This window comes from Microchirus variegatus (assembly GCF_963457635.1).
Source record: "Microchirus variegatus genome assembly, chromosome: 4".
In the NCBI taxonomy this organism is placed as follows: Eukaryota; Metazoa; Chordata; class Actinopteri; order Pleuronectiformes; family Soleidae; genus Microchirus; species Microchirus variegatus.
The window spans coordinates 16428033-16567847 of NC_139805.1; the positions used below are offsets into that span (position 1 = coordinate 16428033).

Sequence of the window (139815 nt, forward strand, 5' to 3'; positions counted from 1 at the left end):
ATCCCTCTCTGGACCTGTGCTCCCTCCTCTTGAAAGAAACAGCACTGCGTAAGTGTGTGTGTGTGTGTGTGTGTGTGTGTGTGTGTGTGTGTGTATTGAGTGTATTGGGGTGGAGGGGCTGCTCGAATCGTCCCACCTCCCTCTCTCTCTCTCCAAAGCCAAGACGCTCCAAAGTTGTGGAGCGCACCGCGGAGAACTCTCCAAAGAGTTTTCGAGCTTCAGGACTGAAAGGAGTCAGGAAACGTTTGAGAAACAGCACGACTTAAAAAGAAGAAGAAAAAAAAGTGAACTGAGCATCGGAAAGGACAAGCAAAAAAAAAAAGGCGGAATGGTCCTCCAGCCGAGCCGCACATGTGAGCCCAGAGGCCACCGGTAACCACTTTCTTTTATTTATTAATTTCAAAAGAGACGGAGGGGAAGGTCAGCGAGCAGAGAGAGCGTCAAGGACAGAGAGCAAACTCGTGAGGGAGCGGACTGTCTGTCACCTCGACACGATGGTGCGTCGATGGCAGCGATTCAGCTGGATTCTCCTCCTCCTGAGCGCACTCGCGCACACTGCGGCACCCTGGAGCGCAGATCAGCGGCCGCACAGACCGAGGCAGTGCGACGCACCGACGTCTGTGAGTCTTGTTTTGGGGGGAAAACTTAATCGAGCCGCCTGGGACATTATCTACTTAACTTATACAGACAAGAAAAACACACCACAGAACACACGTTATGGCCCTAATTAAATCCAACTAGTGACACTTGTTGTCCGCAAGTGTTTTGCGGCTGCTGCTGCTTCTGTAGTAAAAAAGTGGGTTTATTGTCATTATATTGAGGTTTTTGTCAATGATAATTCCAGAGGAATAGGCTTATTTACCTGTATAGAGAGGGAACTATTGCTTTTCTTATTTATTGTATTTAATATTAAGATAATTGATTTATTATATTTATGTAATCATTTTTAATAATAATAATAAAAAAAAATAATGTGAAGTGAAATGTTTTAGGATTGATGTTTGCCAAAATAAAACATAATTACTGCTTGTAATAATAATAATGATGATGATAACAATAATAATAATAATGCGTTTTCTGTATTAACATTAATTTAAGACACGATTCAGTCCTAAACTAAACTTCCATTAAAATGATTAGAGCCATGGAAATAAAAGAAATCGTTTGCACGCGCCACATTTGTGGCTGTTTATGTGACAAACGCAAGTGTGTGTGTGTGTGTGTGTGTGTGGCTTTCATTATGCTCCAGCTCAATTATAACATGTCTGCCTCCCACTGTGGATGCACGTGATGATAGAGAGGGAAAGTTAATCAAATTCAGTGCAAACATCTTACCCAACACAAGGGGGTGAGATTAATCACAGCATTAAAGAATATTAAGCTCTGCAGTGGAAGCTTTTACTGAAAAAAAAAAAAAATACACTTGCGGTTCTGTCCATGAGTGTGAACGTTATTACGGTTGTCATTAGGAGTCGTTTAAAGATGACATGTCTTTGTTTCATTAGTGCATAATGTCTACAGGCAGAACACGGATCTGTTGTCTGGGATCACAGAGAGCTTTCGTGCTTCTTTGCTTCATGTGATTTGTAATGCGTCAGTACAGTGGTCTCTGTTTTCTGTTAAGAGTCATTTTCCCCCCTTTTAAAGACGTCTGTAGAACAAAACCCTGCAGCTCAGCAACAGAAGAAGGAAATCTCGTCTCTCCTCAGGACTCTTTCACTTTCCATGTCCAAAAAGCCTGCATTTATGAGTCGGCCTTTAAGGGAACATGTGTTCATCAAGAACTGGCAAAAAAGACAATATATTCTTTTTTCTTTTTTAAAAAGGAGATGATGTATGCCCTGTGAAATTTGAATTAAAAGAATCAACCTAATCTGCAAAGGTTAAAAACACATCTCTGAAATTAAATATAGCACTTTACTTTTATTTAGTCTGTGCCAGAAAATGCTGTATATGTTCAAAGCAGATAATTGCGGCGATAAGAGAACATCCATATAGGACGACTGAAAAGTTTCATATGGCAAAGGCAGTGGGAAATATAATTGGAACACGGCTGAAGGAAATCTTGACTAAACTCTTGAAGTAAACATTTACTAAGAATAACTTTATTTTGCATTAATGGGTTTCATCCCTCAAATGCCTGATTACACTGTGTCTCGGAAGCCAGAGGTTTGATATTGTTTATGAAAGCAAATTCTTTTTTCTTTTTCCATCTTTGCATAATGCCAGCGCCAATGTCACGTGCACATTTTCAGAGTGCTTAACAAGAAGCATATTTTAAATGCAACGGGGCCGTGTGCTCGTTTAAAGTGGCTGTGATTATTTCATTTCCATTGTGACATTGTTTTGTACGATGATAACCACAATTGACAAACACTTCCTGTAATATAAACCACCCAAGACTAAAATTGTGGCGTACTTAAGACTGTCAGCAACACAGCTCTGTGTCTTGTGTTAAAAAAAAAAGTCACAAACAAAAGTATCACAGCGGGGTTACAGCGCAGGGCAGGTTTCTTTCAGCTTTTTGGGTTTTATGAGCTCCACTGCAGTATACAATATTTGCACTGCAGCCTTCGAAATGTTTCCCAGGCCAAACCAGGCTTTGGCAACGGAGGTATGTACCTCAACAATACATGGGGGCAAGATTTCCAAAAACTTTTTTCAGTTTTTGGAAATATCAGCTTTTGTGGCCGTTCACATGAAAAATATTTTTTTTTGCCATGTTATCTTCTCCTCTCCTTGAGGTTGGAGATTGTTCAGTTTGTTCGCCTTATCATATCTTTTATTTTCTTTCCTTAGACCGGGGTTTCTCACTCCTGGTCCTGGGGAGCCACTGTTTCCCTGCTCAAACACACCTGATTCATGTGGTCAGCTCGTCAGTAAGCTCTGCTGAAGCCTGATAAGGACCTATTTATTTGAATCAGGTGTGATGAAGCAGGGAAACACCCAGGACCAGGAGTGAGAAACCCTGTCTTAAACCCTCTGGCTTGGTTGATTCTGTTTCTGTGAGTGTATACATTTGAATGAATACTCGTTCAAATAAAGCTTTATTTAAAAAGGAAGTTGCTTTATGCCCATGCTTAACATCCTCTTCTCTATTTCTTGGTGTAGCAGTGTTACAGCGCCACATACAGGCCTGGCATATGTACTTAAGTGTTTACAAAGTCATGCTTACGGAATAACATTTTTTTTTGTCCTGTTTCTGTGTGTATTAGTCCTTGTATAACGTGGTGATCAGATTTAATTTAACTTCCTATCTTTTGTTTTCTTTCCCTCTTCCACAGCAAAGCGACATGAACTCCTTCCTGTGGAAAGTTAAGCGTCCCGCTCCTCATCCGCCCTCTTACTTGTTCGGTACCATCCACGTGCCCTACACACGGGTCTGGGACTTTATTCCCAACAGCACCAAGCGAGCTTTTCATAGCAGCCCCAATGTTTTCTTTGAGCTGGACTTGACCGACCCTCTGACCATCTCTAAGCTGACGAGCTGCCAGCTACTTCCCCACGGGGAGAACCTGCAGACACTTCTACCTCGGGACTTGTACCGTCGCCTCAAACGTCACTTGGACTACGTCAAACACATGATGCCTTACTGGATGACTGCTGACCAGCGTGGCCGCGGCCTGTATGCTGACTACCTGTTCAATGCCATCGCGGGGAACTGGGAGAGGAAAAGACCCGTGTGGGTGATGCTGATGGTGAACTCACTGACAGAATGGGACGTCCGGTCCAGGGGGACACCTGTGCTGGACCTGTTCTTGGCTCAAGAAGCTGAGAGGATGGGAAAGAGAACCGGCGCAGTGGAGCGGGTGGAGGAGCAGTGTCACCCCCTTAACGGGCTCAACTTCTCTCAGGTAAGCGGGGGTAATACAAATGTATGTTCTCTTCTCATTTTTGCATGTGTGTGTACACAGCTGGAATAACAGGAGTCATTGGAAAAGCAAGTCAAGCCTAGAGGGGCCATAAAAAAATCCCAGGATTGTATATCCTGTGTCCTTCTACTTGTAACAAAGTAGTTTCGAAGAGAAACAAGCTAAGCTCTGTAATCCACTGTAAAAACCGAGTGCATGTGCACAGATTTTGGGCGTTGCACCGCCTTTGAAAGAAATGTGGGGAAATACAATATGAGGAGAAACAAGGTGATTAAAACCTGCCTTCTGCAGACAGCTTTACTGTCATGGATGTCCCTCCACCTCACTAAAGAAACACGTTAAACAGCCGAATCTGAGCAACATGTGTCCAGAAAAGATAAGAGAAGCAGAGACGAGCAGAGGGTTTTCTCTTTCATTCATGTAGCAGACTGAGTGTCTGGCGCTCTGTGGTAACACACCACTCTCACTGTAATCAGAGAATGAATGATGGACAAAATAAGCAAATTGCTTGATGAGCAAAGCATGTGGGATTGCGTCCACGTTTTGTATTGCGTGTCATGATGGAGATGTACATCTATCAGAAAATATGAGTCAGTTACAGGTCACCTGCAGTATCACAGAGACTGAAGACTCAGACTGTCTTTCACAAATTGGACGGAGCATCCTCATCACAGAAGTGCTCTCTTCAAATATGACCTTTCATCCACATTAGGGAGGAAAACATCTCAGCGCGTATGCGTGTATTCATAACTGAACCCATGTGCTCTGCGTGCACAGCACAGCACGCCACACGCGACAGCACACCGTACGTGTGCAAAACTCCATACATGCACATTGGCGATGCACTGCAACAGAATCTGCGAAGGCCTGCAGCTTTCATGTGACGGGTCAGAGGCCTCTGGGGCTAATTTGAGAGGCAGTGGGCTCATAGCCTCTCCTTTTTCATCAACACCTCCTAACTACACTGTCAAAGTTGCACTGCATGCCCTGCACATGCCTGAGAGCTTTACTGCCCCTAGAAATAAGCTCACTGTAAGGTACACTGGGCTTCTCCGTAATGACGGAGACAAGTGGTGATGTTGTCAGGAAGGCTTTGCAGTTTCTGAAGTCTGTCATTTTCTGTGCCAATGCCATATTCTTTTTTTTATTTTGGTGTCCAATTTCAGAAAACTGTGTTTATGTCCCTGAAGTTACGTCAGTTTGAGTTTGGATCCTTATAATGATCTATTGTCCTTCAGTGGAAAGCTCAGAATACACTCTCATGCACTCAGTTCACAGTGGACAGTTAAACCTTTAAAGACAGGTGCTCAAATTCAGATAAGAGTTTTTACTGCCATGGAAATTGTAGTCAGAATTGGATCACGGATAACTTGGAAATTCACCTCTCCGCAGCATGAGCGTTGCTGCACGGAGCTTTCAACTCCCCCTCAGTTCCAGATATGTATGAGAACAGTTCCTGAAGCTGAACAGAAAATGACATGGAAACCATTATTCTCAATTATAATAATTTGTGATTTAATCTGAACACTATGGTTGATTGGATCCCACTACGCTTCACTGAAACAACGATGAGGTCACAGGAGGATGGATGGACAAGATGTCAAAAAGACACCCGCGTGGGTGGGAATCAGTAGAAAGGAAAGTGAGACACCAGAGACAGAGACAGTGACCAGAGAGCAGGGAAAGTGTAAAGACCGTCTTGGGCTTGAAAATGCAGGGAGACTGATGTACATTGTCTGCCCACTAACGCTAATCCGAAACATGAGTAATTCTTAAAAGGAGAGTTGGGAAAAGGTCCAGACATATCTGGCCCACATATTATTTGTTCTCGATGAAAAGTACTGTTACTCTGCTCTGAGAAACATAGACGCCCTTGATTTATCATCTATTGCGATGTCGTCATAAGCACCTGTGGAAGGAGACCGGCGGTCATGTGCTGGTTTGTCACGCGAGGACCTGTGACCTCACAGGATGTTGTTTCTGGATAAAAAGTCGGTGCAGCAAATAAATCAACCTCTGAGAGGTGGAAGGTAGAGGTTTTTTTTTTGTAGTGGTGATAGTGTAGGAGGAATAAGGAGTGTGCCAGAGCTCTTTTTTAGACCTTTAATGAGAAGCTCTGTCTGTCTGAGACCTCTCTACAATCTCTATAATCTGTAATGTCTGATGACAGAGATGTGTGGATGTCTCTGTGTGAGGGAGTTCAGAAGCAGTGGAAACAAAGGCGGGCCATGATGCACGGGTGCATGGTTCTTCTCCAGTTCTGTAGACGTTGATGTAGGTTGACAGCCGGCTTGTACCAAAAAATCTTTGTGAATGCACATAGTTGGAGGTCAATGGGTGCTCACTGGGTGCAAGCTCTACAACCAAAGGAATCCATATAAGTGATTATACTTCCTTTTACCACAAGGGGTAATTGCTAAATTACCATTACTTATCAAGTAAATGTATGTGTGTGTCAGTGACCCAAAAGAACCTCTGCTAAAATGTGTCTCAGCAGTATCAGCATCACAGTGGTGCAGCAGAGTGCTATTATAGTATGCATGTTATCACAGTATCAAACAGTTGTGGCTTATTTCTACCTAGTTACTGTATATTGTTGGAGATAAGACGTGGACCAAAATGGCTTTAGTGCACATTTGCTTTTGGGGAAACATGAGGGTGGCTCCAGTCTGTGGGCCTCTCTCTCATTCTGACCAAATAAACACCCATATTTGTTTTCCCTGGGTCACATTGCAGCTGAGGCCACTGGCCCATGTCAGGGTAGAAATCACATCATATCAGTGGCGCCTGTCTCCTGGGCAGGGGTCAGGGGTCACGGTGGGAGGTGGTAGCAGAGCCACGGAGCAGCAGAGCGGTAAGGAGACTGGCAGTCTGATGGGGTCAGTCTGGGCACTGCTGAGAAGACACCCAAACTGATAGAGTGCTGGTCTCAACCACTGCTCAGGTTGGAGCCTCCATCAGCTCGGGATATTTTGTGATCAGACTTGCGTGAGAGAATCTGTGTGTCTGTGTGTGTTCTTGTATGGATATCTTTGTGAGCGCCAAAAACTTGTATACCTAAGTAAGTGAGGACATTTTGACTGGTCCTCACATTCTGACACCCCTAAAAATTTATTTTTCAAGGTTAAGACCTGGTTTTAGGGTTAGGGTTTAAGTTAGGGTTAGGGTTAGGTTTGAGGTTAGGCACTTAGTTGTGATGGTTAAGGTTAGGGTAAGGGGCTGGGGAATGCATTATGTCAATAAATGTTCTCACTATGAATGCTATACAAATGTGTGTGTGTTCCCGGTATTGCTCATGTTGTGAGGACCTAAATCTGTTTACACAGTTGCATTATGGGGGACACAAAGCAAGTCCTCCATAACATACATTATTACATTTTAAGTGAAGACATGTTGAATGGATGAGGTTAGGGTTAGGTTTAGGCCAGTGGTAGTAATGGTTAAGTTTTGATTACCTCTCCAGGAAATGAATATAAGTCATGGAAGCCAGACTGTGTGTCTGTGTGTTTGTGTGACATAAGTGAATCACGGTTCACCTCAGTGTTGCTCATAGACTCTTTATAAAAATGGACACAGTCTGCCAGTTTGAAGAGTAAATCTCAGTAGGACTTAAGGAGCAGTTAGTCACCAGGAGCCGACTCCACTGGTTGCAAAAACAACTCTGAATGAAAGTCAGTGGTAAAAATGAGCCTCCATTTCACTTGATTTATAACATCATGAAATAATTTTCCTGTGACGTTAAAGGTCTCAATCACTAGTTTATTTTAGAAGAAATGCAGAAGATAACGCACGGCACATATGAGTGGACATCTGTGTGATTGACAGCTGGTGTCCTCCAGTGTGTGCCTGTCTGGCTTCACCACAGGAGTTCATTTTGCGTCTGGAAGACCATTTTTATTTACAGTCTATGGTTTTGCCACCTCAGAGCAGACTAACTAAGGGTTTTTAATGATGGCAGCGTTGTGGATGACAGAATGTGGTTTCCTCTCACCAGGAGGGCCTCCTCCTCCTCCTCCTCCAGGTGAAAAGAAACCAGTTTCACTGACAGTCTGATGTGTCTATAATAATAAATGCTAATAATATAGCTTTCTGTCATGTTGACACTGCAGCCTTTGTGGTAACAGATGGGCACCTTCAGGCCTGCTGATGCAGCCAAAGAATCACAACAATGTTTGTCTTGATGATATAATAGTACGAAATATGATAACATCTAGCTTTTTCTACCATACTGTCTATATGAAGTCGTGTAATGAAAAGCACATGGAGTTGGAATACCCACCACTGAGTTTACACTTTGTGGTCATAAAGTGAAACTTATGTCTGTCTGGGCCAGAGACACTTTGGACCCACTGTTTCTGTTTCCCATACGTCAGTATTTTTAAGATATCCAGTTTGATTTGTGCTTGGTCAGATTGCACTTCATAAATTTCAAATCTCTGATTTTAAAACAATTTGAAATTAAAGTAAAAAAGTAAAAGTAAAATACAGCACGTATACAGTGGGAAAGTTTTTTCTCATGACATAGCAGTTATATATGTGATTTACAGTAAGCAGTAAGGCCGTGTTAGTGAACATCTCCACGGGGCTTGCGAAAGTTGCAACGAGAAAGAGCGGAAATTAAATCAAAATAAGATTCCCATGTGTTGCATCAAATCATGCAGAATACAGTGTGTTTCTTGGACCATGTTCACCTAAACAGGACATGTTTAAGGGAGGGATTAAGGAACATCCAACCTTACCGTATCCAAATATTTACATTTCATGATGGTGTGTGAGTTTGGGTTTGACGGGATTTCTTGGCCAAAGACTCTGACCGATGGAAAAGAGTCATTTGGTGTCTGCTCTTCTTTCCTCTGACCTCCTCATTCCATTTGGATTTCATTTCAGTTCTTCTTGCTCCCTATATTTCTCTCTGATGTGTCCCAAGGCCCTGCTTGTCTCATTGCTACGTAAGCCTTTGCTCCCCTGCACTCGTACACCCATAAACACACAGACATACATTCATGGGGAAAAAAAGGAGGTGGTAGAAGAAGAGGAGAAGGGGAGGAGGAGATTACCTTTAAAGTGTGTTGGTGATGTGTATCCCCTCTTTAAAGCATGACATGTGAGGGTGTTTCACATCTAAGCTATAATTACCTGCGCAAATATGTGGAAAACTGCGAGGCTATGTGTATCAGGTCGATCATCTGGTCCTGTCGGCAGGCAGACGGCAGTCCCACCGTTGCACTAATGACTTAATAGGCCCCTTAATGACCAAATAGCCCGCTGCCATCCAGAAGCACTTAGACAATTATGTGCTGGCCAGAACACTGCAGACTGAGATGGAGATGGAGGGACGCAGAGAGGCAGATATGGATGTTGAGAAAACAGAGCCACTGTGCACTTGACAACTCCATAAATAAAATATCAATACCAATTAATTTGTCTTAGTTCATATTTCGAGGAAAAAAGGGAGAAAAAAAAGTGCTTGTGCTTTAAGCTATGATTGAGTTTGATAACAGGCAGCAGACAAATGCAAGAATAATGTGTGGCTATAAATATTGTTCCATTTAAAGTAAGTGCCACAATGTCAGTGTTTTCTTAAATGGAAAAACGAAGTCAACCCCACTTTCACCACGCATTTAGTTGAAATTAAAGGTGACAGGTTCAACTAACTAACAAGGGAGTCTATTTTTAAGGTTGCTTTTTCTTTATTTAGCTTTTTAAATCAACAGTGACACGTTAACTTTCTCCTCTAGGCTCCTCTATAAACTCCTCACAATACTGTATCTTCACAAAGGTCTCATCTCTCATTCCTCTCGAGTACCTGAGAGACCGTCCGTAATGACTCCACCACATTGTCACTGAACTGTGTGCCGCTGAAGCACTGAGTAAATCGTGACAGGGGCTGTGTAGGCCATTATTCCTTTTTTACCTCTCACATACACAATTTTACCTCTCACATTACATTTTTTCACCTCTCACATTTTTTACACATTACATGTGAGAGGTAAAACAATTGTATGTGAAAGGTAAAAGAGAGTATGTGAGAGGTAAAATTGTGAATGTGTGAGGAAAAGTGTGTATGTGAGAGGTAAAATTGTGTATGTGAGAGGTAAAAAAGGAATTATGGCCTACACAGCCCCTCATAGGTCAGAGTGCCCTTCCATACTTTAGTCTGTAATCTGTCCCTTTTTTCCTTCGCTACCGTTCTGCCTGTATTGTAACGGTCTCATGTCACTGTCGGTGCATCTGTACTTTGCTTCAAATGAGGAGCAGAGCAGCTCATACAGACACACACACACATACAGTACAAGATAATTCTATATGACATACATTATTTGCTCATCACAACAGGGGTTACTATAGTAAACTATAGTGCTGGAGGTTGTTTTCTATGGGAAGGCAGGTAGTTTCCAGGAAGGCATGGGGGTTAATCTCAGGTTGTGTTGGCCAGAGGCTGATTGATCACAGACAGGAATGTGACTGACTGATTTCCTCAGAGACCCACTCGGCCCCTCAGGAATGTTGTTGTCTTTAGGGACGGTGTTGTTTTATAACCTTTGTTTAACCAGGATAACCCTTCATCAAACCACGAGATCACTGTACACATCTGTGATGCTGCTGGAGTGTGTGCCATTCGCTAAATGCTCTCACCCATAATTATATTTCTCACCCAATTTTGACTTTAAATTGGGGCTGAAGTGCATTATCATCATTATCATCATTCATTATCAGTTTATAATGAATCTGCAGTCGTGATATTTTTACAGTTGGAAATGGAGCGTATAACCTTGAAATATCTATGATTTAGCTTTTGTGAAATAATTCCAAATGGTGACATACTTCATATGTAACTGCACTCCAACAACAACAACAAAAAAGAAATCTGGCTCACTCTCTCCACTAGTTGCCAATTGTGAAAATAAAACCTTTTTTTTTTGTGATGCTGCTGTGTTTAAGGTTTGGCAATAGATGACTTTCATGTTCCTGGTGGTTTCAGGTGTTGTTAATATTCAGTCATTGTAGCTGCAGCAGCAGGATGCAAGTACTTTTCCTCTGAGTCAGTGTTGTGTGCACAATGTAAATGTGTTTAAAGAAAGAAGCAGCAGGAGAATAAGCCAGCAGCCTGTGAATCAAATCAGCAGTTTTCCACAAAAACTGAGAGAACAGTGAAAGTAAAGGCTTAGAGCCAATATAAATATGAACGGTATTGTTTTTCTATTGCCATTAAATTATGCCCTCAAAGGAGAAAAAAAGAGTACATTTTAAATTTAAATTTAGGAGAATGATCATGAAAGAAATCAAAGCTTGCTGTTTCTGCAACCCTTGAAGTGAACAGGAGACTTTGACTGTGTCAAAGTGAAGTATTTTGGTTAATCTACTGAACCACTCTGACCCATGGCTCTATAACAATGTCACACTGTTTCCTTTGCCACTTGAATTTAAACAAATACAGTTTTAAGGGGCTATCTGAAAGACTATAGTTGTAATTTTGTCTTAAGAGCGAGGTCTCAATAATTCTTAGAGTGGGGTCATGCCCGAAAACAAGTCGTTTGTGCAGTGTCTCACCTGATCTCGTCAAAAAGCAGATGTGTATACAACTGTTCTGGATAGTGATATTGTTGAGAAATCCAACAAAAGAGGCTGAGCGCTCAGGAGAAGTGCCAACACTGGCCCCTTATTCAAATCTTCAACATTGCACTGATCACTGTGTGAAGTGGGGTTTGAATGATGGACTGTTGGTTTCAGTAAGGTGTCGACATTTTGCACAAGTTGCTTAACTGCACTACAGCTACAGCGAGAGCTTTGACTTCTGTCCACAACAGTTGTGTTTAAAGTCAGTGGAGAAATCACCGTAAATGCACAGTAGCCATAAATAACACCTTGTGTTAGTGCTAATAAACATGGGTTGTGAGACGGCGGTAGAAACCTGACAGTGCAGTGTATCAATATTATTACCCAGTGTGGGTGAAGATATAAACACTGCTCATACGCCAAGGCATGCAACTTGAACAACTCTCAGCGCTCCGAGATGAACTCAGCGTCCCAGTCTGCCAGTGGCATCAGCCAAACATACGACCACACCTCTCACACTCCGCTGGCCAACCGTCTATAGGCGCCAATAGAAAACAACTGTGTCCATGTGCATGCTTGTGTGTGTCTTCAACCAGGTTTTTCTGGGAATTAGGCAGCATTAGTGGAGCCCTCTCACTGAACCTGGTTTTAATGTGACCCATGCGGCTTCTCTACCCCTGCATGTCCACTTAACACACGACCCAGTGGACCACTTCAGCTCTGCTTACACTGCCCCTGCACCTCTCACATTTCTATACCCCTCCCCTTTCCAAAGAAACATACATGTACATGCTGAAATTTGAATTCAGTCAGTTGAAAATGCTTTTACTGTTTTTGCTTACTTATGCATTCATTGTCCACAGTCTTTTTTATCACATATAAGAAAGAGTAGATGGAAGGATTTTCACAATAAAAAAATCTGAAACCAAGGTGCACCTCTTGTAAAGGTCAAGATAGGCTCAGTATAACGGGGAACTTGATCACTGGTATTGCTTTTGGCCTCGTAAAACTCTTACTGTATGTCTCACTCATTCAGAAATATAGGTAGGATGAATCTGAAGAACTATCAGCAATGGCTGCCTTTCTGCTAAAGACTGTGTGGGCACGGTTTGGTCCCAAAGTCCCCGACCGTTGTGAAAACTGTCAGTTGCAGGTCTTGAAACAATGCTCCTCTCTTTACTTTACTAAACACCACATTATCATTTGTCCTACTTCCCCATGCGTAATCAGGCACACCAACAGCCTTTACACACCCCACCATAAAATGATCTCTTACCAGACGCAAGAGGAAAAAAACAGGGGCAGACAGATAAACCTGGATGGAGACAGGCAGGCAAGAAGCTAAGTGGGTAGACAGAGCGTGAAGTGCAGGAATAATGACTACTGGGCAAATGCACAGGCAGGAGAGGAGACAGACAGTGAGACACAGACAGGTGGGCAGCCAGGAAAGAAAGACGAGACAGCAGATGCACAGGGAAGCAGGAGACAGGCTGTGCTACCATTAATAAGACGTCAGACACATGTGCTGCAGTACCAGTGCACACAGTCTTATAGGGACTGATTACTCTGGAGATAAGTAAAAGCACGAACGCAGAATTTTGCAGGTCAGACTCGGCTGAGTCACCAATTTGAAAAATGCTACCATCTGTACAAACCTTCATTCTCCCATTACAGACATGTTCTCAGTCACCCTGACTCCTCGGTTCTCCTGTCTAGTTCCTCCAGTTCAAAGAAAGTGAAATGTAGCTGTCGATGCACAGCTCACTGACGCATTAAGCGTGTGTTCTTCAACACCACACCACCTTTTAATCTGGATTAAAACAGCAAAGTATCTGACTATTATATAAAATCTGCAGCCCAGCTAATCGCCTGGTTTGGAAACAGGCCTCATGGTTCTAAAGCCTTCATCAAAGTCATTCAGCCACCAGCGGTCAATACATTTGTTCTGCCACAGTGAGCACTCGGTAGCTCGCCTTTGTTTTACCTTTTTAAATTAGAGTTCCCACAGCTTTCTCTGATCCGGGAGCTGGTTGCCCCATCCTTGCCCTCTGGATGACCCCATCCCTCCAGCTACAGCCCCAATACCTCATTCACCCCCCACTCCTGTGCTGCTGAAAATTCCTGTTCCCCCTTAAGCCAGCAGCCAGTTGGTTCAGATGTAGTTTCCATAAGACGAGCCATTTAGTATGAATGGATGGAGATGTTTGTTTGTTTTATGCATACGTACTTTGTTTGACTGTATAGATATAGACACAGGGCACTGTTTCTATTGTCCTGTTTGACACAAAAGGCATAAGAAGAATGTTACAATTGGCTGACCTGCTGTTGACCGGATAAAGCCTTACAATGAAAAGAAAGTGAAAATCTGTGGATTAAGATTATGGGACAGGAACACGAATAGAGTAGAAAGAGCAGAATATACCCCTCATGCACGACACTCAGGCAAAATAGGAAAGAGAGACGGGGGAAAAAAAGCCCTACTTGGAAGAATAGTGGAGCGAGCAAAAGCAACAATAACACAGGAAATCTTTCACACTTTCCACTCAACAGTTTTCTCTGTGCCAAAATACAAAAGAAAAATAATAATCAAACAAAAAAAAAATCAAAGGTTGCTTCTATGAAGTTTATCTCCCTTTTCTTTTTTGGTTAGTGTGAGTTTTTTATCCCCCCGCTCGCTCACATCACGGTCAATTTCACCTGTCATTCAGCAGAGCAGTTTTTCCAACGCAGTGCCTCTACCTTTCCTAAGGCATACACTCTCTTGGCGTCCACTGGAACAGTTTAAATATAATATCAAACACATGGCAGAGTTTATGGAAGGTAAATGAGATGAGAAATCAAATTTACTTTAGAGAGTCCTCGTGGGACTGAGGTCTCCAAGGGGTGCTGTTGTTCAGGGAGAGCCTCGATGATGGGCAGCTGTGATTAAAGCCACAGACTGTGAATGGGACAGAGATGGAGGGAATCGGATAAATGACAGAGTCAGCATGAGTAGGAAAATAGGAGTGACAATTAAGGAGTGAACATGATGTAGAAGTTTAGAAAGAGGCACTCGCAGTGGGTGGTTTTCTGATTTTTCTTCTTCTTCTTTTTCATTCTCTCTTGTGGGTGTGCATCATGTGCCCGTGTGTAATTGGCCTGTGGTCACACCAGAGTTATGCAAACAGATTAGCAAGGAAACATGTCAGCCTGAGGGGTGGCTGGAGTGAATGTGTGTGTGTGTGTTGTGTGAATCACATTTGTGAAGTTGTGTGGGAAATGGTTTGATGGACTAAAACCTGCATTAAAAGTGAACCGGTGGGGCAGTTGACTTTGTCGCGGACAAATTTGTTGTGGTGGCTGCATTGGGAATGTCTACAGGTCATCGTTCTCAGGGCTGCCCACTTGTGAGAAAACCTCGGAGTGGGACTTTGTGGCGTGCGGAGCAAATGTAAGGCTGGCCCAGAACACCCACTACCTGTTGCACAAGTCTCAATGGGAGTTACAGAGAAGGGTACAATCATGCCATTTCCATTAATTGTATTGTTTAAAATATTGAGTTTAATCAAAAATCTAAAGGAAAGTGTGTTAAACATAGAATAAATCATGATGGGAGGCCAATTATTTTCCAGTTCCAAATTACTTCAGAGATACAGATTTGTCCACCTCTGCACAGGGACATTTCTTACTAACAGAAGATATGATCATTTAGAGCATGCTTTTTGGAAATGAGGATAAATAACTATCGTGGGTAAACATGTGCTTACTACAAAAAATATTAAAAATATAACTTGTGGTTGCATTGGGACTAAAAGTTGGACAATTTGGACTCCGTGAACTGTTTCCTGGCAATGGCTAATGGGATTTGTGATTCCTGTGAAGGTATTCAGAAACCCCAAAAAGTCATCATGAAAAAATAGGCAAATTAAATATTTACGACCGATATAAGGACAGCAGTCAACATTTGAATTGTAAAAACGTAACAGTCAGCCTTTAAATAAGAGAAAGTGTCTCGCTAGGATAAAATATAGCAGCGCTCTCAGCTAATGTTTGCTCTGGGAACAGACAGATGCTGCACAAGTGAACATTCCTGGAGCTGAGCTGAGGAGACAGACAATCAGAGAGTGTCAGAGAGAATAAGAGCCACGGAGACGTCTCGTGTACATACTGTACTGAGCGTTCAGATATGTGAGTTTAACTTGGCTCCAGAGAGTCAGTGTGTAATGCCCCTGTCAGCTCTGTGCCAGACCACCTGCCTTTACTAGTAAAAGCATCCCATAGTGAACCACCCAATGTGGATGGCAAACACATTTTACCCTGACATAGTTCAGCCCTCAAGTCTTTGTTTTGATTGCAGTGGACTAAAATCACTTTTTAAATGCATTTATGTTGCTATTCCTGCTGGCACATCAACTTTAAACTAAATATCTCTATAAAAAATGTTTTTTCACTTGTTAATAATGATTTAATAACATATGAATTCATTAATGTGTCTGTTTTCTGCTTTGTTTTGATAAAAGTAACACAAGTAACAAGAAATGTGTAGTATATTACAGTAGTACATTTTAATTACGAGTACTCTTGTATTAAGTATTGTATTAACCCTATTAATGAATGAATGATCATGGACTGAATGATGCTCGCAAGTCAATAGTAAAAATTAACTATCATTCAATTTTGGATTATTACTAAATTTACAATTAGCAAAGTTATACTTATGGCTCATAACTAATTAAGATTATAATCAAGCCCTTTACAACCTGTAATAAGTGTACCCTGTTGCAAAGAAACTCTGTTTTCCCGCTTTTATGGAAAAAAGGACATTTTAATTCCAGAACTGGAATCACATACATGCAGTATTTCTATTCCTTTTTCAAAGGGAAATGAGCGGTCCTACATTCAGTTTGTAAATAACCTCTAAGTAGAGGTTTTGGCTGCTGAATTAATTGCAGAATTTGACTTTGTTGCAGCAAAGGGCCACACAAGGATGTTTCTTTGCCTCTGGTCCTTGATGGAGATGGCCCCCCATGTCTGGTGTCATGCTGCAACATTGCAGAATATGATACTATTAAAATCATGGACTGGGAACTAGTGTGAGCCAAGCAATGTTCTGGATCAACTTATAAAGAAAAATCCTGTTTTTGACAGATTCTTCTGCTGCCGATTCTGTCAGGTTATAGTGTCAATGCCTCAGGCGGCTGACAGAAGCCCAGCAGACATGCAGGACTTTGTTGACAGGCAAAACACAGATCTTTGTGTAATGGAAACACACAAGTCTATTTTATCTGATTGCCAAAGTACAAAGGGGAGAGTTCATGAGGTACACCGAGCAAGACAGACAAGTTGAAGAGGCCAGGCCTCCTAAAAAGCCTCTGTAGTTAGCTGTGGTGATAGCACTTGAAAGCAGTGAGAATGGCTTTTTAATGCCCACTAACAGCCGGCGTAGTTAGTGATGGGAGGGATGGATAAAGCAATACGCTGAATGATAGATGAACTGGGGAAAAATATGAGATTGATGACAATATTTGGACAAGCGGTCCCAGATGACATAACTGCAACACCACTGCCCTCACTACAGGCTCTTCATGGCAGCAGGACTCAAGTAGGCACAGAGATCTGCACTGTTCTGAATCCCAACTATAACGGCTGTGGTCTTTTATTTTCTGACTCCAGACTCATTCATTTTGTCGTCTCAATGTTTTCCTTGAAGTTTTGTTATCCTGCCTAAGACTGACACAAATTAAGTCTCAGCTATGTGGAAATCACAGAGGTAATTGCCATCATTGCTTCAGTCTCCAGCTGGCTACTGATTATACACTGACTCAAATGGGAATTAAATGCTTTGGAGAAACGCTATCCAATACAAGTATTATAATAAAAAGAATCCAATGTACTATCAATAACGAAGCCTGACAAATGTGCACGCCATTGCGGAAATACTCCGCAAGGAAGACTCGCCTTCATCTTGACTTGGACTTCACTGCTTGTTTCGGTCTCATCTTGCTCTTGATCATCAAGTAAAACACTGATTTACTGAGTTTGACTTCAGCCGCCTCAAGAGAAAAGTCATTCAGCTCAGCATGAAGCATTTAAAGCTGAGTTAATGTGTCTGTCAGCAAAGTTAGAGAAGTTATCAGAAGATAACTGAGTTCAGTCAGTAGCCTTTGAACATTAGTGACTTGAACAACTGAGGGCAAAATCCCCCATGAAGCTCTGCATCTGTGTGCTTCTATCAACTGCTGCTGCTATTTGTGCTCCTGTGTACATGAGTAGATGACTGTGGAGTCTCCCTGGAAGAAACAGGCACATACTGTATAAAAAGATGTTACCTTTGACCCTGACTAATATAATTCTCCACGGTGGTTTACTTCTACAAATAGTACAGTGTGTAATTTGTGTGGTCTGTCCCTCGTTGCGTGTAATGGATTAGTTTTGTGCTTATCGCAGAGGGATATAATGTTGTAAGAAACTAGTCAGGTCATAAACTACATCAACTTTGCTATCTTACCTCAGCCTGGCTGCTGTTTACACAAATTGGCCATGGACTCAAACAAAAGCTGGAAAACTCCCAGGAAACCATGCAGGGGAAGGGAAGAAAAGAATGATGAGAGGAGAAGAGACAGGGAAGCACAACAGGCCACGGTGAAAGACGAGATGGAAAACACACAGAGATTATAAGGATCTTTTTAATTTCATGGTTTCACGGAGTGGCCTACTGATAGTTTATGGACAGTATGTGATTTGAATCACTCCAAAGCTTTGTGAGCAAACTTATTAAGCTTATATATCAGTTTGTGGAACTTTTTGAAAAAACACTCCATTCAGAAAACTACACTACTATATTCAAGTGAAGAATTCCTGTCGACTGTCCTTGTAAAATCTGAAGAGGTCTGTTGCCAGAATGGAGAGACCAAACCCTGAATTGCTAAATACAGTGAACCGCCCCAACCACACTCCACAGTCTGCGATGGATTATTTATCAAAACTATCTGCAGCATCTATGATAAAAGAAAATAATCACTAAGTGTGAAGTCTGTTATTGGTCAGCAAGATGTTCCAAGGATTCCATCCACCCTCCCATGGGCTAACATGGGATAGTGTAGAAAGAGGAGACAGGAGTTTTTGGGTTGGGAAGGTGCCAGGTTTTTGAGAAATCTCTGGGCATCTGTGTTGAAATGGTGGGAGCTCCCTTCTACTGAAGCAATTTTCTCACTTTCTTGCTTATCTTGGATGCGTTTTCTGCCTTCAGTGCGCCAGTGATTGCGGATGAAATCATGTTGAGCGATGTCTGCTTTGGACTTGGTTTTTCTTGGGCAGCGCTGCCCACCCAGAAGAACACGCTGATCTTTCTCTTGTATCAAACAAGCTACTCTACTCTACTTTCCTTCCCAAAGAAACACAAATAAATTCCTTTTAATCAGTCACAGGTTCTTCGGAGGCTGATTTGGAAGGGATGTAATTGAAACTAAAGGTAACATTATTCATGAGGTGCATGTGCTTTGTTAAACTTGATTTCTTTCTCCCAGTGCTGGCCTTTGATAAACCAGAGGGTGAGCTCATAACAGTTTAGACGAAGACGCGATTATTCAAGGCAATAAGGTAGGGCTTTGAAATGTCTTTCAAATACTCTCTGTGTGAACTGTACATCTCATGCAGCATGGGAAATAAATTATATAAATGATGAAATGCAAATTCTCCAACACTATGAGACATCCTTGGCTCTCACTTCCTGTCAGTCTTATTTCTTCACCGATTTCCTCTCTGCGCTGGCTTCTGTCGCTCTCTGGAAGTGCTGGGGGGATGGGGGCGGGGGGGTGCTGAGTTCAGGTCCTCTGAAAGTGGATCCAAACTGCGTGCTAACGAGAATGCCGGGCCTAACAGGGACTGACAGCATCCACACACACACATATATATATATATATATATATATATATATATATATACACACATATGTGTGTGTGCATGTTTGTGTGTGAGGGTTGGGAGTAGGTGTCAGAGCGTGCCAAAAGTCTGTGTGCATTTAATATGAGAAGGCAAACATCGCCGCTTAGATGTAATAACTCAATAATAACATATTTTCTCACACACACGCATGCAGGAATGCGCCTGCACTTAAAATGAGAGCGAAATTGCACCCAAACACACACAAACGCGCTGTTTAAATACATCATTCAGTCAGCTATTATAACCTTTAAAGAATACGAATGGAAAATGCTGAACCGTGGCCATAACCAGCAGCTTTCTTTCCTCATATATTTGGGCTCAGATTAAAAAAAAAAATCACATGGGTCACAGGGTGAGGGAGGAGAGACACGAAGAAGAATAAAACAGGTGTTAAATCAGCCGGAAAGTCTGTGGGGTCAGCGTTAGACACAGGAGACGAAAAAGTGTTGAAGAGAAATTGTCCAGGGAGAGAATGACTGTGAGCGAGATGGAGATACAGGCAGCCAAGAGGGTCAAGCTGGGAGCGAGGGAACAGTCAGACAGTTTCAGATGAAAGGAATCCAACCGATCCCCTCAATGATAAACATGTGTCTGTGTCACCCGTCCCAGGACTCTGCTCTCGCCTGTGTGTGTGTGTGTGAGATAGACGGTGTGTGTATGTGATTGTCTGTATCGTTACTGACACTTTTTGACTCCTGACGCTGACAGTGCACATGTTGATATACATTTACATACACACGCTGACACCTCATCCACCATTTCAGCAACAGAAGGGGGGAAACACCCTGTGTGAGTGTTAACTGACACAAACCATAACACACTCCACACACACACACACACACACAGCACTGGAGCCAGATAACAAAGCACTGAGTCTCCTCTAGAGTTCTTGTCACCTTCAGCCTGTCCTCACCTGCTCTCCCAAACAGTAGACAAAATAAAGTGAGCAGTGTATTCCTTTCAATACTACTACTGAATTCATTCAATTTATCAGCAAAATGTGTCATATATATAAAGCGCCCCTAGTTTGTGAGCTGAAATCCTGATCACAAAGCTAAACCTTATATCTGATTGACAATGATGTTTATTTTGTAATGTTTAGGCATAGAAATAAAATAAGTTACTCAGGTTTGGGCAAATTATATGTACAAAATATGACATGGCACTTTAGATTTAATGTAATATTAAGTGTATTTCTATGTTTTCATTTACTGATATTAGTAAGATATATCCCATCAACATAAAGTTTCATGAAAAGCACTTTTGTGTTTTGTGTAGCATGTTTTCTTGCTAAACCTAAGCAGCAGGTGAGTGTTTTAGAAACAGTGAGTAAAACCGGAAATGAACAATATAAAGAAAAATTAAGATAAGAAACACATCATATTTTTTCATATTTCTTTTTTCCACAATGTATCAATCTATGAGCTCCGTTTAAACATTGTCAAATATTCTTAACATGTTCTTGTGACAAATTGTAGTAAGACAATGAAGTTGAAGAAGTATGTAAATGAGAACTTGCACGTGACATAAGGCAGAAGCTACAGCAGAGCGTCTTGTGTGTTTATTTGAGTTCCCAATGATATTTGACAATGTACACAGGAGCAGTGCATGATGCAGAATAGTGAGAAATAAAAAAAATCCCATTAAATCCCAGAATACGATTAGCATCTTTCACTATATGGTGTATAAAATACTACAAACACAACATTATTATGAGATTCATCCTTCATTCACAGCACTCATTTTACTAAAAGTCCCCTAGCTAACTTTTTTTTTTTACAAAACTAACTAAACTATTTGTGATAATCATCTATTACATGACCTTGCATCTGCTAAAAGGATGTAGATGTGGAGACCAAGTTATTTCCAGTCTGCAGGGCTGCAACTAACTACTTTTTCTCTTAGAGGTTTTTGTACCTTTGGTCTTCCTCATGTGAGTTTTAGGGATTGGATGTGGAGGACGTGAGGTGAGGACACGGGGGGAAAAGGAAAGAAAGAAACCAAAAATTGTTCTGTATTGTTGTTTCCCGTCCTCATGTGACTGTGATGATGCCTTATACGAACAATAAAAATAACAGATCATAAAAACAAAACAACAAATATAGGAAGAGACGCGATACGAATCATGTTATTGATCAGGTCTGATCTGAAAGTTTGTTAAAACCTGACAAAGGTCAAAGCATGCACTTTTTTTGTTTTGTTCAAAGTCATGTTTTTACTATCCACTTTATCATCAGTCAGTCAGTCAGTCAGTCAGTCAGTCAGAGACCATGGCATCAGTCAAAGCTTCACCCCCTGAGAGATGGGGGTTGAGAGAAGGGCCTCTGTGGCTCTCTGTTGACTCACCCACCTTCTTGGAGCGTTGCCATGGCCACTGCCAGTCTGGCCTGAAGTGAACCAGGTGGGGGTGTATATATGCAGACAGAGTGAGCAGGGGGTCAGCGAGGGAGAGGAAATGAGGTGGAGTGAGGGAGATGGTGAGCGAGAGGAGAGGAGGAAGAATGGAGAGAGAAAGAGAGAGAGAGAGGGAGACTTTTGTTTTGGTGGGGTAAACATTCTCCAGCTTGTAGCTGCTGTTCAAAAGGTTACTGCAAACATCAGTGTTTGTCTGTGGGATATTTGTGTTCATCTGTAATTTCATTTTGTTTGTGTGTGTGCATGAACCCTGTTGTTTATACCATTGTTTATTTTATTGTGTCTTACTTCTTACAACAATGGCTGTGGTGAACAAGGTATTTATTTGAGAGAGCTTTAGAATACTACCATTATTCTCTTGTTGTGTGTGTGTGCATGTATGTGGCGCCATTAAAACCATGGCTACTCACCCTTAACCACACTTTGATGATTGGGTCATCGGCACACACTCATGCATGCAGGAGAACACATAAACACTCGTACACAGACTGCGGCGCGGCTTGAAGTGACTCCGCTTCTACTCTGTTGACTTTGACAGATATTGTTTTCAGTGACCCTTGAGTCAACGACATTGTGTGTGTTTGCGTGTGTGAGACACATCGCATGACAATCTTTTTTCAAGGAAGCACAGTGGAGCCTCAGCCTGGTGCTAAATCAATAGTAATCTAGTAAAATCCCAGTGTTAATTAAGATAGGCTTTGGCCCAGCAGGGAATGTGGTGAGATGGAAACAGAACTTCGAAAAGGAGAAAAGCTCCCATTAGTGCCACCAGTAATATGCATCAAAATAGACGAAGAAGAAGCCATTCTTCTTTTCCTCTCAGTGCACAGAGATACGGTTCAGACCAAACACTAGTCTGCTCTATACTACACAGAGAACCAATCCCACCTCACAATAAAAACTAAATGAACAGTTCTGTAAACTCAAAGCAGCTTTGACAGGAGATTGTTTCCTCTGTGGTGAGACTTGACCTATTAATCCGAGGAATGTGCATGTTTGTGTTTTTGCACGTGTCCGCGTGGGACTTTGAGAATGCGTTTGTGTTTGTTCGAGCGTCTGTGGCTCTACAGAGAGAGATAACACGAAGGTTAGGCCCGGGGGTCACAAAGAAGTGTGTGAATGTCAGGGTGTGAGTAAGGGACCAAAGCTTTTATCAGGTATAGCATAAAGATACTCAAGTTGATATCGCCGTACTGATTCTTTCCCGAGGTCACTTCCTGGCAAGTGATTTTCTTGTGGTGATGTTGTCGACTGACCTTTGCTTGTTTATAGTTTATAGTTTTGAGCAGCTGTTTCCTCTTGTCCTGGAAACAGAACAAGATGTAATATAATAATGAATACATGATATCAGAAAAAGAGAACAAAATAACAAAAGAAAAAAAATGCTCTAGTCTAGTTGGATACAAATCCACACTCACATTTATTATAATATCTGATGTCCATTACTTTTGCTGAGGTTTTTGTTCTTTGCCTTCCACCAAAACACAAACTGCCTGCATTGTGATCTCGTTTATCCATGACTCTCTCTCTCTCTCTCTCTCGTCTGCTTCAGCATTCCCCCTCCATGAGTGTGGCCTTTTTTAATGAGTTGCGGTCCATTTAAAGCCACAATCCTGTGATCTGTTGGTCAGGGTGACCACAAACCCTCAACACGGCTGACATAGTCTGCCCTTGAGCCGCTGCGGGCTGCGCTGAGAAGATCACCAGAAAAAAAAAAAAAAAAGCACAGACGCACATAAACAGATGTACAGGCTCATATATACAACTCACACCTACTGATCGCACACACACACACACATTAAATAAACGGAATGATGTGTCTTTCCCACAGACTGATCCCCTCTGTCAGAAGCCTGTGCTGAGCTGTGGTCCAAACCCAATGTTTTCCTTAATAGAGTGTATGGGTGCTAAAACTATTAGAGGCAGCAATCATAGTCTTAATCGTATTGGATTTCTTCGTACCAAGCACTTTCCCCCGGTTGGAGGCTGGGATGCATAATATGGAAGTGCATATGAATGTCTGCGCCTCACAGAAACGCAAGTAAGCAAGAAAGGAACGGTTTGTTTTTGCACGTAAGGGCATCTCGTAAAAGTGAACGTTAAACATTTGAGGGAAATGTTATGTGCTTTGGCCAGGATCAAAAACTAGATAAACACATCAAAAAAATTACTTTTTGTATAATGCTCATCTCTGTCTCTAAGTACAGCTGTGTTTTTACACAGACTGATTGATTGTGTAATTAAGAAATTTGGTTTAGTTGAGGACAAACAAACATAAATACAGATAAATACAGAGATAAAAAAAGAACAGCCAAGAATGTGACTGAGCAAAATAAAAATGGATGTATTTACTATTTACAAAGGGATAAATAAATGTGCACACCAGACGTGACAAAATATAATTTCGTACATGAAACGCACATTTTTAATTCACACAGCTGTCAAACAAAAAAAAGCAAAGAGAGAGAGAGAGAGAGAGAGAGAGAGAGAGAGAGAGAGAAAACCCGCACACAAACGCACAGAGACACAAAAATGAATCAAGGTTGTCAATAAATTCAGGAGATTATGAAAACATTCTCAGTGACTTGGCCTCAGCTCAAATCAACAAGGCTGAGTGTCTGTACTGCAGATTTATGAAATAATGAGAGTCTTATGAGAGCAGTTAAACGTCTCGTCTCTGATGTGACAGCCAGCGCTGATCCTAGTCAAGGCCAGCGAGAGGAAGAGCTACTAATCTATGGCCAGCATTACCGTAACCCCTCCACCACATGTCGTCAAGACTCTGCCTTCCACCTCCAAACCACTGGCAGCACAGAGGAGTTCTTTCCCATGTCCTATCACTAAGCTCACTTTCACTATACCTCCCACTTCGTGCGTCCATGAAATTTCTGGTGTTTGTTTTTCTGTTTTGCTCTGTCTCCACATTCCTGCTGAGTCTGCTCTCCGTCTTCTGCACGCTGTCACACAAATATTGCTTCCCTCTGTCTCTATTTACCTCCGCCTCTCGCAGACAAACACAAGCAAACACACTTCTGCACTTACACAAATACATGTTTTCCCCAACTCTCTTTCCTCCAGCGCTGATAAATGGCCCGATGTTGCAGACGGACTAATTTATGGGTTTGCTTGTAAAACATGATTCATTCTTGTACAATTCAGTTTTCATTATCGGTCTGCTGTCAACGTAAATAATTCCCATTATTCAATTACTACATAGTAGAGGTGTAACAACTCTGAACCAAAATCGAAAACCTCGTTTCAAAGGAATTGGGTTCAGAACTCACAGTGCTGTGCTGAGTGAGAGAGGGAGTAGAGCGGTGAGAACAGCGAAAAACAGTGTGTGCTTCTTTTACTGCTGTCTTTTTGTATCATATCCAGTTTTTCTGGAAGTTTTCCAAGAGGTTTTTCAGTATGTTTCTAAAAACTGAGGTTTAATCCGAACCATGAGTCAAAAACTGAAGTTCGAACCGAATCGTGGGTTTGGTGAACCATTACACCCCTACTACATAGGCCACAACCTTTACCAAGGAAGCGTCTTCTACGTTGTCTCCATCTGCACAAAATATTTTTTAAGTGTCCGTCCCTCCGTCAAGGGACAAAGGAGATGGCAAGGGTTGCGATTGGTCCTCAGGACAGGCCGAGCTAACGCTGCTCTGTGCTGGCTACTGTGCAGAGGAGGAGCTGATTACCGCCGACAACGTCGCTGCCAAACTATAAATATGTCATGTCTTAATACACAAACCACATGTTTAGACTAAATGGCTAATTTCTCGCCTCAAATTATCTTTAAACTGCGTTCCCTTTCTCTCGGACACCATTGCTCACTGTAGCCAAAAGCACAACAACCTTGCGTAGCGACCTCTACTGATCTGGCGGGAAATTTCAGTGCGTATCCGGCACCACCACGGAGAACTATGAAGGATAGAGGGTAAAGTATAAATGTGGCCTTAAGCTGATGCCCTAACTTCATGAATCTCTTAACATCTTAACTATGAAATGAATTCAGATTAAAGGATAAAATTTACATTTAGTTATCAAAACAAAATGAGCCATTCCCCAAAAAAACAAAGATGCATCTTATGAATGTTGGCAGTGCAATTCTTCAACATTTTCAAATGAGAGGACCCTGTTGCTGTTAATAACAAACCACTTTTCCCACATCCCTTTATGGAGAACCATGGTTTTAAAGATTTACAGGTTGCAGAGCTTTTCAACAAAGTGAAGTGAGGTGTATTCCACGACTAACAGCCAGGTAATACTCAAGTGGAGAGTTTGATTTTATGTTTCTGTCGGGGTTCAGGGTTTGTCGTTTTAAGTGGACTGGAAAATGAAGTGAAAAGCTGCAGAGGTAGGAGTTTTGATCCTATAATAAATAAGCGAATATTCTCCTGGAAGGCATTCACTCAACTGTGTTTTGTTTTTACATGAAATGTGAGAGAAAAAGTGAAATCGATGAATGGATCAAAGATGTAAATGTTAAATCAGTGATTTTGAAAGGTACAGAATGGAATTGTTGTGTTGGGGGAGCACTCAAACATCTTAGAAACACTTCTTTATACGCCATTTTCAGCTTTTTACCTGCACTTCACCACGTTCGACCACCTATTTCCCTCAGCTGTCATTTTGTGTTTCCTTCTCTTCACTTTGGTCTCCGTCACCAGCTGAGCTTCCACTTCTCTGTGAAGATTGTTGGCTGACATTTAAAGGCCTGCGTGGGAGTGTTTTCCTATTACCTTTCCTCAGTTTTGCGTGAGTGTGTGTGATATTGCGCTCTATGATCAGTCCACATGACGTGGAAGTGGATTAAGGAGTGTTCAGCTGTATCCCCCAGTCGGTCCAGCATATAGAAGCGTGTACAGAGACTGTTAGTCTCTTCATCTGCTTTTCATTTACACAGAAAGACGGATAAATATTACAGATGTTTGAGAGTTTTTCATGATTTTTTTTTGGCATCAGGCCAGAACAACACTGTCTCCTGCAGTGTGTGTGTATGAACACTATGCAAATGTTTCTGTGTGTGCGACAAAAAAGTACAGGACGGGATTTCAAAAGGCATAATAAAGAAGTCATTTAAAATTTCCTCAAAGGTGATCAGTTTACTGTCTACTCGATAGCAGACGTAGTAATTTACAATGCATACTGTGTAACCCTATGTTGCCATTTACACAAATCAGCTTTACACTTTCTCTATTTAACTATAGACTGCATATAAACATGTATGTAGTCTTCCAGTTTTAAAGTGATGTAGGACAGAGGTAGCAGTTAGCCACTAGAGGGTGACTCTGCTAGTTGCAGAAAGAACTCAGTTTGAATGAAAGTTAATGGTCTTAATTGGTAATTACAGGTCTTCTGCAATAGCAAATGATGTCTGTTTAGTCAGTTCTGTCCCAATTTAGAGGAACATAGAGGTTAAAGTACAGCACATATGAGTTGAAAACATGCCTTGTTGCGGGCAAATTGTCTTTTGTACACAACAGGTGCAGCCAAATCTTTATTTCTTTCCAAATTCCATTTTTTTATACTTAAATTCCATTTTTTTCCCATTGAAATAATTCCGAATTAATTTCTTTCATTTATTACACTTATTTTACCTGCTAAACGTGTCTTAAAATGTGACTGACATACATACAACGTAATTAGTAATAAAATCTAAATATTTATTTATTTTTTAACGCAACATTTAACTTTTTTATCATGTGCTCTAAGTTTGAATACTTCAGACAAAATATTTTATGATGGTTTTCTTTTGCAATATACCTTATTTACTGGTGAATTTGTCAGAGGCTAAGCTCATGTTCAGGCTGCGAGAAACGGCAGTCGCTTCTTTATTCTGGGAAATTCTCTCCTTAAATCTGCCGTAATCTCGTAATCGTGCTGTGATTGTGTTTTGTAGAGGTGAGCTCCTTGTTTCTCCTTGTTCTTCTCATGAGCTTTAGATGCTAAGTGGTCATCGCTTGTGTTTTTACGGGTCCAGCCAACTGTGTGTGGCACTGGCAGAATTTCCAACACATCATTTTCAACATATCACCAACTTTTTGATCAGCGTGTTTGTCTCAGATTGATGCTTAGACATTGTTGTGAAGGGAAGCTGCACTGGTCCCACGCTCATAAACTACTGATCCCACCTTAAAGAGTTGATTCTATTTTCTTTGCTAAATTCCCTCAATTCTGTCCACATCGCATGAATCATAAGGCCCTATACAGATGCTTAGACTTTGCAGGGTTCACACACCCTCCAAATTTGCACAAAATCCAGGTGATTCCTGTATTCAAAAGCCATGTGACTCAACAGCCTCAGAAAAGACTCCTGTCATAGATACATGAGAAGTCTCTCTGGTGGCCTCGCGCTTGTTAAGTGCTGACAAATGTCGGTTGGAATAGTGGCGATGGTTGTGCACATTGTTTATGTTTGCGTGTCCTTCCCCACGCTTCGTTTCTGGCAGCTCTTACGTCCTTGTGGTGATGATTTGGACACAGCTTTTCTCATGGATGTACTAACATAATGTTTTGAAAAGACAGAGCAACATGACCCGAACTCACAGTGTAATTTCCACCCCTGGAAAAGTCCCATTTAACACTTAAACACATACGCTGCTTATTCTCAGCCTACTTTAAAGCTTGAAGCGTTTACAGTCTCTGTCTCTGTTTTTCTACAGGCTGAATATCCTTGCATGAAATTGAACATTTCTCCTGCTGATTTGCCGTGAAATGTTGTACTTGTGTGGGATTACCCCACTGAGGGGAGGAGAGGAGAGGAGAGGAAGTGTGGTCCCCTCTCTCTGCTGCCCTGGACAATTAGACAGTTGGAACACTGTGCAATTGGTGCAGAGGAAGTAGGAAGGATGTAAAAGCTAAATAAACAGAGTGACAGTGGTGAAATGAGAGCCACCATCAAATGGAATAACATAAAGAACAAGAGCAAGACGAATGGGTAGCAGGGCGTTTAGAGGGTTTAACCTGGATCTTTGTGAATATCCAGGGGTGGGGAACGGAAGTAGGGCTGCTAAATGTTTGAGAATTGACGATTGATGAAGAGACTTGATGTCTTTTTGGAGGGACAGGGACAGTCTTGAGGATGAAGAGGCTTTGGGTGGATGATGAGGAGAGATGTGATGGACAAAGCTGGACAGCTGGGCTCCAGACCCATGAGAGGAGGAGGAGGAGAGGAGGTGCATAATGGGTCTGCTCCCTTCTCTCTTCGTTGTATCTCTCGTGGTTAACCGTAAACATCTGGCCTGCTGAATTTTGACTCTTTTACATTATGCCTCCTGCTGTGTGTCCTGCAGCTTTTTCCCCTTTCTTCTTTTTTTCCTTGTTATTTATCATCTTTTTCACTTGTTTTTTTCCTCTTCTCCTCATCCATTTACCTTCTAACCCTCCGATGACACAACATGCGGACTTTAACTCATACATAAAAGCCTCTCCACATATTACTTTCATACATGAATGTATGGTTTTTATGGCTATGCTCTGCTGAATTACACTCTATACTAAGGCGTCTGCGACTCTGCAGGAGAAATCCAATCTGCCTGTTGAATAGTGCAAACAAGAACAAATCAGTCTTGGATTCTATCTGAGGTGCACACACAATCCTTAACTGATATATTTAAAGAAAAATCACTTTGACTCAACATGACGTCATTTGAATATAATCAAAATGATGTGTGATGATTGAAGGCTGAGTGCCTGCCGGACTTGCACGCACACACAGAAAACCTCTGCAAGGATTCATCTCTTTAAAAGGGATGATTCAGTCACAGCTCCTTACTGTTTGGACTCTCGCTATTTCTCAATCTGGATTCATTTTTTCTTCTTTACACAATTTATGTCCATGCTTTAGATCTTGTACTGCTCTCGTGTTTCAGCCGGATCTCAGATGTGGATTCTGCACAGGACAAACCATTCTTTGGGAATTAATCTGTCTAAAACCATCAGTCCAACCAACGCAGACTGAGGGAGATAAGAGAGAGTGGCTGGGTCCTGGTTGGGGGCAGAAGAGGCATATTTAAGCATATACGGCTGTTTTTGACTGCTGCTTTCTCAAGCTGCTGAGAAGACCCAGCTCATCTGGTTTGGATAGCATCACACATCATAATGGGAGCTGGATAAATCCAATGGAATCCAATGAGAATGTTTCCCTTTGGAAAATAAGCAGTCTGTGAAACCTGTTAGGATTAGTGAATGCCATGATGTTACTGGTGGGCTACGAGCTTTCAGGGAAGATAAGTTAGAGTGACCTGATCTATAGGCTAGATATTAGCAAGGCCTTTTAATTCTATTTTCCTTAAAACAACAGGAGAACATCTGACAGATGTGTTGCCTGGTGAGATCATTTCATTTTCTTCAAGTCATTGATCCTGTAAGAAAATACTACAGTTTATTGGAATAAAGAAGATATTGGAATTCAATATTTTTGAAAATGATATTCGACTGGTGACGCCAAGTAAATTCACCCAACACCATCTCCATTCCTAATTCTTTTTTATTAAAATTGAACTTAGAAATCTTTGAAAGCCTCTTTAGGTTTCAGTAGATACAGCACTGCCAATAAGACATTTCCGCAGCACCTCATAAATGGACACATGTTTTCCTTTAAAGATAGCTAAATGAACACGTTTTAAACAAAACAACATTTTTTGGACTGGTGGACATTTTCATAAGGCTTAGTACTCAATGCAAGTGAGACAATGAGCAGAATTATCTGTTTGCTGTCATCACTGTCCAAAGCACCTGAGTCTTGTGATGTGAATCTGTTTGTTTTTGAGCTAGTTTCTACAATTCAGCAGGAAACTGTGTCAAATTTGCTCTGTTGTGGTTACAAGAACGAGTGTATGTTCAATAATATGTAGACGTAAGCAGTAAGGAGTGGCTGGCCAAAAACAATTACCCTAAAAGTTGCTGTACCACTGTGGAGCTGCAGACTCATGTTAAAGTTATGAATGCAATTTACATTTTTTATAGTGCAACTTTAATTACATTTACCTTCATAATAAGTATTTTGATCTCCATACATTCATTGACTTCAAAGATACATGTTTGTAATGTTCAGCCATGTTGTTCTACTCATATATTTATACATGCTTATTACTGCAGTTCTTTGATACTGAAAGAAAATGAAAAATTAGCACTTATTCCGCTCTATAATTTTCCACCACACTTTCACACCCCACAGCCTCCGAGGCTCATGGACAGCTGTGTGCTTTTTCATTCAGAATCAAGTGATACTTTATTATGTTCTCTGTTTTCTTGGGAGGCAGGAAAGCTGAGGATGACTGGCGCAGCAACTCTCCTTGCCAAGTCAAACAGCAGGGTTTATTTGTGGACAAGTGTAGGTAGAGCTGGGGTGACGCTGCCGCCACCCCCCCTTCAAAAGGCTAGAGATTCTTATGTGTGTGGGTGCCGATAAGTCTGCTTTCATTAGAGTAAAAAGAGACGAGAGAAAGGACAACAGAAGTTGATGAATGGATAAGAAAAGTACGAGGAGGAGGTGGAAGGTTAGAACATTTTCACTATAGTGAGCAAAGAGAGGGATATCTCCCATGATTAGACCCTCACCCCCTTCCATAGAGGGGGAAATATGACAGGACGGAAGGGAGAAAAGAGATGGAAGAAAGCAAGGCTTTCTGTGGAAGCTGCGAGCAGCAGGCTTCAGCCACTGGGATTGTCCCTCTGGTAATCCCTGGATTTCCTAGACTGAGACACGAGATAGACTTTCTGAGACAAAGAGAGAAAGAGAGGGGTTTGCGAGAAAGGAAGTTGGAAGACAAAGAGAAGCAAAGACAAAACTTCTCTTTAATTTCCTGCAGTATGTGAATTTGTATACAGGTATCGCCCAAAGAGGAACGTACTGTGTGTAATTATTACCGTGTGCATGTATATGAGTATTAAAGATTTAGAGGAAAGCATGGTTGCGGGTTTTGCTGCGGCTCATGCCAGATGTGATGAGTTGAAAGCTTACCGCTTACCTTCAAATGGGCAAGTGAAACGAAAGGTGCCGAAGTGCTGTAAAACTATTTTGGTAACACTCGGGCCACATTTAAGGTGTTTATATGCTTGGATGTTGTTGTTAAATCCTTTGACACGTCACACGATTCCCCTCAGAGTTAGACTCTTGAGGACCGTTAATGATAAAACTGTCCCGACTTTGATGTGGTCTTGTGTGACACCATCTTTCCACCCTAATGTATTCAAGGTGCTTTTCAGAGCTCGCATGGACTGAAAAGCTCAGACAGCAGCAAGCTTTTAAAAGACTCAAGCAACTCCGATATGTACATTCAAGCATGAAGCCGTAGTGTAAGTTAGAAGAAAATGAATGTGAAAAATTTTATGTTTCTACACTGAGACTGAATACGGGAAAGTGCACTCACACAAATTGGTATCCACCCTTTTTTTTGGTGGTTGCTCTGTGGGGAACAGTGATGAGGTATCGCACTTCTCCTATTCTTGGGTTGCCCTGGATGTTATTTCAACTCCCTACATCCTCTCCTCTGGTCACCCCGGGGTGCTGTGAACTCAGTCTCCTCTTCTCGTCTATAGCCGGAGCCCAGGGGGAAGCAGACTCGGCCCAGAGGAACCGCAGCAGTGCGTGTCCTGGGTCAAGGGTCTAGTTCTTCTCTTTCTCAAGCGATGAAACACAAGTGGCTCTCAGGGAGAGGAGAGCAGTGAAGGGGAACGCACCACCGAATACGATTGAACAGAGCAGAGATAAAGACTGAGAGGAAAAAAGTGAATTGTAACTGGAGATGGTTTCTCTCTATTCTCTCCATAAATTAAATTAAAAGGGAACTTCACCGATTTCACATTTAAAAGCATGGTTCAACAGGGAGCTAGAAGAAGAAGAAGAAGAAAAAAGTAAATTCTATGGGAAAGTAAGCATACTTCTCTATTTGATTTATCATGACAGTAAACTTTTGTCCTGAGGAGTTAATGGTCTGAACTGCTAGTGTCAGCTCTCCATCAATAGAACATTATTTTTGTAAACTATTTTCCCATTTAGAGGAAAATAGAAGATAAAGCATGACAAATAAGGGTGGTCACCAGTGTGATGTGACAGTTGTGGGCTTCTGCTTTTAAAAACTTATTGGTCAAACTGTGAATCTTGACTCTTTACAACAGGAGTTTTTTTTTTTCAACCAGAAGACTTTTTGTAAGTGTGAAGGACGGGAGTTTCCCTCTGTAGCCTGTCTGCATATCTAACTACCTCTGACTGAGCTGTGAGAGGTCAAGTTGCAGTGTGGGTACTGCTAATGTACCAGGTTTTGACAGAGTTATAGGAGTTCAATGCTAGAACAGTGCAGTCCTCTCTTAATAGGGGCTTGCTGTGAACACGATAAACACAGCACCGAGCGTTCAGTGTTTTAATCTTTACTGTTTTTTTTTATTTTATTAAGACCACATTTCCCATAAAACTTCTTACTCTCTGTGACAGAGATATTGTTGGAATATGTACCCCCCCCCCCCCTCTCTCTCTCTCTCTCTCTTTCATGTGTACTAGTTTGTCAGGAGAGGGATTTAGGATGAAGCCATCCCCTGGTGTAATAAAACAACTTGATTTGGGCAGTAAAGCTGTGGTTTTCTACCAGGGAGCCAAGACCCAGATAAGAAAGAGTAAGAATTGCGAAACATTGTTAAATTTTATCTTTACACATTTATTCTGAAATGATATAAGTTTTCTCAGGACATTTAAATAAAAACAAATGTATGCGCTGTGTTCAACACAATGCTATCAGTGCCTGTTGACTCCCTGCACACTGGAAATCATTTGTTTTACGGCTGAACGCACACAGAGACAACACAACAGTGCATTAGTAAAGTGCAAATTAGTTGGAGTGTGGCTGAAAACACACAAAACAATTACATTTTACGGGATAAATGCTAATTGCCCATGCCTCCCTCTGTGCTGCTGTTGTATACACACAAACGCTCCCTCAGTCAGTTATGACAGTATTATTTAACATAGAGTTAAGTAGCATATACATAATTGTTTACACACTGTAGCTTTAAGGTGTCTGATGTCATGCAAATGCAATGATGGGAAATTTAATTAATCTGTGTTTTGTGTAATGCAGGTGCCAATAAACAAAGAAAAAGTTAAAAGACACTTATTGATACGTACAGCTACGGTAGTTGCTTCACCACTTCACAAGTACTGGAATAGAAGGAAAAGTGTAGGAAAATACACAGAAAGACAAACATGCAGTAGAGGAGGGGAAGAGGGAATGTGTGTCGCAACAAAAACTTTTCAGTTCTCCTGCCTGATGCTGGCAGGAATCACCAGGGTTTCCTTAACCAGTCTGGTTATATGCCAGGCCTTTTGCCCATATTATGCCGACACTGAACTGACTTAAACAGAGGAGTCTCCCCCCATCTGTACAGCACATGCTCTTCTAACAAGGCTTTATTTGTCTTATACCATTCTTTCACACTTTCACATATCTGGTTTTTGTTCTCTGTTCTCTGTCCGTCTCATACCACTCCACCTCGCTCCCTTTGTTCTTCTTTCGCCTTTTTTCTCTGTCAGTTTGCAGAAAAAGTAGAATAGAGTCTGACTGTTTCACCAGACCTGAGGAAGTTACAGGTCAGGGAAGTACAGGCATATGTTTTATTTTATTTTTTAATGTCTTTATTTATTTTTCTAATCTGAGAATCTGTTGTTGATGATTGCTTTGCTTTCCTTTCCATTTATTTTTTACTGACTCCCAGCTGCCAACTAAACAGTAATCCTCGGTATTAGATCGTTTCCTCTTTGCCAGGCTTTAACGTTTGGCCTTCACAGTTTGACACTTCCTTCTCTTGTATCACAGCCTGAAACCCTTCAGTGCCGTCCATCACTCACATCCTCTGATTTTAGATTTAAGGAGGAATTCTAGGGGAGTGATGAAGTCGTCAAAAGCGAGCTCTCGCGGTTCCAGCACCTTGTCATCGGCACCTACTCATTACACACTCCAGTCCTGTAAAACCTTCAAACATGCTAACACTGTTAGCCTGGCTTTAATGCACTTTAAGGTCAATTGCTGCGACGTGCACACGGTGTTGATAAATGTCATTTTCACTCAGAAATATAAAAGATCTGTGATATTTTAAATGTTTTTCATTTGTTACTCCCTCTCCAGCCTGACCCCTTTCTTTCTGTTTTCCTTCCAGTGCTCGCTAATGAATTTTTGGAGTGCTTTGCTCAGCTTACAGGTTCCAAAAACATCCATATGCTTTGCTCCTTCCAGCTTTGTTCTTATAAATCTTTTTTTTCTTCTTCTTTAATTACAATTAGAGTTTCTCACGCATGTATTGAGACAAAAGAGAAAAGGAGCAAAGAGAAATCTGCAGTGGAGTAAACTGTGTGTGGTGAACAAACTGAGTCAGTGCTATAGTTACTTTGGAAAGGTCTGGCTGTTAAAGATCCAGTTTGACAGTGAGATTGGACCACTTCACCATGAGAACAACCACTCCGTCTGTCAATACATACGTGCATGCGCACACACGTATTTACTCTGATGCATATAAATTCAATGTGTACACACACACACACACACACACACATAGGGAATGTTTTTCCTCTTTCTCCTCTTTCTCACACTGATTGACATGTGCACTTATTCAGCCCGGCACACACTCAGGCGCCATGGTTACAGCTGCAGTGATGTTCAATCCCCGGGAGACGGACAATATTGAAATAAGAATTCCCTTTACAACATAACGACATGCACACACGCACGCACAACACACACAGACACACTCCTTTCTTCCCCTCCATCCTCTAATTCTCCCACCCTCCCTGTCATGTCACGTCTAGTGCAGTTTGCCATGTTAAGGGCAAACTACTAACGCTGGCTGCGTTACAGAAAGCCACAGGTGCGCGCGCTCTGCCAGCCCGAGACCTTGACACCGCCCATGAGACATGCTTTGGTGTTGCTTTTGGAAAAGAGTGCCAAATATACTTGGGCTGGGGGCAACTTGCTGGCAAAGACTCAGCAACTGCAAAAGCCAAAGGAGCTACTGTAACTAGTTAGTCAGGTATTATCCTCTTTGGGCCTGGCGTCACACATCCACATTACCCAGAATTTAGAGCAATAAAAAGAAAAAAGAAATCCTATGTGAGATGTAACTAGAAAATTAAATGAGGTATAGTGTCATTACTGAGTCAGTAGGGGTGCTTCTGGGAATGGGAAGTCTGGTGCTGAGCTGAGAGAAGCATGAAAACCAGCTTTTTTTCTGAAGTGGTCACAGGTTTGCTGGAGGCCTCTTCTTTGATTATGCGCCTCTGGCAGGGTGATGATTGGGCGCTAAGCATAACAAAAAAAATATGCTGGATGAAGTTTATGTCAAAAAGTATAAACAGGATCAGACTGCATTCTTGGTCGTACAATGGGAGGGAGAGAGGCCTCAGGATCCAGTGCTGGAAGAGGCGAGAGGAGGAAGTCGACTCTTGGAGTGAAAGTGGCGAAAGAGCTGGCAAAAAGAAAAGGGGATAATGAGAGTTACTGTATATGTCGTTAGCTCATCAGTTGTCACGTCGCATTAGAGAGATTAAATACCCTGAACAAAGTCAAAACTTCACAAATATAATGATCTCAGCGTCAGAGTCACAAGGTTGAGCTTTGAGCGTGGTTGTGATTATCCCAGCATTAAGGTTACCTGGAGTTGAAGCATTCAACATACACAATATGGGCATTTATGATTGCAAAAAATATAACTTAATTGCAAGAATTACGACGCAGCCTTTTGACATCTGCTTCAGTCAGTTGTGCAGCTGGATCGGCCTTAAGCTGCTCCATAAATCATGCAGGCCAGGATGCTGACGTTCTTTCTGCAGTGTTTTCCAAAAGTGCTGGTTAAGGTTCTTGGTAATTAGTGTGGTGTGATTTGAAGATATGATGAGCTGAGTCACTTTTTTCACATCAAGCAAATAGAAAATGCTTCATTGAGAAAACTTTGCAGTGATTGACAGCTTGTTCCTGGTTGCAGGGACAGTCAGAAGTGGTGCGGGAGGGCGGAGGCTCAGAGGTTAACCCTCAGTGTCACAGACAGCTGTGTAGTCATTGGCTGGTTGGTGGCTGCACACTGTAAATTCTCTCTAAAGAGGGTTCACTAGTGATTTTAATGGGCGCTGTAAATCTAAGGCACCCTGGTCCTGGTGAAAGAAAAGTAACTCTTATTTTTAAAGGATCTCGCTTTCGCTCTCTGTTTTTCCCCTGATCTCTGCTCCATTCAGAAGAAACTCAGTGGAGTGTAACCATTTATTTTTTAGGAGCAACACAACTGGCACAATTTCTCCCTACACTCTTAGAAATAAGGGTTCCAAAAGGGTCCTTCTACAAGGGCTGAGGTTCTACCTGGAACCATTTGCTTCTGAAAAACCCTTTTCCCGAAGAAAGGATTTTTCAAGGGTTCTTGGTAACACTAATGGTTCTAGTAAGAAATGTTTTGATCTAGAGAACCCTTTAAAACCGCTTTCCTGAATAAAGGGTTTTAAAAGGGTTCTTGGTGGAACCCTCCAAAAGGGTACAGAAACTTTATAAAAAGGTTCTACCTGGAGCCAAAAAGGGTTCTCCTTTGAGGACAAGCCAAATAACCTTATATGGTTCTTCTTAGCACTTTTATTTCTAAGAGTGTATAGATAATACCTCTTCTGCATGTGGCAGAGAAATCCAAGTTCGTAGACACAGAATCTAACAGCAGACCTGTGTTTTGTCATCTTTCACTGTCTCCCTGCAGGTGCTGTTTGCCTTGAACCAGACGCTGCTACAGCATGAGGGAGTTCGAGCAGGAAGCCTGCAGGGCTCCTACACCACTGAGGACCTCATAACACACTACAACTGCGGTGACCTCAGCTCCATCATCTTCAACCATGACACCTCACAGGTTTGTCCACTCTATTAAACTTTGGAACATCTAACTCGTGGAGGCAAACCTCTGTTTAGAATCAAATCCTGGTTTGTCAGGATGGTCAGTGGTCTTTCTGTGTCTGTGTGGCTTTTCTGCAGGTACTTGTCCAGATTGAGTATCGAGTCTTCTATGCTGGCAATTGGTAGAAATACAGAAGTCAATGTTTGTCACTTCTTGCTTGGGCACTGTGACCAACCTAAATAGCATCAACATTTTTTGCTGACCAAAAGTTATAAAAGAGAGTCCAGTCCATAGTCACTGAATGGATTTAGCTTAATTCTCGTTCATTTGTGTTCACACTTAAACACTGGTCTCTGGTGCTGATTCCCTAACATATGGGAATATATATATATATGTACAAACTGTAGTATGACAATGTATGTTTTTCCAATTTAATGAAATGCAGATAACATGCACATAAATACATTCTACGGCTTGGAAAAAAATAGATTAAAGGCAATATTTACAGGCTTGATTAAAGATGAAAAGAGCATATGAGTGAGTACTTTACCAGTTCTTTGTTAAAGGTTGGCGATGCACTACAATTAAGTGTCATTTTTAAGTCATTGTGTCATTCCATGACTTAATAAAGTGACAGTGCATGACAGATAAAGTGCATTCAATAAAGTGATGAAAAGCTTACGGACATACAGACGTTAGTGTTCAGCAGATTTATTGTCTTGGAAAAAAAAACGTTCACATTCCTTGAGCCACTTGTCAAACTGTTCAATACAAAGATGACGTCAAGGGTGTTGTGTTGTGCCAGATGGTGCATTTTTTGGTAAATGTAGCAACAATGGTGCACTCACTGGCTTGATTCTGATGCTTTCTCACTTTGGGTAGAATAAAGTGATGACAGCCGATCTTCAATTTAAGTTTGCAACCAGCTAACATCCACTTCACCGTCTCATCACCTCAGTCTTTTAGGCTTGCATGTCACTTCCACAAAGCTGCACATTACCATATTAATCCCTCCCAACCTCAAGTTACTTGATAGTGTCACACTTTTTTAGCTCTGGACTAAATACACCATCTCATCCCCTGTAGCGCCATGCTTCCTAACATAGCCTCTGCTCCTGGTGTGATGGCCTGCTCATCCGTCTTCATACTGAGCTGTCAAAAGGTCATTCGATATCGTTCACACACACGGTAAAGACATCACTCTCCATCTCCACCTTCAAATTCACATTCAGTGGAAGACCATCCTCATTATACTATTACGTCCCATGCTGATCTAAAGTGTCATTAAATATAACACGCCGTATATTCACCGCTGAACTGCAGAGAGTGCAATTTGCAGTAGAGACACAGTCAAATGTTCAGACATCTTGGCTCTATTGTTAATCCCCCCGAACTCTCCTTGTCTGTTTTTATCCATCCTTTGCACAGCTGGGGCCGCAAAGAGCTTTTATTTATTTATGTTACCTGCTTCATACCAGTTTGTCTCTGCTCCTTATATCTCAATAACATGTATCAACATTTCCCAGCATATGCTAAAGCAATTAGGTTGTCCACTTTGGCGCCTTCCTCTGTAGCCTGGAAAGCTTTGAGGGCTTAAAAGAGCAGGTGTTTTTGATAGACAGGACCTTTTCCAGAGTTCTCCAACACCCACGATGCTCTCCCAGCTCTATCTTCATTATGTGAGACAGAGGTCGATGATGGGCCCCAGAACACGGCACAGTAGAATGATGCAAGGGGATTTAATGCATTTTAACACTCAACTGCTTCCAAATCTATCAGAGATACAAAGTCAAAATGAGACAGAAGAAAAACACTTGGATAGAAAAAATGTTTTATCATATCATGTGGTAAACGTTTATATTGTGTCATGTTAAGGGGAAAGAAAACAGAACATGTACAAAATGTAAAGGAAAAGATGAAAAAAAAAATGCTTCAAACAGGGAAATCAGAGAGGGAAAGAAAGAAAGAGTTGGCAGGATAGACTGATGAAGCAAATGAGTGCAGAGAAGCAGAGGAAGGAGAAAATATCTCACTGTCACTCCACGTTTCCTGTCCAGGTTGGAACAGAGAGCAGCTTATGGACTCCTGCGATTACTTATCTGCATTTACTGCTGCACTCCCACCTTGACCCCTCTCTGACCCAACCCTTTCTTTTCTCCCATCATGAAACGCTCACACTACCCTCACTCAGTGGAGCAATGATGAAGCACTCCTCCTATCTCACTCTTTAACTAATTTAACTTATACTCTGGTATACGTAAAGTCATCCATCAGGCTAAATAGTTTTTTTTTTAAGTCTGGCATTGTTTTACCACTTAACTGCTGTATTTAGAAGCAAATAAATGAACCGTGTAATGTGGCTTAAAATATACAAACCATTTGGATTTGATCAGGTCTTGAATTCAGCAAATGCCAAATAACAGTAAAAAAAACAAAAAATGTATTGGATTGATTTTAGTTGCTTTTAGTTGCTTTTATTACAATATTATCGAAATGTGGCTCTGGCTCTGTGAGAGTGGAGGGAGAATCAGCTCACTGCAGTCAGGTGTGTGTGGCACTGATGAAGCTCAGGTGAGGAGAGTGTTCATATACCCTGAGTCTGCACTGCTCTGTTTTGTCTCATTGTCTCACCTTCAGAGGCAGTGAGAGGTTCTCCCTGTGGCTTCTTAAGTTGTCGGTGTATCTATAAACACCAACTCAGAACTTTGTGTGTGTTTGATTCCAATTGCCTGTTTCCCAGTGTATAAGTTGTGGCGCTGGAGACTTTGCTGTGACTTCAACTTTTTGGGTTATCAAAGGTCTTGCGGGCTTCCTTTGCCTTTCGTTTCGTGTTTTGTGGGTCTCCTGCACAATTCTGGTTTTAAATCAGCTGACATTATATTATAATGTCCCTTCTTTCAGACAAGGCCCTTGGGCTACATCCAGATGTCAGTGGCCAGGAAGCAGCCAAACGCCTTCTTAGGTTACGCTCTTCAAGCTAAGCAGAATTTTCAATTCAATTCTGAACTTTAGCTACGGAATCAGGTTGGATCAGGGATCCCTTAACGATGATGATCAGGAACCTATACAAATAGGACACACACGGCTTACTTCAGTGGAAAAACAGAGGTGTATAAGCAGTAGAGTTTGTCTATACTGTGGGAGGGTGGGTCACTTCACTCGCGTGCCCTGCAATGCAGAAATATGATACGCAGGGAAACAAGTAATAACTTAATAATTCCCCACCTGTGGCCAATAATCACATTTTTTCTTTTGTCCTTTGAGTTATTTTGGGATGGACACCGGTGCACCTTCTCTGCATTTGTTGATTCAGGAGCAGCAGGTAGTTTTATAGACTCAACCCTGACCCGAAATATCAGATTACCCATTTTTGATATTCCTTGTCCACTCGCAATCACTGCAGTGGATGGGAAACCCTTTTGAGTATGGATATAGTTGAGAAGGTCACTTGTCTGATCTTCATTCGCATTGTTAATCACAAGGAAGAGATTAAGTTTTTCCTTATTGATGCACCTCAGGTACCCCTCATTCTGGGATAACAATGGCTCAAGGAACACATCCCTCACATCAATTGGAGAACTGGGAAGTTGTTGACCTGGGGCCCAGACTCTGTTCAACTTCAACCTTTGGGTCTTGAGCTTCCCAGTTCAGTAGGTCTCACATGTTCTACCCCCAGTGATCCACTGACACTTGGGGCTCTGGAGTTCTCAACTCCTTCTGATTCTTTGTCCTCTATGTCTCTTTTTGCCAATGGGCTTCCTGCAGAGTATGCTGAACTTGTTTGAAGTCTTCAGTAAACAGAAGGCCTTCCTCCCCATAGGCCCGATGATTGCTCCATCAAGGGTCCTCCTTCACTATTCCATTGGTCCCCAGATACTGAGAAGGCATTTTCAGAACTGAAGAGAAGGTTTACCACCGCAACAGTCCTGGTTCACCCAAACCCGTCAATACCGTTTGTTGTTGAGGTTGATGCCTCTTATGTGGGAGTCGGGGCAGTTTTGTCCCAACGTTCGCCAAATGACCAAAAGCTCCATTTGTGTGCATTTTTATCTCGCTGTCTTCTACCTGCCAAGAGAAATAATGATGTGGGTAACAAGGAACTGCTTGCTGTAAAGTTGGCTTTGGAGGAGTGGTGCCATTGGCTTGAGGGTTCCAAGCATCTGTTTCAGGTCTAGACAGACCATAAGAATCTGGCTTATATCCAGCAGGCCAAACGCCTCAATGCTCACCAAGTTCGCTGGGCCCTGTTTTTCAACAGGTTTGATTTTAACCTTTCATGTCGTCTATCAAGTCGGTGAGATCACCTAGCTCGCCGATTTGAGTGTTCAGGTAGGGACAGTTCTCCATTGTGACCCAATTGCATTCTTGCCCCATTCACCTGGGAGATTGACACTCTGGTTCAGGGGGCTCAACAGCAGGAGGCAGACCCAGGAGGGGGGCCCCCCAGGCTGTCGGTATGTTCCGGCAGGAGTGCGATTACAAGTGCTCCAGTGGGGTCACTCCTCACGCCTCACAAATCCCTAGGTGTTCGTCGCACACTTGGTTTTCTCAAACGGAGATTCTGGTGACCTCGGATGGGGAGAAATGTCAGCAAGTTTGTGGCAGCTTGCATTATTTGCACTCCAAACAAGACGTCACAACAGCCTCCTGCTGGTCTGCTCCGGCCTTTACCTATTCCAAAGCGTCCTTGGTCTCTCTCAGGACTACCTTCATCTAAAGGGTTCACTGTCATTATGGTTGACCACCTTGGTGATGGAGAGTTTCTTGTGACTTCAACCTTTTGGGTTATCAAAGATAATAATACCCTAATGAATGTTTTGTAGTTTGACTGATTCCTCTGTTTCTACGTTGAAGTATGTGGAACTAGTTAATCGACAAGTACAACCATCTCAAACATGGCCAAACATGACCATATACAATACAAATAACTGTAAAATAATAATAATAATAATCATGGGGAGAAGAAGAGGAGAAAATGGCCTGTCTGAATATACCAAAAAAAGGATTAAAATCAATGCAACAGTGTTTATAGAGTCAACAGTCAGATACGGTTCACATTCAATTTTGAGCACCATCTGATATGGCTCCAACTGACATCACTTCTGTGAAAGCTCCCGCTTTGAAGTGCATCGCAAATGACAGAAATGAATACTCAGATTGCAGTAGGTGTGAATCAGAACATTTCGATGTGAAACAGATGTGCAGGAGAGGGAGTGAGAGAAAATGTGTCAGATAAGGATTCTGGATGAGCACTGGAGAAGCAACACCTTGTTCACATGTGGTACAATAAATCCCCCATGCGCTCAGGATTCAGACACCTCACACATAGACACACGCTGATTTACGCACCATTTGCAGCAGCTCTGCTGTTGTGTCAACTTGTAACTCAGTTTTAGATAGACAGAGGCTGCACGCATGCATGTGTGTGTTCCTGTCACACTCAATACGATCCCAGATTTAACACATCTTGCACTCAAAACCACAAGGACGCACAGAGACATAAGAAGAAAGACAAGGCTCTGTTTCTTCTAACTCCAAGACCTCAATCATTTGATTTTTTTTCCAACCTGAAGAGGAAAAGACAAGACTGGCGTCCCCAGGTTTGCTTCACACACTCATACTAAAATGAAGAGGAATGAGAGGTATTCTGTATGTGAAGGCCACTGTGGTTGCGTGTCATTCTTGGTAAAGCGTGTTACAATCTTCAGTCTCACCATTAGATGTCAGTAATTCTTATAAACTGGACATTTAACATCTAATACTGATATTATTCTGCTCTGCAAAGTAGGCAGTGTGGAGGTGAGGAAGAGAAGATGAAGGCAGTCATGCAAACAAACAACTTTTAAAGTCGGCCATTATATAATTAAAATATGTGGAAAACAAGTTTGGCAACAACTGAAGTTGACCTAAATTTAGAAAACTATTTTCTGGCGGCTAATGATATGTTGAAGCAACAGGAAATGGGGAACACACTGGTTTACTTGAACATGACATACCTCTGAAATTGTATGTTATTATGTCAACAGGTAGAGTTAAAAAAAAATATCTGCTGAATTCTGTTGACCTTTGCTCATCCTCAGATTAACACTGTTGTTTCACTGTGCAGAGTAGAACAAACAACAACATGGCCTCTCTTTGCATTGATTGACTCTTGATGCCGCAATTAATTTAATTTGAATTACTCACATAAAAAATGCAGAAACATATATCCACTCTCTCTGCTTTATGTGTTATTTCTGCTTCCTAAACATTCTGTTGAACTGAGTCTGGCACTGGTCAATTTCTGTCAAGCCACAGCACCCGTATGTGGTCCACTTCTTTCTGTGCGGTGTTTTAAATAATTCACTCTCTCTGTCTTTTACTTTCTTCCAGCTGCCTCACTTCATCAACAGCTCTCTGCCAGACCATGACCGTACGACTGCCCAACAGATTGACAGCTACTTCCGCCAGGAGCTCATCTACAAACGCAACGAGCGCATGGCTCGCCGTGTGTCCGCCCTACTGCAGAGGAATCCTAACCAGACGTTCTTTTTTGCTTTTGGTGCAGGTGAGCCTTTCACCCTATGTCAGCTGCTGATTGGCACAGCTCCCCCCGTGACCCTCATGTGGAGGTTAAAGTGGTAGAAGATGGATGGAGGGATGAATGGTGATGTGTAAGCATTCTTTCCAAAGATATACTGATTGGATCTGAGTGTGGGCGTTTACATTTTAGCGTAGAGTGAAAGAGCGATCAGGTTTCCTTTGGTCTGTGATTTTTGACTGTACTAATGTGTGTTTATGGTGAACAATTTGCTCACTCTTGCGCTGCTTTAAAGCAAAACTAGAGATAAGGCAGGACATTAATGATATACAATGGTTCCCAGATCCATGGCATGTGCACACACACACACACACACGCACAGAAGTCTCAATTATAGTCAGCTCCAACCTCAGAAATCAAGAAACCATGAACTGTTTGTTTCAATTAGCATTCCTGCCTAATGCTGCTAATGTTTCCTGAATGGCGTTGTGTGTCCTGAGGGGGATTTGTGTGTGTGTGTGTGTGTATTACAATATGTACATGTGTGTCTCCTCACTAAACAGGTGGGTCTATGTCAGTGCGTCTGTTTACTGTATAATTGTACATCTGCAGTTAGTGCATCTGAAAATGGGCGGCACAACCTCTAGGGTAAGTGGGTGTTTGTGTTTGAGGGAGGGAGAACATGGAGAGGTGTGTTTGTGCCACAGTCCTATTTATTATTCCTTCCTCCGTCATTTCTTTGGCCCCTAAATATATTTTAAAAAATCAGTGTTTCACTGATGAGTGCACATGAGACATCCCTTACGAAGTCCTAGTCATTGGGTTAAGAAAGCCAATAAGGTGGCAAGGAAGATTAAAAGTTGTTGTTTTGTTTTGCTTCAGTTAAAAGACTGGAAATAATATTACATATAAGAGTTTCTAACATGATATTGTGTCTCTGTATTATTTGCAAATCAATGTAGCCAAGTTAAAGCTTTGATGTAGCACTAAAATTGAAAATAAGATCTTAGTCATGACTCGTGGCCTCTCCCTGCCATGACATAGTCATGTTCCGCATCATTTGGGTGCATAAACGTTTTATGACATTGTTAAATTCAACCCCCATCCAATAATTATGTATAAATCTCATGGTTTACGTACTTCAGTAGTGCGTCTTGAGGAGATGTTGTTCCCTGGAGGTAGCAGGACATGGAGTATCTGCAGTATGAAACAACCACAATTGGAAATCTCTTAATACAGAACTAGTGGACCACCTCCAGGTCTGGCTTTGAAACCATACTTCTGACATCTCACGTGCCAACAGGCAACACAGGGAAAAGAGAAAGGAAAAATCTCATAGCACGATCCTACAAATTGGAAAATGTAAACCTGTAAGTGGCCAAATACTGTTGCTCTTAAATTGTACTCATGTCACAGCCGTCATGTGCACCCCATAAAATAATGTGGAGCTGCAGGGCCCTTGTTGTGTAGTTTCACCTCAAAAAAAAAACTTGACACTGCATTTCCTCAGGTCCTCACTCGATTTAACGAGCAGTTGTCAAAGCATTGATAGACAGATTCCTCTGTTAAGATTTTGGAAATCTTACTGTAAAAACGTTACTCTGGCATTTCTTTACGGTAATAAAAGAGGCACATTTTACCGTTAAAATCTGTTCTTCATGTTTTCCACATTGGCTTTAGCCGTTAGTAAAGCAGCTGTGTGTTTAACTTCCCCGTGTGTCTAACCTGACCTGGGTGGACGGGAGGTGAACATGTGTGCCAGGTCACCTACAGGCTGCAGCCTTGTGTGTGAGAGAGAACTGACAGCATGTGTGAAGTGATAAGAACCATCACAGTTATAACCTGCTGCATACACAAACACATGTACACACACTCGAATCATTCTTAAACATGCATACAGTGCTTATGCACATACCAGTGGTAAACTATTAGTGGCTTGTGGGCCCTCCAGAGATGATCAAATGTCCTTTAGGGGTCGCAACAGCGGATCATGTGCCTCCATTGCCCTGTCCCTTGTGTCCTCTTCGATTACACCAACTGTCCTCATGTCCTCCTTCACAACATCCATGAACCTTCTCTGTGGTCTTCCTCTTTTCCTCCCACCCACCAGCTCCATTGTCCCATATAATCACTATCCCTCCTCTGCACAGGACCAAACCACCTCAACATTGCCTCTCTTACTTTATTTCCAAACTGTTCAACCTGAGCTGTCCCTTGAATATGCTCATTTCGAATCATGTCCATCATGGTCGCTCCCAACAAAAACCTCAGCGTCTTCAGCTCTGTCACCTCCAACTTCACCCTGTCTTTTAAACAGTGCCACTGTCTACAAACCATGCATCATATCAGGTCTCACCACTGTCTTGCAGAACTTTCATTTTATTGCTATCCTTCTATCACACATCAGCCCTGAACACTCGTCTCCACTCCAAACTTGCCTGCACTCTCTTCTCCGCCTCTCTTGTGCTCTGTCCATTCTTTTGGATCGTTGACCCTAAGTATTTAAACTCATCCAGTTTCACTACCTCCACTTCTTGCATCTTCACTATACCACCTGTTTCACTGTCATCCACACACAGGAACTTTGTCTTACTCCTACTAACTTTCATTCTTCACTCTTCTCTCCAGTGCATATATCCATTTCTCCAGGCTTTCTTCCAGGCAGTCTGTTGTCGACTTCCTCTCCTTTTTTCAGCCATCTATATTTTAACGTATATTCATATTCATATATTCCTCTGGTCAGGATGTTTTTCTTGAGTTTAAATTTTTCTAAAATTTACAGCTAGACATCCCATATGTTGACGTGCTACTAGCTTTGTGAAGCCATCATTTAACTGAAACATGTTTCCTTATTCTCTGAACTCATGATTTAGTAATTTAATGTCTTGATATAATACATTTCTTACATGTAGCACATTTAACCTTATTCATTTGATTATTTTTCTCTTAAAATTGCATACTTACATACATACATACAGCAAAATTGAGCTAAAGACACGAAAATAGAGTATTTGTAATAATAATAATTGAAGTACATTTTTTGTAATCTTTTAAAATGAAAAGTTTAGCTGGTAAGACAGGAGAATGAAAGACATCTGTGCTGCTCATTTATTCAGTATTTGCTCATAATGTGCATGTAATTAGTGTCCGCTAATTATGCACCTAAATAGTGGGGCTTCCCTAGCTTTCCTTCAGGGAGAACTGTGAAAGTCAAGGAAGACATTTGATATTAGAGATGTTAAAATAAAAATACTAATTAACTAAAGGATGTTCAGGGTATTGAAAAACTACAACAGCTTCATTAAACTATTGCTCATTCAATAATGCTGATGTTTAGCTGGTTAAGTGGAGGTTGATAGTAAACTATCTTTTCATGTGTAAAATAAATGCAGCTGGCAAATTTAATATCCAGACAAAATGGTTACATCTTAATAGAAAACTGTGAGAGCACTCTGTGGCTCTGGCTCTGTGAGAGTGGAGGGAGAATCAGCTCACTGCAGTCAGGTGGGTGTGGCACTGATTGGTGTTGATGAAGCTCAGGTGAGGAGAGTGTTCATATACCCTGAGTCTGCACTGCTCTGTTTTGTCTCATTGTCTCACCTTCAGATGCAGTGAGAGGTTCTCCCCGTGGTTTCTTAAGTTGTCGGTGTATCTATAAACACCAACTCAGAACTTTTTGTGTGTATTGCCTGTTTCCCAGTGTATAACTTGTGGTGCTGGAGAGTTTGTAGTGACTTAAATCTTTTGGGTTATCAAAGGTCTTGCAGCGGTGGTTTAGTGGTGGTTTATGTTAGTGCTTTATTTCATTCAGGAAGCCTATAGTGGCTCTATACAGTTTTCGGTTTGTTTTTTTCTCCCCTTTCCAATCTATCGCCTCTGCGGTTTTCTGACAGAAAACAAGTTTATAAAAATAAAAAAATCATCCTCGTCTTTTAGTGATGGTAAATGCAGCTTATCATTTGTCTACCACAATAATCCTTTCCATCCTCACTCTCCAAATATGTAGAGAAATTGACTTGGTTGGATTCTTCTTATCTCAAATGACAAACTCCAGGTTGTTTCCTTAATGCTTTGAATATCTTTTGATGCAGATTTGCCAAAAACAAGACACAAAAGGTCTAATACATCAGGCTTAATAAAGTTTCTCCCATGCTCTAATCACAAAGGTTCCCCTTTCCCTCCTCCATTTCTATCTTTAGAACACTGACTCATGTCTTTATGGTCTCGTAACTGTCACTGCTAGTCCCAGTTTCCCATTGGCCCTAACCAACCATGAAATTTTTATCATTCAGTGATGCAAGGATGTATAAAGTGACTGTCTGTACTTGCAAAGGTCTGACTGCATCGCTGCTCGTTTTGGAATCAACTTGCAGTCTAGCTTTGTAAAATGATCATGATTAAAACAACAGAACATGATTTGAGTAATGACAAGGAATAAAGAGGACACAAAGTGTGAGGGCTAAGATTATCCAGACATGTTTTAAAGTAAATACAGCTCAGGGAGATGTATTACAGCTATTTCAGGCCAAATGTGGGTGTCAAACAATGTGATCATATAAAAATCCAATCTTTATGGTCAGATCTCAGAAATGCCATTAACCAGACGTGTTACGGCTGGAGGTGGACTCATAGTGTACACTATAGTATTATTTTGCATGAAGTATAAAATGGAACATGGAAACTTTTGGGATCTTGGCGTTCAGTGTGACAGGCTCATGGTCTCTCTGTTACTGTAATCATGTGTTCTTTTATGTTCTTGTCAAGTGGCTGTTTTTCTGTTTGTCAGGTTGCATTTTTCCATAAAACAGATACATGTTAATGACTGCTCTTTAGCTCTCTTCTTCTTTGGACCCCTTATGTCCAGACTAAACCTGTGTGCAAGTGTGCAGACGGAAAATAGGACTGTCGGGAAAGAGTTGAGGCAGCACTCTGGTCAAGGCCCTCCAGAATTACTGATGTCGTAGACCGATCCAGAATTTTTTCTCACAGGGTAATTAAACTATACGACGTGTGTATAAAGTGGTTCAGGCAGGAAATCCATCTCTGCTCCGCTCAGCACCTTACTTCCCAGCCTCCCCCTTTCCTCCCAGTGTACACCTACACCTTCCTGTCGCAAATGTACAATTTTTGTGCAAAATGTAAGCTTTTGTTCCTCACTGCTCACCAAAGTAGATTCGTGCTCATTCCACTGCCCAGTTTTCCCTCCATCCTGTGCACGTGTTCGTGCGCACGCATGCTTTAACAGAGTTTGTTCTTCACTTGCACCAACAGGTTATTGTTACAAATTACCGAGACAGGCTAAATGAGCTCCAGCAGGCATAATTTAATTCCTCTGGGCAGTATAAAAGAGACTGACTGAGCAGCATTATCCTCTCACTGGGGTCTGCTGTTGGGCCAAGATTTCACTGGTCTACAGCAGCAACTCATTCAACAGTAATATCTCAGTCAGTAATTCAGAATATATTTGAAATAATTGAATTTGCATGCAGTGAGCTTACATTACTTTAAGTCAACAATTCTTCACTATTAACTCCCCTATTTTTTAAATTGGCTTCATATCAAATGACTACATGGAGTGTGGAACGGGTCAATAGTCACCATGAGCAGCTGCAACTCCCTATTTTCAGTTTAGACTGTTAATTGATACATGGTTCAGTCACTTGTTTTCACATTGCAGCAGGGTGCGGTTGTTTTCAAGCTTAAAATCAAACATGTTTTGTTTTGTTTTTTCTGTGTCTGCTGGATGTCAACACAAATGAGTCTGGACATAATCCAGAGTTTGCTGTTCACATATAACGAGCGCAGCAGGACACTGTCTGCATTCACAACAGCGGGAGAATCTCTCGGGAATCCAGGTGAGGTGGTGAAGTCTGAAATAAGCGCATAAAATGCAAAGACACTCGCCTGTTCACTCACCTTGGGTCTTCCACAGCTGCGGATCCTCTCCTGCTGTGCTCACACTCGGACATTATCCAGAGATTATGCTGAGGAGTTGGCAGGAGAATTTGTGGAAAATGTCCTGAGAGACTTGTGCAGACATTTCTGTTCTCACTTACATCCCCCTCTGGACAAACTACAGAGACTTAAGTGCATGTCTAATGTTAGCCTGAGATGATTTCAAATAGTTTTATATTTTCTTCAAATTCATTTCCTCAATAAAAGTGTGATGAGACACGCTCAGTAACCATACAGCCAGAGCGCTTAAAGACTGAAAATAGGCAAAGTGTTGTTGTATTTTTATTTGGCTGAAGTGAGTAACACTGTGTTCATAATGAATATTTAAAATTACAATTATTCAGCTTTTCCATCATCCGTGTCCTCACAGTCTTTCATCCTCTTCTCATAACTGTGGTAAATGTGCCGACCGCTGTTAATGATTACTATAACTATTATGTAATAGGTACCAATCACAGACATCTACTGTAGCATGACGCAGTTTTCCTTATGAGGCCAAGTGAGCGCATCACTATTTCCCCTCAGACAGAGTGGCATGGCAGCACCAGCAGTGAGCCTGCTGGTAGACACCGTACACATGTTACTTGTTCTGTTGCTATTGTAAACACCCTCCAATCCTCCATAAGCTCTGTTATTCGACCGCTATTTGCAATACTGTTGCCTCTTTCTCCCACAGTCACAAACAAATAAATTTACAGTCATATTTGCAAGTCTATCATCTGAGCTGCAGAGCTGAGAGAGTGCTGAGGGCAGGCCGTGTGTTGTTGAAGCTCTGTGGTGGACTTCAGCAGGTTTTCATTTGCCAGTTTTCTGGCAGCTGCTGCCCGTTCTTATTGAAAACATCCCATGGAATTTCCTGATGCTGCCGCGGCCTAGACACCCCTTCGCACACTTGCACACACACACACACACACACACACACACACACACACACACACACACACACCCACACGTGTGTTTGTGTATGTTTGTGACACAAAGTCAGATGATCTGCAAAGATATTTAGCACCAAAAGAAAGAGTTCTTACTGTCAAAAATACACATGAACTATTGTTTGTTTTGAAGTCTGAGCCTCTATGGGTTTGTTTGCTGAAAGCGGATTTTTCTTTGGAGCTTATGTTACAATGCAAAGGCCTATAATGGCCCATTGTGCAGGCAGAGAAGGACCATGTGTGTTTCAGTCATTGTTCTGTGGTGTGGCATTGAAGTGATGACTGAGGGAATTGGCTTGCCAGGGCTGCATGTCTCTGTCTCTGTGGCTCTTCCTCCTCCTCCTTTCGTGCAACTGCTTTTCCTAGCCCATCTGTCTGTCTGTCTTCAACCTCTATAGCTCTCAATTCACCTGTCTCAGTCTTGCTTGCCAGTGTGTCTGTTTTTACGCTCTCATCTGTCACCTCACTTTGTCCTCTTCTTCCGGTGCTGTCTCGCCTTTTTATTATTCTGACGCCGTCGCTCTCCGCCTTCTCACTGTGGCATCTTCTCCTTCATACGGAGCATTTTATGGAATGATGGAGGTACCATGTGTGCGTCATGTGTTGTGCTCTGCACGACAGAGAAGACGGATTGGGAGGAAGGAATTGAAAGATATCATTAGTTCTTTCCAAGTGACAGTTTGGGCTTAGCACGTATTGAAATTAATTTTTAACAGGAGTGGGGTTTGGCCCAGAAACAACTTTTTCTTGCTAAAGAGTAATGTATGTCACTGCATATTGGTCTATTAGGTTCTCAGTGAGAGTTAAAACATCTCTTCTAACAGTGCACACATATTTAAGTAACTACATTTTAAGTAGACATACCATGCACCAGACAACACTCAACATAGTTTGTTAATAAATGCATTATGATACCATATGAGGAAAGCTGATTCAAAAATACTAATACACATACATAATCAAATACAGTAACCACAAAAGTGGTGCAAATGTGATACATGTGTAAAATCTTTGAGATGTTAAGGGATACAACTTACAAGGGTTACACACAATTTGTCTTCAGTTCAATCTTAAGAGTTCATGACTTAAATTAAATCAGTACAGGTCATTAACTTGTTCAAATATTAAGCACTTCATTAGAAAGTGAAAGAACATCTGAAACTTTATTCCGAGCCAAAAATGCCCCAATGTTACATTTCATAAACACGTGGATGCTTCAGCTGCGCTCACTTTGATCTTTTAAGCTCTAAAACTGAAGACGTACATATGCGGCAGAGCGTATGCAGAACAAGAAACATTAGAACACAAAGGTTCACTTCTTGGGGCCCATACAACTGCTGCTTTCCCTCCTCGCTATTTAATTGCATTCACCTGTTGTCCCAGGTGTAAATAAAATACTGATTAAATGGCAAGAATGAAAACCAGCTGGCCTCTATAGGTCCTGAGAAATGACGGCTGTGAAGCATTGGTTTCTGCCGGCACAGACACACACACACACACACTCAATCACATAAACTCACATTCACACACAACCATGCACATACAGTTCATATGGTACATTCACAGTTACATGCCCCCTGGAAGGCCTGTCTGTCATGTACTCCCAGCATCCAACACACAATTGTTCTTCTATCTTTGTGAGGACACTTCTCAACATAACGTGTGTCCCCTTACACTAACCTTAAACTTCACAACTAAATGCTTAACCACTTTGCCTGAACTTAAATCTAACAGAACCCAGAAACCAAGTCCCTTAACCTTCAAACAGCCACTTAAAGTTGTGGTAACTGGCAAAAAGTATGCACATCATTTCAACATATTTATAATCTCACAAAAATATATAATGTTAAGCACACATAAATGAGATAACATGACACGTGTCCACCTGCTCACAAGGCATTGAAGAGAGGAAGTTTGTTGGATGATAGGATGAGATGAAAAGGATTAAGGGCCAATTCCAATTCCTATCTTAACCCTCAATCTTAACCCTCGAGCTCAACCCTTAATCTTAACTGGCCTCAAAACCAAGTGTTGAGGGTTATTTTGTCACTTAGAAATGGGACACCCCTTAAATGCTGATACGTCTTCATACTGTGGGGGGCAGAATAACGCGAAAGCTGCGTCCAGTCTGTCAACTCCAAAAAAGAAGAAGATGAACACATTTACGTCACGATTATTTATTCATTATTTTATTTCAGTCAAGTTATTAGGTTGTCAGTTAGTTATAAGATGATACTCATACAAATACCACAACCACGGACATATTCAGCTGACAGTTACCACACACCACGGCTTATTGAAGGGTTAACGATAGCAAACGATCACTTGTCCGTACCGGCCGGCAATTGACAAATGATCGTAAAATAAAAATAAACGTTACGCAACAATGACGTCAGTAATCCATAATATGGGCCTAAACTAAGATAATACAATGGTTTTCATAATTTTTATATCTCTATTAACAAAGTAAATACTTAATTTGTATCGCACTCGCTTCGCTGCTTTCGACGCCATCTTTCTTATGTGAAAACATGCAATGCATTCTGGGTAGCCCTTGCTCCCAAGGGTGGTCTTGGAAAATCTCAATATTGAGGGCGATACAGCCCTTAAACTTGCCCTCAACTTAATTTTTCTGAGAATCGGGACAGCACTTGCACTAGAGGGAGCGCACATTTTTGAGATTGAGGGTTAAGCAAGGAATTGGAATTCACCCAAAGTCTGCCATGTGAGAAAAGAACAGCTTCTTCCATTACGGGTGTGTGTAATCTTGTTAGGTTTAGCTCACCTCCCTTTCTGCCTGTGTCTCTTTTGTAATCCCCCCTCCACCTCTACTTTCTCTTTCCATCTCAGTGCTGCTATGATTTCCCCTCACCTCGCCCTCATTCTTCACTTCACTGTTTCTGTCCACCAGGAGAGCTTTACAGACTCCCTCAGTGTAAATATTTAAATGTGGGGAATCACTTTAAAGCTCCTAACACTGGAACCACTGAGCCCTCCCTGACATGGACCAGTGTCAGGCCCCACCGCATGCTGCAGTCGGCCTCTGGATATGATCCCTCGCTGGTCCTCTTGATCTCTGTATTTGACCAGAACTTCAACCAGAACCTGGATGGGAACAGCCCCGTCAGCAGCTGTCATTAATAACACCTCAGAGAGGTAGATATCAGACTACATGCATAGGAAGTGAAGTCATTATGGAGATGAGGAATAAGTGAGAGTTGTGGAAGGGTGAGGGGAAAAACGCCACATTATTCCCCTTTATCCAAACCTAGATCAGGGCTGAGTGGTGGAATTTACCATCCTGTCTTTCTAGATTCAAGTGAAAGTGATGCTCTTTTGTTAAGGCATTGCTTCAACTTTTTCTGAGGCACTGTGCATAGTTGTTTCTGCGGCTCTGCCCTGTTAATCTGGAGGCTGTATTGTGATTTATAGAGGGATCCCAGCGCAGTAGAACTGTAAATGGAAATGCACAGCAAGGCGTTGGGAGGCTGGGCCTATTAAAATCTTTGCTGCATTACTCATAGGTTGTTCAAGGAAAGAGCGATAATGCCACACAGGATAAGTCATAGAGAGACACTTTATAACAAACAATATACTGTAAATACACATACAATTAAATTTGATACTGGCCCATTAGCAGCTGAAACTTGACGTGATGAAGAAATGAAAACACTTATTCTTGGTTATTTAACTGCTTAATGACTATATGAAAATGATCTAAATCATAGACCGTGACCTTAACAGTCAACAGATCTCAATCCCACATTTCAGTCATGCATGCTTATGCTATTTATGATAATGGTGACAGATTAACCTCAAAATCCACAGACATTTTTAGCACAATTTATCTTCATTTTCAGGCTGACAGCCCTGGATTTATTTGGGCGAAAACTGTTGACAGCAAATTTTAGCTGCAGCTTGCATTAGCATGCGCGCGCGCACACACACACACACACGTACATGATATGAATGTACAACAGTTAGTTCACAAGTAATTTGACTGGACGAGAGGCATTCCATAAGTGCTGATAACAGCAGTGGGACTTTTAACTGCAGTATCACTCCACTTGACAGGTCTTCATAATAATAATCATTAATTACACACTCTTACAGTGTGTAATTATGACAAAATATGACAACAATACATTTATCTAGAAAGAACATGTAACGTAGAAGAATGTCGGGCGGCAGACAGCTTGTTTCTATGCGACAAAAAAAAAAAAAGACAACATAACATGAAAATACAACCGAGGCTTGAGATTGGAAGTCAGGAGAGGCCAAGGGATTTTCAGGAAAAAAATTGGACATATCCGCTCTTTGAGTGTCATCCAACTGAGAGCTGAGCCGCTGAATCCAAGGTCGCAGTAGAACTCTCTTCAGGTTTCCGTGCTCTAGGGATAAGCTTATTTCTCCAGTCTTGTTTCCACACAGAACAGTCTTTCAAGTCAGTTTACATTTTTTTTTATTAGTTGATCAAAGGACATGAACTCCAGAATATTTGCTCATTTTTTCTATGCTCACTTCTCACAGCATTCATTCCTCCTTATACTTCCTTGTTTGTTTCCCTCTTTTTAGCTCTCAGGTGTGACTGATTTATTAGCTCCCTTTCCCCTTCACTTCCTGCTTTGGTCATTCATTCATTCATTCGTCTTCTACCTCTTTATCCATGTGAGGCTCACAGGGGGCCACAGTCCATCACAGGGCCACATACAGACCAACAACCATCCACTGTTTGGCCATTTTTCCTTCACTTCCTGTTCTCCTTCTTGTTACAAACATTTGACTTCAATTATGAATGAACTGATGAGGAGAGGGAGCAGGATGCCATCGAGCAAACATCCCAGTGTGATATTCGATATCCTACTTTAAACCAAACTTTTTTCAGTAATGTCATTTTCGATCAACACACAAAACAATAGATGAGACAGTATTTCGGGGTGGGGGAGACATTTTGTTTATGACACAAGTGGAGATCAGAGACTTGATGATGCAGAGGGCGGTGCCTCACCTGTCATGCCAGGTTTTCCCTTTCATTTGTCACCCACACACATTGATGAGTGGAAATTCTTCGATCATCTGTGTCTGTGCAGAACGTGTTCTAAACAACACGCTCTGAAGGGGAACACGCCCTCGTCATCTATTAAGTATTTTTATTTTTCCTCTCTGTTTAATGGGTTTCCCTCACCACTGTAGTACCGCCATCCCTGTTTTCCTTCATCGTCACATCTCACTTTCATGTGTTGTTCAACTGGCTCGGAGGCAACAGCTTGTGTTTGTTTGGACGATGATGTAGCAACAGTACCCAGCATGCACTCCCCTCAGTGCAGGGTGTACTCCAGTGCGATCCCTCTTGCCCATGGGCAGGATCTCTGTGTATCCTCCCTCCACCTCCTGTCAGCATCAATCTATGCAGCCTCGATTTTTTTTCTTCCTTTCTTGTTTTTCTTCACTTAATCTACCACTAAATTGTCTTTTTATGATCTCCACTCCCTCATTGTAGTCTCTCATTCTTTTTAGTGTTCTCACATGAGGTGGTCTGCTTGCAAGCCGTGTGGGATGTTCTTCAACCACTTGTGCGTATCTGTTGATCCAATGTTTACAAGGTGTAATTGCAAACATATTTGTTTGTACAAAAACTGAAAAATAACAGAGTGTTCTTCCTGTGTGCATTTTTTCCCTCCAGTTCTTTCATTCAATGCTGCTGTACCAAAATTGCTTGCTGTGTTTTCTGTCTTCATCTCCTCCTCCTCCACTACTGTAGGTTATCTTTGGAGTTTGAAAGAAGGATATAGAATGGGAAGAAAAGAGAGATGGGCGTAAAGGGAATAGAAATGGAAAAGATGGGATGAATAGGATATAGGATAATATAGAATACGTCGAGAGTGAGAAATCAAAATGCAGTGAAAACACATGGTTGTGTCTGAAAAGACAATAGGTGGCAACGGTAAACATAAGCAGACAAAGGAAGATGTGGAATACATAAAGTCGCTACTGTGAGTGGAAATCAGGGATGGATCATTAACTGTGCTCCATGTAACCACCAGAGGGGAAACACCCTGTAACTTAAGTGTACACTGCAAAAAGGTCACAGTGGCTTGTAAGCAGCATAACTCAAGACACAAAGGATACATTTGGATGAAATCTTCTGGGGATGTTCTGTTATGGCCCAATAAAGAAATAATCAGACTCTGGTGGTGATACAGATGTTTTAGTATATAGAATTAACCTTATGAGATAGGAGATTGTGGGAAAGCGGACAGCCTTGGTGGAGGTTTGTGCTCTCTTAGTGCTTTCTCTAGTATTTTTTTTTTTTTAATACATAGCTTTATTAATGTGATGACAGTGGCCTGACAGAAGCATAATGGATTATTTGGCAAAAAAAAAGTAGTAAAAAGCCACAAGACCACAAGTAAGTTTGCAGCTGTCTTAGCCTTAGCATGCAGCTACAGATCACTTTGTAAAAAAAAATAAAAAAAATAACGATGAACATTAAAGCTGTGCTCCAGTTCAGTTCTGTATAATAAAGCATGAAATTACCCTTAAAACTATGGCTGTGCGTGTTTAGAAATGCTCTGTGACGCTCTAGAACATACTGTGTAATCAGTGCGCACACCTAGAAATTACACACGCGTCATGTAAATATTGATGGAAACAAAATTGCTTATGTACAGTAGGAAGTTGTGGATGACGGTGGGCATATGCCGCAGGAAGACTTTGATGCTGAAATCAGGGTGAACACTAATTATGTAAGTAAATACATCCAGTCAAGTGCCTCAAATCACTTTTCAGTGTTTTAGTATTTAACCAGGACCACAATCTTTCCCCGACTCTAAACCAAGAGCTGCCTGAGTGTAATCATAAAAACATTAATCATGGGCAAAAAAAAAAAGAAAAGGAGGTCACTCACAGCTGTAAAATATCAACACAGTTTGCAGATGGTGATCATATGGCTCTCGGAGGACTTTAAAAGAGGGAACAATAAGTATTAAATCTTCACAATACTCTCAATAACAAACAGTTTTGTCATTCCTGGGTCATGTTGTCCATTTCTTTTTGAAATACGATTTTAGTGGTGGTGGAAAGAGAAAAGGATAGGAAATGGTCCTTTTTCTGAATATTTATGGGCAGTTTAATTGTGCTTTGTATTTGATCACACATGGTGATATGTGACATGTTATATATATATAGTGTACAACCAGTGCAGTATGTGCTCCACATGCAGCAGCGGGGGGGGGAATTAGTTGTGAGCTCACCCCTCATTACATTTGGCTAATTGAACGGTTTGTTTGGCTTTGCATTTGCTTCAGAAGCACCACACTGTTTACTTTCTGGAAACTCCACAAACAAACACACATCAGCCCACCCCACAGCACACACACACCGACACGTTTGTGCAGCTATTCCATTCATTTTGACAGCCTTAAACAAAGCATTATCCCTAACCTTAACTATAACCAGTTAATGCTCAACCGTAACCTGACACCAGTTCAAATCTTAGTCTTTCCAGTGTTGAATAGCTCAGAAAAAGACATACATTCATAGCTTTTTCTGACTTGTGAGGCTAACACGATAAGTAAGGAGGTGGTAAGTTGTTTAAAGAAGTGGCTGCTTGTTTACAGGATCATAGAGACAATCACTGGAGCTTTTCAGCTGATTGAATGTTTAAAGAATGTCAGATTAACAGTAGGCGTGTCTGAGAAATGAAAACCATGTGGGCATCTGCTGGCTGCGAAGGGGAACCTGCAGTGTCATACGATACAATAGAAATAAACAAACAAGCACATGCACACGTGTGTACTACACTCTATGTGTGTGAGTGTGTGTGTGTGTGTGTGCTATTCAGCTCACACAGCAGGAAATCAAACATTCAAGCACACAAGGTGTTCTTATCTTCTCAGAAATATCTGCTTGTCACAGATATGAGGGGTGGATGAATCTGTCAGCATGCAGCCACCGTATGAGCCGAGTTTAGCTCTGAGGTCTCATAAGGAGAAAAGGATGGAAGAACAGAATGAAGAATGTTGAAGGAAAGGAAATAATCATTGTAAACTGATGATGAAATTCAAATCTGATCTCTGAGATCTCTGAAAAAAAAAACCTTCTGGTTAGGTAACCAGCATTTCTCCCGAACAGCAGATCGTCCTGCTCCGGGCACTAGTTCGGGCACATCCGGTTGCGTACATTGAACCGCAGAAGAAGAATAACGTCCGTTGTGGAGGTGTTTCACGAGCAACAGTGTCTTCCGACTCTGGGTCTGACTCCGGGTCAAAGTCATAAAAGGGACTGCGGCTGGGAGTCGTGACAAAGCTTTTTTTTAGTTGTTAAATTGTTAAAACTATGTTTTGATAATGAGTAGCAGTGCATCCACCGTTCCAGAGGGGGGAGCTGCGCTTCTGAGAGCTGGTGTGCTGATTACGTCACTTCCAGGTACTGGCCAATCACAAGACGGTTGGGAAAGCTCTCGTTGGCTGGCCAATCACAACACAGTCTGTCTTCTGGGGGTGAGATTTCAGTCTGAAATATCGCGGCTGACGAGAGCGTCAGTAAGGAGAGATTTCTATCGGCTCTTTTCCAGCAACTAGGAGGTTTTTGACCATAAAAAACAAGTTAATGTATGTAAGTAGACCTCCATAACTAACATATATGTGCGATAGAAAAATGTTATATAATTATAAGTTGATTTAATATGTTATATTAAATTGTCTTCACAATGCATCACATGCAATTGTTATTTGGTCGCCTTATTCATTATTTTTTCAAAGGATATCCCCTTAAGTCGGCACAACAACACACACATACATTATACCCACCTTTTCTCAGTCAAAACCTCCCTCTCAGTTGTGACAAGCTTCCTCTCACTCTGCAGCCTCTCCCCCAGCGCTGCCTTTGAACTCTGCTGCCAAGAGAATGTAACACCGCGTGCCTTTTTCTCTCTCTGACGTTCAGGAATGATCAGGAACATTATCATGATGAAATTGGCAGGGGGTGAAGAGCTGAGTGAGAGCAGAGGGGCCCAGCAAAAAGCAAGCGAGAGGCTTGAATATTGTCAACGTGTTGCTAATAAGCTCCATTTTGTCGAGGTGTGTGAGTGTTTGAATTATTTGTTAGCTCTTTTTACCTCATGGAGACCAAAAGCTGATCCTATTGAGGCAGAACGTCATTTCTGAGGAAGTAGTTAAGCTGAATTGTGGTTAGGTTAAGGTTAGGGTTAGGCATGAACTGGTTGTGGTTAAAGTTAGGGGTAATGCTTTGTTTAGGCTGTCCAAGTGAATGGAAGAAAAGCTGCGCAAACCTGTATGTGTTGAGCAGGGTGTGATTTCAGGGTACATTACAGTTTGCTGCTGGGTTGAGTGACGTGACGGATTATTGGATAGTGGGAGAAGTGTAAAAAAGCAGCTTTCATCAGCGTGGGGCTGAGGCTTGTGTGTTTGATCTGAGCTCCAAAGAATCATGTACATGGTGAAGGAATTGTAGAGAGAGGTAGGGAGCAGTCAGGAGGTTGTGCTACAATATGGGGTCATTGCAGAGACCCAACAAGTGGCTCCAGTACATGAGCTACCCTACATTTGAATAGACCCTGTTATCTAGCTGATCCTCCACGGTTTCTTTTAACATCACAGCCACAGTCTCATAATGTTACCACATCAGGCCACTTCCTGAGAATAAAGTATCTATAGACTGTACATAAAACATATGATATGTATGTTTTTATATGTGGGTGATGATCTTCACATGTTCTTCTCTCTAACTCTGAAAGACTGTATTATATATATTATATTATATATTATATTGACACAGGTTTTATTGTGTTTATTGTTCGGCTCCATGTTTTTAAGGGTTGGCAGGTGTCTCTGTGGGTCAGTGGAAGGAGCTGGTCATCTTCTGGGGGGTTAAATCCCTGGCTCCTCCACTCTACATGAGAGTGTGTCACTGGGCAAAACACTTAACCCCAGATTGCTCGTGCAGCACTGTTGTTATAGTGTGTGAATGGTTTTGAATGATATCTGATTTTTTTTTTTTTTTTTTTTAAAGAGCAAAACTGTAGTAGTGTAAAGTATGGGAACGACACCATATGAACACACACCTTCTACCATTTACTGATTGCTGAAATAGCAACCTTTCCACTGATGGGATGTGTACGCACAGCTGCGCAGTACACTCTTAGAAATAAGGGTTCTTCTGCTAGGGCTGTGGTTCTACCTGAAACCATTTTTTTAAAGGGTTCTTAATTTGATCCAGAGAACGCTTTTAAACCCTTTTCCTAAATATAGGCTTTTAAAAGGGTTCTTTAAGGGTTCTCCTATGAGGACAAGCCGAAGAACCTTATATGGTTCTACTTAGCACTTTTATTTCTAAGAGTGTAGAGCAGCCAATAGGAACGCCTTCTCTATCTGAACTGTCCTGTGATTGGTCAATTTTCTATGTCATGGGCCAGCTATCACTAAGGCTGGAAACAAAGAAAGAATATGCATAATTCTAATTCTCTTTCTAATCAATTGATGTGCATTATGTCGAAACGGTTAATACTTGTTTGATAAGTCCTCTGGTTTTTGGCCATGTGTTTGTTTGTTTGTGAGCAGTAAAACTTCAATAAGAGTGGCTTGTTTGTGAGCTGCTCAGAGATCAAACTTGAGTGTTTTGACTCGCTGGGGAACTGAGCTGCCTTGGTGGAGGCTTGTGGTCTCTGAGTGCTTTCTCTCAGCGAGCTCTCTATTATTAATCAATAATCAAGGCCAAATATCCTGTCTACCACCATAGGTATTTGAGTCCACCTTAAATAATACAATGTGTTATCCATATGTAATGTCAACAGCATACTGGCGATATACAGAGCTAAGTCACTTGGGATACATCATCTGAGTGAGGACCATGAATGGCTGCACAAATGTCTTCCAATCCTTTGCAATACCTCAGACTGAACCACTGTGGAATATTAAGAAGCTGTTTGGTTTTCCTATAAACACAATCAGATCAGAAACAACACGTTTTTTACTCTGCCTTTTTTTCTGTCTACTTTCAGGCCACTTCCTGGGGAACCGCAGTGTGCTGGACATCCTGAGGCAAGAAGGCTATGAGATCATCCACATGCCCTCTGATCATCAAGAGCCAGTCGCTGAGTGAGTCAGCGGAGAATAGTGCACCGTAACAGATGTGTCGTTTGATTAAAGTAGTGTGTTTTACAAATCAAAAAAATGTGTTTGTGGGAAAAACAGTAAAAATAAACTGCAATGGCTACCCTTTAAACATCTGACCACGTTACAGACAGTTACGTCTGTTTTGTTTTGGACACCTTTTATCAGCCACTCAACCATCTCTGCTATAACTTAATTGCAAAGAGTGTGGAAAGAAATGTCCAGAACTAGTAGTTTGCTTATTTGTATTTTTTATTTTATTGTGTGTATTTGTTACTCTTGGATCAAGACTGTTGAAGGCTGTTTGCGGCACAATTCCCTTGATCAAACTCTGCTCACAGACATGATCAAAATAGCACTTTTGTTATTGTTATTGAGACCCCTAGTGGTAGTAATGCCATACTGTGCGTTTACATTATGTGGAGTGGTTGATTCCAGTTTTCTCCAGGTTACAATCACACATTACTTTGAAACCAAACAGTGGATCTTCTGATCTGACAAGATAATGAATGGAAAAAAGACGAGAGTAGTGTGATTATAGCTGTGTGCGGACGAGCATCAGATTGTTGATGATATGGTAATATGGACCATAACAGATGCTGTCCAAATTCTGCTCTGTAACGAATAACGCTAAGCTATGCAGGAATGCTTTGATAGCTCATCAACTCCCTCACCTTCCTCCCTTGCTCTCGCATCTGCCGGCCAACGGCAAGCTGCCAGTGGAGGTTCTGTCTGTTCTCAGCAGCCACTGTTACCACAGTCAACACAAACGCAATATACACACACATACATTTGTGTTTGCAGGGTGAGAGGAATGGTGCACGATGCCAAGGAAACAGGGCTGCAGGGCTGCACGCGCATGCAAACTCACACAGCTCACACAGAGGCTTGGCTTCTATCCTGCTGAATTTCTTCTACAAACGTGTGTGTGTGTGTGTGTGTGCGTGTGTGTGTTCCTATCTTTGGCACAGAGCTGCTCCCCTCTCAGGTTGATCCATGGGTCCATAAAATAGTTGTAAGAGCCATTTGAATCAGTGTGGAAATGGAAAAACAAGGCACAACAAGGAGGGGGGAATCTCTTTGTAACAGTAAAAACATCCCCATACAAACATCCAGCCGGGGCTTTTACAAACGTCTCACTGCCAATTACAGCGGCTGTAAACGTAGCCTCCCTGTTTCCCTGTGCTCTGCGTGCACAGTTGTGGGCTTTAGCCAGTGGCTCTGGTTTAGAAACCTGACAAGTGGACTGACTTACTGTGGTCACAAAACGCTCGTGTTTGCTGCACGACCACACACTTATACGTGTGCACGCATGCTGACACTTACTGATACGACAGGCGATGGGACAGGCAAAGGAAAACACCACAAGATGGCTGCGTGAGAGGTGTTTATGAAAGCTTTTTAGCCTCAGACCTGGAGGGTTTTCGACTCGGCTGGCAGAAGGTCTCTGAGAGTGATTATATGACTGACTGACAGAGCAGACTACTGCTGGGTTTGGCTCCACAGTAGCTTGACCACAGGCCTGGAGCTATCATCACCCTAACCAAACATCAGACCTGAATGGGTGTCTCTGAAGCCTGTAGTAAAAGTGCACAGCATCAGATTTATGATCAAGCAAATTAAAAGTAAGCAGTGAAAATCACGACTAAACCAATCCATCATAACATATAATGTTTATAATTTTTTCTTTTTTTTTTTACTTCCCACTGCTTGTCTCGGTGCTCATGATGTGTATAATTTTAGGCTCTTTTTTTGATGTTCCACCTGACAGAAAAAAGAACAAGAGCAGAGAAAGTATGAGTAATGGGTGGAAGAAAGAGTAGCATGGCAAACATTTTGGAGGAGACTTGGTGATTCTGGGTGGTCTGCGTTTGGACAGATGTCAGTTTTTGACGCACTTGTGCAGTCACAAGACTTACAGCTTCCTCAAACATGGTCTCTTGAGTATTTTGGTCATTGAGTACAGTGTTTATATAGGAAGGTATCCTGTGTGGGGCTCATATACTGCATTTGACTTAATTGAAAATGTTCTAAAATGGAAATGGAGTCGTAGTGTTCAGGGACCAGGGAAAAAATAGCATTCACTGTAAGTAAGTGGGAAGTTGTAGAAAAGCTAAGTGAAGAAAGTGGGCTTTTAATAAGGAAACATATGTACTTATCCTCTCCGTCCTGTTACTTACAGGAGTAAACCAGCTGAAGAACCTGCAGGGTCCAGTGAGGAGAGCGCTGACTCAGCCACTGTGTCTGCCACCAGCTGGCAGACCAGTTCATCAGAGGTGGATCTGGAGGATCCAGAGGACATTCTTGGACTGGGAGGAGAGGAGCTTCCTCACATGCTGCTCCCTGACAGCCTGAGCCAACTGGAGGAATTTGGGCGACACAAACGGCCTCGCAAAGCTCACCGTGGCCACGAGCGACCCCGTCTCTTCAGTGACCTGTGGGTTCGCATTGGGGATGGGTGAGAAAATCAACATAACTGTATTCTTTTTAAGAAGCTCGAGCAAGAACGATGTGATTGAAGACGGTTATATACTATATTATTTATCATCTTGTTCTCCCCAAACAATTTCATTGTTAGGACTTTAACTGCATGAAAACCCATGAGACTTTCAGAACTCCAATAAAAAAAAAAAAAATTACATTCAATTTATGATCAATTTTTATGGATTTTGACATATTTAAAGCTGCAGTATGTTACTTTTTGTGATGATTTTTTTGTGAACATTAACAATGTAACATCATATGTATAATGTATCCTGAAAATGGGCTCTGTCAAGCAATCACACATGACTGAGGGAGCATGTGTGCGTATACAGTGGCAGCACAGGGGCAAGAAGCATTTATTCCATCAAACTGCTGAACAACCAGGTTTTCAAGGAGAATTCATTCAGACATTTTTAGTGGGCTTTTATTTGTTTTCGGTCATACTTGTTTGCAGCTGTCTTGCTTTACTAGAGCAATGTTGCAGTCGCCTCCATCTGTCTTGACATAAAACAAATCACGTGTGCAGCATGGGAAGAATGTTGCTGAGCGGCACAAGATCTAAATACTTCAGTACTAAGAAACAAAGCTCAATCGGCATTGCATGAACTCGTTTGACAATGGTTTGTGTGTATGTAGAGATTTGTTTATATTTAAAAGTTATGCACTCACAGCTTTAATTTTCCCCCCGGTGAAAATGAACATAGACAGACACAATCTGCCTGTCGCAGATCAAAGGCAGATGAAATTCCCGACCACCGTAGCTATGGCAACGCAAAACAAAGGCATATGAGGAGGAAATCACATCTTCCTTACTCGTCCAGTTTCCAGAGTTAGCAGATGTGCTAGCCACATGTACATGTGTCAGGGTCTGGTCAACGCTGCTTGCAGTTTGATTTTCAGATCTGTGATTTCTTGTGTCTTGTGTTTTTTCCAGCACTACCCCACCACCAAATATGAGGATAATCAATGGCTACGTGACAGTGGAGCCTCCACTCACCCATCAGGAGCAGCACAGACTGGTGGAGAGCTTCGTCACAGAGCGTGAGGCAGCTCCGTCGCCCTCCGTGTCACCTCGTCCCAACTCAGCTCAGAGAGCTTTAGTCCACAGCACCCTCACACTATCTTGTCTTTTAGCCTGGATCTTATCACACGTGCTGTTTACCTCCTGACCACAAGAAGACACAAGCGCTATCTCACAGACAAACACTCAGACGCTATTTCGTCCATAGAACAGCAGTGGAATGTACCTGATAAACAACAGGAGTGACCATCAGAACATACAAGAGGTTTTAGTCAGAACATGACATCTCGAGTAAGGACAGTCCTGCTGTTTGGGCCTTCACCTCAGCGAGAGCTCCGACCTGCCGGAAAAAGGCCATGGCTCAAAATGTGTGGAATAAGCTCTCAGCCATGGGTGGAGTCTTCAAACCTCATGAAAGTATGACCATAAAAATACAAACACGTAGCACAAATAAAGACCTGTGATGTTGAGGAGAATGTGTGGTGGAATTGTCGACCTAATAAAATGTAATACTGCATAGAAAAATAAGACTGACAAACTAATGAGAACAGAACATTTTATAACAGCTATAACTCTGTGATAAATGAGTTGAATGCAGAAAAAGTCAAAGAATACTGTGTAGAGTGTGGTACACGCAGTCACCACTGTTGTAAATTGTGCATTTTGTTCATAAAGAAATATTGTATATTTATTATTTCTTGAAGAAAGGAGTATATTTTCTTGCTTTTTGAAGAAACATGAAACAAAAATAAACTTTCTAAACGAATCAAGTGTGCAATACTTATTTCTCTCCAGCAGAGACATCATTTATGTTGGTGGTAATGACTAATTAATATCAAATAATTACAGAAAACTCTGTGTGGATTTTGTGTGTGGTATCATTGTGCAGTTATTATTCATTCATGTTGATATTTGACAAATAAAAATGCACCTTCCAGCGTCAAGTGACACAAGTGCATTTAACAAATATACAGTGTTTAACACTAACACTAATTTATTAGAACATCTGTCATGAAGACAAGAAAACGTAAATATTTTAATAATCTTTCAAACATTAATTTGGAAAATAACAAACTGAATTCACCTTTTTATACCTACATTTGAAGCTCCTCTGAGGAGTCAGAAATTAATCAAGCATAATATTCAATCACTAAAATGAATTCTTCTGTTCAGGAATGCAACTAAATAACTATAATATAATTTAAAAAATATATTATTTTGACATCTTAATCAAAAATAATAATGTGATTTAATTTTTTTTCTGGTTTTATGTAAAACAGTTTATTTGAAAATTCATGGATAACAATAACAATTACATTTTAACATTAAAAATATTATTTTGTGTAAAGAGTGTCTACATACTGGGGTATTAACCATTACAGACACATAAAAAATAGTTTAATAAATACTAATACTGTTCATTTAGAGCAGCTGTGTCTTTGTGTGATGGTTTAATACATTTTTAAACACTGTAAATTGAATAAAGCTATATTATCTTGACCAAAAAAACTCACCTTGAGTAATTACCCACACATCCTGTAATATAACCTGTGCAGTTATCAGTGCAGACTGAGGTTAAGTGTGACAGTTTATGTTAATCTGCCCTCTGCTGGCTGTGCTGGAGAAAGACATCTAAAGACCTCTAACTTGTGACCCATCACTCAATATCAAATTTTTTATTTTTTCATATAGATTATTTTTTTGTGTGTGTGAGAATGTTATTAAAACATTCTGAACAGGTTTGTGTGTGTTTTTTTTCTCACACTATTGGACTTTTTTTTTTTTTTAACTTGAACTGCTTCCTCCTGGCCAGACCAGCTCAGTGGCCTCCAGGTCATTTGAGTTTGAGACCCCTGTTCTGTTAGATGCCTAATAACTTTACACTTTTAACTAGAAATATAAATCAAAATGATCTGAGAAATTAAAATAATAATAATACAGTAAATGTGGATTGAGGGGGTGCAGGTAGAAGAGGAAGTGACTGTATGTCAGTTTCTACCTGTAGTAAGAAGATAACATTGATCACTAACAATAAGCCTGAACATTCTGGAAAAAAGTCTGGTATGTATTCTTGTTTATTCTTAAGTTGCAATCTCAGCACTGCAACAAAATAAACATTATTTCAGGGTTATGGTTTTTTTTTGCCTGAGTGTAAAACATTAAATTAATAAATTAATTCATTATTATGCATTCCAGTAACTGGTTAAAAGAGTTATGGTTGTATGAAATCAATCAATCTGCCTGATATGTTGATAAATGAATACAGATTATACTGAAGGCCTCCACTTAGAATAAAACTGCACTTCTCGACTTCTACCGCTAAGTGGGGCTAGAGTTCTGATATCAACAACGACACTGTTCACTCGCACAGAAAAGCTTTTAAAATAGCGCTTATAAAGGCCTGGTATTATCACATTGGCAGGTAGAGAGAGACAGCATTTTGAATGACATATGTGCATTTTAAATTCTTTAAAAATAAATACAAATAAAGCCTGATATTTACAGTGAAACACAATGATTGTCTTTTTCATTTTTAAGTAAACACATGAATCTAATCAAAACTGGATCTGAGGTTAGAAACACATAATATTTAGGATTTATCTGAACAAAGACTACAGACAAAGTATATTTATAGATGTATTGTTGTACAATATTTTAAAAGTTTTTTTGCAATGTTTATTACATTGTCTGGTCATTTTGTTGTGAATTTACAAGAGAACATAAAGTGTTTAAAAGCATTGGGTTTTATGTCAAGTCAGTTTTCTTTCTTTCAAGATTTCTTTATCTAAAGATGTTTTTAAAAAAATGAAGTGAGATAAAAGTGAGAGCAGTTATCACTTTCCTGTGCTCTGCTTTTTATTAATTTATATTCAATTAAATGTTTTTATATTTTAAGGGTTAAACCAATCAAATTATATGTATTGAATTTTACATTCATATACAGATTGGATTCATTTATTGGCGTGACAATACTAAAGTAAGATGAGGAGGGCAAGATTATTTATGATGAAATGAATCTAATAGAAAAAAAATGCAACATTTACTATAATTATGAAGCTACTTTTAATGTCACACTTATCTTTAATAAGTGTCTTCCCCTCCTAAACTGTTGCCCCTTAAACCCTGTTTAAAATGTCAAGAGCAAGTTTTTTAGAACTAACAGCTTTTTCGCCCCTTAAGCCAAGACAGGACAATATTTGCCTTAGCTAGAATACAATTTTCCCTGGGCTTTGGGGTGTTGTTTGAGGGAGTGGGGGGGGGGGGGGTGGCTTGACAGGACGCTCTCAGGGCTGACCCTCACTTTGCTGGGGACATGCCGCCAGCCGCATATAAATAAAAGATTACAGTGGAAAATCAATTTCTGAGCAAACTCATTAAAAATGCCCCGCACCTTAAATGATTCCCATTTCCTTCCATTCAACCTGTTAACGGCTTGCTGTCCGTGAGACTGACCACCCTACCCCCACACACACCCCTCCCACCCCCTTCCTCCCTCCATCCTTCCTCTGCCCTGTTGCTCTCCCCTGGTGGTAATTACTTGCACAAGTCGTTTTTTGCCCTTTGATTTGCACCGTTTCACAAATGAAGGTTAAGTTTGTTTAACCGTGGTGGATTTGCCAGTCATGTTAAAGCATATAATGTGGCAGGTCCTTTGGTTTCTCCATAGAGCTCCAGCACTCCCAGGCCTGCCCCCCCCACCCCACTCTCTCCATCTCTTTCCATGTTGGCCTGTGCCTCCTGCAAAGGGGGGGTTCCAAGGTTAAGGCTTATCCACCCTGAGAAAGCCTACAGTAATTCAGGCTTTAACATGACTGAAGGGGAAGTTGTTGAAAAATAACCTTTGATCACAGGATTAAAAAATCATCCTTGCCCCCTCCATAGAAAAGTTATAATCTCAGCAATTTGCTAAGAATTAGGAGAAAGAAACAGGGGATAAGTGATAATTTTCTTAGGCTCAAAGTCTAAGTGCTAAAAACAACTCTATCATCCAAGAAGAAGAAATACACGTTGAAGACAGAAGCATTGCAGTGTTTTCACATTTCAGTGCTGTAGCCTCAGTCTTTGATCAATACCTCTCGCAGATTGAAAGTCACCGGAGCCAAGGTGAACATCGATCTCAGGCAGCTGGAGCTGTTAAGGGCATTTCAAGTGTGTGTCGCTTGGATTGTTGAGCTGCAGCTCACACACACACACACACACAAACACTGATCACAGCAATGACACACAGAGGAGTTTTGTTATCGCACAGCAAACACGCCCGATGACTTTAACAATAAAAGCGACATATTATTGTCCCTCTGTGAATCAGGTCTCCATTGAAGCAACACATATGTTCTGTGCTAAAAAAAAAAAGAAAAAAGAAGAAGAAGCCACCTAAGAAGCAGTGGTTCTTGTCTGCTTGTTGCTGAAGGATGTTTACAAAATTTCATTTTTTTTTCTCCAAAAAATGCTGGATCTGTAATTATGTGTTGTAGGCAACGTCTGTCTACTCTAACCATGTCCTGTGTGGTAAACGCTTGCCCATATTTCACAGAGAACTTTGATTCTCTGTCTAGCCGAGGGCAGCCATAAAGCTTTGGGAAAACAAAAGTGTGTTTAGCTCTTCTCTCTTTAGATAATCCCGCTGATAGTGGAGGGCCGAGTGGTGCTGTTTGGTGAGCTTTGCTAACTCATCTGTGTTTGTGCTGGTTGAGACATTATTATTTCCCATTGTATTTGCACCCTTGAAGATGTGTGGCTTTGGCCCTGTGGCCTTGAGGTGAATTAACGCAGGTCAGGTGCAAGTCTCCAAGGCAAAGCCGGTGCCTGGTGAAGGCGTATCATTTCCGCTGTCGGCAGTAAAGAACTCAGATTGTGCTGGTTTTGTGATCATTAAAAATGGTCAATTATTAAAGAGTGGCACTGGTTATTCTTAATCAATTACTAAACCGTTAATTGCTGTTAATTATTGTTCAAGAAGGTATTATTCGTATTGCAAAGGCTAGAGGAGTGTTGTCAGATATAATAATCACAGTGTAATTACAGCAAGATGATGTTAAACACATACAGTAGATGTTACTGGTTCTATATTTCTCTGTGCAGTATAAGGCGAAATAGTTTGTTTTTTGAGTGCAGAGGTAGTAAACAGTGAATGTGTACCAAGGAGAGTAAAGTAGCTACAAAGGAGATAGGAACACTGTGTGTGCTTGTGTCTCCGTGTGTGTGTGTGTGTGTGTGTGTGTGTGTGTGTGTGTGTGTGTGTGTGTGTGTGTGTGTGTGTGTCCTCGTGTGTGCATTGAAGAATGGTGGCGAGAGTGTTGTGTTTCACAGTTTTTTGCCATGATGCACTGCTTTATTATTCTGCGCAAGGGGCACTTCACATGCGGAATGGGTTCTCTTTGATATCGACAGCAGCTTGAGGGAGAGAGTGCACTCAAAAACAGGCGCAGGCGAATTTATTCTGGGAAAAAAACAGATAGTTGTGTACTTCCCTGGCAGTGGTTGCTGCACATGCGAAGAGCCAACTGCTTTGATGCTCCAGCAGTGACACTCCATACGCTAATGAAATATGGTAATTACAGGCACATGAAAGCCCTCCTAGACAGAGCCGGAGAAAGGGTATAAAAAACAAATATGACTTTATCCAAAGATACCCACTGTGATTAATTCTCTTTTTCATAAACATATATTTTATGCAGTTCAATTGCTACAAAGCAGTGTGGGACATCAGTTGACCCAGGAACTGCCGAGGGGGGAAAGGTCTGCTGATTAAGAACACCATTGTTCCTTTTCAGTAAAAGGCCGTGTCTGCTGGAGAACACAGGATGGAGGAGCGTGGAATAAAGGATTTCTAAAGAGAGTGCTCTCTGTGCTGCTCTAACTTAGGCCCACTTTGGCGGCAGAAGATTTCCCCCGATTTGAAATTTACCCAATTTAGAGTGAAACATTTACTTCACAGTAGGTTGCTGTGAAGTAAATGTTTCACTCCAAATTGTTGGATTCCACTGTCTGACTTGGTGAAAAACTAAATATGGCAACTTGAAATATGTCAAAAATATTTTAACTGTCCCACCAAAATTCAACTTTATGTAACATCAGTTAGTCTTTAGACAGGAAGCTCATGAGTGCATGGTCAGTGAGGATACATAGAGGACTAACATGGAGGCCCCACAAATTTCACAAAACCTCTGAGGCCCACGTCCAGATTTGTACTTATTGTAGCAAAAACACTGATGTAAACAGATAAGATTAAAAGTAATATATTTTGCCTATATTATTAATAAATAATCACTTAAATATTGATCAAAATAAAATATATATATAGTAAAAAAAAACAATGCAAATTCCATTTTGATCATATAGAGAATCCTTATTGTTTTTTTAAAATACAAAAATTAACTATATATTTTTTAAATCATTTTTGGAAACAAAAATGATTAAAAAAAAAATAAAAAATGCAATATGCAATACCTCCAAGGCCCACCAGTGGGCTGAGGACCACACACAGTAAGTAGACAACAACATCACAGTGGGGAACACAACACTTGTGCACACTGTCGTGCATTTCAGTAACACAAGCTGCCAACAAAATGACTTTGAACTGCAGCCACTTTGAAACAGTATTGTTATGGCTGTATCATAGTGAAGTAGACACTACTCACATCACTGTGATTTTTACCAGCCAGACAGTGTGTGTGCGCGTGTGTGCGTGTGTGCGTGTATGTGCGTGCATGCGTGTGTGTGTGTGAGAGAGAGAAATATCTCTCTGTCTCTCTGCCAATGCACTGGTTTCTAAATGGTTTCTGACAACTGCAAGACTGGAGAAAAACAAACCTTGTGGCCTCTCACAGTGTCAAACTAGTTTTTAAAGAGTTATTAAGGAGAATGTTGAAATCCTATCATTTAATCTTCTGAAGGCAAGGCTGGTTTATTTTTATAGCACTATTCATACACAGGGCAACTCAAAAGGGCATATGTATTTTACACATTAAGGACATCATAGAATAAAAGCAATTCAAACATTCAACTTAACGTTAAAATTGAAACAATCATGTCATTAAAATCATGGGAGATAAACGTGTGATTTGCCAGTACAAAGTGCATTTAACAGACAATAATGAATTGATTACTAAGATGGTTATTTAAGAATTTAAGAAAATGCTGCAGTAAGTAATAATGTTTTCAGGGTCTGGGCAGACCTCAGGTGTTCTGAAAATGTATTCATAATACTTTTAAATCACATAGAAAAAAAAACATAAGCTCCTTAAGTGTCCTGTAAAAATGCAATAATGACTACTGAATACTTATGGACACATCATGGTGCACACTGATGTGACCTCACTGCAAGATGGTTTCTTAAAACTCAATCCACCTGCACATATTTCAGTTTTATGCTCAAATTGTCCTATTTTTCTTGTACACGTGACGATTAGCTGAACGTGTGTCGGAGAAGAGGACAACAAAATAGGAGGATGGACACAAGAGGGGTGGAGGAGGCTGTGTGTGTTTGACCATCACTGTTTGCTCACGGTCAGACAGGGGGAGCAGCCCCCCATCCTATCACACACACACACACACACACACACACACACACATACACGCACTTTCGCCTTGATGACCCACAGTCCCAAGGGATGAAGCTGGAGGTCAGGGAGAAGGTGGAGGTCAAATGGGCTTTGATATGTTCTGCTAATAAGACCGTGTGTGTGTATGTGTGTGTGTGTGAGTGGTTTGTGCACTCTGACCATGCTAACGGCAGCTAAAAGCTAAGCGAACAAACATAAAGCAATGCATTGAATGTGCTGATGTGCACACACACACACACAGTCATGCACGTTGTATGCATGCATTCATTCTCTTTAAGGTCAGAGCACGGGGTGAGAATGTTAAATGGCCAAGCTGGGGACATCAAATATTTTCCTACCCATCACTATCAGCAAATCACCTGCCTGAAATCTTTAATTCTGTGTGTGTGTGTGTGTGTGTGTGTGTGTGTGTGTGTGTGTGTGTGTGTGTGTGTGTGTGTGTGTGTGTGTGTGTGTGTGTGTGTGTGTGTGTGTGTGTGTGTGTGTGTGTGTGTGTGAGTGTGTGTGTGTGTGTGAGTGAGTGTGTGTGTGTGAGTGAGTGTGTGTGTACATGAAGAAGAAATTGGCCAAGCAACATATAGGCACAACTGATGAAACTACTGAGACATCTTGGCTTTATTAGAACACACACACACACACACAAAGACAGACAGATATGTGTACAATCAGGTAAGCAGACACACAGAGATAGGCAGGGTGTGTGCGGGCGCCAGTAGTCATGACTCGGCAGACAGACAGATGGAGTTTTGGGTGCTGCACACACTCAGTCCGTTTAGATAGGAACTCATCTGCACCGTGTGTTTCCAACACCCCCCAGCTTCTTTTATCGCTCTCCTCCAGGTGTATCTAGGTAACTCCAAGGCCGCGCCGCTCTTAAAACCATGACAGTCAAGGTAACGGGTAATTGCAGAATGGTACTCGTAAAAGCAGCCGTGTTTGCTTACAGCTGAACTCCGCCCCCCTGCTCCTTTTCGGTGCTAAACTTTCACAGGCAGGAAGTGAAAGCTTATAGGATGAGACGACATGGCGTGGTATCTGTCGCTCATTCTCTGTTTACTGCTTAATCCCACCTTCACCTTTTTTTTTCCCCTCCCCCCTTCCTACGTCGTATTTCACCACCCTCCCTTGTGTTCGCCTTCTTTTAATTTGCGTTAATTTGTGTTTAATTGTCTTTTTTAAAATTCCCCTTCCCCTGTTCATTCTTTCTCCACCCCCTCCCCTCTGGTCTATGACTGTAATTCTTTGACTTTATGAGTAACTCTGGCTCTCTCCCTCTTTTAATGTTTGATTTCAGGTGATAAGAGACGTCTGAGAGATGAGTCTGACCGCATCGGTTGATGTGGTCAAAGGGCAGAGGCTGTGTTGTTGAGCGAGCGTCTGGTCTGTAGTCACGCAGTCCAAGCAGAGACCGGACCGCGCTCTGGTTTTGGTCCATGAGTTGTGGATGGTGGCGTCCTGCCAGGCGGTCTGCACACAAGCCAGGAAAACACACACATTGAAGCAATTGTTCATATCAGTCATTATCTGACAATCTATCAAGATACTGATCGGGAGTTTGTATATATCTACTGTCACATGTACTTACCCTCTAAGGAGCGATAAGATTACTTCTTCTCTTTGCACATGGGCCAATAAACACAAATAAGTGCACACACACACATGTTCATACACACATCGATGTACAGTGATTCTTGCGGCGTGTACATGTTGCATGTTTACCCAAATAAGAAAGGCAGTCGTCGTACAGTAATGGACGAAACCTCTCGCACACAGTTAACTGTCAAACACAATCACAGTTCATCCCCCCCCACACTTTCAACAATCACTTGTTTGTTTCAGACCCGCAAACAAACAACACACTCTCCTGCACAGTGGTCATTGACACAAACAGCATGCTGAACTCTACTCTTTGCTTTGCCCTCTCGTACGATCTCGTTCTCCTCAACCCCCTTTTCCCCTCTCTTTGTCTCTCTCCGTCGCTCTCTCCCTTTTCTCTCAGCATTTGTCTGATTTCATTCCTCATCTGGCTGCAGCCATTATAAATTCATTGTATGCCGCCGTGGCTGATTGAAGTGATGGGCTGATTCCTCAGAGCTTCTTGCTTGATGGAGGGTGCTATAGCAAATAGCCCAATGGGTCTGTTTAGATAACACTGACCTCTTGCAAACCATGCTGTGAGAGAGCTATGAGGGACTCGGTGTCATCTCTGAGTGGGAGACAGACAAAAAGCCACACAAAATAAAGAGAGGGGGGATGAAAATGACAAAGCAAATGAAATAACAATAAAAAAAAGGATGACAGAGAAGAGAGAAGATATGAGGGAGATCTTGGCCGAGCAATGATTTGAAGTGTTTTATAAACCCCACCTGCCCTCTCCATGAATCAATGTGTTAGTCATCATCAGGGTGAATTGTGAGGAGAGACAAGGGCCCGATTCGTTGCTCCTCCTGATCTGCATTGTGCCCATGGGGTTACCAGGGTAACTCGTACAGTTAAACGAGAGGTGAGGAGGGTGAGCGGGGCATGGAGAGGGCACTCACCCTTTTCCTTGGAAATGGATATTCATGCCTTTGTTCTGCAGGGGTTTGCAATTGTGTTGATTACGGGGAGAAAAAAAACAGCCTCAGAAATCATCATCAGCATTCAAACACCAGTGTTCTTTCACAACTGGAACATAGAATGGAAAACACACCAAATCTAAACCAATGCATGTATCTTTGTTAACTAATAATAAAGAGGCAATGCGGTGCATCAATATCTTCCTTTTTACTCGACAGGCCATGAACCTTGTCTCTGAGTGTGTGTCCACTGTGTGCTTACACAAGTATTTCAGTCCAGATCTCTCTTTTCTGCTACATATAATTTCATTTGTTTTTCATGCACACACGTGTTTGTGTGTGTGTGCTGTGTTCAGTGTGCTCAGGCATAGGTGTGCTGCATGCATCTATGTCCACATGTGCGGCCTTGTGTTTAAGTACCTGTTTTATGATCCACATCAGAACACACAGACTCCATCTTTTACATGTGCATAGAACATAATGGTCCTGGGGTGTTACGCAACTCTTATGGCTCATCTTTGAAAGCCGTGGGCAGTAAAACATCATTGCAACTGCCTCATATGACAAGATGTTTTACAATCGCTCCATTAAAAGCGACTGGGAGAGCGTATGGGAGGACAGCAGCGGTGGCGGTGGCGGCGATATGCGCTCTTCCTCTCCTGACACAGCACTGAAATCAGGGCATTCCTCGTTGGTAGGAGTGCAGCTGTCCTACAATAATGTTGTTCTTTAATTAAACTATCTCTGCCGTTCAGTGCGAGGGAGAGCGGGGCAGAAGGCACAGAGCTATGGTAACCTTTGGCAAACGCCTCAGTGTGAATACATGCAAACAATGCATTGTGGGTTCTTTCTGAGTCTGTGACTAATGTGTCCGTGCGTGTGTGTGTGTGTGTGTGTATGTGTGTGTGTGCATGCCCTTCTCAGACTCTTAGCCAATTACAACAACCCTTCACTCAGTCAAAACCTGAAACTGAATCTTGTAATCACAGTTATGAATCCACCATCACAGCTCATTAAAGGCATCAGGTGATCAAGCCTCTGAAGCAGCATTGATTTACAATATTAAAAAACCTGGAACTGAATATTGTCCTGATTGTGCCTCACAGAAATACATGGATACACACTATCCATTACTATTTTAAATTTGATTGTTTTTCTTTGAATTGTGAGCCCACTGTTAGATAAAGATGTGTGTGTGAAACCATGGCTTGCAATACCTCAAAAAACTATTCTTTTATAAGCAAATAAACTCACAAATCTGTTAATCTTGCATACAATGTACCTCTTTTGCAAATTAGACTAATCTTGAACTGCTAAGTGTTCACATTGCATTGCATTACAATGGGGTCATTTTCACATACAGGTCCTTGGGAAGAATTCAGTGTCAGGGCGATCTTTTGTTCGCTTAAGCTGCAGTTGTCTGGCGTCTCTATAATTTATTTCCGCTGCAGGACTCCTACTGTGATTCGAGAGGAATAATTCCACTATCTCCGTGTTGATCCTCGTCCTGCGGTTTCGTCCACTCGACCTCAGGAATCTTGCTGCCTCTCCACCGAGGGACACTGACAGGGAGGGGAGTGCAAATGCAGAAGGGCCACCGGAGGAGACGCGACCTCAAACAAACAACAACCACCACCACCACCACCACGTTGTCTGATTATGTGCATGAAATATCAGTGTGGATCGGGTTCGATCTGTTGCCATATTACTGCAGTAAATCAGCAGATAGAGGTATAGGCCAAAATCTGGAGGGCTGCTGTCCATGCACTTCATCCTGCAGTCACTAGGAGGAGGTGTGATTGAAGACAGACTCTGTAAAGTGAACTGCATGAGACTGCAAGTCGTCCAAGAGATGCATAGATAGACTTTAATTTAACTGTCATTCAACAATAGATAGATAGATAGATAGATAGATAGATAGATAGATAGATAGATAGATAGATAGATAGATAGATAGATAGATAGATAGATAGATAGATAGATAGATAGATAGATAGATAGATAGATAGATAGATAGATAGAAGTATGTGTCAACAGCTCCAGGGTTCAGCGAGTGAGGAAAAAGTGTGGTCAGAAAAAATAAATATGTAGAGTGAATAGGAGAAAAAAGTCTGAGGGGGAAAAAAATGTCATTCTGGATTCAAGATTTCCATTTGGCAGCCTGAAAGAGACTTAACGCCAATTGTCCCGCTGGTCATCTCACTTGATAGAATGCAAATGTGGAGGTCTATAGGGCCTGGTGCGGGAAAGCCATTGATTTGAGATGAATACAGTGGCTACTCTCAGGCCCTTCACAGTTATTAGGACTAATAGAGAAACATAAAATAGTGTGAGAGAGAGGCACAGATCCGCACAAATGCTCTAAATAGCTGGCTACTCCACAGGCCTCTCGGAGAGTTTGGCTTGCAATTTGCATTCCTTTGTGTGACAACTTGTAATCCTCCCCTCAGCATGCCAAGAAACACACAACAGATTTATTGTCCCAGTCAACTAATCGTTTAGGTCATCCCAAACCTATTACTGCCTAATGCAGCGGAGGCCCCCAGCCCCATGTAACGCCTCGTCTCAACCACCGGAGGCCCGCAAACATATAGACACTGCACGGCCAGGGGCCCCACAGCTCCATTGCTTTGTTGGCCCTCAGTCTATTCAGACTTGATGTACTTCTGGAGCTCTATACCTTCTCTGAGCAGCTTGGGAGGTTGGGAGGGACAGAAACCAAGGCTGGGGCTCAGACAGTTTGGTGTCGGGACAGCAGAGCTAAATGGACATGAGGTTTTTCACCACTGCAGGCCCACACAAGCTGCGCTGAGAGTTCACACATTTGAAGTGCAAGTTTGTGAAAAACACATGTTTATTGCCAAAAGAATAAATTCAAATCAGCAGCTGTGTCACATCTAACCCAGAGTTTGGTGTTGATTTTGTACCAGGAAACGTGTAAAAAGTGGACCAAAAATGCTTTTCAATTATAAATACATGGGTTAAATAAAAATAGTAATCAGACAAAACAAAAGTTAGGATTTAATCCAAATTCTCTGTGTTCGCGAAACATCTGTGGGATATCAAATATTGTCCAAAATTGCTGTGTGTCGCCGGGATGGGACTTTATTTAGCTTATCTTTTGTTCTCGGCACAATTTCCTTTTTCAAACGTGGGCACCGTCTCAAGTAAATCATCACATGTCACATTGTTTTTGGACAATATGACCTAAGCATGACAGCTGTCTGGTCCTGTTATTATGTTTGATGGAGGCCCGGGCCACATCCTCACGTGTGTGCAGGAAAACCATAACAACACTGTATTTTTACTTGTCTGGGGAACAGGCGTGGTGGACTCAGTCCACTGGGACAGACAGAGAGAAGATGTCTTCAATGTCCAACCCTGACCTCTTTGTTCAGATAGATAGATAGATAGATAGATAGATAGATAGATAGATAGATAGATAGATAGATAGATAGATAGATAGATAGATAGATAGATAGATAGATAGATAGATAGATATTTTTTTATTCTAGGCCTATAGGACAACAAAGCAGGTGCTGCAGAAGTGACATTGAATAAACGCGAGTTCTTGGGTTGGATTAAAGTGAACTGAATTCACGTGAATTGAAGTGAGACTAAAGGACAGATAATGAAAGCGTGAGGGGAGCGACAGAGAAGAGAGACTGCAGCCCATCTGTGTGTCTCGGCCTCGCACCGCAGGACTCAAACGCGGGGTCAGAGCAGAGAGAAAGAGAGAAAGGGGGGAAAGGCTCTCTCGCCCCCACCACCAGTCATCTTCCCACAAACTCAACGGGCCTTTGATTCGTTTGTTTGGACACACACATTCATGTCTAATTGTTGTTTTTCTTTTTCAGTGTATACCCCACAAGGCGCACACATGCATCATGCACAAGAGGCAGCGCATATGGCATCGGTGCTCCTCTGAAACCACACTAAACAGCAAGGCGCGCGAGAGGGGGGGGGGGGGGGGTTGCGATGGCGCTTCCCGTTGCATGCGGAGCAGCGAGTGGACCCGCGCGCCTGTGGGCCCGAGAGAGTCAACACATAATTATAACGGAAGTCAGTGTCCGTGTCACACAAGAAGGAGGTCAGAGATAAAGACTGCCCGGCATCCTATACCAAACCATTATAGTCACGCATCCATTCTTAGTAAAAATAAAGTAGTTTTGTTGAAAAAAAGATATTTTTTTGCATATTTATATTTAAAGTACATAATCATTTATATGTAATAATGATGCTTGTTATAATAAAACATATAACGTATTATTATCGGTGGTAAATAAATAAATGCATGCTTGGCAAATTTTTTCTACACAAATAAGACAATGTGACAATAAGACAATAAGATAATATACTATTAAATATGTGCAAGGACACACATATTTAGATAATATAATATGTGATAATATACTATTAAATATGTGCAAGGACACGTTTATCATTTTATGTAACAAATACATAAAAAAAACAAGGTGAACAATAACATAATATTTACAAATAAACTGTTCACTCAGGGAAGACAGTGTTCTAATTAGCAGAAACTTGCACATGCATGTGTAATTGTATCAGACAGAATTCAATCTAATATTTACATTTAGCATGACATGTCATTTTAGCATTTTCATTCCAGAACATTTCTGGGACCTGAAAATAAACTCTAAACTAAATAATGTTTAAACGAAAATGTGTGTGAGTCAGACTGTAGCAGCAGCAGCAGCAGTGACACTGACAGGCTCATTATACCCTGATACACTAATGACATGTGAGGAACCATGGAGGCTAAATTACGGCTATCAGGCTCAGCGTGCCTCTAATTGTCTGCTCCTGCTGCTGCTGCTGCACAGTCCATCCCACTCGTGTATTATAAATCCACACACACTCACCATTGCTCCTGCAAACAAAGGCTGATGTGAGGGAGCCTACATTTAACACCAATTTCCGAGGTTCAGCAGAGGCCACAGCTCCTTCATTTTCTGACCTAATCCGTCTTTACTGTAATTTAACCGTTAGTGTTACAGAAGAAGGACGCGGCGCGCGCAGGTGAATGAAGGGGTTAAGAAAATGATTATCCTTCTCTGTAAAGCTGCATATCACCAAGTTCAAACTGAAACACATGTCGACAAAAAGGCCCCGTTTCCACTGAAGCACATGGAATGCCAACAGTGACGTAATTCTATAGAATAAGATCTGTTATTAATGTGATAAATATAATTAAGTCGCAGCATTTGATTTTAATTAAATACATGAGTACAGATGGAATAAATGATAACTAATTTAAAACATAAACATATATGTGAATAAACTGATAACAACAATAGTAATAATAATTGTTATTGCTTCATTTTATGATTGTTAGTAATAGTGTATTAAATTTCCCAGTAACTCTTCTGTCCTTTTATTTTATTGCCAACACATTTTTTACCATGAGCTCCGTTGAAGTGCCGTGATGGTATTAATTTATTTTGTCAAATGTAATTTTCTCTCGGAGTGTGTCGGGACCACTGAAGTCTGCTTCTCGAGGAGGTGTTTGTTGCTGTTCTTGGCAGAGAAAACGGGCATGTTTAAATATTTTTATACGACCTTGAATTTCAAACACATATTTTAAGAGTTTGAAAATGATCCACACAATAAGTTGCTATAAATACACCCAAACATTTGGGTGTATCAAATCATTTTTTTATATTATATAATCTCTATATATGCTTTATTCGGGGACGTTTAAATAAATTATTGGTTCGTGTTTTTTTTATATTATAAGTGAAAGAGTTTCAGAAAAAAAGCAATTGTTTCCATTTTATTATAATTTCTAACCGCAAATGATCTTGTAAGGCCGCACAAACCGAAGTATCAAGAGGTGGAAACAAAAGCGTCTTTATCTGGAAGAGTTGAGTGTTTCCCTGGAGGCGCACTGTGCAGCCATGAATGACCTAAGCGACACGTATTCCGTCTGAATACATTTGTCCACACGGCTCCACGCACACATGCCCTTGGTTAAGATGTCTCCTTCTTCTTGTGAGACTTACCATAGATTCCCCGCGTAACTCAATCTGTCGACAATCAATACGCAGCCCAGAGCCTATTGAATAAATACATGATTCAATTATTTGGAAAACTGCGCAGCAGAGCGCACTCTCCTCCGCCCTCCCTGTCTCTCTTTCATTTTTTTCTATCAGACAAGAAAAAATATTAGATTTGGCACCAGTTCTCCAAATGTTAAAAAAAAAAGAGTGTGTGTGTGTGTGTGTGTGTGGTGGGGGGGGGGGTTTAAATCAGGAAGTAATTTCACTTTCAGCAGTCTTTTGCATCACTTTTATGTCACAAACTATGTCAAGGTACTATTTTACAAGAAGAATCTGGTCAAAGGACCGTGGCTGTACAGCAGAGAAGCAGGTGTTTCTGTCTTCAGTTGTTGGAGAGTTCTACCATCTTTCCCCATGTCCCCTATTCTCCAGCTCTGCTTCACTTCTCCTCTCTCCTGCATGGGGCGGCCTGCTGCTCTCCCCCCTCCCTCCTCCTGTTCTTGGGCCTTTGATCAAAGCTGGCCTCTCTGCCACAGCTGCCCATCAGGGGGCTCCTCACCCTCACCTACAACAACACTGCCTGCTGGGCTTCCTTCTCTGATGGTGCACGCACACACATGGGTGCAAACATACAGGGGCAAACACAGGAACCCACACATAGATGAAGCCGCCACAACCCTCCCCACATTTCTCCCCCCCCCCCAAAAAAAAGTATCATTATGGTATAAGAAATGTGTATTAGATGAGATACAAGCATACGTGAGAAGGTGGTGGCAGCGTGCATGTTTTTTTGTGTCTGGGTTCTGAGGTTTGCAAGTTCACAGATTCACAAAATGGTCATACATGTTGTTGCCAAGTGCAGGAGACAGGGAATATTATCCAGACTACATGCTAGGCTTCAACTGAGCAAACACATTATGTAGTGGGAGCCGTGTTTTCCGACATACAAACAGACGCTAGAACAAACAAACAGCACAGCTTGCTTACACATGTAAGACTGTACTTAGTTTCCACCTGTAAGCTTTTATCTGAAGGTCTGGTGCCCGAGTTACTTCCTCTTCTGCACTTGACCTCAAAACTCTCCTCATTTGGCATGTGGCATAGCCCCAATTACAGAGAGAAGAAACACGTTTGTCTGCCTTCCAAAGGTACTCCAAACTATCTGGGATTTTTATAAACTCCTGTTTTGCTCAGTGTGACAGAAAAAAAAAAAAAAACACTGATCTCTGTTGACTTCTCTGCTTTGTCTTCCTTGACGGAGAGTTTGTTGGTTTCCCTTTCTAAGTCATGCCGCTCTTCTCCAGAACTGGAAGTAATCCTGTTAAAACATCTGGTGATGACTCAGGCTGCATATCAGATACACATCACATGTGATTCATTATCCTGAGGTTGGCCTGGCCCGGGCAAATTGGACTTTGTATATTTTCAGACAGTCCCATACATATACATGGGACCCTGCTGTGATGACACATTGGCCCGATGAAAGTGTTTCCAGTGTTTGTGTCCCAGTTCAAAGGGGTTGATGGGTACCTCCACTGGTGATGTGACACAGGAAGCACCTTGGGCCAATCCTCTCTACTCTCACCTGTGCCCCCAAAGCCCCCATCGCCCTGTTAGCCCCCCCCCCCCTCCCTTTCCCCTGCAACACTAATTAAGTGCCAATTAAAGCATTAGCTGCTTCCCGGAGGATGTGAGGTAGCACTGGGTCGGGGACGTGGAGCAAGTGGCCACGGGGGCTGAACCTGAACAAGTTCAAAAGGGTTTTTAATTTCCTCAAACACAGTACAAAAAAAAAAAAAAAAGATTGGCTGCAGTGGCGAGAGTGGATGACTTCAGTATAATTAACATACCATCACACCAGCGTGGTGAAAATAAAATAAAACACGCACCTCTTCCCTATGGTGCTTTGTGCTGTGAGTCATGAACCAATTGTGACTCAAAATGTAATGTGTGCACCATGAAAAGGAATAAAATACAGTATTATAATGTTATGACACTCTTAACTCTTAAGTGTTGTTGTTTCTCGTTAGAGTTTTCTGTAACTAAGTGGAAAAAAGTGAGAAAATTGACTTCCTTGTTTGCAATGGCACCAGTCTTTATGTTTTTAGTTGTGTTAGTATCGATGTAGATGACTTCTGGTGGAGCAGAAATCCTCATCTGGATGTGAATCATTCGAATGGATGAAGCCAAAGTCTCTGAAATGACCTTGTTGACACGATCTGGGCTATTCTCACCCCCAGCTCCACCCAGCTGGCACTTCATACAGGATAAAACGCGCAATAAAAATATTTCGGAATATTTGACCCAAGTCTGGCAGAGATATACGCTCGCATAGACACAACTACTGTTAACACCTCTGCCTCTGTTAAGAATACAGTGTTCTCTCTGTGTGTGTTTTCTCCCACAAACCCCTGCTGCTCGTTTGGACTGTGCTTAAACCTTCAATGGTCAAAGTTGAAGGGGGAACAGAAAGTCAGCGAGGTAAAAAGCACAGAAGGCGATATCGATGTCCTCTTCAGGGGGGGTGAACGTACAGGACGAGGCACCAATACATGGCCGCGCAAAGATTAAATGTCGTTGTAGAGTTGAGGTCAATTTGCTTTCAGTTTGCTCAGTTTAACATGTAATTTAAAACTGGCAATTCATTTAATGTCATTGTGCACTTAATTTCGGCCCGTGCGTGAGTTATTGCAGGGATTTTCAAGTTTTATTTACAAAAACTATTAGGTTGACTAGAAGTGAAGTGCCGTCCCTGCTTTACAAAGGTGATACTGCCCTCTAGAAAATGACATCCTGTTCACGACACCCAAGTTTAAGTCTGTTACCTATACGTCCCTAAGAGCAGCTGTGATCCAACCCCGTGGCCTGCTCCCTGTGAGCATGGGTAAGCATTAACCTTGGCCCCCGCTCATTCCCTAAAGGCCCAGTTATTGGACTTTTTTTTCCCCCCTCTCCACATTTAGGACCGACAGGCTGTGTCCCAGGCTTCCCCTCGCAATATGTTTACCCAGGCCGGACGCCACCGTCTTTTCCGCAGGTTCAGATGGAGTTCTGGGGTTTTTTAACTGGCTGTGTCAAGAAATCACATCATCATGACTCGGCAGAGAGGGTGGTGAGAAGAAACATCAGTGCTGCTGTAAAGAGCAGGGCAGAAAAAAAAAAACACACACTGCTTTTAATTTTCCATTCAGAGGGAAGCTTCACAGCAGACGGGTGGGAGGAATGAAGGGGAATAGGCAGCCTGCGAGAAAAGAGACGATGAAATAGATCAGATTAAGAAAGTTGTCTGAGACTGTCAAAACTTTAAGTGTGCAATTTTTTTTTTTTTGCTGAGTCAGTAGGTTAAGCTTTAAGATGTAATCTACCTCACCTTTTAGGTATTTAAGCAGGACAGGGGATAATTAATGTGAGGCATAAGTTTTCGTAAGCTCTGCGGCTTTCCAAGGCATTTGTGCAAGTGTTATGTGAGACAGCGGGAGAGAGAAAAAGACACCATGGGAGTGAAGACTGCGAGGAGGAGTGAGTGACACAGAAAGGAGGAAGACAAATGAACGTCCGAGAAGAAACGAGACAACAACGCGACACAAGTGACTCCAACTGTCGCACGCTATCATCCCTATGCGTGCTCAGACATCCCTGCGATGCACATGAGCACAAGTATGCGCACATATACACAAACGGACAATCCACGGAATGCTGACAGCAACTGCTCCATATGCACCTTAGTGTTGAGAGGGAATCTGAGGAATGCAACCATTAGGCATTCCAGATAGCTAATCTTTCACTTTCCTCCTCGTAAAGAAATTTATACTGTTTGGTGAAAGTATTCAGCATCTGAGACTCATTCATCAACCAGCGCAGCCTGTGCGCTATACCCTTAACTCATGCTCCGACTGTAGCAAAGCAGGGACATTGCTCTGTTCTATACGCACAAATACGACTCCAATGTATGAAATATATCGCCCTGCTATACCTTCAATTCCATTCTCTTCCTTTCCCGATCTCCCATCTCCCCTCTTTGCTGAATGTTTCCTCTGGCACTCAGCTCCCCTGTCTGTGTGCATCAACAAACACAAGAGGGGGAACCAGCAACTGTATTAACAGATGGCCAGAGTCAATAAAACACACACAAATCAAGTGTTGGACACATCTGTTGTACGCGGAGCAGACTAATCTTCCCGTGTAGCTCGACAGGAGTGATGGAATCATAGCAGCTCGGCCAGATTAGAGGGGACAGGGGAGATCACCCAGGAGACAGCAGGCTGCTTTGTAAGGGATTTTAGCAATAGAGATGAAGCCTGATAGAGGCCCGGTGTGGACTTTTGTTCTTCAGATGAAGTCAGTAGCATGGAGACCAGACAGATATAAAATCATATACATGCTGTTCTGAAGAGCAGATCTTTGGGAAACTTTTTGTGTGTGTTTATTGAGCTGTTATTAAATCAACCACTGACCAAATAATGAACAAAAGATCATATTGGAGTATGTTACTCCAGTACGCTCAGTGTTGTCATGTAACTAAACTCAAATACTTTGTTGTTTATATTTCTGTCAACTTTTACTTTTACACCATTATTATTCCCTTAATAAAAATGTGTACATTTACTCCGATACATTTCCCTTAACCATCTTCTTTACTGAAAAATAAAAGCCAACTTTACTACTATTACTTTTACTTCTAAAGTACATTTTAAAGTACATTTTATATCAGAAAAGAACTTTTGATACTCAAGCACAGTAAATGTCAGGTACTTTAAGACTTTTACTCGTCATATTCTAAAAGGTGACTTTTAATTTTCTGGTAAGATACTTGTACTTTTGCTCAAGTATCTTCAAGTATTTCTGTCAGTTGCACAACAGTTTTACCATGAGGCAAATTTGAGATACTGTATGTTGTCTCACTGTATTGATCGCCACATCACCCACAATAAAATATGCAAGCAATTTGGTTCTAAATGGACTCACTTGGATAACAGTGCAGTGGCGTTATGTTTTAAGACCCCAAAACAAACATTTAAAGTGACAGAACTATTAGGCTCACACCGTCCCACTGGCTCTGCCAAGTGTGTTAAACTATTTGGGACAAGCACTTGACTAACTGTGTGACAGGGTAAAGTGCTCTATAGCTGCTGGTTGCAGCTAATAAAATATACAAGAAAGACAGTGACAAAGTGTGTGAGGGAAGAGAAACTGAGAACGACACGGAAAGAATTATAAAATCATGAATCCTGACTGTATAAGTGTTACTGTTATTTCCTTCAGTGACCATATGTGATGCATCAAATGCTGAGGATGTCATCCATTCATGTGTCCTCTTGGCAGACGTTGCTAACATGTCCCGCAGCATCGTGTGTCGCTGGAAAGTCAAACATTAGCCAGGAGTTTTTATTGGACGTAAGCCATTAAATGTAAAAGCCGTGACTATATTTGAGATACGACAGTGAATGGGAAGCTTGCTTCTGCCGCTGGTGTTAATGCTGCACATTATTCTACTACTATTATCTACAACTGAATAAGTGACCGGGCTGAAAAATAAACAACTGCAACAAACATCTAACAGATGTAATCAGATGAAGTCAATAAGCATTTAAGCTCGGTTAATTCCCGACAAATTATCTAATCCAGATGTTGTACTCTTAGTGTAAACACGGTACCCTGCAGAATCATAAAACAAATAACCATGAAAAAGGTTTAAAGTTTCAAACAGAGCCTAACCCCGGACCAAGACCTTTCCACTGGGAAAAAAAGAGAAGAAAAATCCACACCACACCCCCGTCCTCGCTGTTTTCTTGAAACAGGAAAATGTAAATATGGTAATATTTAGCACGTGTTTTAAAACAGATCAGTTTTCTCAAGCAGGGAGAAACAGTGAGAGAGAGAGAGGCAGCAGACGGAGAGAAACAGGAATGAAAAAAAAAAAAAACTGGCCCACACACGATAGAAGGCCTCTCTAGATTTGTGTATGTGTTCCAGTCAGTGCAATGTGGACAGGCTGTGGCTTCCTCTGTTTGCACACAGCTCCACCAAGAGCTCTAGGCCGGTGCTGATGGCCTCAGCCCACTTTGAAGCGCCAAACTGGATCTGTCACACTGTGAGTCTAGAGAGTCAACAACAACTTAACAATAGAAAAACACCACTCCAATGGGTCATATCATCCATCTGTACACCGCAGCCATTTTTCATGGAGGGAAACATGGTGATGGAGGGGGAGAGAGAGAGAGAGAGAGAGAGCAGAGGGAGGAGCAGAAATGGAAACAGGCTGGACATATGGATGTGTTTAAGGACCACCAGGGAAGGGAAACTTGTGCATTTTCGCATAAAGCCCGATAAACTCCAAATATGTAATTACACGGGGTTTAAGGCTTGTCTGTTGCCGATTCATTCAGGAATTTCTGGTTACGTCTCTCTGAGAGTTTGGGTGTAACATGGCTCTTTATCGTTCTCAAGTGGCGGATCTGCTCAGCTTTAGTGCAGCCAAGCCTTCGACACACACACACACACGCACACACACACACACACACACACACACACACACACACACACACACATACACACTCAGCCCTGGACATGCTCAGTGTGAGAGTGTGCCATTGTCCCCCCCCCCTCCACCTATTAAACAAGGCGGTACGTGAAAGAAGAAAGCCAAAATACCTCCGACTACATAAAAAGGCAAAGGACCCTCATAAAATACCTGCAGAATGTTTAAAGATTTCATCACGTTGCAATATTTATGGTTCTTCAATTCCTTGTCAGTGTTTGTAGCCAATTTGTTGTGCTCCAATAAATAGACTGGCCTATTTATCAGCAGACCACATGGCAGCCATTTATGGCACCTAACAAGAGGCAGATGTGTTTTGTATATGTTTTCACATTCAGGTTTGACGCGCTGACAGCCCGAGACAGATAGCTGAGATGTACAACCTCTGTCCAGACGGCAAAATGGGCTGTAAACATCAGCTCTGATTAGACCGTGGAAAACACAAACATGCCTCTATGGCCATCCCTGAGCCTTATTTGTCTTCCCATGACAAAGGCCTTTGATTCATATGCAGCCTGTGTCACTTTGGCTGCAAGCGAGACAAGCATTGACAGGGTGTGCACCTATTCTGCAGCCTGTGAGGCCTTTGCTTGCGTGTGTGCGTGTGTGTGATGTCTAACCCAAAGTGTAAACACAAACTGTGTCTTCTGAATGCAGACTCAAAATGTGTCTATTTCTTTGTGATTCCTTGTGTCGTGCAAGTGTGTGTGTGTGTGGTGTGTGTGTGTGTTGTGAGTGTTGCCAATTATCCCAGCTATAAATACAAGATCCCCATCCGTCACTGAGTTTCTGGGTGGCTGCAACGCCGCCATAATTGGTTTCAGATGGTCGCCCAGATCTTTCTCTCGGCTGCAGCGCCATCACACTGCCTGTGTGTGAGAGAAAGCCGCAGGGGAGAGCGAGGTGGAGAGAGAGAGAGAGAAAGATGAGTGACAGGAGTGAATAAATACAGAGTGAGCACAGGAATAAACAAGCGCACGCTAAATGTTTCTTTTGTCCTGAAATTCTCGTCAGCCTGTGAGCGGTGAGCTGGGAGGGGCAACTTGTTAACTCAATAAGTGCTCATGGTTTTTTGTTTTTTTTCATGTTAATATGAATTATTTAATCATATGAGGTTTAAGACTTTTGGGGTGATCTAACATTTATTTTGACACAAAAGTATGACAAATAATGTATAATATCATATTTATTTGCTATTAAATTACGTACAATTACATACTTTTGTAGTAAGACACAATATAATTATTTCCCTCTTCTTCATGTGATAATACTTCAGGATTAGTTGACCTAGGCTTAAGTGCTGTTTCTCTATCTGGCCCCACAGGACTCCAGATCAATGGACATATTAACAATAAATTAGCAGACTAGGCCTATCGATCGACAGAGCAGAGGACAACGTGACAGCTCTTAAGTAGCCCAGTGTGAAAAGGTGGGATCAAAGAGGAATTACAGCGAACCAAAGTCATGAATTGTGGCTAAATTCAAAGGCCTATTAAAAAAATATAAATTAGGAGAAGGTGGCAAAAGGGGGTTGGTGTGTGTGTGACCTTCACTTGGTCACACACACCATGCAACAACATGAATCAATGCAATTTGTCTGTTCTGTAAAAACATACAAAAATGTAATTTTTAATTAGATTTAATTTTTTGAAAATATAAAAATCACAAGACAGTGGGAATGCTCTCGTTAGCTGGCCAATCACAAGAGGGTCTGTGTTCTGGGGGTGTGGTTTAGTTCAGACAGAGGCAGACCGAGAGGAGCAGTGGACTGGTTCATTCTGCAGAAAATATGAAATTTTTTGTCCATAAAAACAAACTAATCTTTGTAAGTAGACCTCCATAACTCACATATTTTGTTTGAAATGGCCATTTAACCTCCGCTTTAATACACATGCACACATTATTGATCACATTACTACATCATCAGCTAAAAAAAATCAATACCTTAGATTAAAACAAGATGTTGGCTTTTTTTGATCCAAATGGTGGCAGATCAATTCAATTCAGTGGGTCGATTCTTCTCTTTGCAAACTACGCTTTATATTGAAGAAGGTGGTGACGAAAATGACCCCAATTATCACTCTTCGTCATTTTCTCACTGTTTTAGCATCCGTGCTGCCTACCTGTTTTTATTATGGCAGTCGTGGGAAAGCAGTCAGGAGAAGATTCCGGTTTTTTTTTCTTCTCCCTTTGGTTCATGTTAATGTGGAGGCGGCTCACCAATTATTACAGACGTTTCTAGTTGGCGGAGCCAAGGGCCTGTGGACACGCTGGAATCCTCCACCACTATAAATCCCTTACATCCCTCTCATTAGATCATGAGCTTCATTGCTGCAAGGCGGGACGCAAGGCAGGGGCACGTGCTCTTTCTCACATCGGGTGTTGCCCTGCTCTTGTGCGATCGCTCCACACCACAGTCATTACCGGCTTTATGTGGCTCTAATTGTCTCACTTTGGTGAGAACAACAACAACAACAACAACAAAGTGACATCAGCACAACAAGACTCAAAGCACTGAGATATTTCACATTAGTAATATCACATGCTAAAAAATGACGGAGCAAAACTCGGTCTAATGTGTTATCGGGACATTAACAAACCTGAATTTAAAACTTTTCTTTTCTTGCAATAGTTTCTTGATTTGGTTGAATAGTTTATATGAATTTGGAAGACTCGGATTCAATAATACCTATTTCTTACTCCTTTTGGACACACACCAATGGAGTTGTTATATTTTTTCTGTTGCCGTTTAGTTGATTCTCTTCATTTCTATTTTTATTTTTTTCAAGTGAACACATTGTCATATTATAAAGTGTTTCTTTGTGATGTACTAATGGATAAATATCATTTAACCGCATGTGCTATATTTTATTTAACTATGCTCTACATTTAAAGCTTGGCCTAGTTTTCTGTGTCACAATATTCATAATAATGACTAAGCAAAAGTATAGCTCCTTCTGAGCAGCAGTGCCGTATACAAATATCAAATCACAATACTCAAGGGTCACGTGAGTATAAGTACATATACACAACGCTGTGTATGTGTATGTACTGGTCATAGAAATTGAAGCTGACTATAAAAAAAAAAGCAGTTCAACTTTCACCTCCACAAACCCTGTCAAACATCCATCCATCTGTCAATGAATCAATCAGTTTCTTCTGTTTTTATTCTTTTATTTCACAATGTGCATTTGAAGAGATAAACACAGCACTTTGCTTTATTCATGTGATAAATCCTGTACCTATCCAACTGTGAGCTGCAGGACACATCCAGTGGACCTATATAAGTTAAGGTATTTCTTTACAAGCGGCAAACTCGGCAAGGTCCAATTCAGTGGAAATCTATTTGACAAAATGATTCTCTTTGCTATATTATAGCGTAACACACTCTTATATATTTTTTTATTGTTCAAGTGGAAAGCCAGTGAAAAAGGAAGCTGAAATAACAAACCCAATACTTTTGCCAGGGCAAATTTATTGCAATTCAAAACATCCAACGGGATCGGTACCCAGTTTAACTAGGAAAAGTAAGTTGTTTCAAGAATACAGTACAGCCTCAAACTTGATTTATACACAGCTCCATAAATCAACCTAGACATTTTCAACTGTGTCAGCTGAATCCTGTTTTTCATGGTGTACCCCTCCCACTCTCTGTCAACAAGAGATACATCTGTGTCAGAGGGGATTAAGACATTGGAGCCATGCAAGTTGGTCTTAACAATGAATTTTTCAGATTTTTGTATTGAACAACTGGAGGAGATGGAGAAAGAGTGCAGACTACAGGCAGTGGGAGTTCAAATAGAGAGCGCAAGAGGAGAAATACCATACATGAGCAAGAGAGACATTGCTGGGAGATGGAGAGGTGGTGTGGAACATGAAAAGGAGGAAGACGGGGAGGTGAAAGAGAGGACAGCAGGCACTCGTCAGGCGAGGAGCTGAGAGATTGGAGGCCACAGTTTGGAGAGGTGGCTCTTCTGTAAATGGAGATGCACTAAACCTTTGTTAACCTGGATCAACCAAGATAAAATATTTATATATGCTATTGTGTGACTGTGCCCGATTAAGAAGAGGCCTAATTTGTTTTTCTCCAGGGTGAATTAATTCCCTCCCCATCATCAGCGGAGCGAACTTGTCGTGATTGCCGCTCCATCTCTCTCTCTCTCTCTCTCTGGCCCCTCATGCAACAACTTGAGAGATTTTAATGGTCAAAGACCACCTCACAATTATACTTCACGTGCTCCATATATTTTCACGGATTAGAGGTGAAGCAGATGTATTTGACGAGATGAACGTTGATCCCCTGCTGCCTGGTCTCCTCCGCTTTGTCTTCTTTTATCTGTCATTTCAATCTTAACCCTTTGGTGTTGATCATGAAAACAATTGGGAACAACATGCCTGCCAATGAAACTGATTTGCCTCGAGTAGACAGTCAATTGTTTGCCCTTTAGACGTAGACTAGAATATTGTGCTGAGTGGTTATTTATATGGAAAAATGTAGATCATTATTAACAGTGTATAGGTAGTTTCTCTTCTCATACATGAGCAGCATCAACAGACTGTGAACAAGGCAACGTCTGTGTATGCCAACAGTATGCAAAACACATATTCAGAGGGCAGACAGTGTGAACAACATTTGAAACCCAGCACAGATTGACACTGATTGTCATGCTATTACAGGCAAATAGCAACACTTGGTCAGCAGTCGACAGGGCATAATCATGTGTGACTAACAGTGATGGAGAGAGCGCTACAAAGGGAAAGGCGAGGTGGTGGAGGTGGAGGCTCTTTGTCTGCCCTGCCATCTTCCTCGTCTCTGAGTAGCCTGGAGGGGTGAACAGAACGCAAGATGATATAAAAGATGGAAGGCACTCGTAGTTCAAGGCAGACGTGCCCTTTCATCTATTTCAAGACAATCATGTTGGGTTCTACATGTACATTACAGCAAACTACCAATCTTGGCTTCTTACAGAAGCCAAAGTCAGGGAGTAGTGAAGAGATGGTGGCAAAACTAACTCCTGTGCAGCATTGTTCTCTTGTTACTTTGGTGATTTTTTTTTTTCCGGTGAGAAAATAAGTCTGCTCCTGGAAAAAAGGTCAAACAGCACTCTGTTTTCATGCCATTTCAATTCTGTGTCCCAGAAATTATGATTGTATGCTGTGAATGTCCAACAAGTGATACCTACTGATACCTTTTTCTATTTGCATTACTTGGATCTGGACTCATGTTCTTGCTGACATACTGAAGCAGTAAAACATATACCAATAGAAAGGACTTATTAACACTTTATTAACATTTTATTTTATTAATAAAGTGTTGCCTACTGTTGCCTAAATCACACACTAGATAGTAAACCATATCAGATCTAAAGGAGAAAGTAGGAGAAAGGAGAAAACTTTGCACTCATAATTGTTTCCAGTCAGTTAAAATGAACAATGATTTTTCTAGGGCTACACGGTTGGTTTAGTGGTTAGCACTCTTGTCTCAAGACATGGGTTCGCAACCTGGTCGGAACAGGGGCCTTTCTGCATGGAGTTTGCATATTCTCCTTGTGTGTGTGTGGGTTTTCTCCAGGTTCTTCAGTTTCCTCCCACTGTCCAAAAACATGCAATACGGGGATTAGTGTTAATTGGACACTCTTGACTGTAGGTGTGAGTGTGTGAGTGTGTGAGTGGATGATTGTTTGTCTCTATATGTGTCCCTGGGATGGACTGGCGAACTGTCCAGGGTGGACCCCGTCTATCGTCGTCTATGTCAGCTAAGATTGGTACTGCTACCCCCCACGACCCTGGCAACTGGAATACAGAAAATACACACATACACGTGAGAACATGCAAACTCCATGTAGAAAGGCCTTTGTTCAGACCAGGTTGTGAATGTGGGTCTTTTTCTGCAAGGCAACAATGTTAGCCATGATTTCATAACTTCACAAATCTTCAGAATATGCTAGTCATTTTTTTTAGCCATTAGGGCAAAAGAGAGTTTTCAAGTTACATATTTTGGATGTAGGTTAGTGTAAGAAGAGCATATGAGGTGAGAGTTAGCACCAGGCTTCCAGCATACAGGGGGCTAAACACTCAATCACTTTTTTTGACTTTTTCCTGCTACTTTCTTAAACCGACTCACTCAGACATTATCTGGAGATTTGATCGAGGAAGTTTCCAGAAACCATTGTGGACAATTGCGTTATTACTTTCTTAAGTCAAGCAAAGTGAAGTAATCCCCATTTTTCACAATGTCATACCTCACAAGCAGAGATCCAACAGTGCCACCAGTTAGTCAGACAGACAGAAGATCAGTCGGGGAGCCAGCCGGTCCACCACATCCAATGTGTCTTGTCCTTCAGCATTTCTTCAGCACTGGTGGGCGACCACAGCAAGAAAATTACACCCAATTTCTTTTGATATGGCAAGTAAGTAGAGGGCCAATGTTAAGAACTGTTTTGATGCTGCTACATGCACCAGGACCACAAGTGGTGCTGATGGACAATTAACTCGAACTGTACTTAACGGCAGCTAGCACTGTTGCTGAGCTGTCATTCACTAAAGTATTGTTGTCCTGTGTTACGTGTGCTGATGAAAGCCCTGTATAAGTTATTTTAAACCATGTTGTCTGTTTGGATCTTTTGATCCTTTAGTCCATCACAGGGCTCGTTGTCTAATCAGTCAAAAGCATGTCAACCAGAGGGTAGGAAACTGGTTCGTGCACCCGACGAATGGGACACTGAATTAAGTATAAAACTGTTCTTACCACGCAACACAGTCTGATAACATATGCATTACAACCTTACAGTGCTGCAGCAACCTTTCAAGCTGCCTGTGAAACAAATGAGCTGAACTGATGAAGAAACCTCCACATCACCCTCTTTTTTCATCTCTCATTTAAATCACTTGGACCTACCATCAGGCCAAACTTGATGGCCGCCTTCCATTTGTTTAATCTGTCAATTATAGTTACTGTTGCTCTCCTGCATATTTTCACAAGGAAACATTAGAAGTTGATGCCGATGGGTTTTTCTGCTTTTTGAGAATGTGGATGACTGACCTAACTGATTTGTCTCGACACCCGAAAAAAACCTGTCCGATATAAAGTTTACAGATAAGTGATGTGTATTTCACTGTGCATACTCTCTTTTTATGCCACTCTATTTTGTTTGGACATAAGACAATTTTCCAACTGTTTTCTGGTGAGGAACATCAGTGTTTGGTGGCCGTAAAAAAAATAACTCACATCCTGGACATTTGCTTTCCCTGGCTACACTCAATGCTTTTATACTATATTGCAGTTTTTGTTATGCCACGTCAAATTTGTTTGTTTAGCCACTCATGTCTCGTCTTGTTGTGCACTTCCTGTTTTATTTTGTATTCATCGTTCCCTCTCGTTTCAGACCCTGACTTCCTCCCTTTGAGTGATTTCCCGCCTTTGAGATTGTCTGCCCCGCCCCTGATTAATTTCACCTGTTTTCACTTATCTCCTGGATAAATAGCCCTTGTCTTGTTGACAGTTCGTCTTGTTCTGTCCATGCGTGAATGTTGTCAAGAATTTCTGGCCAAATCGTCATGTTGCCAGCTTTTAATTTATTGATTTTGTTTGATCCTCCTTGTGTGAGCGCCTTTTGTTGATATTTTTGCCTAGAAAACTTTTTGTTAAAACTTTTTCATTGTTTTTGAGTCTTGCATTGGAGTCCACCAGTTTTGTGTCCAAGAATTATTTTTTCACCCACTCTTGCTGTACACCATTCAAACACTTTTCAAATTTGAAAATTCCTTGGCATTTACCGTTCACTTAAATACTTTAAAAAGAGGAAAAATGGCCCCCAAAAAAAGGATTATTGCAAAAAAAAAAGCACATTTATAACTTTAAAGAACAAAGGGAAAGGGGATTCACCATCTGGCTACAAAGTAGAACTCCCCCTTTACTCCTCATCCACACCCTTACTGTGTGCTTTGCTCCAGCTGCCTATCAAAAACTAATATCCTCAAATTTGACGCTAGTGTTGTCCTTTGAAATTAAAAAGAATCTGTGTCTAATGCAATAAGCCAAACCTGGCTGCTGTGAACTCTGTCCTCCTTCCCCTGCTCTCCATATCCCCCATCCTCCTCCTCTTTTGCTCCATCCTCCCTGCTCCCCAGCAACTCCCTATTCAGCCTGTGCGGCAGAGAGAAACCCAGAATTTAGAGAGCCAAAGAACAAACCAATACCCTCAATACAACTCTCCTCTCTCTCCCTCCCTCTCTTTCTCTTCGTCAGTCCATCTTGCCTCCGACCTCGCTCCCCTCCCCTCCAATCCAGCCCCCTGTTCAAATCATCAGTCGTTTTTAAATACAGTAACACAATCTTAGGGAAAGCTGATATAATCTTTTCTAAACTATAAAAGTCACTCACCCAGAGAAACATCTGCATGGTCAAATTTAAAACAAACTGTCAGGGAGTCTGATGTCCCCATAAAGAGGGAGCAGAGCTGGAGGAACAGTGAAGAGAGGGGGGTGAACGATGGAAAATAGAGAGTGGGAAGGATTTTTAGGAGGGAGTTTTAGTGCTTTCCACTTGGCCTTAACTTAAACAAAAACCTCCCTGAGGCCATCCGGATGTTTGCAGGGGTAAGCTAACTCACCAGCTATGCTACCAGTCTTTTTTTATGGATGTTAGTATTACAGACACCTGAGACAGCCAAAGATGTGAAAGTCCTCATGGTCTTAATAGGCTGACAATGCAGATTTTCTTTTGGCCGTGTGGTTTTCAGTGGGGAAAGACATAATCAGACCAAATAAATGCAAGCAGTTGCAGCACCAAATTATTACAAAGTACTCAATGGAATCCACCTGAAGTACATGTAACTCAACTTTTTAAAGGAAAAGGTTATTGTGGTTTCTTTGTCAAGATGATAGATGATACCAGATTGAAATCTCCAATCTCAATCTCAATTAGTTTACCATAGTATAATCGAAAAACTTATGCCCTGCTTTGATAAAAAAAAAAAAAAATAGTTCTGCCAAGAAACATGGGCTTTATTTAAAGGGATATCTGGTCAAGACTATTGAGTAAATATACTTACTTTGCTTTCGGCTGAAAATATAAAAACACTGATGAGTCATTACTTATGGCCATTAAATCCTCAACAACAGAAGGACCGTACCCTTTGTTGCCAGGCTACACGATGAAGAACAAGATTTCATCCAAATGTTGATTTTATTTTCGACCAAATCATTTTTATTTTATGTGAAATGAATATGTTCATGCCTGAGCGCGCTCTCTTATTTCTGTTGGCTAAGGTTCTGTCGACTGCTCTCACAGTCAAAATATTATGGACGTTTTCCTCCGCTGTTGTGACAGACTCAACCTCGCGGTGTCACTTCAGCTGGTGTGGAATGATCCTGATGGTTATCCATGTGTGCGACACAAAAGAGCAGTGAAATCTGATCTGGGATAAAAAGGTTTCTTTGATGGTGATGTGCCCGTTTATTACCAGGATGATTAATACACTTAGATTACACCGTTTGGCTCGCGCTCCTTACCACTCATAAAACTCCAACTGATTTACCTGATGTTACGTCACCAAAATGTAAATGTTCACATAACTTTCATATTTATAGAAATGTAGTGATATTATTTATCTAATGGAATAGATAATGGTACACTATATGCAGCATGAGGTCTACATGCTGTTGACAATCTGGACCAACCACACAACTGTATGTCAAAAAATCAGAATGAGCACATTGTTATTCATCTCAAGGCCTCAAATGTAAGTGGGCCTCTACAGAAGGCATTATATCCTGGTGTGAGTATAGCTAAACAATCCAACACACTTCTGTACAATTCCCTTGGGTTTTAGGTTAGAATGCCACTGAAGTACATGTTGAACACGGAGGCTCTACTCTGCCCCGTCTGTTTTGAGCTGAGTGTTGGACTGGTTTAATTGATTTAATGGGAGAGCGAGGAGTCACCGCAGGAGATGGGAAACACAGGATGCTTTAGAGGAGTCAAGTGTGTTGCTCAACCTCAACTAGATCTTAGATGTCAGTTGCCAGAAAGAGCCAATAGTGATACATAACAACATAAAAAAAATGAATAAAAAAAAAAAAAAAACAGGCAGAAAAGGCCAAGCACAATTACTCTCTCACAGATAAACACGTAGAAAAAAAAAATCACACACACACTTGTTCCCAGCCTGGAACACGATGCTACCTGCTAATGGTTTGAATAACACCCAGAGTGGCGTGATAAAGCCTGAGCGGGATGTGTGCATTTGTGTGCGTATTCACACACAGTGCAAGGGACACGGTGGCAGCAGCCAGTGCTAATGCTACCATGAATGGTGTGTCTAATTACTTGGCCCGAGAGATAGCTTTTAGCTAAATCACCCCGGCTTCTGAAGAGCCTATATCAACAGTGACAAGGGTCTGGACAATTACATTAGCCCTCTCCCCATCTACTGGGTCCAGCACTAACAATCGGTGTGATTTGCAGCCGCTTCATTGTTGTCATCCCTCTCTCCATGACAATGATGTTTTCCCTGGTGGAGAGAGAGAGGTTGCAAAAGAGGGGGAAAAGGCAAAAAAGTAAAAGGTGGGAAAAGAGTGCAATATGAGAATTAGAGAGTTGTCAGGAGAAGGATTTACTCATGTTAAGGTTTTCCCCGTTAGTGTCGATGGTTGCGGCAGAGAACTGGGTAAAGCAGGGTGACAGCATCAAGTGGAGTGAGCGGTGACTTCATTCGAAACTGGAGAGGGGTTTTATAACAGGATCAATCAACTTTCGTGATTTAACTTTGGGGGACTTGCTTTTTGTCCCCATAAGGAAGACAGGTCCCCATGTTGTGACTGTGAAAATCAGTTTAGGTCCCCACGAGCACAATAGAAAAACACTTACTAAAGCAGACATTAAAGCTCACATAGAGTGGTCCTTTTGCACATATATGTTAGTTATGGAGGTCTACTTACATACATTAACTTGTTTTTATGGTCAAAAACCTCCTAGCTGCTGTAAACGAGCTGATAGAAATCTCTCTTTTCGTTTTTTAACAATGTTTAAAAATAGCTTTGTCACGACTCCCCGCCGCAGTCCCTTTTATGACTTTGACCCGGAGTCAGAAGACACTGTCGCTCGTGAAACACGTCCACAACGGACGTTATTCTTCTTCTGCGGTTCAATGTACGCAACCGGATGTACTCGGACTAGTGCCCGGACCAGGAGGATCTGCTGTTCAGGACAACAACTTTTTCAGAGATCTCGCTGAGCCCGAGATTACAATAAAACACAGCGTTCTCAGCAATGGTTGAACTGTTTGTTTTGAACCTTCAGGGCTTCATAAACAAGGTAATGACGCAGATACACACTAAAAAACAGCTTAATTGGAACTTCCGGTCTAGGTCCGCTTTAAATCCAACTCTATGGTGGGTGGTGCATTTGCAAATGATGTCGGTACATCAGAAGTGGCATTTTACTTCAGCTTGTTGTAAACTATTTCTTTTGTATTCTTCCAGCTTGTCTTTTTGCGAAATGTCTTCTAACGAACACACAAGGTGAACCCACATACACAAAATAAAGTGAACCTAATAGTCTCTAGGGAGTAACTTCATAGTGTCTAAACATGAGATCTGATCCAGAGAGTTAGAGGCTCCAGGGCGAGAGGATGAACTTCGAACTCTGAGCCACTTAAAACGCTCCAATAGTTGTGAGGGGAGAGAGGATACGACGTACGACGAATGCCACAATACCTCGGAGAAATGCCAAACACGGGCAGGGAGTTTAAATAAATGAAACAAATAGACAGGGAGTGGATGTTAGTGGAAGGGAAGGCAGGGGACTTTACTGGAAGCTTTCAGTTCTGGTTGATTTCAAACTTTGTGGTCACCGAGGGTTATTAGTGGTAGTGGTGTGATTCTACAGCACACACACTGCTTGAGTACAGCTACTTATATAAATACAAGAGGTCCCTGTGGCTGTTCTCCACTGTCAAACATGGCAATGTAGAAATCTTCTTTCATCTTTCAGCAGCACATTTTCTTGGCCATCAATAAACTGTGTGACACATGGCATTTCATGAGACTGTTTCAAAAATAAACCATGTGCCAGTTGAATGCTTTTAGTGTGTATTGCGAGTGTCAATAAGTGTTAGTAACTCAATAACGACAGGAGAAGAAAGGAGAGTGATATTAAGCACCAGATAAGTTGGTGTTGGAATTTTCTTAAAAGGGATTTTTTTCCCTCTTACTGTTGGGTTTCTGAATATCTTTTTAATATTACAAGGTATTGGCCTTATAATTAAAAAAAAAGTGTCTTAAGGTAATGTATGTTGTGATTTTGCACCATACAAATAAAAATCGATTGATAAAATCAATTACAGGAAATGTGATTCCAAAGAAAGTCTGCTTGACAATTTTAGACCATATAATAAGGTAATTACTGAATGAAGATAAATACAAACAAGTTTCTGCAGAGAAAAAATGCATCATCTACAGTGTTTAATTGATAACAAAAAAAACTGTGTGTTTATTTTGGTCACAGGTTTACACAAATAAATGCAAATACATTTACACCAATTAAACATGCATTCTTATGAATTAAATAGCAGAATTTTGCACATAAAGAGAATGAAAAGTTGTCGACTGAAGCTCAAGCTTATTTTGTTATCCATCAGCACGTGATTTATAAAACACAACCTTTATAATCAATACAAGAAAAATACATTTATCTCTAGACAAAATATTACCGTCTTTGTATATCTATTAATAGTCAGAGTTTAAAGTATTTTTTATGTTCAGAAATTTGAAGTATTTAATTTTAATTCCTCTGTGCAGCTGTTCAACAGACCCACACCCTTAACTGATATACAGATATTATTGATATTTGTTCTAAATGCTGTTTTTAAAACACTTAATTTCCTCTGAGCTGATATTGACTCTGATTATGAACAGATTCTGTATTATTGTTGGCAGAGTGTAATGCACAGGTCCACTAAGTCTTAAAAGTAAAAAACACCCTTTTGCAACACTTGGTTTTGTGTTAGTTTTATAGGTGTTACCCCAAACTTCAACACAATCGGTTATATAAGACATTAAGAGAGAACAATATTAGACACATTTTTATAAAAAAGCATATTTAGATTTGTGTAATATAGCAATTACTTTAGAATGTTATTGTTGTTTTAATAGTATTTAACTGTAAGTGTAAGACGCAAAGAATATAAAATGTATATTGTCTATTGAATGAAAAGTTTTGTTATATTATACAGCATGCTGCTGAAGTGATGAAGCGACCACCAGACACTGGGGAAAACAGAAAACATCTCTTACATGTAAATAAAAGTGAAAGTGAACCAAGAAGAAATGTCACGGGGAACGTGAAGAATCCTGAGTAGGATGCTAACACTATGAAGCGCAGAGTGGTGCCAAGTGGGGTTGGATCACTCGACAACAGCCTGTCCCACCCTATTACCCTCCGAGCTCTCCCATCTCTACCCTCTCAAAAAACCAACCCCACCACCACCGCCGTGTCCCCCTGCTCTGAGGGGTCACACCACCAGTCTCACCACATTGACACCATCACTGGCTCTTACTGGGTGAATGGAGAGAGCGAGAGACTGAGGGGAAAGAAAGAGAGGGGACACTGGGTTGCTCTTCACGTGGAGGACTTTGCAATTACTGTGCATATTTTATGGTGTCATTGTATCAGTGTTCCACGGGTGTCTAACATCAATGATATTATGCGTTGATTTTAAGAAACCAAGAAAAGATATTTGTAAAATGTCACCTGATACTGAAGACAACGTGCCGTTGTGTTTTAACGCAGGCAAAGTGGAACTGTAGGCGCATTTGTAACTTTTAATGTCTCATGATTTTTAAAAAGAGAGAGAGAGATCACACTATGAAAAAAAACAGAAACATTAATTCCACAGCCATCAGTGACCTCAACAGATCAGAATACAATCCCAAACGTGCAACCCCTATAATTCCAATGTTTGTTGAGAGCAACATGCTGGAAGTAAAGGTTAAAAAAAAAAGAAAGTGCCAAAGAGTGAAAAACAAAACAACACCTTAGGATGATAACAAACAAAAAAAAGCACAAGTCCCTGATATCGGCTGGGATGATGCTGGGGTGGCAGCATGGTTGAGAAGGTTAAGAGGACAGGAAAGAGGAGTGAAAAGTGGAGCGCTTTTGGAAGCACCCTGGATCTCCTGATGTTAAGGGCGTGCTCCCAGAGGTCCAAGACAATGGTACCAGTCAACAACAGAAGCTGGCCTGCCTCCTTTTCATATCTCACTCTCTCTCTCTTACGTTCTCTTACCCGCTGCCTCCCTCTTCTCCGTGCCACACAAAAGGTTTGTTGGGGGTATAGTAGAGTAGATGGATCAAGAGAGCAGCATGGTATTTTAATGGTGGTGAAGAGCGAGAGAGAGAAGAGGAGGAAGTAAAGCTCTGGGTAGAGACAGAAAGGGACACCACCCCAACCCCCAAACACACACACACACACACGTATTTATAAAGCGTGACACACAAATATGTATGCACATACACACAGGGCAGCAGCATCATTGGAGGGGGCTTTTTATCTGAATGATTGCCCTCAATTAGATCTGTGCTCAGTGTAGGTGAGAACACAGGGGAGAGGGATTTAAACCAGGAAGGGGGAAAAAACTAGGAGTGAGAGATGAAGCGAGACAGTATGAGCTCCTTGAGGTGGAACAGACAAAGAAGAGCAGGCTGTGGCAGGAAGAGCGATCTAGAGTACATCGATACAAACAGTAAAGGTTTGTTTGCTATTTAGTTTGTATGTATGTGTAATCGTGTTTGGATAGAAAATTGTTTGTATTTTGGAATAAGCCTTTTTTATGTACACTAGCTTTCAAAAGTTTGGGGTTGCCTATACAATATTTTTGTGTTTTCCATTAAAACTCACACTTTTATTCATCAAAAGAGTTGCAAAATGAATAGCAAATATAGATGAGACATTATTTAGAAATAATGATTTTTATTCAAAATAATAATTTTGCCCTTAAAACTTTGCTTTCTTCTGTGCTAACATCATTGCACAAGTGTTTTCAAGGGTTTTCTCATCATCCAATAGCCTTCTAATGCGATTAGCAAACACAGTGTACCATTAAAACACTGGAAATGGGCCTCTATACACCTATGTACATATTCCATTAAAAACCAGACGTTTGCAGCTAGAATAGTCGTTTATCACATTAACAATGTATAGAGTGTATTTCTGATTCATTTAATGTTATATTCATTGGAAATAAGTGCCTTTCCTTCAAAAATAAGGGCATTTCGAAGTGACCCCAAACTTTAGTGTACTTCATACGAGGGCCATGCTTTATGGAGGCCACCATCTTGTGCCGCCTCGTTTCCACAGCAGGACAAACCAAACTAAAGTGTGTGTGTTTTGTGTTTTGTGTTTTTTGCTCCATAAATGAAGATGAGCAAACGTAATTTTTGGTACGAGAAGGCCCCCGCAGTTTCCCGACAAGCTTGGGTAATCTGCTACAAATTGTAATCTCACCACTCGGGCCAACAAGAGCTACACACACGCAGACACACACACGGGGATAGAAACACACACAGATGGAAGCTTAGATACAAAGCATTCCGCTGTTCCCACTGCTGCCCACTAAAGCCCAGTGTTTATTCAGTTTTGTTTTTAATCACAGCAAGCCTAAACTCTAGATGTAATTTTCCACTCTGCATACACCTAAACACAAACACAGACACATAGAAAGATACACATAGACATTCAAACACACCTACACACCAACACATACAGTATAGTACACTCAGCTCTACAATTACCCCTCAATTAGAGATAATAACATGACCACTTCCTGGCCAATCACCTGCAGCTTTGCGATGACTCACTCACACAGTGTACAATCACACACTCGGACACACACACACACAGGGTCAGATGGTTTATAAAGTTAGTGGTGGATGTAGAAATTGTTAGCTATTTTGTCTGACCGCTGGGCTTTGTGATTTCCTCTGTATCAGGCAGGTGGAGCAAAGCCTTCCCCTCATTTTATGGAGACAAATGTTAGCGTTCTGTGGTTTCCTGTATATGCTGACTGCTGTTAACACAGACACACACACACTGGTATTAAGTACTGACACATTTCCTGTCAAAACTTAAATAACCTTTTCCCTCTCTCATTCATGGATGAATGATGACAGAATAGCACCTTTCCCACATAGCACAGTTCTTCTTCTCTTTGACCCTTTGATCACCGCGCATGAGGTGAGTTTGATTTTCCACAACAAAGACGTCACAGCTTCTCCAGTTAGCACAGCCTTCATCAGACCTCAGAAAACAATATGAAGGTAGCCAGCTACCAGGAGGGCAGAAAATAACTGAACTTATTCCCACTGCAGTCATTTTCAAATTAAGTCCAGCTCCAGCTGGGAAACCTGACCTACAGTCAAAATCAACACAACTAAAAATTTCACAAAGAGTTACCAGTTATTCAATTATTCAATATCGTGGAAGGGTTGAGCCATTTCTTTCTACACCTATAATGCAGTATTCTTAGTTAACTTTTGAAATGATAGATGGTTTTTTTTCCAAGTTTACATTTTGGTTTGGGAAATTGCACGGCAAGCGTTTGCTTCCTGACATTCTCTCCCACATCATGAAAGCAGCGTTTTGTGTGTATATAAGGAAATGGCAACAAAAACAACACTACAATTCACAACAGCAACATCCAACTCTGGGTCCTGACCCAGTCTCTGGGAATGACTGCTGTTCACCATGTAGCTAGTTTAAAAACCTCCAAAAAAATGCAAGGTCAGTAAATCAAATCCACCCTCACATCGGTGCTACAACAGCTGGAGCCTGCAAGAGCCCTGATTGGTCAATTTAGGCTGCCCATACTGTATCTATCAGTGATCGCCTGTTCCCGCACATTCTTTCCTTCCTTTTTTCCTTTTCCTAAATTCAAGGGAAAGTTTATGTACCACAAAGGGAAAAAGCAAACAGCAACAAATGCACACACACAAAAACAATGCCCCACAAACCAAAGATGTGAAAGGCCGGCTCTGTGACAGAATATTGTATGAAATCCTCAAGGCGCAATCCCCCTCCTGTTCATAAGGTCATATGGTCCGACCCATTGAAAGCATTAGCGGATTGACACTATCACACTGCCTATCCAACAGAGCCCTTTTCACACATAATTACAGGCTCTCATTTCCCCCACCAAGGGAACAGGTGCAGGGGAAAGGGAGAATAGTTCAGGCCCACTGTCTCCTTGGGCTTATAGCCTTTTCCTGGCACTGAGAGCCTTGTATTGACAGAGACAGAGGGGGGACGCCAGCGCCAATAAATCACAGCGAACATGTAAATGCCACTGCACCACATTCCGCTAAAGAACAGGAGGCCAAGTGGCTACAAGTTCCTTTCTCTTTCTGTTGTTTTAACACACACACACACATATACACACACTCACACATATACACACACTGTTCACGCCTGTTTCTCTCCCTCTCATGCTCTCTAGCCCTCTCCTTCTTTCTCTCTCCCTCTGGTCCCCCAAATAGCTAATAGCATAATTTGAGGAAGAATGTGCCTGGCGTTTCCTGTGAATTTGGCCATTAGTCATCCAAATGACTTTGCTGTTCCTCTCCTCTCCCACCCGTGTCACTACCACAGTGCTGCTGGAGCAATGGCTGCCTGGGGAGAGAGGAGATAAATAGGAACCAGAGGAGAATTGAGAGTGTGTGTATGTTGTGTTTGAAACAATGTCTACAGGCCATGCATCATGTGCATGTTGTGTTCTGTGATATTGCACGTCTGCATTAATGTTTGTGTGCAAAAATATATCGGAGTATAATTGCGAGGTGGAAGCTCCCTCCCTCACTGGGGTGCAGAGGTAGGGCCCCAGTTCTTACCCCCACTGACACTGAGCCGTTAACTGCAAAGAGGTGGTGATGGTGTGTGTGTGATTGTGTGTGTGCGTGCATGAGTGTGCGTGTGTGTGTGCTCTTGTCTTTCTATGCTTGTGTGGACCACCCCCTGGAAAAACACCTTTTTTGTGGGGACATTTTTCCTTGTGGGGACATTATGCCCAGTCCCAAACGTGGTCCCCACAATGTGGTAAAGACGTGTGTGACCCCTCAGTGTGTGTGTGTGTGTGTGTGTGTGTGTGTGTGTGTGTGTGTGTGTGTGTGTGTGTGTGTGTGTGTGTGTGTGTGTGTGTGTGTGTGTGTGTGTGTGTGAGGCAGTTTGGGGGAAAACTATGCGGTAGAAAGTTTGTGTCACCACCGCCATGATCGCTGAAATGACTTGTTTATGTTCCTTTCAGCTCTAATAACCAAAGCAATTATTTGCTTTCACAGTGTAGTTACTACTTTGGCCGTGTATCTGCATAAGATTTATTTGGTCTGAACAACAAGTCAAAGAGATAATGGAACTGTTAAGAGAGTTACATACACATAAACATTATTGTCTGGGATAAGTTGGCCTTTTCCGTGGGGAGGGTGCAATTACCTTTTTCGAGGGAGTAAAAACAATTGGTTGTAGTCAAAAAGCAAACAGACGTCTATAAATTTAAGATGATGCAACATTTTCTGGGTTTCGGAAATCTGAAACCAATTATTTACAAAGGAGATTCAGCAAGATTGAGAGTTAGCTTTATAACAGATGTTTTCTTTTTGAATGTGTGATTGACTCTGTATAGAATTATTATTAGCAGCTCTACTCAGACTTTCCCAACTTAATCCTCTATGGAACAGTCAGTTGGCAGACCGTGTTCCATTACTCAGGCATGTAGGTTAAAATGATCACTTTGTCTGTTTTATCATGTACCTCTGTCAAGCTACAGTTGCAGCTCAATTTAAAACTGTCAATGCTGTTTAATCAGATTACTCATCCTAGTACACAAGAACTAGTGAGGAATGAGTGTATTGAGTCAAGTGTGTCTGCCTGTGTTACACTACATGGCAATTTGCCCCATTTCAGCTTGTTGGTGTTGGTTGATGGCTATTTCTTAGCATGTTAAGCGCCAATTTGTGTCTTTTCACCATCCAAAAATGATTAATTCTTTAAGCTGACAGCATAAATTTGGTCTCCTCATCAGTCCAAAAATAACCATGTTTTTCTCTCTGTTTTCTTTTATTATTTCTGGAGGGGTGAGAAGTGAGGAGCATTTGCAGAGGCCAGTTTGGGTTCGGTTGAATATCCCAAGGAACTCCCAATTGCATTATCGAGCTGTGTTAGTCCAACTTTGAGAAATGTGATTTGGTACAATTTCAGTATGTTTATAAGTATTTTTAAAAGTCCTGTTTTAGTTGGGCTAGCATAATCATTTTCCTCTTTCTAAAGTCACGTAAACATACCTGACCTCAACAGTCTTTCTCATCTCATCTGCAGCATCCATTTACTCTAGCACCACTGGACCTCCTGGTGGCACTAAACCAGGTCTTTACCCGTGAATATTCTCCTCCCGTCCTCCATCTCAGCACCCGGAGCCTGTGCACTTCCAACCCACCTCACCCCCCCCCCCCCCCCCCCACATCAAAGGCCATCAATCTCCCACCGTACAGGGGGAAAGGCAAATATTTAGAGAAGGACTGAGCCCCCATAAATCTGTAGCAGGAGAGAGAACAAGAATATGATACCCACCCTACTCCTCCAAACCTGCACCCCCACCACCATCGTCCCAGTCCCTCAGCAGTGCTATGTCTTGACGGCTAAAGGAAGCCCTGGGAGGCCACAGGAACTGGAGAGGAAGAGAGGTGGAGGTCTGTGCCAACATCAGCGAGGAAGAAGATGGAGATATAGAAGGGGGGAAAAAAGAAAATGAGAGAACACCCTCCCACACTTAGTGGAGACATACACACTCAGTCAGTCAAAAAAACACACTCTTAAACACAAAAGGGGAGCTCACACACAAACTCAGCACACATGGACACAGTGGTGGAACTCCTCTTCGTGATTCTTTGATTTAGTACAACTACCAGTTCCACTCGACTGAGACTCGAGAATATTAGCAAGTATTTATGTCCTTTTTCATTTGAAAACAACATGGCCTTCAGTAATAAAGAAAGGAACGCTGCACTGACAGGCCAGGGTTGGGAGGTCACTGGCAGAGTAAATTGGGGGCAGATGAGATCCTGAGATCCTGAACAAAGAGAAGCAAGCTCCTCCAAAAACTACCCAAGTAGAAGATGCAGGCTGAGGCTCGTGAACAGCATCCTGCACGGCTGGAGGCAAAGCTATTAGCCATCTATCTGAGAGATGAGGTTGCTACAGAAATATCCTTCTCAAAGCTTAATCTTTCTCACAGAGAAATCAATTACAATCAATTACGGCATTTGAAACATTTTCTATTTTTTCTCAATTACTTTGTTTGTTGCAAAAATGCTGCTTCAAATCCTGGGTCATTCAATGTCATTTGTAAAAATTATATTCATTAAGAAAGAAAGAAATGACGAATATCTTAAATCTGAGTACTGATGATGATGATGGTAGTGAAGATGATGATTATTCTTCATATGCATACTCAATCTCATACTCATTCACAGTTGAATTCTTTGAGCAGTAGGTTGCCTCGGTGTGGGTCTTGGTCGACCCAGGTTACCTTATCTTCCTCATTGTCTCTTTTGACCAAAACAATTGTATTACAGGGAGCATGCACAGTAAGGTAAGCATGCATATACGGTACATGCAGATTCAAAGTATAGGGGTTTTCACCAGTGCGACATTTTGCCGACGTCTGTGGACATGTGGATGTGGAAAGTATGACCTAAGACCTAAGCCGATCCCAGCTGACTTTGTAACCTATCACAACTCCAACATACAGAGACAAAACAACCGCTCTCTCTCACATTAGTCATGCTTCCGTGGAGTGGAATATGGTTCCGTTTGGTACAGTATGGCCCTTGTTTCAGCTACACACCGAACAGGAAAAATAAGAGCTGCTGGATGTCCTCCTTTGTTGTTTGTTGTGTCACGTGCAATGTCATTATTTGTTGTATCAGTACATATCTTGCTGTACCATGATGGAAACACAGCAATTGACACCGTATGGACGGTAACCATAACACAGGCCCAGTCTCCATGCATCTGGGACAAAGTGAAGAGGACCTGGAGAAAGCCAATAGAGACATGGGACCAAGTATGCATACTCTCCACAGAGACGCCTGCTTGCTGTGAGGCCCATGATGATGCTAATTACTTATTTTTCCCTAGAATTCACTATTTGACAGTTCAAGACAATGTGACACACTGGGTCAATGTTTGTTTACATTCTCCTTAAGGGAGAGGTTTTATCTTTTTAACCCTGTATTGCTACAAAAAAAACGCAGTATTGCAAAAGCGGATTGGTTGGCACAAAACCTTAGCTGAGGTATATCATGTTTATGTAAAACCATGTCTCCTCGCAATTTAGTTCTTCATATTTCCATTTATAATGATGCTTGAGATTGGAATCAGCAGAGGGACCACCGTGGACCAGTCAACTATTGTATAATTTATTTTAATGTAAATTAAAATATATTATCTGGTCATTTTGAGTTGCTCCTTTATTTTAATATTCAATATTGTTTTTATATTGCACCAGAAGGCCTCAACTGCCCTAATATGTCTGGCTTGAACAGATGCTCACATTATTCACACAAACAAACAAAATCATTGCCTTTACTCTCATTAATACAGGCCATTCAAAAGTAGAAAAGCACACTGTAACACTGTACCCATTGTGTTAAGCTAAGTCAAAAGTGCAAAAGGACACCTGCACACATGTAGACACACAGGCATGCACCCACACATGCACAGAGGTGACTCATGCAGTCAGCTGTCAGAGCCATGCAAGGGATTTAGAGAGCTTTGCAGGGCTTAGGATGCCCCCACTGACTTAGCAAGAGTCCCAGGGGTGAAGGGCATTGATCCGTGGGCAAAATGTGCGTCCTGCTCCCCTGACAGACTCGTTGATTGACTTTTTAGTTCCACTGGGAAACAGCATAGGCAGATAGAGACACATAAATGCCATAACATCAGCGGGCTTGACACAGTAATACATGCGCAAGCCAGAGGGAGAGTGTTGACGAGTGTGAGGGGATATGCATAAATTGTATTTACAACTGCATGAGCACACAAGCAAACATGTGCAGTTTGGGATACTACTATACACTATGCATGCAGCACACTCACCCACTTACACCTTTTACCACTGACAGCACCACAGCTGCCATATTCATGAGTGGGATCTGCACTGAGCTGCATTACCATGGCCCAGACCCCGTCGCCTTTGTTTTGGCCTTTGTTAGCTTTGCTGCCTGCCTCTGCTTCTGTCAAATGTCACGTCTCTGCAGATTCTGTATTTTGAGCATCAATGTCAATAATTGGACACTCACCGTAATGGGAGCCTGCCTAGATCCCTGTGCACAAGACGCTGACATGTGCACTAGTTTGTTTTGTTTCATATTATAGTTTTTATATAATTTTAAAAATTGTGTTTCTATTTTCTAACTCGTTTCTTGCTGTTTAATGATTGACCAGCTCCTTCTGTTCTCATACATCTAATGCATTTATTTTTATACAGCTGTCCCAGTGTGATCTTATTATCATTTTCTTTTCTATTTATACAATAACGCATTGCCAAAGTGTAAGATCACACAAACTAAAGTAGACTATTAGAATCTAATCTACCTTTTTTTTGTCAAGTGTCAAAATAGTTTATATAAAAGCAAAACAGGGGTTTTTTTGCCATTTGTGTGACAGTTTTTTGAAAAGGCCAAATGTGGTTAAGTCACCTGTCAATTCACAATATCTCACTTGCACAGGCCAATATAGTCTGTGCTCGTGACTGCAGTCCAACATTTTTCCTTTCTTATTCTCCTTTAACCACACACACACACACTTACACATGTCTGTACAGCTACAGTATTCTTCTGAGGCCACTGCATTGACTTCCATTTATCTTGACGGCTTAAACAAAGCATTATCCCTCACCTTAACCTCAACACAATCAGCTCTAAACTTAATAAGTTCTTCGGAAATGACGTTCTGCCTCATTAGGACCCAGTTTTGGTCCTGACAAGGTCAGTCTTCATGCCAGAAAAGGTCCTGAAGAGGTAACAAGTAGGCACACACATAATTTGCCTGGGGGAGGATAAGATTTCGGGATGTGCTAGGAATGGACACCTAATTGCTTCTTGTTGATCCAAATAGCACATCAGAAGCAACGGCACTTCAGTGGACCTCCGAAGAGATCTGGTGTGTTGGGTCTGTTTATTACCCTCCTAAACCCCCACCTCGACCCCTCATCCACACACATATTTCACACACACCTCCACCCCTTCACCTACCCCAGTGTATTGTCCCTGGGGTTTAATTGGAGCGATGTTCTCTATTGTGAGCAAGCTCAATGGCAGTGGAGGGCTCCATTGTCAGGTTGAATGAGGGCAGGAGTGTTCATTAGGTGAGTCTCTGAATAAGGCCTTCTGGAGGTAGGGCACTGAGAGCCGGGGGCTGCCGGGTACCTCCAGAGTAGGTGAAACTGCATGCTCTTCTCTTCCCCTCGATCCCTTCTCTTCTTTCTTCTTCTCTCCTCTGTGCTCTGTCCTCTCTGCTTCCATGTTTCTCTCCTGCTGCCTTCTTTCCTCAACAGCCTGACGCTTGGCCCTGAAAGGCAGCGGCTGCATTTGTTGGAAAGGCAGGCTTTGTCTGCAGCAGGAGGGTGAATCATAGGAGAAGAAGAGAGTTAGGGATCAAAGACAAACTACAAAAAAAGCAAGGAGCCTCTCATCTGATGGAGGGAGAAAGGGAAATTGAGGAGCACTGGCCTGAGAGAAGTTTTATCATTCCACGGTCTGCATTTGGACCTTGCTCCTCACTGGTGGTCCCGGCCTAAAATGCTTAATGAAACACTGCCATAAAAGTGATACTTCATTGATCCCTGTTGGGAATACTCTTTACACTTGCCCTCATCCAGAATGGTTCACTGGTTCAGCTGTAGAGGAAAACCTCCTGGGTCTGAGTATCTAAATGCTGGGCCACCCAACAAATCCTGCAGTGTTTTAAAAAAAGCAAGCAGATTGTGCAGAAACTGCACAGCTGTTGGAAAAACAACAACTTGGCAGCAACGACAAAGGCAGGCTTGTGAGTAGAAGCGAAAAGTTGACACTTTTATTACTGAAAAACTGATAAATGTGCAAATTGTGCACTCATTACAGTAAAGTCTGGTAATGATAAATATAACAATGGAAGCAGAAGAAACAGGTGGGCATTTCTGTATGTCTCCCTGCTAGAACTGGCAAAACCCACACTGGCATTCAGCCAGGCATAAACTGCTGTTGTACAGAAGTGCATGTTGCAGATTAAAGGGATTTACTGCTCAAATATATTTCTGTTTTTCTTTTGCTTCCGTTGGCACTGGTCTTGTTTGAAATTTAATTTCCCTCATTGAAAAACATATTTAAAAGAGAAAGTTCCAATCAACTACATTTTAATTGACCATAAAATGTTTAATTTACCATAGAAAAGTACACACCATTGACTTTCACTATGGCCAGGAAGCTGGGATGGAAACCTCTCAATGTAGGAATCCAATGCCAACATTTGCTGTGACTGTTACATCTCTCCTTCCAGACTACTGCACTGAACCTTTTAAGCTTCCACAGAGCTGACAGCTTTTGGCAGACCACCGTCGGCCAGTCCTCAAGCCTCTGCCAGTGGCTGAGTGCTCTGTTGTGAGCGTGGCGTGCAACCGACGACGTCTGTGTGACAGCCCCGACTTTCACACTGACCAGAGCCCCTTCACCCACTCCCTGCCCAGCCGCTGATGTCATCATCCGTCTGCCACACACACTCATGCATACACACAAACACACGGCTCTTCCATTCTTCCTTAGCCGCTACCTTCCGCTGTTTACATTTCTGTTTCTGCCCAAAAAACAATACCAGACATCTTATTCACCGCAATGAGTACACACACACACACACGTGTTCCCGCACACAGACCCAACCTCATGCTTAATGCTAATCTGACATCATCAGAGAGGTGTGTAGAGTTACACAGGCTTATGTGTACACACAGAGGGCCAAGTCTTGAAACTGTGTTATTGCTGCCACACACAAACACATATTACTGCTCCTTAACAAGGGTGCGTTCAGGTTTCTGAAACAGGATGATTCATCTGCCTTTCAGCTCTGCTCTGCAGCTCCCTGACTTCAAACAGACTCACTTTCCTCTGCTCTGCTCCTCTGACAGTATTTATTTTTTCTGTCTGAACAGCTCACAGAAAGCCCTGCATGGACAGTATAGCGTCTCCCTTCTGCACAGTTTGTCACAAGTATTACAGCATGAGTGCCAGGTCCACCAGGCACACATCAATAAGCAAACACCAACATCGTCCTGCGATGCGAGTGTGAATATAAATTGATTCGCAGATCCACCACCCACAGAGTTCTGGCCTGTAGGTGGTCACGTAAAGGTGTTTGGCCTCCGGTAATGTTTGTGATATTCAGTTAAACACACTGTGGATGTAGGTCTACATTCAAAGTCCCCAGTGATCAAGGTCTCCCGGCCCTTCCTGTTTAGCCTGGGTGCCTGCTGCACATAAACACTCCATTGCTTCAGGATACCCGGACATATAAAGGTGGGGGGGGAACAGTCATGGTTTAAGTCCTACTGGAAAGCCACCTCAGAGAAGGCAAGTGTACAGACCCAGTGAGAAAGAGTGTAGCAATCTATCTATCTATCTATCTATCTATCTATCTATCTATCTATCTATCTATCTATCTATCTATCTATCTATCTATCTATAATAATAATAATAATCTATCTATCTATATGACATCATCTACAGTGTTTACTCATGCAGTTGCCACCATGAGCGCACGCAGGGAAAGCAGCAGGATCTCAAGGATCTTACTTTGGTTTTCATTCCAATAGTTTCTCTGTGTCTTGTTCATATAAACACAGACAGATTTCATTGGTTTCTAAAGATTAGATGTATGTCATGAGTCATATGCTTTGGGGTTGTTTTTCAAAATAAATGGGCAATTAAGCAGTAAAACCGTGTGTGTATATGTGTGTGTGTGTGTGTGTGCGATGATGATGAAGAACAACTTCCCTGCCCTGCTCGGCCACCAGCCTCCTGACTCTTGCTCTGATCACAGGGACGGATCTGGTCAGAGATAATGAATTCAAGAGCACAAACCTAGTGTTGCCGCACCCAGCGCTCTTTCATCTCTGACATGGAGCGGAACCGCTACGACACCATGTGCAGAGGCCGCAGAGGGACCACACAGCAGAAGCTGAACCATTTAATCAGTGTGAACATCTAGTTATGGTCTGAGAATGATAAGATGTTATGGTAAACTGCACACTACGGGCTGTCTGTCCTCAGTGTAATCATATTAAACGTCCTATTCTTGCTGTTTTTTTTTGTTTTGTTTTTTTAAATGCCTTGTTTACCAGGGTTTAAATTGAACCACAAAAGCATGAAGTCTCAGTTGTCAATGTTTTAGCTAATTACTGTCAAAAGGAATCAAGTGTAATTTCTGATAAAGGCTGTTACAGGCACTACCACAGCAAATAAGTGTTGCATGCTAAGATACTTTGATCATTAATTGTTGTATTATGACAGTCATGTCAAACATGCTGCCAGGAACACAGGCCTGTGTATGTGTGTGTGTGTGTGTGTAAATCCATGCACATTTGCTTTCATGTCAGTGTACGTCCATGTGTATGTGCTCAAATTACATGACGTGGCAAACACTTGTCCCCTAAAGCTCTGTGAGAATGTTTCGCAGGCTGTTGCATAAAATTCTCCAGTTTGTTTGTTTGCTCTGCCCTGGTACCATAAAAACTCTGGGACGGGCAATTGGCACCGCCCTGTTTACATGCTGAGGCTGCGACTCTAGGGAGATGAAGTAGAGCAAGTCTGGGGAGCAAATGTTTCCCCACGCTACCTCACCACAGAGGGACACTGATTAGAGCAGCCGTTGGGAGCCTGACGTGTGAACGAGTGGCTGCGGTGGGACTGTGGAAGACGAGGTGGTAGAAATCTCAGGCCTCCGAGAGGGTCTGCTGCATGACAAGACAACTTCATCTCTCATCTTCTCTCTCCCTACATAATCTCTCACCCCCCTCACCCTGAATCCTGACTTAAGCCACATCACACAGCCGCTATACAGGAAGCGGAGAATCCTGAAACACAAGTGACAAGAGAGGAGCGAAAGACAGGGAGGAAAGGAAGGCGGGAAAGAGGAACACAGAAAGAAAGGGATCCTAAATATATCCCGTGAGCATTGAATATCCTGCCTGAAGGAGAGCCATCTGGGGCTGAAAGGGAGAGAGTAGAACAGAGAGCTGAGGCTGGGGTCCGTATGAGAGGGAAGGTGGGAGTCCAGCTGGGTCCCATTAGAGCTGGACCACATGCGCCTGTGGGGGTGTGGTGGTAGACCGATGGGGCAGGAGGGAGCAGAGAGGGCAGCGGAGAGGGCAGCGGAGAGGAAGTGCTGAGAGCGATGGGCTCAGACCCGGTGTGTGTAGCTTTATTAGTCTGCTCACCACAGCAGGGCCGCTCACACAACACCCTACCTTTACCCCCTCCTCCCAACCATCCCATGCCCTCGAGCACTGCCAGAGCAGACCAGTATAAAACTATTAGAAGGATGGAGATGGGACTAGGCCACCCATACACACACACACAAACACACACAAACACACCCATAATGGCTACCAGGAGGAGGCCTCAGCATGGGAGCTGTAGCTGGAAAAGGAGAGGGACATTTACACACGTTGATACACACTCTAGTGACACGTACTTAAGTCTAAGAGTTTAACTGATCAGCCTTTCATTCAAATGTCACACACACATGCAGACAGTATTCCTTTTTTATATGTTACAAACCCTCATAATGTTTGTTAGAAAGTAGTGTGGAGTGTGTTATGGCTGCCATGACCACCTGTGGGTCTCTCTGCAGATGTTCAAGGGTGCATTTGTATGTGTGTGAGAGAGAGCGAGAGAGAGAGAGAGAGAGAGAGAGAGAGAGAGAGAGAGAGAGAGAGAGAGAGAGAGAGAGAGAGAGAGAGAGAGAGAGAGAGAGAGAGAGAGAGAGAGAGAAAATGAGAGACATACAGTCAGATGTTGTTTGCTCAGACTCAGACTGTGCATGCTTTATCTCTGCAAATGCTTACATTTCACAGTCCTGGCATAGCTTACATGCCTGCCAGTATCGTCTGCCACCTGCCGCCTTACTACCCATCCCTCCGTCCCTTCATTGCTCTCAAGGGAACACCGTGAGAGAAAAGTCTGCATGGAATCTGAGCCCTTCCTGAAATGCTGACCAGTGCTGGTGAATGGCTGGTGTCGGCTTTGTTGGATGATGATGATGATGATGATGAGGATGATGATGATCATCACGCAGGGTAGCAGACATAATGAGCCTCATGATGGAGAGCTGTTGGTCTGGTATGTCAACATTAGCATACCGAGTTCAAAGTGTCTGAGTGCTGCAGGAAAATCTCAGGGTTGGACTGTAAGTGTAGGGATGAGAGAAACTGATGGTGCCACACAGTGGCTGCCCATCAAAGTCTTTTGTTTGGCTCGCTATAAAGAAGACAAGATTATTTTCTCTGATGACACGTGACAGCACCAGGAAGAAAAATATAATAAAATGTGAACGTGCATATAAATGAATCTGTACATTTGTTGTTTTAAGTGTTCTTCAAGAAGTAATCTCTTAATCCGTATCGCAGCCATGCCAACATAAAGATTTACAGAGCAACTCCTCTGCCAGAGTAAACCCTGACGAATGTGTGACACTTGTTTGTTGATGTGTGTGCACTGAACACACTGCACTTTTACCCTCAAGGACACGTCTCTCCTCCCTCGCTGCATGTCCCATTTACATCAGGACACAGCAGCCAAAGTTACAAGGTGTAATACTTTAGCCATTAAATCATTAAGGTGTTTTATACAGCCAATCCCTGAAACCCCCACCCCCACCTCTCTTTCTCTCTCTCTCTCGTAAAAAATAACATTTGTCTTTCTAACTGTACTGTGGACCACAAAGTCTTCATGTTTTATTTTAGTCAGAGCAGTAAAAAACGGCTCTTCCTGCCAACCTACTTCTTATGTAAGCTGTTGCTCTTGTTCTGTAGCTGTGTGTGTAGATATTAGTCTTGTTTTGGCGACTTAATTCACTTTAACTTGTGGAGACAAACTAGTTCTCATAATGTAAATCATTAAATCTTAATGTGGACATGCTTTAAGAGAGAAGATGTTGCTATTACTGTGTTTTATTGACTGTAACAAACTGCTTCAGTAAGACTTGACAAGGGAGCATCAGTCTCCTCACCTCATTTCCTCTGGTGCTACTCAGCCACAGCTTCACCTACAGTAAGAAAGTGTGTTTTGTTAAAGGTTAGAGTCAAACCATGAACACAGTGATTCATGGTCAGCCCCCCCTGAAACCTCACAGCCCCTAAATGTACCCCAAGTCATTTTATATTTATCGGAAATGAAACCCTTTTGTTTCTGGGGGTTGTGTGGTTGCACAGAAGATTAATCTCTTAATGATGTGGTTTGTAAGTCATTTTAAGGCCACAAGTGTGTGTCATCTTTCAGCTTGTGTGCCACTGAATCAATATAAAACAATAACCATGTGTTAACAACCCCACTTTGTCCAGAGTCCACAGAAAATCACTGAGTGTAATGTTACGTCATATCTAATGAGTGTCACGCAGCTGCTCTGACGACCGCTCACGGCTTTTTCTTTCCCCTAAAGCTAAAGGAGCGGAGATGTTGCAGCTGAACCGAGCTTTATTGAATGAGATATATAGGCTACTGTACCGTAAGTGTACTGCACAGCGTCTGGATTGAATGAGCTGAGAGAATGAGAAGGAGAACAGAGAAAGTTGCATTGAACTTGCAGTGAATGAGACTCCTGCAGGACAGAGAGATAAACCCACAGCTGAGATCAACACTGTGATGGAGGAAAAACGGGCCTCCTATCACAGATAATCACTGCTTTGAAAGACTCCACCGCTAAAGCCTTTGTTACTTGAACGCCTGTGGAAATACATTGTGTATTATTTTCATTACGGTGCAGCTTAATACAAACAAGCATCATAATAAAGATTATTATTATGAGATTTGTTTTTTCCAAGGGATTTTTTTTATCATTATTACAACGTGGGAAATGGTGGTGATGTCACCCATCTGAAATCCCATTTTGAAACATCTGGGACTAGGATTTTGCCTCTGCCATGTTGACATTTTGCAACTGGAACACTAGCTGTCAGTCGCACTGGTGTCCCACACACTTTATCATCTATTTCCATCTATAATTTAAAAAAACTGACATCATGTGCTATTGAAGAAAACTCTAAAAAGTGATTGAGACCATGAACTTAAGAAAATGTTTACTGGTCACAAGAGAAGTAGAAGCTCAATTTTCCATAGACTTCCATTCAAACTGAGTTATTTTTGCAACCAGTTAAGTCACCCCCTGGTGGCTAATCAATATGTTCTTACTTCCAGATTGACTTCACTGAGGAAACCGGAATACTCCATCCATTCATTTTTACAAATAGTCTATAGCCAATTCAATTAGACACATTTGTTTAATTTGTCATTTCCCTCTCGGCTGTTTCTTAACATACCAAATAGAAATTAAATAAACTGTATTTCCACAAATCAAAGGACTAATTATCTTTTCCTCAGCTTCCTCTGAGTGTTTTGGCATGAGAGCATATCATTAGCCACAAGAGCATGTCTCACACTGTCTCATTAACTAATCAAATCAGAGTCTCGCACATAAGAGGGGAGACATCTCATCAGGAGAGGAGACGATAAGATGCGAGAAGAGCCATCTTGTCATCTTGTGGGTTTCTCTCAAACTGTTGTGTAGTTTCTGTATTTTCTGTCCATGCCACAACACAAACTTGAACTCAGTGAGCAATCAGCGTCCTCGTTTAGTAAAGTCTCTCATGCACACATTTAGTCAAGGTCAATGCCCTGATTTGTACGTGATTTAGAGAAGTGCTAATATCTAAATCACCGGTTTAGATCACTTCTTTTTCCAACACTGGCATTGCAGAAATATGTTGATGTTGTTTCAAACTGATCTTTCTGAAAGGCAAACCAATTCAAAACTGCTGCCAACAATAATACTGCGAGGTCATTTTAAGTGCTAGCTCGTGTTGATTTATGTGTTAATGTATTTCATTTATGTTTTTCGCAATTATTAATCCAAGGAAAACGCAGAAACAGATTTTTATTGCAAAGGTCTAGGGGGTTTGGAAAGAAGCAGGCACAAGTTGATGGAGTGTGTTTTGTTATGAGTATAGATTTAAGGGGCCTGGTGTGTACATTAAGGACCAGTGTTTTATCTGCTTGTGTGCTAAAGCATAAAGGCAGAGTCACATAATGGAAGAGCTCAAGTGTCTATATCAGATTTTTAGATATTACATGAGTCATTACAGGAGACTGTGGGTTCCTCTTGCTGCCAATACTATTGATTGCATCATCTTAGACCTGGGGGAGCTGAGTTATTGCTTATTGTGTGAAAAGTAAATGTTACAAAGGATGTTTTCTCTGTAATTGGTGGTGTCATTGTCATTGGCTGCAGGTCTAATCGTGATGAGGGCAACAAAAACAATTGGCCGTGTATTTTCTGTTCATAAATTCATGTCTCAGCTCAAAAACACTACTTTCTATTATTTTTTCTTCTCCCTCAGCAGAGCAGGAAAAGGTCCAAGGTCTGGTTGAAAGCGGTAATATTCAGGTCAAGCAGAAGACACACAGAAACACGTCCAACCATGATATGAGGAGTTATATTTCACATCTTATCAGACTTGGATTCCCTGAGCAACAGCATTGTGCAGCTACTGCGGAACGCCATGCCATAGCTGGCCGCCCCTTATCAGCTGTTTTACAGAGCCAGTAAACATAAATCTTTGCCACCATTTCCACCCTTATAACAATTACCATCAAAATCCTGTGCGCTATTCAGCTGTGATTAGGTGTCAAACCTGGAGGGCTGAGCTGAGCGTTGGTGACAGAACAGCGCCCACTGCAGCTGGCTTTAAGGTGCACCATTTTATTCAGTTTCCACCTCACTCTTCACTGTAAAGCTGTGTGATAATACTGTATATTAACAGTCCAAATGGGTGAGTTCAACTTAAGGAATCCAGAGAAATCTGACGCACTTCTCTGCCACGAGCAAATATTATGCCGTGACATTTAATGATTCCGTGAGTCAAGGTTGCAAACATAACCTTGTGCAATTTTATGATGGTGCAGTCAGCTGAGGAAGCACACTGACACACACAGCAGCAACGGACAGCAACAAAGAGGGACATCCTCATGAAAGATGCAAGAGGGCGACTTGACTCGGCTGGAATCTCACATAAATATTCACATAAAACAAGCAGGTAGCTGTTACTGTTATAAACATGGCTGCCACGCACAAACAAACAAGCTGTGATGTCACATTTAATGAGTGCTATTTATTGCATTTGAAATACAAACACATTTAATGAATTTGTGGATGTCTGTAGACCCAAAATAAAAAGGTATGTATGTTGTAACATTTTAGGGGAGATAGGTATTTTAGATATTATTCAACAGTTAGCTCAATTAATGCTCAAATGACTCCACATTGGTCTGGTTTCTACATTGTTGTATATTTTACATGCACAAACATTGACAGAACTGTGGTTCGAACAAAAACAGAAAGCAAATAATAGAAGAAGAAAATTTGCTTCATGTAAGTAAAGAACACTAGGGGAATGTTAAGCAACAATAAAATAAAAAATAAATAAATAAATAAAAAAACAGACAGATTGAGGGGCTTAATGTTCGAGAAGGGGAACATAAAATGAGTATTCAGTGACAGAGCTGGGTTTGGTTTTCCAGCTTTCATGTTATCAACACTTTCACCCCTTCTCCTGGCTTTGCGTCAGTCTGCGGCCGACTGTACCATACACTGGGCAGGATGGGGTTCACCCTCAGAACAGGAGCTGGTGCACAGTCCTCCGTGCCAAAACCACTCTGACTTTACAACACATGGAACCTGCAAACATGACACCAGCACTTGGTGGAAAACAGCATGCAGGACCAATTCTGTCACGGCTCAGGCCATCTGAAATGAATGTTCTCACCCCACACTGCTTGATCTTGTTGATCCATCCCTTTCACTCCTGTCAGGTTTAGGTTTCCCTCCTCGCAAAAACTTTTTTGTCACCCTTGAAGTCTCTGGATCAAAGCCTAATAAATGTACAACACTTCACTACACTTTGGACTGTGTTTTGCCGATGTCGTAGGACTTACCATGTGTGCGTTTGACAGAAATATCCACACAACGAGAAGTAGACAGAGGAGTCAGAGGATCAAAGATCTGGGGTGTGGCTGGAATGAGAGACAGAGCTGGGAAAGATGTGAAAAAACGATATTTCTGAGAGTAATACCGAAGAAGTGAGAACATGTGTGCTAGTTTAATGTTGGTGTGGGAAGTCGATAGTAACAGGGTAGGAGGGAATTGGGTTTGTGGCCACTAGTGTTTAGATTTAGCAGTGTCTGATGGCATTTAGTTGGTTTTAAATGTGCCAGCATACTGCCCACTATATGAAAACACTCTGTACTAACACTGTGTTACAGCATGACTGAGCGATGGATGTATGCAAACTAAAATTAACCTGCTTATTAATAATTGAAAATAATTAAAAACTGATTATGTCAGATTTAAGGAGGAAGGAAAACGAAATTTAAGGGACAGGAAATGACATCAGCCACAGAGGCTACTGGGAGCTAACAACAGTTAGCATTTGGAGAAGTGATCCTTTGCAGGATCTAGCAGGCACATTGCCGTCATATATAACATGTATCCACTGGACAGATAAATCCTCTGAGGCTGGAAGTTTGTGTAGAACTCTGTGCTGCACTGTGGAGCCAAGAATAGAACTTTTCGCGGACTTCACGGCCTTCGATTTTTCGGATACCGTTGCCCTCGCCAGCACTCTCGCGTGTTTTATGGACAAAGCGGAGCTCTGCGAGACAACAATTCCAGGAATTTAGCGCCTTGTTACGTCCCAAGGAGCACGGAAGTCAACATCGCACGTTTTATCTCCTGTACTTAGACTGAGGAGGACCACAAAAAACATGATTGAGTCATCTTTTTTCACACTTTGGCGACTGTTAGGGCCTCCAGAGTCCCAAATATAAGCATTCAAACAAGTTGATTTTGCATAATATGGGACCTTTAAAGGTCAGAGACTGAATACACAACCCAGAAGTATGCTGTATAAGTATATAATCAAAATGTTTTTTATTAGCATAAGCTAAAATTAACCTTGTATATGTACTTTAGGCAAGGTCTTGCTCCGCAGCCCAAACGGATGTGTGTTCCATGTCTTATTATGAGAAGATCGACTATGCTCAAATAAACCCACTGCATAAACCAGTAAATGGCAAAGAGAGTGAATACTTAGAGGATATAAAAGAGTTGCGAAAGAGTGTTTGGATGCTTTTTGCTATGTGGAGGCCATTGTGACTACTTGATATGTGCATGGAAAAGGGAGGGCTGAATGGAGAAGTCTGAGAAGTAACTGACTAATGTTTAGAGGAGAAAAAATGTTTTTCATTAATCTTTATAAACCAAAAATAATGATTTTCGTTTTTCTTATCTCATAATAATAAGATAGATAATCTCACATCCATGCTATCACACCACATTACACGGCCATACACATGCACTCATGATATGCATGCCAAAGTAAACCTGGAATCAGATCGTGACTGAGACCCATTCAGGTGGTGAAAACGCCATAATGTTTTAAACTAAAAGTGCTGTGTTTACAAATGTTTCAGGAATCCAAAAACATCAGTCCTCTCACTGAACTCTCTGCACCAAGGCGTAAAAAGTGTGTTTTGCGAAAGGAAAACTAAACTGTACCTTTAAGAGTATCATACCACATCCCTAAACCTCTGTTTTTCTTAGCCTGAGTCTATATGGAGTGAAACACTTAAGCTTTCAATGCTTGATACCTTTTTTATTAACCTTGGGTATTTTATGGTCAAGAGGAATGAATTCTATTGGCTAAATGCAGTCTGTTGTTTTAGGACCCGTGCAGTTACTCGATTAGAGCAGTCATTTTGGTCTACACCTCATTCTGCAGCCCATAAAGAGCGAAACCTCAGAGAATGTGCACGTCTAAGCTCTGTGTGGAATAACAATGACACAAGAATAGAAGCAGTAGTCTGCGGGAAAAGAAAACTGATTGAAAAACATGAACAGAAAACGGATCCAATAAGGCCGAAGGGGAAGTATGAGATGCTTTTGATTGTTCCCACGCCTGGATACTTTGCATACTGAGTTCTTTCTGATTTTCTTACATGCACACACAGCCATTAACACACACATAAACACACACAGGTTGCCGATTATGCTGACCACCCAGCCAGTTCCCCTCGGCCCCCACCTCTCATCTCGCTCAGGGGCGCTATAGCTGAGAAAAACTACACCGTTCACTTCCTTTCTCTCCCTCCTCCACTTTTCCTCCTTACCTAGTTCCTCAGTCGCTCCCTCCTTCTCTCAGTGCTCCCATTCATGTTGTAACAACTCGTAAAGGAAGGGGACTTTGACCTCCCGAGTAAAAAAAGTTCCCAATCCCCTTCATTTATCTGCTGTGTGTATAGGAGGGTTAGGCAAACGCAGACCAACTCTCCTGGAGATGACTTCCTGTTCAAAGTTCCATTGTAAAATGTCCAAACCTTCAACAGTGGTTTAAGTAAAATAAACTACAAACTTGTATTGCAACACTTGAAAAAATGTATGACTCAACCTTTGAAGCAAAGCAACCACACACTTTTTTTATTGCTTAGAGGAAGGGTAAGGTGAAAAATCCCATAAACCAAATAAACATGGCAATCAATACTCAGAGATGGAATTTTTCTTACAATTCATGTGATACATTAAGCCCTGGTGATCAATATAATCACTATATAAACTCAGAGGCATTTATTGTGTCAAATTATTTAATGTTTATCAGTTTTCTAATCTGCTGTTATGCTAAAATAATTAGCCGGTCCTGAGTCTGAATATGAAACGAGGTCATTTTCCAGCTCTTGTGCCGTCAGCTCCAGCTTCTAACATGACAGAATCATACTTCTGTCATCTGTTGATGCATGTGGTGTGGAAAAGTATATATCCCTGCTCTCACAGTCAGACTGGATGTTTTTCAATTGAGGAACTGGTTGAGACCGTGTGTGTGTCTACGTCGTTGTGGTGCAGGCTGCTGAGGTTTCAGCTCTGCAGACTTCACTGAATGAAACGCCAAACCCAAAGAGCCTGCCATCGGGGGCTGCACATGAGCGGAGAAGTGCATCCAACATTCATTCAGTATCCTGCACTGTCTCCTCGTGTGCATAACAACCCACAAAGAACTGTCTATCAAGCATTCAGATGGTTTTGAATGTAAGCCTTGAAAGTTCTCTGTAGAGGATCAAGCTATTACTGGATTAGTCATGTTCCAATCTGATCATTCTGTGACTCACTAAAAATGCATTAGCTCACAAAAACATTGTTTGTTGGTCCAAAATTATGAAATTTTCCATCGTCCATAATGAAAATAACCAAAATATGAACATGTTTCTTAGTTTAATACTGCACATATGCAGTGGTGTACACCCTTAGAAATAAAAGTGCTAAGTAGAACCATATAAGGTTCTTCGGCTTGTCCTCATAGGAGAACCCTTTTTGGCTCCAGGTAGAATCTTTTATAAAGATTCTAAGAGTGTAGTGTGGTCTACTGTAGTGGGTATACTGTCAGCATGGGTTGCCAAACCAGCAGCACAATAACCTGCAAAAAGTATGCACATGATGAATTATAGTTAATGTTTTTAATGGAGTTGACAGTCATCTCTACTCTTTATTTGCTAAATCAAGTATAATTTCTGTCAAAAAACAGAGCTGATATGTATAAATACCCATTTTTAAGTGGTTATACCAAAATCCTGGCCTTTTTGTAGTGGGTATACATGTGATACAGATGGATCCTGTCATTTAAAGACTTTACTTTTTGTAATTGTCTATTTTTTGGGGAACATCTACTACACGTCTGTCCGTCCAGGGAGTGGATCCCTCACCTGTGGTTCTCCCTAAGGTTTCTACCTCTTTCTTTTTCCCCTGTTTAAGGGTGTTTTTTCCCTGGTAGTTTTTCCTTACCCTGCTCGAGGGTCTAAGGACAGAGGATGTTACCAACCCTGTGAAGTCCCGTGAGACAAACTGTGTTTTGTAAACTGTGGGCTATAGAAATAAAAATTGATTGATTGATTGATTGATTGATATACGCCGTATACCTGCGTATCACATAGACTACACAACTGCATATGTACATCATGTGAAATACTGTGTGAATGCTCATCCTGTACAATTATTCATTTTAATAACTTACATGTTGGGTGTACATTCACCAGCTTTTTGCCACAAATAGTTAAAAGATTAGATGGATTCACTCAGTCTGGTATCACGTTACCAACACCTATATATTAGAGTGTTCAAAAAACTGAATGTTCTGTTATTTGAACAAAAGATTTCACGACGTTGAGTCAGATTCATTCAGAAGTATGATTTTATTGTGTGTGTGTGTGTGTGTGTGTGTGCGTGCGTGCGTGCGTGCGTGCGTGCGTGCGTGCGTGCGTGTGTGTGTGAAGTTTTCAACACTTTCAACACAACCACAATTTGAATTTATGAAAAAGAAAAACCCGAACACACTCAGACAACAGACAACTCATGGCATCCATTCTGCCAACAGTAGCCGTGGGTAGACACAAAGAGAGAGAGACGCTTGAAGAGAGTTATTCAAACAAGACTAGTCAGACTGTCATTTAGTAAAAGCAGCAAAAGCCATATGTGAGAGCATGATCAGGGGAACCAAACAGAGGTCACAGGTCAGGCTGGTTTTGAATTTTCAGCTTCCAGACCCCAGTGGAGCTAAAAAACTTTGTCTCCCTCAGGTCAGAAAAAAAAACATTGTCTCCGCCTGCATCTGTTCTGCTTGGCACAAACATTCTCACCTGCATTTCTCTGGTTTCTTTGAAATATCACCTATTATTTGCGTGACTTTTGCGTGTTGTAGTTGTTAATGACCCTTCATGGTGACCTATCTTTGTTTTTTATGCTGTGTTATTAAGGTCAGGTGTTCATGATACAAGTCAACTTGTTTGCGTAATGCTTTTCTGGATGCACATGTGTGTTTTTTGTGTGTTTATGTAGGGGCTGCTCCCAGTGCAGCACTCTTTATAAACACATCAGTTGGGCTGACAGTGCACAGTGGGAGGGAGAGTGAGCCTTGAGACAGCCTGGGACAGAGGCCTCATAAAAAATCACTTCTAATTTATTTCCCTCCAAATTGGAAAGTGCACGCTCACACCTGACTAAATCATCACGCGTCAACTAGAGACGGCCCCCCACTGCACGCTGACGAAACCCGATCCCAGTTTTGCCGCGCAGGACCGAGCCAGGCCTGGCAGAGAAAACACAGTGTCACGGTGCATACATACACACTCCTTAATGGCTTCTGCAGATGTGTTGCTCCTGATAGCCCCTCTAAAGCTCTATCCCCACTGCTCCCTCCTTCCTGCGCGCTCAATCTGGCGCCCGCTGTCCAATGGAGCTTTATCATATTCTTCATTTCACCCTGTTTTTTTTTTTGTAGTTCGCGTGGCCTCCACATGCCCTCCTGTTCTTTCCCACAAACTCACCCTCCCTTTTTTCAACCCCTTTGCTCATCCTAGCCATTTCCAATTTGATTTCTGACCCAATTGTTGATTTCTTCTTCTGCTTCACTCCCCTGTGTCATCTGTCACTTCACTACCAGCTTCTCTGGAAAAACTTTTTTTTTTCTTCCCCTGTGTCTGTCTCTCGCTTTTTCTCATTATGTGCTCTCCTTTCTTTCTCCTGTTCTCAAAGTTGGATCCCCCCTGGTTCTAATGAGAAACACATATGTTATTACAGGGCATTAGACATGGCTGTCATAAACTCGATAAACACTAAACAAACAGCAGGGGCAACTAGTTAAACTTTGGAGGGCAACAGAACACACGCGTGTGTGTGTAAGATATGCTTCTTTTCTTTCTTTATACAACACATACAGTTGAAGCTGACATAAAACATTCACTTTATTCCTCGAAATAGGAAAGTCGCATGGGTCCACATACAACCACTGTAAAATATTAATTTGAATTAAGTCTCAGTCATGTCCACTTTCTTCCCAGGTAAGTCCTCAAAGATTTTCCATGTATCTAAACCTGTCTTTCCCTGTTTGTCCAGGGTTTATCCAGTTTCTCCACTACAGTTAGCTCCATGCTCATTTCCTACTGAATATTTTGGACTTCTGCCTGCTTCATCTTCCAACTCCAGCTCTATTTCTGGATCCGTGTTTTGCCACCCTGTCTCGCTCTGCTTCCCAGATACTTCTGCAATCCTGCTTGTTGCCTGCAGCTCACCTGCATCTCACTACTGAAGCCTTTTGTGGTCTGCTGATTGGACGGACTTTGTATTTTTTTTGTGGCGCTTTTTTAGCAGTTACAGAACAGGGTGGTCAGATGGGAAACAGTTTTATTTGAATTCTTAGTATATTTGTGAAGGCTGTATTTGCAAAGCACGTCTTGTCAAAATGATGAGTGTTGCATGTTTTTTGCCTTCACTACCGTTCAAAAGTTTGGGGTCACCTATACAATTTGTATATGTTTTCCATAAAAACACATGCAAGACATTGACAAGATTAGAAATAATGATTTTTATTCCAAATAATCATTTTGACCTTCAAACTCTGCTTTCGTCAAAGAACCAGCAAAACAGTTTTCAGCTGTGCTAACATCATTTTACACTGGTTTTCAAGTTTTCTTGTTTTCTAATCATCCAATAGCCTTCTAACGCGATTAGCAAACACAATGTACCATTAGAACACTGGAAATGGGCCTCTACACACCTATGCACATATTCCATTAAAAAACAGAGGTTTGCAGCTAGAATAGTCATTTACCACATTAACAATGTATAGAGTGTATTTCTGATTAATGTCATTGAAAAAAGTGGTTTTCGTTAAAAAATAAGGATATTTCTAAGTGACCCCAAACTTTTGAACGGTAGTGTATAGTAAGGTGTTATATATATATAAATTTTCAGTCTACTTTGCTTTCTGGGGCTAACTTGTTGTATCAAACCCAAAATGCTACAATATAAGATAGAAGTGCACATTCAGTCATTGAATCTTGAAGTGACCACTTTGATGTATCAACTACTAAAAACAAAAACAAACAAAATGTAGTGGAAAGACAATATGACTCTGGACACGTCTCAAATCAAATATAACACGGCTGACCGACCAGTGTGTGTATGTGTGTGTGTGTGTGTGTGTGTGTGTGTGTGTGTGTGTGTGTGTGTGTGTGTGTGTGTGTGTGTGTGTGTGTGTGTACTCAAAACACTGCAGTGACCTTCGCCTCCCCACCACAAATACTGTTCTCCTCCATTATCTAATGAAGTCTGTGGCTGAGGGCTTGCAAACCAAACACAACAAAATCCCAACATGCCGTGTCAAAACAAAAAGCGGCGAAGGAGTCACAGCGAGCGAAGAAGAAGAAAAATCACTGAACCTTGTCATGTGCACTCCCTCACAAAAGTTCACGAGTAAATATGAGCTGATAAATGGGTAACGGGCGTATTATGTGCAGCCACATAAAAACATCCACGAGTAAAGAAGCAACACACCGGTCTCTGCACAACATACGTTTAACATAGAAAGTACAAGCAAGAGCAGACATGCAGACAGTGAGGTAACAGTCCTGTCTCCCTGAAGAAGTAGACACTTTAGAGTCCTGTGTGATGGTCTTCACTTGTGTGTGGCTTGTGCTGTGGGTGCCGCTGTTGCTATTGGTGTTTTATTGCAGGCAGAGGACAGGGTGTCAGATTTTGAGGTCACTGGGAAACAGTTTACAAACTCACCCCCAAGCCTCGGGGTCAGGAGCAGAGGGCAGTGGAGGGGCTGAGAGCACAGGACAAAGACACACTTTTGTTTTTGTAACTCCTCCTTCTTGTTCTTGTGTTTTTGTTGATTTTGTTTACCTCATATCACTCTGTTATTCTGTCTGTATTCTCTTTGTCACTGTAACTCCTGGATGACTTTCAAATGAGTGTTGCAGATTTTGCAGGACTGTTAAGCCAATTAGGCATAACAGTCCTGTGTTTTTAAACATGAGTGAACACAATGAGCTCAGTAAAAATGTTTTCAATGGGTACTATTTTAGATCTTTTACTTTGGTTCCTCACTCAATCGATTGTTCAAATGATCTGACAGTGTGTTCACTCGGGCCAAATTATTTGAACTTGACACTTAAACACATTCAGACTGGTCAAAAACCTGTTGAAACATGTATTGTCTCAGACCTATAATAACTTTATTCACAACAGAATTCTGACACATATCAGGAAAATGTTACATAACAACAACATAATTGTTGTTTTTGACACAAATGTGTCATGTGATTTGATTGTGTACAGTATGTATAGTTTTCATTTGTTTATTGTTGAATAAGAATAAGAATTATTTTGGTGAGCTTCATTATTAATGTTGAGAGAGTCATTCCAGGTTTTGCCACAAGGGGGCATGACCTCCTCAGTGAGACTTGGTGTGGCTTGCAGCCTCGTCTTCGGAATGACCGGAAGCAAGCTCGTTACCTGTCTCGTCCTTTCTCTGTTTTTTTTACAGGTAAGTAACTGTTAAAAAATACACTTTTATGGTCAAAAGCACTTCATTACAAAGTGGTGGTAAATGCCGGCTGGCACGCTAAATCTCGCTAGTTTGTCTGGAACCGTCCTTTGAGCGCTGTGTCGTCACAATGCTAATGCTACAGTACGTGTGCTAGCTTAACTGGTTGCGCATACTGTATGTCGTTATTGAACTTGGTGTCACATTTTATGCTCGTTTTGTGTCAGGTTGGTTCAGCCCATGCTATGTATATAGTGCTGTGTGGTAAATATTGTGTTTGTAAGATGGTTTGGTGTTTGTACCAAATGTTTTGGTTTAGTAATGCTAACTCTTGCTAGCAAAGTCAATTCTCATATGGGCGTTTCCATTATATGTTTGTGTTGAAGTCAACTGTGGACCCAAATAAGTACATTTGCAATTAAAAGTGCAATCTTTAAAGCTGTAAGCAGCAGACCTAAGGGGTAAATTGTATTTGTACTTAATGTGTGTCTTAATACAGTGTCAATGTGTGATATACAGTGTTTTGGTTGCCTGCATTATGATTATGTCAATGTGACCAGCGAAAGTATATTTATGGTGAGAAATTTAAAGTGGAGATCTTGTTATAGTACATATATTCGTTTAATTAAGGTATGGTGGAAATGACAGAAGAAAACAAATTATCTGGATGAGACAGACAAAATATAATCTGACTACAGGCCTTACATTATCAAAATTTCTTTGGGTTTTATCAAATCAGTGTTTTCTGACATTTATATTTGATCTGTATATTTTGGGTTTTCTTCTGTGTGTACATTTTACTTGTTCATGCCCATCAGAATCATATGCGAAATTAAACCTTACTCCCTTGCTGGATGTCCTGTAGATCTCAAGAGAAGTGACCCAGTAACCTACACACCAATTCCCTGTCCTCTCATATCCTGGTGTTTGTGCACAAAGGCCACTGGCCAGGCAAGGGCAGGTGAAGCCTTTGACTGCATTACATAACAACTGAGGAAGTCATCCGTCAGTGTAGTGGAGTAGCACGGCACTCAGCTATGTAGCTTTTTTATGTTCTCTGAGAGAACTGCAGTTCCCAGCGTGTGTGGATGACAGCGCAGTCAGCCTGAAGTGTTTGCGTCAGCCAGAATCAGTGCGTGTGTGTGTCTGTGTGTTTGGGTTTGTGTCCATCCCTACTGATTTATTGTGACAAATGATCAGCGTTAACCAAACAACAAGCAAGCCACCCGCCTGTCCACACAAACAAACAAACAAACAAAAGGAGACAGATCAACAGTCCGTCAGGCAGAGTGATGGCTGAGTTTGAGATGATTAGTCACGGAGAGGCAGAGATACATCCGCGTGGGATTATTTTCGTCTGGATAGAAAACAGAGAGCGTTATGGCGTTTGTATGTGCCTGTACATCCACCTGTGTTCCTGTGTGTTTTTGCAGTTTCAGTAATCTTGTCACATGTGTGTTTCTGAGTGAGTGTGTGTGTGTGGGATGTAACTCAAACTGGAGCAGCACAACACAGCAGCCTGTTCAAAGGCCTATTTGTATTATTACAGCTTGTCCAGCTGCTCAGGACAGACAAACAAGACTTAGAGCTCCAAGCAGCAAAACACAGACCTCCCACCCTATCGCACAAACCCCTGTGGCCCAGCCCAACCCATCACTATGGCCCAGAAATGGACAAACAAACGCCTACAATTAGACAAACTGCCAAAGATGAGGGGAAGTTAAGTCCTAAATGGATGAAGAGTGAAAATTAAATTCATCTTCAAAATGAGCAGTTTTATATTTTTTTAGTCCTTGCGAAAAACATGACCATATGGGATGTTTCAACAAAGAGCTGCTCCTTTCTTTTACTATCAGCTTCCCTTTTCTCATATTTGTTTTAGTTGAATGAATAGGGGAGTTTCCATGATACAAAGCTTTGTTTCCCAAAAATTGATAATGTGCATTTATTTAAAATATAGTATACTAGGGCCCTATGATTTCCGTGTTAACGGAATCGCGGACGGAATCGCGGAATTGGCCAATAAAAACGGAATCTAATGTTAAACGCAGAATTTCGCGGAAATTGACATAATGTGACTGAAATGCTGTCATCGTGAGGAGAAGGAACGTTTGTCTGGAGAAATTTTCAGGGGAACGCTCATTCGTGGCACCACCCGTGCATCTCGTCACAAACACTCACCCGGTCAGGGTTTCCCCCAGTGCGTGTTGCTTGTTTATTTACTTAATATACACTTTTTTTTTCTACATCGCGGAACAAGTGCACTGCGCCCGCATGTAACCGGCGAGCGTCCCCTTGTCCAGGTGCCGATTGAAACTCAGTCACATACGCCATTATTACGGTTATATTGTTATTGTCAATAAAGATGTTATATTTAGGAATGCACCGATAATTCGGCGGCCGAAACACGGCGAGTAAACTGTGGAACATCACCTGTTAAATGCTGGAAAGTCTCTGCGCAAAAGTGAAACTTATGAACTCCCCGCGACTTTCACTTCACAGCAGAGAACATTCTCTCTCTTTGAACAGTTAACTAAAGACATCGGCTCATCTGATGCATCTGTTATTCCCTTAATTGCAGAGTTGTATGGGTAATATTGCGTGTAGAGAAATGATCCAGTCGGATACGGAGAAGCGGACGGAGCAGGAGAACAGTACAGCGCAGGGGCGGTGCGCAGAAATCCGTCTGCACCAGATGAGGGGGCACTACCACTTATTTATGTTAATTATTTTACTTTTAAATGTGACCAGCATTGCATGGCTTGTTTTAAGATTCACTGGCATTTCCTTAATTAGGATTTAACTTAAGTCAAAACAATTGAACAATTGAGAAGTCAGTGGATTCAAGAAGAAAGTTGCATTTCAGTGGACATTTTATTCACTGACACAAATAGGACACATTCTATGGTGGTAAAGTAAGTATAAAAGGTAAAAAAAACAGAATAAAAAAAAATAAAACGGAAAAAACGGAATTCTAAAAAATTAAAACGGAAAAAACGGAATTTGGAAAAAAATAAAACGGAATTTGGAAAAAAATAAAACGGATTTCATAGGGCCCTAGTATACTTATGTCAACATTTGTACAGTGGGGGCCAGTAGCCCCTTCCCTGTCTCATTTTCACCCCATGACCAGTATGGAAAGAGCCTATACATGTCTACACTGTAATGAGTAATGTTACCTCCTGTCAAAATATTGAGTCTCCATTCCACATTTGCTTTTCAGATCTCGCATAGCACTTTGCGCAATGATACTAAAAACTTAGAAAGCTGATGAAAATGAATGCCTGTATTTTTAGTGCAGACTTTTTGTAGGCAATAATTCTTCTCAATGTGTACTTAGTGTGCACTCTCTGTTGCCCTCTGAACAGCTCTCTCCTCTAGAGATCTCTCAGAATGGATCTGATTGTGATGATTAAGATCAGAGTAAGCTAACACTCTCGCTCCCTTACACCTTTCACTCTCCCACCACCTTTATCCCTCTGTTCTCTCCTTTTCCAACTAATCCCATGCCCATTCCTCCTACCCCTTCATCTTCTATCCTTGTCACCCGTCCTCCATCCTCCACACTTTCTCCACTCCCCACCTATCCCTGTTCCCTCCTCTTTCTCCTCCTCACTCCCCATGCTCCTGCTCCCTCTCCCTCTCTGGGTCCCCGTGTGCCTGTATGTAACATCAGTAAAGCTGTCAGGCAGCTAGGCCAAGGTAAACAGCCCAGCACTGAGTTCAGGGGTGATGGGGCCAAGATGTTTTTCCTCAGGAACCCAGGTACCCCCACAGTCTTCTGGCTGGGGCCAGGGAGGGGCAGAGGGGGAAGACGATCCCCTCAGTTGCCCCCAACAAGAACGCATGTTGGCCAGTCTCCCTCTTTTTTTTTCTCCTCACCATCTCCATCTCTCTATCTTTGCCCCGTTTTGTCTCTTGCCTCCTCATCACTCTGTTTCTGTGGGTCTTTCTGTCTCTTTCTGCTCTCATACACCACTGCACACTGCACATACACTTTTGTACCCAAAAACATTTATGTGGGTCACATCTAGTGAGAAGTCCATAGCAACATATTATACACATGTATATAGTTATGCATTTTAATCTATCCCACCTGAACAGTATCCGTATCTGGTGATGCTGAAAAAACAGTTATTTTATTTTAAAACATACTTCTCATAATAAAATCAAATCTTTAAAGCTGCAGTGCATAACTCATGGTGGTTTTTGTTGTTCATGTTATTATTCTGCCTCTGTTTGGTCTGTTAAAGGTAATATAATTTGTAAGCTGCATCCTTCATCTGAAAAAAGGGTCTGGCAAGCCAAACGATCATATCTAACTGAAAGAGCGTTTGTGTGTATACACCAGGAGAGGCAAGTGGAAGCGGGGAGAGTTTATCCTGTCAAACTGCTGAAAGATTCAGTCATACTCCAACCTGTTTGGGGCCGCCTCGCCTTAGTATCGTAATGTTGTCGTCGTCTCTGTCTGTCCTGACTTTAAAAAATGTCCTTTGACTGCAGCACAGTAATATCACAAGGCTGTACGAGACCCACACAACACTGTACAGAGAGATGTCAAAAGAGGATAAAGAGGTCGTGAGAAGAGAGGGAAGGAATTAAAGAGGAAAGTGAAGGAGTTGTGACAAAGGAAAAAAGGAAAAGACAGAAAGAGATAGGGGGAAGTGATATCCCTCACCCAGGCATGACCCCTCTCAGCCCTAGTGAGGTGCTCCCTCTGAGGGAAGCAGACAGCCTGGAGAAGAAGAGCTAGACAGGGACCATCCAGAGGTTGCAAATCAGATGCAGCACTAAAAACATAGCAACTGGGAGCAATGCAGACAAAGAGGGGAGTGAAAAGAAGTGAAGAAGAGTGGGAGAAGAAGCAAAGGAATAGTTTTTTGTTTTTCAAGGGAAGATGGATTTAATGGAACAAGCATGTGAGTCAGAGAAAACTGCAGAATCGAGGAAGAGTGAAAAATTGTTGAAAGAGAATGGGAGGCGGTCAAGCCAAGAAAAGCATGTAGAATTGAATTAGGAGAGGAAGAGCCACTGAGCAAACCAAGAGCAGAGGAAAGAAGGGGTGCAAGTAAGAAGGATCATTACCCTTCGTACATCAGCCGTTACATCCCTTGTCGGCTGTCGGGGGAAAATCAGAGGAAACATCATATTGTGGACGTGAGGATTAGGATAATTAGAGAAGGGGGAGAATAGATTCAGAGTTGAGCGGGATAAGACCAGACTTGATGTGGAAGAGCTGTTTGTTTTAACCTTCTTGAAGTAGCAGGTGGGAGGAGTTGGGACTTCTCCTGTGGGTTAAAAGGTATTGCATTTTTTTAGAAAGCCCAGAGCTGAACAGAGTTCCTAAAACATGTCAGGGATTATATATATATATATATTTTTTTGTCAGATCTGTTAATCTTCTGAAATGGTGACCACATTGTCTAGCTGTGGCCTTGAGTAGTGCATCTCATGCAGTCACTGTCTCAGAGTTTGGACAGAACTGAATAATTCACATGACTTCACGAGCGATGCTATGCTTTTTGGATGATTTGACGAAGGTTTGATAATTATCCTGTCCTGTGTTTTCCTTGGTCGGACCACATATGTCAAATGGGAGCTTGACTTAAAAACACACTTTTTCCTAATAACACACAAGGCAACAAGACAGGGCAGTGGGAGACGGCTTCAGAGAGAATCTATCCTTTTCCAGCAGATATCTGTTGACATTCCAGTTGACAGACTGAATTTCTGACCCAATCGCAGAACCTTCAGTTACCTGATTTGGCCACATTATCAAAACGTCACTGCATGGTTTTCATTAATTGTTCTGCAAACCAGCACATCTATAACTTGTGTCTTACTTCACTACATCCAACTTGGGTTGTCTTCCTCCCCATATTCCTCTTGTCAACTCATCCTCTTCCTGTTCCCCATGAACTCACATTCTTCCTGTTGCTGCCCCTCATCAATCGCCCACTGCCACAATGGTCTATGGCAGAGCACTGACAGGCCTGTGACAAGCCTGCCACCCGGAGAGCTTGTCCCAGTCAGCCAGCTCATAATATGGGAGAAGACAAACAGACATGAACATGCACAACTCACTTTCCTCCTCCCCCAATCTTGTTGGCGCCTGGCAGTGTGGCCTGTCTCCCTCCACCCAAATAGCCCCTTTCTTTGAGGCACAACCACTGTCTACTTACCTGCCTGCTGGTCAGGATCACAACCTCCCCCATCACAATGTACAGAAATGTGGCTCTAAGGATGTCAGTGCCTGTCGGCCTGTTGGTCCACCACTTTAGTCTAGACTTGAATAGATCCAAAGCTCTTAGATTGTACTTACACTCACGGTGCATATTTGAATGAATGTCAAATATAACTTTGCTGATGGCATAAACAAACTCAAATATGGTAAACATTGTGTTTTTGGCATCTCAAATACTCCTTTGTGCAGCCTGGCTGATGACAGTTGGTTTTGTATCACTGTGTTCAGCAGCCCCATGCAACTGCAGGTCTTTCAGCAGGGTCCTATCTGTTTATTAACTTTTATGATATTGTTTCAACAAGCTATATTTGTAAGGTGGCAAGTGCTTATTAAAACTGTTTGTGGAGTTGTGGTGTCATGCCCCATTTCATGTTGGTTAGCTTTCAATCTTTAGTTTTTAACTATCGTGCCAAACCATAGACTAACCATAAAGTTGTCTTACGTAATTATAACCTTTTATCTCGCTTTACAGTTTCTCACCAAAGTTACATTTTCAAATTAGAAAACAATGCAATGATGATTTCAAATGAGCTATATTGTAGGAAATTCAGTATGTGTTCAAGGAACTTAAAGATCCAGTGTGTATGAATTACAGCTAATGGTGAGACTAGAGATTGTAACAAACAAAGGACTTTTCCCTTACCCCAAGTACATCAGGGAACTACGGTGGCCTTCGCATACCAGAAAGTTCTAGTCTGTTTGCGTAGCAAGAGTAAAGCCCAATTTATACTTCTGCGTAAAGTGCTCTACGTAGGTTACGCAGAGTCCTCTGCGTCGACGCAGAGCCTGTCAGAGAGTCTGCGTCGTCTCCGACTGCACAAAATATTTAAGTGTCACTCCGTCAAGGGACAACGGAGACGGCAAGAGCTGCGATTGGTCCTCAGGACAGACCGATTGAAGCTGCTCTGTGCCGGCTCACAGTGCGCACCGAGCGTCCACAGACGCAGGGCTGATCCCTTTACAAAGCAATTATCATACAACTTATCTTGCCATGTTGCTACTACTAGACACAGTGGTAACTGAAATTAAGGCCCTCCCTTTTACATCTGGCATTAAAATGTGTGTTTTTTTGTGATCGGATTGCAATCGGATAGTGCCTGACCACTTGTAAGTATGGGTGTAAACACACCCGAGCATGGATTGTTATCTAGGTGGTCTGAAATGCATTGTGACCAGATTGAACAGAACCGTAAATGCAAGGTGACACAATTATGCAGCCTCCTCTGCTTTTGTTGTTTTTCTGCTTGTCGAAGATGACTTCTTTGTACATACAATTGCGTGACTTCATGTGTGGCTAATGTGTTGTTGTTTTTTGTTGTTGATGTGGCAGTGCTCAGGACGTGAAGCTGAACTCTGCTGCTGGAAATCTTTGCAGAAGAAGAGAGTGAGGTGACGTAAGGGGGTTCTAATGCCAGGTGTAAAAGGAGGCCAGACACTAGTACATGGAGAACAGATTGGGTTTTTATGGCTGCATGAAACTAAACAAGGGAAAAAAGTTTGACGAGCTTGTTGACACATTTTCACACTTTAGTAATCCATCATATGTCAAGTTAGAGTCAAACACAATATCCACACTAATTTTATGACTCTACCCATCCTCCCATCTCTCTCTCTCTCCCTCTCTCACACACACACACACTTCCCCACTTTTGATCTACTTAGATCTGCAACATCTAACTTCCACTTAACCTCACTTTCTGTACTCACCCATCTGTTCACCCCTTCAGCTTCCAATCCATCATCCAGCAGTGCCTCGAGCCCTGTGAAATGACTCTACTATCATGAGCAGCATTAACTGCCCCCCATCCAAATCCATATACACGCAAACACACACACACACATGATCACATGCGCCTTTACCTCTACTCAGAGTACAATCTCAGGCGATTTCACCCCTGCATCAGTCTCACACTACGGAGGCTGCTTCTCTGCACTGCTTTCCTTTCTTTATGTGTGACATTTCTCCTCGATAATGAGCCTCAGAGTGGCCTTGTCATCTTTGGCCTTTTCATTCGGCTCGCTTTCAACCTGGGATTTTCTGTGAACTCTCTTATGCTCACACACACACACACAAACACACACACACACACACACACCTGTGCAGATATACACACACTGATGCAAAAAAAAGCCTTATTATAATACATTAGTACTAGGATTTCAACTGCAAAGAACACACACAGTCTTAAAATGAAACCCAGTGATGTGCACATCTGTATATCATTACTTTTGCATGAACTCAGATTTAAAATGCCAAAAAAAGGCCTTACTTTAGAGAGACAGTTTGATTGATTTTTGTGTGAGTTGATGCATGTGAGGTATCTGAAGAGCAGCTCTGCCGTTTCATGAGACATAGATTGTGTTTTGCCAACCTGCATGGTTATACCAAAAGCTGAGCAAGATAAATGTAGATATTACAACCGTAAGAGCCACAATGTGTGGATTCTATTCTATGTGGTGCCTTTATCCACTTGCCTCTACTGTCTTTAGTTAAGTGAGTCACACATGCTGTGCAGGAGTACGTCATTTTTTGTACCATGCGATCGACTGTAATTTGAATTTTCTTTTAAACATTTTTAAATTGGATCACATCTGTCATTTGCATCAGACTGAAGTGACTCATGTAAACAAAAATAGAAGGGGAAAGAGAGGGAGTGTTTGTGTGTCCGGTTCCTACTTGCATGAAGATAATAAATGTAAATGAGATGAAAATGTCTTAATCTCTCTTCATCTTTAGAAATGTGTGTGTGTGGGGGCCGTTGACTCTTCCTGTACACTCTGCCTCTCCAGTGAAGTGGCAGCTCGCAGACTGCGATGCTGCAGACTCTATAACTGCTATTGTGGCTCCTCAGGGCTCTTATGTGCTGGAGAATCATATGGGCCTATATTGTGAGCAATTGCAGAGGCACTTTTAGCTGATAACTCGCAGAGAGAAAGGTGTCCATCTTTATAAACGGGGATACTCCAGCACTAACCAAGTTTGAGCGCGAGAACTGTCATTACACAAGTGTGTTTACAACCTTTAAAATCAACAGTGATGACTGTACATTAAGTCATTTGGACAACTTATAACCCTGATATATAGAATTAGGACCACAAATTACTGAATGACACCTAACCCCATGTTCAGCTTGGGTAATGGTGGGCCCGAATTTTTAGTGTGTATGTTTATCTATTTTGCTTTTATTTATTATGGGGTTCTTGCAGAAACCTTACATACAGTTTTGCACATATTAATGCATGCACTTGTAATTGTTTTCTTTGTTGGTTATCTGCTGTTATATCTCCACCCTGCTTATGCTTAAGCTAAAAATGATTAGAGGGTGAATTATTGATTTTCTAAATATAGACTGAAAAAAGAAAATGGCTATCAAACTTAAAAAGTTGGTGACACTGTGATGTGCTAGCTTTGGTTTGAAGGTGTTACCATGTCAAACTTTTTTCAGTCATAAATGAAACAAACTCCTAATATTTCAGCAAATGTCCACAAGGAAACAAAGTGACCCATGTGATTA

At 41.7% G+C, this 139815-nt stretch overlaps 1 protein-coding gene across 1 annotated transcript; it reads left to right on the forward strand.

Moving 5' to 3' along the window:
- Window positions 1–494: 494 nt before the first annotated feature.
- Window positions 495–65802, forward strand: trabd2b (TraB domain containing 2B; the record flags this gene model as incomplete). The annotated part of the gene is made up of 7 exons (XM_083888186.1): window positions 495–620; window positions 3285–3854; window positions 37479–37625; window positions 43983–44157; window positions 62038–62134; window positions 64332–64607; window positions 65568–65802. The coding sequence occupies 7 exons, from the start codon at window positions 495–497 to the stop codon at window positions 65800–65802; spliced, it is 1626 nt and encodes a 541-aa protein (XP_083744312.1).
- Window positions 65803–139815: the final 74013 nt, after the last annotated feature.